Below are 144179 nucleotides of genomic sequence, written 5' to 3'. Positions count from 1 at the left end.
ATGAGCGAGTTTGTTTTGTTAACCCTTTCGCCGAGTATATGGCCCGAGCACGCTATAAACACTTGGTGCTCGGCCGAGCATACTCGGCGAAAGGGTTAACAAAACATACTCGCTCATCACTAGTGTTAAATAGTGATGAGCGAACGTGCTCGCCACTACTCGGTACTCGCCCGAGCATCATGGTGCTCAACAAACTCTGCGCTCGGCGAGTATTTCCGGGGTTGCTCAGGTGGGAACTCGGGTCCCCTCCCTGCATGTTTGGTGCTCTTTAGTGCCATGCACTGTAATGCCGTAGCCATGTTGGTTGTGGGCATTACAGTGATTGGCTGGCCACACAGCGCCATCAGGTGTATATCAGACCTGGCACCGCCATGCTCGTCACAGTCACTCAGGATCAAATAGTGTAAGGAGAGCTGCTGCTGAGCTAGGGAGAGAATTGCTTGTGTATTAGGTAGTGTAGGGAGAAAAACCCATACATTACACATATCTATCTTAACAAACAGTCCTTTTGAGGACTAACTAATCCATCTGCAGAGATATCAGGCAGGCAGTGTATATAGGAAGGCGGGCAGTGTATATAGCAGACTACAGTGCACATAGCACAAGAGGCTCCATTCCACTTCTGTCAGCTGCTGCTGCTGTTAGATATTTCTAGAAATAGGCCCAGGTCTCAAGGGCCAGGAATAATTTTTTTTGCATTTTAATCCTCATTATTTGCTTAACCCCTTCCCGACCCGTGTCACACCGTTTATGACATGGAAAACAGTTCGTTCCCGACCCATGTCACAGCGTCTGTGACATGGAGGGAAAGAGCCCCTGCAGCGCCTGCGAGCGGGGTCGCTCAGGTGTCACAGTTGCTACTGCAACTGGACATCCTGAAGTCGACCCCCCGGGGGGTGGATTAACCCCCCCGTGCCTGGGACCCCTCCGATTGGCTGTTTCATTTTCACTTTTAATGAAACTGCCAATCGGTATGAATTAAATATTTCACCAATGAAAATTGGTGTACTATTTAAATCTGGGCATGGCCTGATGCTTACAGCATCAGCCATTGGCTGGGGGGAGTGTCACCTCTGTCCCCCCCCTCCCCCCAGATCTGATTGGGGGGCTAGCGTCACATGGATACTAGCCCCAATCAGATGTGGAGGGAGTTTTTAATGATGGCCGCAACTGCCCGTCCATGGATCGGGTGCCGGCCGTTGTGGACCCTCTGCTGCTGCCCCCTGTGGACCCTCTGCTGCTGCCCCCCCGTGGACCCTCTGCAGCTGCCCCCTCTGGATCGCTTCTGCCGCCGCTGATCGCCTGCTGCCGCCGCTGATCTGCATCAGGTAGTATTGCCCCCGCTCCCCCCCGACCCCCCCTCCACTCCACCCTGCCCCCCCTCCACCCCCGACCCCCCCTCCACTTTCATACCTGCACCCCGACCTCCGCTCCCTCTGCTCCCTCTCCCACGTCTTCATCCACCGGCTGCTGCTCTCCTTCTGACAGCCGGTGGACTGTGATCACAGCAGCAGCAGGCTCAGTGTAAATGCCCTGCTCCTGTGATCAAACCCACCATCCCCCAGTCCCAGTGATATCACCCCCCACCTCCCAATAATCACCCCTCCCCCCAGTGTTCACCCCCCCTATCCCCAGTGTTCACCCCCCCTGTCCCCAGTGTTCACCCCCCCAGTGTTCACCCCCCCTGTCCCCAGTGTTCACCCCCCCTGTCCCCAGTGTTCACCCCCCCTGTCCCCAATGTTCACCCCCACCTGTCTCCAGTGTTCACTCCCCATCCCCAGTGTGCACCCCCCCATCCCAGTGATCATCCCCCCCCCCGCAAACCCAGTGATCACCCCCCTGCTGCTGGCTCCTGCTCCCCTTTCTGCCCCAGTAATCACCCCCCTGATGCTGCCGGCCTCCTACCCCCCTTGCTGCTGCCGGCTCCTGCCCCAGTGATCACCCTCCTTGCTGCTGCCAGCTCCTGCCCCAGTGATCACCCCCCTTGCTGCAGCTGCTGGCTCCTCCATCTCTTCAGCCCCCCCGTACGCCTGACAGCCCCGTACGCCTGACAGCCCCGTATGCCTGACAGCCCCCTACGGCTGACAGCCCCCACACGTGACTGCAGAAGGTTACACCAAGCACACACACACACACACGTACACTCACACTATAATAAAGTTTCGATTTTTTTTTTTTTTTTTTTTACACACGCACACAGCACACAAAATGTCCCGCCCGTCCCACTCATCCCAGTCTAGGGCGTACTCAGCTTAGGAGGCTATGTCAGGTTGGTGTGTGTGTTGTAGTGTGTGTGTGTGTGTGGTGTATACACTACAATATACCACACCGCACACCAACCTGACATACACTACACAATGATGTCCACTAACAAATTGGAACCATGTTGCGTTTGGAGAGTCCCTGTGTGTCCAAACATTGGAGCTCCCCAACAAGTGACCCCATTTTGGAAACTAGACCCCCCAAGGCACCTATCTAGATGCATAGTGAGCACTTGAAACCCCCAGGTGCTTCACAAATTGATTCATAAAAATGAAAAAGTGGAAAAAAAAAACACTTTTTTATTTTTACGGATTAATTTGTGAAGGACCTGGGGGTTCCAAGTGCTCAGTATGCATCTAGATAGGTGCCTTGGGGGGTCTAGTTTCCAAAATGGGGTCACTTGTGGGGGAGCTCCAATGTTTGGCCACACAGCGGCTCTCCAAACGCAACATGGTGTCTTCTAACAATTTGAGCCGACAATTTGTTAGCGGACACCATGTTGCTTTTGGAGAGCCGCTGTGTGCCCAAACATTGGAGCTCCCCCACAAGTGACCCCATTTTGGAAACTAGACCCCCCAAGGCACCTATCTAGATGCATAGTGAGCACTTGGAACCCCCAGGTGCTTCACAAATTGATTCATAAAAATGAAAAAGTGGAAAAAAAAACACTTTTTTATTTTTACGGATTAATTTGTGAAGGATCTGGGGGTTCCAAGTGCTCACTATGCATCTAGATAGGTGCCTTGGGGGGTCTAGTTTCCAAAATGGGGTCACTTGTGGGGGAGCTCCAATGTTTGGCCACACAGCGGCTCTCCAAACGTGACATGGTGTCCGCTAACAAATTGAATGGAAAATCGGCTCAAATTGTTAGCGGACACCATGTTGCGTTTGGAGAGCCCCTAATCTGCCTAAACAGTGGAGCTCCCCCACAAGTGACCCCATTTTGGAAACTAGACCCCCCAAGGCACCTATCTAGATGCATAGTGAGCACTTGGAACCCCCAGGTGCTTCACAAAATGATCTGTGAAAACAAAAAAGTACTTTTTTTTTCACAAAAATTTTCTTTTAGCCTAAATTTTTTAATTTTCACATGGGTAACAGGATAAAATGCATCCTAAAATGTATTGGTCAATTTCTCCTGAGTACACTGATACCTCATATGTGGTCATAAACCACTGTTTGGGCACATGGCAGGGCTCAGAAGAGAAGTAGCACAATTTGACTTTTGGAGCTAATTTTCCATTCAAAAAGTAAAATGGCGCTCCTTCCCTTCTGAGCCCTGCCGTGTGCCCAAACAGTGGTTTATGACCACATATGAGATATCAGTGTACTAAGGAGAAATTGACCAACAAATTTTATGATGCATTTTATCCTGTTACCCATGTGAAAATTAAAAAATTTAGGCTAAAAAAAATTTTTGTTAGAAAAATAAAAATGTTCATTTTTTTCTTCCATGTGGCTTTAGTTCCTGTGATGCACCTGAAGGGTTAATAATCTTCTTGAATGTAGTTTTGAGTAGCTTGAGGGGTGCAGTTTTTGGAATGGTGTCACTTTTGGGTGTTTTCTGTCATAAAGACCCCTCAAAGGGACTTCAAATGTGATGTGGTCACTAAAAAAATGGTTTTGTAAATTTTGCTGGAAAAAAGATAAATTGATGATGAACTTTGAACCCTTCAAACTTCCTACCAACATTTTTTTTTTTCCAAAATTGTGCTGATGTAAAGTAGACATGTGGGAAATGTTATTTATTAACTATTTTATGTCACATCACTCTCTGGTTTAGTAGAAAAAAAATTCAAAATTTGAAAATTGCAAAATTTTCAAATTTTTTCCCATATTTTTGATTTTTTCACAAATAAACGCAAATATTATCGACCTAAATTTAATACTAACATGAAGCCCAATATGTCACGAAAAACAATCTCAGAATCGCTAGGATCCGTTGAAGTGTTCCAGAGTTTTTACTTCGTAAAGGGACACTGGTCAGAATTTACAAAAATGCCAAGGTCTTTAGGGTCAAAATAGGCTGGGTCCTGAAGGGGTTAAAAAGCAATCCAGAGACCCCGATTTTTCTGCACCATTTGCTTGTTGGCACTGCAGAATACAGCCAGGTCCTTTCCATATTAAAGCGCTAAAAATCCATCTATTTAAAACTGTGTTTTCTCCATCACACGGATCACATATACGTTTTCATAAAATACTGCCATTTCTTGCCTCCATTAAATTTTCTTTTCAGTGTGTCAGCAAAGTTTTTGACACTGGTTTGCTGTTCAAAACAGTTACCTACAGACCAGGTATTTAAAACTGTTTTTTCTCCGTCACACGGATTTCATATACGTTTTCAGAAAATGCTGCCATTTCTGGCCTCCATTAAAAAAAAATTTCAGAGTATCAGTGAAGCAATTGACACCAGATTGTGTTCAAAATAGTTACCTACAGGCCAGGCATTTAAAACTGTGTTTTCTCCATCACACGGCTCACATATACGTTGTCAGAAAATACTACCATTTCTGACCTCCATTAAAAATTTCTTTCAGTGTGTCAGTGAAGCAATTCACAGCAGTTTGCTGGTAAAACTACTTACCTACAGGCCAGTTATTTAAAACTCTGTTTTCTCCGTCACACGGATCACATATAAGTTCACTCCAAACTCAGTCATTTGTAGCGAGCGTGGAAGATACTGTCCTCCATTTAAAATGGGCAAGGCACGTGGCAAGGGACTAGACGTGATGGTAATGGTGCATGCAGAGGCCGAGGACAAGGCCGTGGGCAAGCCGAAATTGTGCCACAACAAACACCCACATCTTCTCGCCTGACCTTCGTGTCCCAATTTCTAGGGGACCGCAGTACACCACTATTGAACCCAGAGCAGAGTCAAAAGGTTGTTGGTTGGATAGTGGATAATGCTTCTAGTTACTTAGCCACCACCACCACCCTGTCAAGTCTCAGTAGCCATGAGTCTGGACCGCATATTCCTCACCCTGATCCTCCTTCCTCCCACCATGCCGAGTACCCAGAGACAACTGATCCCACACTTGGACACTCTGAAGAGCTGTTCACTTTTCCATTCATAGATTCGGGCCTCTCACCCGGTCCACTTGAAGCGGTGTAAGAGGAGATCGCATGTAGCAATGCCCAAATATTTGAGCAGCCACGGTCACACGAAGGCGACGGTGGGAAAGTGTCACAAGAGGTGGACGATGATGAGACACAATTGTCTGAAAGTCAGGAGGAGGACCAGGGTGCGGAAGTGGAAGACGAGGTGGTGGATGATATAGTAACTGACCCAACCAGGAAGGAGGACATTCAGAGCGAGGACAGCAGCACAAAGGGGCAGGGAGGCAGAGCACCCCAACAGGCAGGGAGAAGCAGTTTGGTGGCCGCAGACACAAGGCAGGCAACCGTTCCCCATAACACCAACACGGTGGAAGTTGCCAGTACAACTGTTAGGTCTTCCCGAGTCAGGTTGTTTTTTAAAAACTCTGCCGATAACCCCAAAAAGGCCATTTGCAACACCTGCCAGGCCAGCATCAGCAGGGGTGGCAAAACTACCAGCCTGACCACCACCAGCATGATCAGGCACATGGAAGCAAAGCACTCGACTTTGTGGGCCGAACCGCAGGGTCCAGAAACAGTGTCTGCGGGTGGCACCATTGCTTCTTCTGCTGTTGTGCATGCAATCCAATCCCCTGTCCATGGTGAATGTGAAGAGACCTCCTGCCCTGCACCTGTCGTCACACACTCTCAAATAGCAGCATCAGGAAGCACGTTCATGTCCTTGTCCCAGTGCAGCGTTCAGTTGTCCATACCTCAGTCCTTGGAACGCAAGAGCAAATATGCAAATAACGCCCCACAGGCCACACTATTAAATTCTCACATTTCATGACTGCTTGCGCTCGAAATGTTGCCTTTTAGGCTCGTGGAGACGGAAGCATTCCGCAACCTGATGACGGCGGCCGTTCCTCGGTACTCGATCCCCAGCCGCCATTATTTCTCCCGGTGTGCCATCTCCGCATTACACAAGCACGTGTCCCAAAACATTAGCCATGCTCTCAACAACGCAGTTACCGGTAAAGTCCACCTAACTACGGACACGTGGACAAGTGCTTGTGGGCAGGGACGGTGCTTGTGGGTGGGCCCTAGGTCAATCAGGGTTGCACCCACATTCTACAGCTCCTGCACCTCATCCTCTTCCTCCTCTTCAGCCTCCATCTCAGAAATGACCACATCAGTTACAAGCTGGAAGCACCTCGGCTAAGCGGCAAGAGGCTGTGATGATGCTAATATGCTTAGGTGAAAAACCGCACAATGCTGAAGAGTTGTGGACAGCTCTGAAAGAGCAGGCAGATCTGTGGCTCACACCGCTGAACCTACAGTCAGGCATGGTCGTGTGTGACAATGGCCGGAACCTGGTGGCGATTCTGAGGCGAGGCGAGCTCACACACGTACCATGCCTGGCCCATGTGCTTAACCTCGTGGTTCAGCAGTTTCTCAAATTCTACCCGGAGCTGCCGGATCTGCTTGTTAAAGTACGCCGCCTGTGTGCCCATTTTAGAAAGTCAGCTACAGCTTCCGCCGCCCTTGCAGTGTTTCAGCAGCGTTTGCAGCTTCCGGCTCACAGACTGGTGTGTGATGTCCCCACGCATTGGAACTCTACACTGCAGATGTTGGGAAGGATTTGTGAGCAGAAGAGAGCAGTTGTTGAGTACCAGCATCTACAAGGCCGTCGGTATTCAGTTCAGACTCCACACATAAGACCTCAGGAGTGGACATGGATGTCGGACATATGTACCATCCTCAAAAACTTTGAGGACCAAGATGGTGAGCGGCGATGACACCATAATTAGCATCACCATCCCGCTTCTCTGTCTTCTGAAACGCTCTCTGCTCACAATCAAGGGGGATGCATTGCAGGCAGAGCACGATGAGATGGAGAAAGGAACCATACAGGGTGATTACACACAGCCAAGCCTCATCTCATCCCAACGTGGATTGGGTGACAATGAGGAAGAGGAGGAGGAGGAGGAGGAAGGACAGGAGCTAGTTTCATGCACTATAGATGGTACTACCTGCACAGCTGTCATACCATCTGTTCAGCTTGGATGGCCAGAGGACAGAGAGGAGGAGGAGGAGGAGAGCATAGTCAGTCATCCTCTTGGTGAGGACACGGAAGTCTTGCCTGTTAGTAGTCTGGCACGCATGGCTGAGTTTATGTTACGCCGCCTTTCTCATGACCCTCACGTTCTCAAAATTTTGGGTGACAGTCATTACTGGTTGGTGACACTTCTAGACCCACACTACAAGGAGAACTTTATATCTCCTATTCCTGAGGCGGACAGGTCTACAAAAATGGGGCTGTACCAGAAGGCCCTTGTTGCGGAACTATTAAAAAAATTCCCATCTGAAAACACTGGCGGCAGAGGGCACACTTCGTTGGACAACCAAGGAGTACAAGGCGAGAGAGACACAACTTCAATCCAGCAGAGGCAGGGGAACACTGTCAAAGTTCTGGGAGAGTTTTCTCAGACCCTCCCATCAGACAGGCCCTGAGGTATGGGGTACTCTCACAAGGAGTGCTAAGTTTGGGAAGATGCTGAGGGAGTACCTTGCCGACCGTACCAATGTCCTCCGTGATTCCGCTGTGCCTTATAATTATTGGGTATCCAAGCTGGATACGTGGAATTAGCTTGCTCTCTATGCCTTGGAGGTCCTCGCCTGCCCTGCCGCCAGCGTTTTATCAGAGTGGGTTTTTATTGCCGTTGGTGGAATTATAACTGATAAGCGCATCCGCCTGTCAACTGAAAATGCTGACAGGCTGACTCTTATAAAAATGAACAAGGGCTGGATTGGGCCAGACTTCTCAACACCATCAAATGATAGCAGCGTAACATAAACTCCAATCCAGTGTCTTTTCTTGGGAGGTGTTTTCCCATGCACCTTTTCACCCCCACACATGGGTATACGCTTCCTGATTTTGGCTATTTGCTCTTGTCCACTTCCTTCTTCTCATCCTCCACCACCATATCACCAGGGTGACCGTGGTCCGTGATGCAACACCCGCATAATTTTTTTAGAGGGTGTTTATGATGCCCGTAAAAAATTTTTTTTATACAGTATGTTCATGTATACCCCCCAGGGGTAAATGTTTGTCAGCCCATACACTTAGTGCATGGGTATTACAAGTATAGGAGGCCCGCTCCTTTCTAATGGGGACATTTTTTTATGAGGCCCTCCTCCACGTCTCTTCCAAGGGTCATTGAAGTGCCTCCAAATTTTTGGCAGCCCTTGCATTCACTGCATAGGCCAACACTATGGAAGACTTTCTCCTTTCTAATGGGAATTTGTCGTTACTGTGGCCCTGCTCTGTGTGTTTTTAAATTCTTAGTGGGGTTTTTCCTAAAATTGGTCAGCCGTTGGACTCACTGCATACCCTATAACTGTATTGAAGACCCTCTCATTTCTAATGGGAACTTGTCGTACCATGTTACTGTGGCCCTGCTCCTTGTGTCTTTAAATTCTTAGTGGTGTTTTTACTAAAATTGATCAGCCGTTGGACTCACTGCATACCCTATAACTGTATAGCAGACCCTCTCCTTTCTAATGGGAACATGTCGTACCTTGTAACTGTGGCCCTGCTCTATGTGTCTTCAAATTCTTAGTCTGGTTTTTCCCAAATTTCGGCAGCCCTTGCAGTCACAGCATGGGCATTACCACTATAGGAGACCCACTCCTTTATAATGGGAACATTGTTTTTACAGAGACCCTCCTCTATGTCTCTTCAAAGGGTCATTGGGTTGCGTACAAATTTTTGGCAGCCCTTGCAGCCACTGGATACGCAATAACAGTATAGGAGACCCACTTGTTAATAATGGGAACAACAAAGCATAGCCGGCTGATGGCTCTCTAACAATTGCTAGGGCCGACTGTTGACCTTTTAAGAATAGTAAAGGCCGTCTGATGTCCCTATAAAAATAGGCTTTATGACTTTCAGAGTCGCTCCATCATGATGATGTGTCACACACCACATTGCCAGATAAGGTTGTAAAATGTTAAAATGACATTTCCCGGTGAATGTATTTGTCTTAAAAAAAAACTTAAAAAAAACAAAAACAATAGGATGCTTCTTTAATATAAAAAACAGCGTCACCAATTTAACCTCAATGTAATCACATTGTTCAGCTCATGCACCTCCTCCTCCATCTCCGAAATGACCACATCAGTCACAAGTTGAAAGCACTGCAGCACTGCCTTGGCCAAGCGGCAACAGGCTGTGCTGAAGATAACATGCTTAATGCTTAATTGACATATTGCCCAGAGCTGCAGAGTTGTTGAAAGCTGTAACACAGCAGCCTGATCTGTGGCTCTCACCGCTGAACACACAGCCAGGCATGGTCGTGTGTGACAATGGGCGGCACCTGGTGACGGAGAAATGACAGGCGGGTTAGATACGGTTTCCCTCTATGCCAGCCCTTTCACCGAGCTAAATAATATGGCTGTGGTGAAATACAACTCCTACTGAGAAGCTGTTTCAGATTGAAAAACATTGTGCCCACCAGAAGATTTGATTCTGAGGGCTAACCTTTCTCCCCCGCTCAAGAGCCCCATAGCAGCTGCAAAGTTAGCGCTATCATGAACTCTCCTGATATAGAAGCCAAGGCACACCAGAGGATTCTCTGGTGGGACCGTCCAACCCTGCCAAGAAGCAGTCCTGGCTAAGAAAAGTGTGTGGAAAGGTTCCTGGACACTCTATGGCTGCTTTTTTTTTACTGAGGAAGAAACACACGCAAATACGGGGAGAACATACAAAGTCCTTGCAGATATTGTCCTTGCTGGGATTTGAACCCAGGATCCCAGCACTGCAAGACTTCAGTGCTAACCACTGATCCAATGTGCTGCTGTTCACCCTCTAATATCTAACAGGCTGGAGAAACTTGCACCTACTGCCACTCTATTTTCAGCTCCTTTGTGAGAAAATGTATTTGGACAGCCACTCAGTCTACCAAATAAAATTCCTGAGAAGTAAATTGGGGATGGCTTCGCTACTGGTACTGGGGGCAGTGCTAGTACCATGGCGTCGTACCATAGTTTGCTGGAAATATTCCAGGCTGGTAGGATTCAAGCAAATTCCCACAGAAAAGTACCAGCAGTAATGTTCAAGGACCCGCGCTTGTAGAAGACGGAGACAACACCGGGAGAAATAGTGATGGCTGGGGACCGAGTATGGACACAAGGCAATAGGCATGTGGTTGTGAAAAGCTTCCGCCTCCACGAGCCTAAAAGGCCACATTTCAAGTAAAAGCAGCTTTACAGGACTTCCTGTGAGAAATGACACGCAGGGTAGATAGGATTTCCCTCTATGCCAATTCTTTCACCGAGCTAAATACAACTGTCAGGAAAAAAAGTTGTAGACTGGCTCTGTAGTGTCCCTAGCCACATTCACCTGTCCACGTGTTTGTGGTTAGGCGGTCCTTCTCAGTAAGTGCACTGGGGAGGGCCTGGGTAATGTTGTGGGACCCGTGCTTGTGGAAGGCGGAGGCGATACCGGGAAATATAGTGGCCGCTGGGGACCGAGTATGGACAACCTGGTGCTGCCGGCATGAGGTTAAGAAAAGCATCTGCCTCCAGGAGCTTAAAAGGCCATATTTCAAGTGCAAAAAGCTGCCCAGAAATCTGTCAGTTTAGTGTTGCGGCCTGTGGGTGGGTGCGTGGGTTGGTGGCTGGCTGCATACTTGCACTTGCATTCCAAGTAACAGAAAACTAAGCAGATGGTGGCTCTGTCATCATCATGGCGTCACCTCAGCACTATGAACTCTCCTGAATAAGAAGCCAGAGCCCGCCGGAGGAGTCTCCGGTTCTCTGGTGGGCCCGTCCAACCCTGCCGAAAAGCAGCCCTGGCTAAGAAAAGTGTGGGGGAAGGTTCCCGGACACTCTATGGCTGCTTTTTTAATGTGGATTGGCCATGCTTATGCATGTTATTTCTCAAACTGCGTTACAGATCAGGCCATTGTCCAACTCTGTATTCAAGAAATTAAATGCGCAAAGAAAGATGTGTGTGTGTCAAAGCACCACCGACAAGGGCGAGTTGATGTTGGACGTGCTGCCATTGCTTCTGCAACAAGTTGCATTACAGGACTTCCTGTGAGAAATGACATGCAGGGTATATAGGGTTTCCCTCTATGCCAGTCCTTTCACCGAGCTAAATACAACTGTCAGCAAAAATTTGTGGACTGGCTCCGTACTGTTCCTGGCCACATTCAACTGTCCACGTGTTTGTGGTTAGGCGGTCCTTCCCAGTAAGTGCACTGGGGATGGCACGGGTAATGTTGTGGGACCCGTGCTTATGGAAGGCGGAGGTGATACCGGGAAATATAGTGGCCGCTGGGGACCGAGTATGGACACCTGAGTGCCGCTGGCATGAGGTTGTGAAAAGCTTCCGCCTCCAGAAGCTTAAAAGGCCATATTTAAAGTGCAAAAAGCTGCCCAGAAATCTGGTACTTTAGTGATGCGGCCTGTGTTGGCTGGCTTCCTGCATACTTGCGCTTGCATTCCAAGGAATGAGGTAGGGACAACTGAACGCTGCAGTGGGACAAGGACGTGGACGGTGATTGTTGCAAGTCTGCAAAGACAGGTTCATGGCGGGAGGCATCTTCGCATGTGCCAAGGATCACTTATGATGGGCACACTTTTAGGCAGTGCCCTGGGAGTCAGAGATGCTTCCAGAGGTCTTCCCCATGCTGTTCCCATCACTTTTCAGCACTGTATGCATGTGTCTGATGATGTGTCACACACCACATGGCCAGATAAGGTAGTAAAATGTTAAAATGAAATTTCCTTGTGAATGCATTTGTCTTGGTTGAAAGCAATTCAAAAGTGCAAAAACGCATCAAAAACGCTACGTGTGAACATAGCCCAAGGTGTGGCGGAGTATTTTGGTTTTTGTTTATTTATTTTGCTTTATATACATTGTACATGTCATGGAAAGGATGTTCCTTAACATATTTCACAGGAAAATCCATTTTGGTTTTGTTTTGGTATGTTTTATTGTGAGTCCGTAAAAGTGGCATAATACCTCTGACAACGTTGTTGACCGAAGTGACCTGGGAGTCAGAAATGCTTCCAGGGGTCTTCCCCATGCTGTCCCCATGTCATATGAGCACTGTTCCCATCGATTTGGGCAATTTTTAGGCCCTCTGCAGACCGCCGGGGGGAGCTGCCTGAAAAATGCTTGAGTTTCCCATAGACTTACATTGGGCTCGTTGCTCGGATTGAGCACCCGAGTATTCCAATTTGCTCGACCCGAGCATCGAGCACCCGAGCATTTTAGTGCTCGCTCATCACTAGTGTTAAACCTTAAACCCTTTTACTCTGATGACAGCTTTAGACACCCTTGGCATTTTCTCAAGAAGCTTGATCAAGTAGTCAGCAGGAATGACTTGCAATAAACAGGTATGCCTTGTCAATAATTGATTTGTAGAAATAACTTTCAGAAAATGTTTGTGAACAAGAGGTGTGTTTTGCATGGCTTCATTGGTACACAGTTCCATACAGTGCTGAGCCCTATTCCATATCAGATCTAAGCCAAAATATGGCAAGAACCAACCACACAACTAAGTAAAGAGAAATGAGTGTCCATCAATCATCACAATTAAGGGCTCACTCACATTGGCGATTAACATCTCATGTGAGAGAATTGGATGCTATATGCAATTGACCCTCGGCTCAAAATCTGCTGCAAGCGTGAGCCGAGTCTCACTTTATTGTGATCCGATTCTCTTGGATGAGAGAATTGGATCACAGGAGCGGAGATGATGGAGACCTTAATTTCTCCATTTTCTCCATTCTGTGTGTCGGAGTATATCGGACTGCACTCGGATGACATCCGAGTGCAGTCCGATGTTTTGTATGCACCCATAGACTTGTATGGGTGCGTGCCATCTGATGTACTTTGCCAATTGTGGCTCACAGTGATTTTTTTTTTCTCATGCAGATTTGGAATGAGAAAATAAATGTTAATTGGCACTGCTCCATAGTATAACATTGGAGCAAGTGTTATTCATTGAAACATCGGATAGCACTTGTCCGAGTTCTACGCTGGGTTCTTGCTAGTGTGAGCGAGCTCTTAGACATAAAGTTCAGTCTTTCCAGAAAATAATAGGGTATCCTCAAGAGCAGTTATGAATACCATCAATCACTATGAGGAAACTGGCTCTCATGTGGACCTCCCCAGGAAATAAAGACCAAGAATTACCTTTAGGATAAGTTTATCAGACTTACCAGACTCAGAAACTGCAAATTGACTGTATCTCAGATAACAGCCCTCATAAGTGATGCACATCAATTTGCAGACACATCTCAACATCAATTGTGCAAAAAGCCACTACTTAAGACTAGTGTTGAGCCACCCCCGTAGTGTTCGAGTTCGGTTCGTCGAACACCCTTGTGTTCGCCGAACTGTTCGTCGAACTGTTCGTCGAACACCTTCGACCACCGTTAAAACCAATGGCAGGCAAACAAAAACTCATAGAAACACATAGAAAACACCTTCAAAGGTGTCCAAAAGCTGACAAACTGCTCAGAAGACACAACTAACACATGGAAAAGTGACAAGTACATATAGTCATGCGAAAAGAAAAGAGGTGGAGGAGTAAAAGGAGGGGGAGACACAGATATAGGCATGTCATGCCCTTCTAAAATCCAAAAAGTGAGAAGCCGACACGGCCAGTCCGTTCCTGCCCGTGCCACCTCCGTGTCGTCGGGTTTGTGCCAGAGCCGCGGTGGACCCTGACGGCCAGCCCCCCTCTCCCAATACTGGTGCCTGTCCGCTGGTGGGTAGAGCCCCCCCGCGGTGGGGGAGGGAGTAACATCTGCAGAAGAAAGACCATCTTCCAGCCAAACTAACATGTCGACTTCTTTTCGTGGACAATGTGATACGATCCCTTTGTTACGGACATGCCCATCGCTACAAATTCCAGATGAGGCACAAAAACAGCAGGTGCTTCAGCTGATATCAAGTGCTCCTTCAAGTGCGCTCTCCTCCACCTCAATTTCAACATCACAAATACTCCAGTCCTCAGAGGTGTCACCCCAATCGCACTTGCTTCCTCACAGCTCCCAAGTCTCCAGCTGCCCGTCTGAGTATGGGGTAACACAGATGGTTGAGTCTGCAGAGCTGTTTACTCGTACTATAGCCTGGGAAACGGAGGTCTGCTCCAGAGCTTCTGTTAATCGAGATGAGGAAATAATCTGCACTGATGCCCAGAATCTTTATAAGTTGGATCCAGGACCAGATGAAGAAGGTTCTGAGCATAATGTAGGCTCTCGTTCCCAAACTGTAACTCCTGTTAGTGGAGACAATGAGGAAGACGATGATGAGACTCAAATACCTGATTGGAGCGACAACTTGACTTTTCGGTCAGGGCAGGAAGAGGTTGGCTTTGAGGACGACGGGTGTGATAACATACAGGGTGAAGATGACAAGGTTGGAGATCCCACTTACTGTCAACCCACAGTCAGCCAGTCGATGAGGTCACCCGGGCCTTTGCCTGGCCTTGGGGATGTCGCGGTGGTCGGCTCCCTGGCCCGTACCCTGGGGTCACTCTTTAAAAGGGGGGATAATTGTTAATTTTATAAGAGTTCGTGACGCCACCTGTGGTATCTGGTGAGAAGCACCAGCGCTGCAGCAGTCCACTGAGGCCCGTGATAAGGCAGCTCGATGGTATAGCTCCCCACAGGTGGAGCTAGGTCTCAGGTCAGCGTATGCAGGGGGAATGCAGGACAGGCGACACCCAGCTGGGTCAGAGCAAGAACGGGAACGGACACGGTAGTCACTTCAGTACCTTTTACTGGAGGAAATTCAGGCACATCCAGGAGCACTGTAGGGTGAAGGGTGCATATCAGGATCCTCCCCAATGAGCGGGTGTAGGGCCTCCTGTTTCTTGCCTCTGCGTAGAAAGTTTCTGACCTGCCTGGAGCTAGGCCTAACTTTGTCTCTGTCCTGCGCTGGCTGACCTTGTGGTAGGGCCTTCTCTTGGAGTTCACGCTCCCAGTATGCGGGGCCTAAGCGTCTCCTGGCACTGTTACGTATCAGCACCTTAGCGATCCTGGGACTTGTAGTTCTCCAGGGATTCCGGTTATGTCTTACTGGGTCATAGAGATCCCGGTAAGCTCGGATCCGGTGTCCGGTAAATGCTTCGGGGTGAGCTGGTTAAGCTTCTCTGCCCCTTATGTACTAACTCGCCTTCGGCCTACTCGGGCCCTCACTAGGCTATACACACTAATGGCAGCTTGCCGCGCTTCACCGATCTTATGGCGCCGGCACACCTTAAGCTCTATCTGGGCTCCCTGAATCTAGCTAGCAGGAGCCTTGTGCTCCTCTGCTGAACTATTAACTGAGTTCTCTTGACTAGACTGAGCTCCACTGCAGACTGACCTCTCTTAGGCTTCTCTACTGCAGGAACTCTTCAGAGGAACTGAACTGCCTAGCTCCACCTTCCCTATTTATATCCCTAACGGGCTCCCTCTGCTGGTCTGAGGTGGAAGCTGGAGATGTGTGAATGTTTATGGGGGCCTCTTGTGGAGGATTCCATTAATACACTCTTCTAGGATCTATGATACCAAGCGCAGCGGGGCGTCACAGATGCTATTGACGACGAGGTTAGGTTGCGCCTTCCTGGACAGAGATGGAGTACTGGAAGCACGTCAACAACTGCATCCTCAACCACAATTCTGCCTCTGACCACAAGTCGTAGTGGCTCTTCAGGTCGCATGGGCTCTAAGCCTTGCATAGCCTGGGCATTTATTCAGATCGATAAGGATGACCCAACTCGTGTTATCTGTAATATTTGTCACCAAAAGCTAAGTAGAGGCAAAAGAATCCATAGTTTGAGTACTTCATGCATGTACCGTCACATGGATATGAAGCATAAGTTGCAGTGGGAAGCTCACTGTGCTACAATGCGGCCTAGCAGGCTGGGCCAACCACCGTCTGCCCCATCTTGTGCATCCGCGGCCTCTTCATCCTCTGTGACTGGGGGGACAGCAGTCACGCATATTTTTAGATGCAGACCTGCCACTTCTTTACCTGCAACAGCCAGTGTGATTGGCAGGTCGTCAGTTCATTGGGAAGTGGAAACACCTGCTGGTGTTGAGCGCTCTCTGACATCGAGAGCACCACCTTTGAATCAAGGCAACCTAACATGTCCGCCTGCATCTTCCTCACAGACCGGCAGTTTGCCGGGGACACCCTACTCAACCCCGTCAAAGCACAACAGCCAGCCCTCGGTCCCTCAGATGTGGAAAAGTAAAAGACCATTTCCTCCTAGCCATGAGAAAGCTAAGAGGTTGAATTTCACCATCTGCAAGCTCTTGGCTACAGAAATGCTGCCTTTCCGCCTGGAGGACACAGTGGATTTTCGAGACCTTAGGTCCGTCGCAGTGCCCCAGTACCAGATGCCCAGTCGGCACTACTTCCCAAAGAAAGGTGTGCCTGCGCTCCACCAGCATGACACACACAACATCACCACTTCTTTGAGAAACTCTGTGTGTGACAGGGTGCATTTCACCACAGACACTTGGACGAGTAGGCATGGACAGGGGCGTTACATGTCGCTGACTGGGCACTAGGAAACTATGGTGACAGCAGGACAAGGGGCTGCAGTCCAAGTCTTACCGTCCCCGCGAGTTTTGCGTCAATCCTCCTTATCTCGAAGTTCCTCCACTACTTCTGCCTCCTCAACCTCCTCTCGGTCCTCCACCTGCATCCAAAGCCTGTCTGGTAATGCCACCTGCTTTCTAACTGCGCAGAAGGAATCCTGCACACCTCCTTACTATGCTGGCAGCAGGGCTCAACGGCATCAGTGTTTACTTTGAAATGTCTGGGAAATGTGAGTCACACAGCTGAGGACTTGTGGTCAGCTCTGGAGACCCAGTTTCATGAATGGTTGTCTCCACTGGACCTGCAACCAGGGAAGGCCGTGTGCGACAATACTGTAAACCTGGGTGCGGCCCTTCACCGGGGCAATGTCACACACGTGCCTTGTATGGCTCACGTGTTGAACCTGGTTGTCCATAAATTTTTAGCCCACTATCCCGGACTAGATGGCCTTCTGCAGAGGGCACGGTCGCTGAGTGCTCACTTCCGCTGTTCGCATCCCGCAGCTCAACGACTTACATCTCTACAGAAGTCGTTGGGCCTGCCACTTCACCGGCAGAAATGCGATGTGTGTGGAATTCAACTCTGCACATGTTGCAGAGACTGTGGCAGCACCGACAAGCCCTGGTGCAATACGTTCTGACGTATAGCCTGGGCCAACGAGATAAAGAGGTGGGGCAAATCACGCTGCTGGAGTGGTTTCAGATCAGGGACCTATGAAGTTGACGCGCCCCCTGGGCCGTGGGGTACCCTGAGCCGGGCCGGTAGATGCTGGGGGTTGTAGTCACTGTGGCGGTGACACGGTCCGTGACCCAGGGCGGTCAATCCAACGGTAATTTGTATATATGGATTTTATAATGTCCGACTACGCCACCTGTGGAGGCCGCCGCTGCGGAACAGTCCTCTGAAGCTGGTAGTTTTGCAGCAATGGTATTATTACTCACCACAAGAAGAGTGTAGCTTCAGGACAGTGTGGGTGGATGATGGTGGTTGTAGTGCAGGGAGTCAGTAATGAACACAGAGTCCGTGTGATGCAGTCCCAAGATCTTTACTCACAGTTGTTGCAGTCCAGATTACAGGTACCAGAGCAATCTCACCCGTCATGCTGTGCGTACTCAGTGAGGGGCTCAGTCCACCCCCAGATAGCTCCGGAGTACTTAGCAGGACCCCCTTCTGTTTGTCCTTTCTCTGGCCTTCTCCCTGCACCTCACACCCAGTGACACTTCTATCCGGTATCCTCGGGCCTTGGCGGGCGACTTGTGTTCCGTCCCCTGGGTCCTATGTGGCTACCTTCTTAGTGAGACTGGTGTGGACTTTTGCCTGCAGTACATGAAATGCTGCAGCCTCCGGTTTCTAGTTGAGCCTTGCTGTTTCTCCTCTAGTTGAGGGACCACTTCCCCTTATCTGGCCTGACCCCTCTACCTCCTGGTAGCAGCGGGAGTACGGGTGGCCTTCTGCGCGGCCCGTAGCCCTAGGGTCCCTTCGGTTCCTGGAGCCTTCCTGCTCCCACTCCTCTCTTCTCTCCTTCAGTCCTGGGCCTCCCAGGCTAGGCCCGCCTCCGGAGCAGAGCTCATGCCTAGTCTCTGCTCCTGTCACTTTTCCTCCTTTGACTGGCTTGCTCTTTCTAAGATGGCTTCCTATTTATACTCTCCCTGTCATGTGCTCCCCTAAGCTGCTCCCCTAAGCACCCACTACATAGGACCCTCCCACCAGCTAGGGACCTGGGACTGTGCTCTCCCTTAGGAGCAATCTTGCCCTACCCTCACTGCAGGTATGTGTTGGATGCAGGTGTAAGGGTCCCGAGCCATACGCCTTCCTTACCTGAGGGTGAGATACCACACCTCTGAGTGAGATGCAGTAAATCTGTGGCGACTGAACCCTCAGGGGCGCCACACACCCTTCTGCACAGTTTTGAAATGGCGACGAACATGTATAGTGCTGACGACGATACCATTATCAGCATGACTATTCCGGTGATTTACATGCTGGAGCACACATTAAACAGAATTCAGAGTCAGGTGGTGGGACAAGAGGAGGTGGAGGAAGTAGAGGAGGAGTTGTATGCGGAAGGGATAACATCTCCAAGGTCCAGACGGTTGGCAGCACCAAGGCGGCCGGCATGGGAGGGTGGGGGAGAGGGATTAACCAGGGCTCATGGTAGCAGCAAAACTGTTGAGGAAGGTGCAGGAGCCGAGGAAGAAGTGGAGGATGAACTGGCGATGGGCATGGAAGACTCATCAGATGAGGGAGACCTTGATCACATTTCAGTTGTGCGAGGTTGGGGGGAGAGGGCAGAGGAAGGAAGCATGATTCTTACCTCGCTACCAACACAACAAGGACTTGGTCCTCCTGGATGCGCAAGACACATGAGTGCCTTCTTGCTGCACTACCTGCAACATGACCCTCAGATTGCAGAATTCGAAGTTATCCCGACTACTGGGTTGCCACACTCTTAGATCCCCGGTACAAAAGTAAATTTGCCCAAATAATTCCTGTCATAAAAATGGATTGACGCATGCAGGAGTATCTGCAGACGCTGTTGCAGAATCTTACATGTGCTTTTCCACTAAACACCAGTGGTGCACGAAGTGAATCTCACAGTTCTAACTTGCCAATCGTGGGACTGTCGAGTCTTCATCACTCAAACCGTAACAGTAACACAGTATCTGGTGGTAACAGCAATTTTGTGGAATCGTTTCACCACTTTTTTAGACCATCCTTTGCAAGGCCACAGGAGACAAGAAGTCTGACACATAGTCAATGCCTAGAGAGGATGGTGCAGGAGTATCTCCAAGTGAACATCGAAGCCATGACTGTGTCACTGGACCCTTGCTCATTTTGGTATTCCAATCTGGAAAAATGGCCGGAGCTCGCCACTCTCGCCTTGGAGATCTTGTCATGCCCTGCAGCCAGTGTTCTCTCTGAGCGTGTGTTCAGCGCTGCTGATGGTGTGCTGACAGATAAGTGCACGCGGCTGTCCACTGAGAATGTAGACAGACTCACGTTCATAAAGATGAACAAATCATGGATTCGCAAGGACTTTTCTAACCCTGTGTTATCCTTGGGAGACTAAAAGCTTGAGGATTTGGTAATATCACCTCACCAACCGTTTTAAGCAACTGTGGGGCAATTGATGCCACTTAACCCTAGAACGCATGACCATAAAAATTTACACTTTCATATACCTGGGGCCTTTTAGGCCCGTGTGCAAATAACATGGAATAATTCAAACTCAAATGACAAACAACTATATACATGAAGAATACCTAGAGTTTCAAAATTCTAACTAAAGTAATCTTGCAGAAAATAGAAAACAATTAACAGGGCGGGACTGCGAGGCCCCAGGTATGCGTTCTAGGGTTAAGTGGTGTCTGTGCCACAATTTTGGGAAAAAATAGAGACTCTTTTTGGAGTCCCCTTGCTGTGTCTTACGTGACGTTGGCATAGTCAATTCCAGGTGGGTTGGGTCGCCCCCCCCCCCCCCTTTAACTGTAAGAAACTACATACACTATGGCTTGGGGTAACACAGATGGTTGAGTCTGTAGAGCTGTTTACTCAGAGGTCTGCTCCAAATCTTCAGTGTCTGCTAGTCAGCGTAGAATTTTTAACTGCATCTAGCCTAGGCAATACTTTGGGGGTAGTAGCCCAGCTGCGAAGCAAGCTGCACCGCCTGTGTATCTAATAAGAATTTTTAAATGCATCTAGCCTAGGCAGACTGTGGGGACCCCCAAAAAAACCCAGAGGCTCAGCCCACCTACCGCTCCCCTTTCCTTGACAATACAATAATGTAACTCTTACAACTGGATGGGTGAGGATCGGTCACAGCTTTATTAACTCTTTATACTCATTCCATTATAAAGGCATTTTATTTCTAAAATAATTCAGCTTGTTGCAGCATGCCCTGGGTCTCAACTCCGGCAACTTGGTCAACAAGTGTAAATCTCCAACATGTCCTTTCTATTTCCAGGCCACGGAGGATCCTGCGTACTCGTATGCAGGACTCTGACCCCCACCCATCACTCTTAACGCTTGTTCCACTCCGTCCTGGAGTCCTGACAGGAATATGTCCAGTCCAATATCCATTAAGTGAACACCGTCGGGCCGTATGAGGCCTGCTTTATCTCCTTCCAGTTGTCGGTGTCGTACTGTAGCGCCGGCGTCCCTGCCCTCTGCTAGGCAGGGTCGCTGTTCCCCTCACCTCCCTGCTCCGTGCCCGGCGTCCTCCTCCTGCTCTGCTGGCAGCGCGCGCTCCTTCCCGGCCACTGTGCTTAGGGCGCGCGCCCTCCCTTCCTCTTAAAGGGGCTGTGCGCGCCGTCCTAATGAGTCCCCGGCCAATGGCCGGAGGACTTCACCATATATAAGGCACCTCCTCCAAAATGGAGGTGCCCGAGCAATGTTGTTGCACTGCTCTACTCTGCTTCAGCCCTCAGGTCCCGTTGCCAGTTACCTGCCAGTTACCTGCCTGATTCCTGCCAGAGTCCTGCCAGTTTGCTGTCTGTTTCCTGCCTGTTATTCCTGCTACCTGCTTGCTAGCCTGAGGTCCGATGGTCTGCCTTACAACTCCTGTCAGTCTGTCTAAGGACCAGCTTGCCCGCTCACCTGGGAGCGCACATCAGCTACCTGCCTGCTTGCTAGCCTGAGGTCCGACGGTCTGCCTTTCTACTCCTGTCAGTCTGTCTTTGGACCAGCTTGCCCGCTCACCTGGGAGCGCTCCTCCGCTACCTGCCTGCTTGCCTGCCCGGAGGCTCCGCCGTCACGTGCTGTGACCACCAGCTATTCCAGAGACTCTTGCCCGCTCACCTGGGAGCGCTTCTCCGCTACCTGCCTGCTTGCCTGCCCGGAGGCTCCGCCGTCACGTGCTGTGACCACCAGCTATTCCAGAGACTCTTGCCCGCTCACCTGGGAGCGCTTCTCCGCTACCTGCCTGCTTGCCTACCTGGAGGCTTCGCCGTCACGTGCTGTGACCACCTGCTATTCCAGAGACTCTCGCTTGCTCACCTGGGAGCACACATCCTCCATCTGCCTTGCTAGCCTACCTGGAGGTTCAGCCATCACAGGTCGTACCTACCCTTTACCTAGAGACTGCCCCGGTCACTTGCCGTGACCTCCAGCCCGTTCACCCAGAGACTGCCCCGGTCACTTGCCGTGACCTGAAGCCCGTTCACACAGAGACTGCCCCGGTCACTTGCCGTGACCTCCAGTCCGTTCATCCAGAGACTGTCCCGGTCACTTGCAGTGACCTCCTGCCCGTACACCCAGAGACTGTCCCGGTCACCTGCTGTGACTGCCTGCCTGGTCGCCACCCGCTCCCTTACAAGGACCGCCACCTTGTATAGTAGCTCAGAGGTTCCGCCTCCCAGACCCGTTACAGTTTGCTCGGGCCATGGAACCCGGTGGCACCCAAGCTCCCTCGCTCTCGGACCTGTGTCATGGACTGTCCCGTCAAAGGTCCCAACAGGAGTCCATCCTGGGTCACCTGCGGAATGTCAATACTCGCCTGAACACTCTGACTGCTCCACCAGCAACCTCCGCCAGTGATATATCTTGCAATCCGGCAGCTCCGCTGCCCACCAATACCATGGTATCCTACCCCGGACCCCGGCTTTCTGCACCTCCTCGCTTCGGAGGCGACTCCGCCCAGGCTCGGGGCTTCATAAATCAGTGCACCCTGCACTTTGAACTATTGTCCCACCAGTTTAACTCCGACTGGGCCAAAATTGCCTTCATCATGTCCCATCTCACCGGGGAGGCCCTGGCCTGGCTAAATCCTCTATGGGAGAGAGGAGACCCCCTGGTGTCCGACTTGCCTGCCTTCCTCACGGCTTTCCGGAAAGTCTTCGACGAACCCGGACGGAAGACCTCATCCGCATCATCTCTGCTACGCCTCCGTCAGGGAAGTCTCACCGTGGGCCAATATGCCATACGGTTCCGTATCCTTGCCTCGGAGCTGGCCTGGGATAACGACGCTCTGGTATCCGTCTTCTGGGAGGGTCTGTCCGGCCGTATTAAAGATGAACTTGCCGGTCGGGACATTCCTACCACTCTCGATGACCTAATAACTCTTGCCACCCGGATTGACCTACGGTTCCAGGAGCGTGCCAAAGAGGTCACCCATGAGAGGAGGTTTCCACGTCTAGCTCCTACCTTTCAGAAACCCGTCACTCCCTCCGTCTCTCCCCAGGTACACTCTCCTGAGTCTATGCAGGTCGACCAGACCAAGATGGTCAAAACCCGTCAGGACTTACGCCGTGCCGAGGGGAGCTGCGTCTACTGTGGCAGTAAGGAGCACCGGATCCGTGCCTACCCAGAGAGGTCGGGAAACGCCTGTGTCTAGGTTCGCTCAGAGAGGTCGACCTAGACAAGAATAAATCCTCTCCATCTCTGCTGCTGTCAGTTTCAATCGTCTGCGGGGAGAACCGTTATTTCGAACTAGCCCAACTGGACTCTGGAGCAGCCGGGAATCTTATTTCACAGTCCCTGGTAGAGAAATACCGCATCCCCACCAAACCTCTGGCTGTACCCTTGTCTGTTGCTGCCGTGGATGGGGGTCTCTTACCACGCCCCATCCAACTCATCACCGAATCCATTACTCTACAGGTGGGAATGCTGCATTCTGAGAGTATCTCTTTTCATGTTCTGCCTGGACTCTCTCACGCCCTCTTGCTAGGTCTACCTTGGCTCCAGAGACATGCACCCGTGCTTGACTGGCAGACCGGAGAAGTCCTTCGCTGGGGACAGGACTGCCATAAGACCTGTCTGGTTCCCGTCCATCCCGTCCGTCCTTCTCCTACCCCAGCTAATCTACCTGGACTTCCGATTCCTTATTGGTCTTATGCTGATGTCTTTAATAAAAAGGAAGCAGAGACACTACCCCCTCATAGACCATACGACTGCCCTATCGACCTGTTACCCGGTACTACTCCTCCCCGTGGGCGTATTTATCCATTATCCGCTGCTGAGACCCGGTCGATGTCCGAATATATTGAGGAGAATCTGGCCAGGGGATTCATCCGGAAATCTACCTCCCCGGCGGGAGCAGGCTTCTTCTTCGTAAAAAAGAAGGACGGCTCTCTCCGTCCCTGTATAGACTATAGAGGCCTTAACCAAATCACGGTGAAGAATAAGTACCCCCTTCCGCTCATTCCGGAGTTATTTGATCGTCTGAGAGGGGCTAGAATCTTCACCAAACTGGACCTCCGTGGGGCGTACAACCTGGTTCGTATCCGTCAGGGGGATGAATGGAAGACGGCATTCAACACCCGGGACGGCCACTATGAATATCTGGTAATGCCCTTTGGTCTCTGTAACGCTCCTGCCGTCTTTCAAGAGTTGGTCAATGACATCTTCCGGGACCTTCTCTACTCCTGCGTAGTGGTGTACCTGGACGACATCTTGGTCTTCTCTCCGGATCTCCAGACTCACCGGAGGGACGTTCGTCAGGTCCTGCTCAGGCTCAGGCAGAATCACCTCTTCGCTAAATACGAGAAGTGCCTCTTTGAGCAGACCTCGCTTCCGTTTTTGGGCTACATTATTTCTCAGACCGGCCTACGAATGGATCCAGAGAAACTGTCTGCCATCGAGAAATGGCCTCGACCGGAGGGGTTGAAGGCCATTCAGCGGTTCCTGGGCTTCGCCAACTACTACCGCCTCTTCATACCACACTTCTCTTCCCGGACTGCCCCAATTTCCGCGCTCACCCGTAAGGGTACTAATCCCAAAGAGTGGCCGCCCGAAGCAGAGGAGTCCTTTCTTTCCTTAAAACAGGCCTTCTCTTCCGCCCCGGTGCTGCATCGCCCGGACGGCAACAAGCAGTTCTTCCTGGAAGTTGACGCCTCCTCCTCTGGAGCCGGAGCGGTACTTACTCAAAAATCATCTTCCGGGAGGATGGTAACTTGCGGCTTCTTCTCTAAACTCTTCTCCTCCTCAGAGCGCAATTATTCCATAGGAGACCGAGAGTTATTGGCCATCAAACTGGCATTGGAGGATTGGCGTTACCTGCTCGAGGGGGCTCTTCACCCGGTAATAATTTACACTGACCACAAGAACTTGGCTTATCTCCAGCATGCCCAGAGACTTAACCCGCGCCAAGCCCGGTGGTCCTTGTTTTTTGCTCGCTTTGATTTTGTTCTTCATTTTCGCCCGGCTGACAAAAACGTCAAGGCGGACGCCTTGTCTCGATCCTTTCTGGTGTCTGATCTCGAGGAAGATCCGAAACACATCATCGATCCCGCCAGAGTAATGCAGGTGGCTCCCGTGAGTCTAAATCGTCTCCCTACCGGAAAGACGTTCGTATCAGTACCTGATCGGGAGAAGATCCTTCACTGGGGTCACTCGTCTAAACTGGCTGGCCATGCCAGTCAGAAAAAGACCCTCCAGCTTATTACCCGGCACTACTGGTGGCCTACCCTGCACAAGGACGTAATAGACTTTGTTTCTGCCTGTGTGTCCTGCGCCCGCAACAAGGTTCCGAGACATCTGCCAGCCGGTCGCCTCCTTCCGCTCCCAGTACCTGCTGCCCCCTGGCAGCATATAGCAATGGACTTTATAACAGACCTCCCAGTCTCTGCCGGTTGTACGGTCATTTGGGTGGTCGCTGACCGCTTCTCCAAGATGGCTCATTTCGTTCCCCTGCCAGGCCTCCCGTCTGCACCCGAGCTAGCTAAAGACTTTATTCGTCACATCTTCCGTCTTCATGGCCTGCCCCTCCACATCGTGTCGGATAGTGGGGTACAGTTCACCTCACGCTTCTGGAGAGCCACTTGTAAACTGCTAGACGTCACCCTGGACTTCTCTTCCGCTTACCACCCACAGTCCAATGGTCAAGTGGAGCGGATCAATCAGAACCTGACCAGTTACCTCCGGCACTTCGTTAATGCCCATCATTCAGACTGGGTGGATCTCCTATCATGGGCCGAGTTCTCTTATAACAATCACGAGAGCGAATCCTCCTCCAAATCCCCGTTTTTTGTAGTCTTCGGTCAGCATCCTCGGATTCCTTTTCCTGTCTCCACCTCTGTGGACAACCCGGCTGCGGAATTTCTCGTTGGCAAATTTTCCTCCATTTGGGAGAGTACCCGATCCGCACTCCTTCAGTCGTCCGAACGGATGAAAAGACACGCTGACAAAAAACGCCTGGATCCTCCACAATTTCGTCCCGGAGATAAAGTCTGGCTCTCATCTAAATATGTCCGACTCAAGATACCTTCTTACAAGTTAGGGCCTCGGTTCATCGGCCCCCTGGAGGTCATCAGTCAGATCAACCCGGTGGCCTATAAATTGAAACTCCCGGCCAACTTACGGATCCCTAACTCCTTCCATGTATCTCTCCTCAAACCTGTGGTACTTAACTCTTTTTCCAAGTCTACAGGTACGCCTCCTGCTCCGGTTTCTGCTGAGGACGAGTTTGAGGTAGAGAACATTCTTGCCACCAAAAGGGTAAGAGGAAAGACCTTTTTTCTAGTAGATTGGAAGGGGTTTGGTCCTGAGGAGAGAACGTGGGAGCCCCGGGAGAACATCCATGCCCCTCTTATCCTTGCTAAATTTCTGTCTGGCCTAAAAAAGGGGGGACCTAAAGGGGGGGGTACTGTAGCGCCAGCGTCCCTGCCCTCTGCTAGGCAGGGACGCTGTTCCCCTCACCTCCCTGCTCCGTGCCCGGCGTCCTCCTCCCGCTCTGCTGGCAGAGCATGCTCCTTCCCGGACACTGTGCTTAGGGCGCGCGCGCGCGCCCTTCCTTCCTCTTAAAGGGGCCGCGCGCGCCGTCCTAAGGAGTCCCCGGCCAATGGCCGGAGGACTTCACCATATATAAGGCACCTCCTCCAAAATGGAGGTGCCCGAGCAATGTTGTTGCACTGTTCTACTCTGCTTCAGCCCTCAGGTCCCGTTGCCAGTTACCTGCCAGTTACCTGCCTGATTCCTGCCAGAGTCCTGCCAGTTTGCTGTCTGTTTCCTGCCTGTTATTCCTGCTACCTGCTTGCTAGCCTGAGGTCCGACGGTCTGCCTTACAACTCCTGTCAGTCTGTCTAAGGACCAGCTTGCCCGCTCACCTGGGAGCGCACATCAGCTACCTGCCTGCTTGCTAGCCTGAGGTCCGACGGTCTGCCTTTCTACTCCTGTCAGTCTGTCTTTGGACCAGCTTGCCCGCTCACCTGGGAGCGCTCCTCCGCTACCTGCCTGCTTGCCTGCCCGGAGGCTCCGCCGTCACGTGCTGTGACCACCAGCTATTCCAGAGACTCTTGCCCGCTCACCTGGGAGCGCTTCTCCGCTACCTGCCTGCTTGCCTACCTGGAGGCTTCGCCGTCACGTGCTGTGACCACCTGCTATTCCAGAGACTCTCGCTTGCTCACCTGGGAGCACACATCCTCCATCTGCCTTGCTAGCCTACCTGGAGGTTCAGCCATCACAGGTCGTACCTACCCTTTACCTAGAGACTGCCCCGGTCACTTGCCGTGACCTCCAGCCCGTTCACCCAGAGACTGCCCCGGTCACTTGCCGTGACCTCCAGTCCGTTCATCCAGAGACTGTCCCGGTCACTTGCCGTGACCTCCTCCCCGTACACCCAGAGACTGTCCCGGTCACCTGCTGTGACTGCCTGCCTGGTCGCCACCCGCTCCCTTACAAGGACCGCCCCCTTGTATAGTAGCTCAGAGGTTCCGCCTCCCAGACCCGTTACACGTACCACTACACCGCCTCTGTCTCTTCTAAATTTTGCCATCCGAATATTTATTACCCGCCTTGTCCGTTCGATGGCCGTGATGTCTCGCGCACCTTGCCATACCGCTATCGGCACAATCTCTGACCATACTATAGCTAGTTTTGTGAAAAATTCTCTGAAGCGCTCAGTGTCTAGTTTCATTATTGCCATTAGTTATGCGCTCTTGTGATGACCTAGGTTGTTTCCCCCGGCCAGTATAACTAAGATGACCGGACATCTTGCCTCTCTCCCTACCTTGATTACCTCCATTAGCACCTGTGGCCATAGCAGGCCTCTAATACCTCTCCAGTTGAAATATGTGTTATGAAACTCTAATTTCCTCCAGCCTGGGTGGACTTTCGCCCTTTTTTCTGCCCAATATATATACGAGTGGCCTATCACCCACACTGTTGGCTTAGCGTCACCTGTAAAAGAAACAAACCACGTTAGGATAACAAGTCCGGTCTTATGTATCTTGCCAAACACGTGGATCGCCATCTCCCTATCCTCTGAACTTCCGTTTCTGACAGTCCTGCTCTTGCTGCTTCCATGGCTATGCGGAATGAGTGTGTCCCGTAATGTTTGGGGTGGTTCCCTGCCGATGTTATGCATTTATTAAATATAGCTTGGAACTGGTATCTTGATAATGGCGTTCCATCAATGTGTGATAGGAAGAAATTACTTTGTGATATGATGGTTAGATATGTTTTTACTATTGTTACCCGACTCAGTGTACCGTTTGTGGGTTGTAGAAGTACCAAAGTGCCCCTGCCTGCTGGAACCGTTTTCGATTTGTGTATGCGTAGACATATTGCATTATTGGCTATGACTACGTCCTGGTGTAATAAGCCTCCACTGGTGGTAATTTTGGATTGAGGGACTAATTCGCTTATGCATAGCGCCCCGAAGAAGGCGATCACAAATGCAGTAGACAGTAGTGTTGCTTCAAATTGTGAGTGTCATGTTAATGGTGTTAGGGATATGATGTGAGAAATCAGTTTTAGTGACACGGGACGGGACGTCTACACTCCTGACTTGGCTGACCCCTTTTCCACCCTTTTATGGATTGTCTGATGATGAATCTTTGTCACATCTCCCCAATTCAGTAGTTGGAAGTGAAATGCTACTCCGGTCAGACACCGCTGCGCTGACGCCCCTAATATGCCCCTCATCATTAGCTGGTGGAGAAATTCTATGGTGACTTGTGATCTGGCTTGTTCACATTGGTCAACCCGTCTGCCTGCTACTAGTCGTGTCCACTCTTCCCATGCCTTACCATATGCTTGCCACGTCGACGGGGCAACTGACGCTCTGATTAATGGCATCAACTATTCGCCACTAGATCCCATAGGGAACGTGGGCAACTGTTGCCCGATGGGTGGGCGATGTGGAAGAGCTCTGTGAAAATCTGCCAATTGAATTGTTATAAAGCGTTAGCAGCAGCTTTAGACACCTCAGTATAGTGGCTAGCGCGGACCCATACATTGTATTTTAGGCAGAGGAATGCTAGCCTGTGTAGAAGGCCTAGCACTGGGAGAGACGATGATGCCATCTTATTAATGCAGTGCGCTAGGCTGGTGTTTTTTGTTATGAAGCATATATTTTTGTAAGCCAGGAGCGCACCCCATATTTCTATTGCTACCACTATTGGGAAGAAAAATTATTTTCAGGGCTAGATGCAGCTAAAAATTATTATTAATTTAAAAGCTGGTGGAGCTTGGTATAGATGGCCTAATACAATGAGTCCCACACACTGCTAGAAGGGCAAATATTTTTTCAGAGGTAGATGCAGAAAAAAAAATATATATTCAGTTTGCAACCTGATGGAGGTCAGTATAGATGTACTAATAGAACAAGTCCCACACACAGCTAGAAGCCCAAATATTTTTTCAGAGGTAGATGCAGAAAAAAATAATATTCAATTTGCAACCTGATGGAGATCAGTATAGATGGACTAATAGAACAAGTCCCACACACAGCTAGAAGCCCAAATATTTTTTCAGAGGTAGATGCAGAAAAAAATTATATTCAGTTTGCAACCTGATGGAGGTCAGTATAGATGGACTAATAGAACAAGTCCCACACACAGCTAGAAGGCCAAATATTTTTTCAGAGCTAGATGCAGATAAAAATTATTTTTAATTTGCAACCTGATGGAGGTCAGTATAGATGGATTAATAGAACAAGTCCCACACACAGCTAGAAGCCCAAATATTTTTTCAGAGGTAGATGCAGAAAAAAATTATATTCAGTTTGCAACCTGATGGAGGTCAGTATAGATGGACTAATAGAACAAGTCCCACACACTGCTAGAAGGCCAAATATTTTTTCAGAGCTAGATGCAGATACAAATTATTTTGAATTTGCAACCTAATGGAGGTCAGTATAGATGGACTAATAGAACAAGTCCCACACACTGCTAGAAGGCCAAATATTTTTTCAGAGCTAGATGCAGATAAAAATTATTTTTAATTTGCAACCTGATGGAGGTCAGTATAGATGGACTAATAGAACAAGTCCCACACACAGCTAGAAGGCCAAATATTTTTTCAGAGCTAGATGCAGAAAGAAATTATATTCAATTTGCAACCTTAAGGAGGTCAGTATAGATGGACTAATAGAATGATGCTATGCCCAAAAGGTTTTACTTCATTAGGTGCAGTCAAAAAATTTGTATTCTATACACAGTAGTGTAGCTTGCAACACAGATAGGCTACTCCACTGACTAACACACTCTGCAATAGGCCAAAAAGGATTAGCTTTGCTAGGTTTAGCCAAATGCTGTGAAAAAAACTTGCACAGCACTGGCACAGACCTGCCTGGGAAAAACTGATAAGAACTGATGCAACTTAGTCCTGAAAAGGACTGTAATTACAATTAGTCTTTACTCCCACAACCTATCTATTTAAGAGCACAGACCTGCCTGATAAAACTCGTAGGAAATGCTGTAACCTAGTCCCTACTCCCAAGCTAGCTGTAGATTTGTGCGAAAATTGGCTTGAAATTAACAAGGTATAGAGCACACAGCAACAGTGGTGCCGTCTAACATGCGGCTGCAGCAGTGAGAAAATGGTGGCGACGGTGAAAATGGCTGGGTCTTATAGGGCAAGGACATGTGACATACACTGCCAATGACACATGCCCTTGCTTGTGTGAAAAAAAGCACTTCGCTCCATGTGTGCACTGCTGATAGGCTGACAGATTGCACCTCCCCACTGTAAATGCGGGAAAGAGAAAAAAAAAATGGAGATCTACATTATTCCTGCAGAGATCCATCCCCTGCCCCTTCCCCCGCCCCGCTGTACACTCAAAATGCGTATTAACATTAATTTTCATCATTACTGAGAAAAAATCCAGTTATGATTTTGGTGCACGAACAGTTATTGAACATAACCTCGAACAGCCGAATTTTTTTCAAATCGTTCGTGTTCGCCGAACGGCTCGAACACCGCCCAAAACAGCTCGAATTTGAGATTGGCGAACAGTTCGAGTCGAACAACGCTCATCTCTACTTAAGACCGCAAACAGAAAGAAGAAACTTGTTTTGGTCAAGCAGCACAAGGACTGGACATTAGAGCAATGTAAATCTTTGCTGTGTTCTAATGAGTTACAATTTCAGATTTTTGGTTCCAACCGTCTTGGCTTTGTGAGATGCTGAAAAGGTGAGCAGATGAGTTCCACGTTCATGGTGCCCACCATGAAGCATAGAGATGGAGGTTTGATGATGCGGGGGAGCTCTACTGGTGACAGTGTAGGTGAATTATTCCAAATTTGTTTACTTAGCATGGCTACCATGGCATTCTGCAGTGATCTGCCATCCCATCTGTTTGCACTTAGTGTAACCATTATTTGTGCTGCAAAAGGATAATGAGCCAAAACACATTCAAGCAATGCAAGAGCGATGTGACCAAGAAGAGAAGGGATAGAATGCTGCATTAGATGGCAAGGCTTCCGCAGTGACCCAATTGAGATAGTTTTGGATTAGTTGGACTACAGAGTTATAACATAGCAAGTAACATGTGCTCAGCACCTCGGGGAATACCTTCAAGATTCTTGGAAAGCAATTTTAGATGACCACCTGATTAAGCTACTTGAGAAAATGCCAAGGGTGATTTAAAGCTTCTAATAGAGTAAAAATGGGGTATTTTTAGTAATGTAATGTTTAATATCTATTCTGGTTTGTTTCACACTTGTTTCTTTACTTCCATAACTGTTCCTTTGTAGTTTAAGATGGAAGGTAGCAAAACTGCAATGTGCACATTCCAGTAAGAACAAGGAAAATTATAGTATAAACAAGTGTTTCTAAACATTTGACGGGGACTGTATACATGAATATCTTATTGTTAAACCTCTTCTTTCAAAAACATTGGAGCATAAAAATAAAAAAATACTTTTTTAGAGAAAATGGAGAGCAGATATAGAACCTTAATATAGAAAGCAACTGATTGAAGGAATTTTCTTATTTGAGTGAGAACAGCTATCCTCCTCCTCAGCACTATTTCTGGAAAAGCCAGACACAGCAAACACGATCCATTAGACTAAAAGTTTTAATTTATGAAAAAGTATGGCATTGCATAAAATACTTCATAAAACACCATAAACAAATTACATATACATTGGCCTATAACCCCTTTTATCTTGGTTTACTTCCAATTATTCTGAGAGCTCGAAACATGTTTAAGGTATCTGTATACATATTTTATCGTGTTTATGAAATATTTTATGAATTTCAACATTGTGGACTAGAAAGAAAGATTCATCCAGATTGTGACTTCAAATACTCTGCTCCACATAGAGAGGAGAGCAGCAGCATAGCTCTCCTCACCTTAGTGGGTATTAAAGCGAACATGTCAGCAAGATTTTGCTAAGTAAACTACAGGCATTGTTATGTTGGGGCTGCTGCACTGATTAATATGATATCTGAGGTGAAGAAATCAATTTTGTGGTTCTTGTGTAATCAGTGTTTGTAGTTTTGAGTTAATGATATGCCCGTGCTCCAGGGCAAGACTGTAGGCAGGGTCTTATCCTGGTGCTCTATGCCAGATCAGCAAGATAAGACCTGTCCACAGGCTGCCCCTACCTGTCTCACTGGCTGTCTCTATGATGGGGAACATACTTGTGCTTTAGGGCGGGCCTGTGGGAAGGTCTTTTCTTGCTGATCTGGCCTAGAGCACCATGGAAAGACCCTGCCTACAGTCTCGCCCTGGAGCACGGGCGTATCATTGACTCAAAACTGCAAATACTGATTACACAAGAACCACAAGATGGATTTCTTCACCTCAGGTATCATATTAATCAGTGCAGCAGCCCCAGCATGACACTGCCTTTAGTTTAATTAGCAAAATCCTGCTGACAGGTTTGCTTTAAGGTGTTTTCGCCAAAATTCTGTTGTAAAATACTTGAAAATTTTACAAAATTGTGCACATTTTTATGTAACTTTTGATGTTTTTGTCACTCCAAATGGCTCTGCCAACTCAGGGAAAACAATATTTTATTGCATATGCAAATTTGTTCACATTTACCTGCCTCCCAGGTTTTTCCGAGCCAGGCAAGTGCTCTCACTCTTATTACTGAAACCAATTCAGCTCCTCCTTCTTAGTGTTGATTGATAGTCCAATATTGTGCTGCAATTTTAGTGATGCACACAATGATGTAGCACAATGCTGGACCTCAATTTGAATTTACTTAACTGGGAGACTCAGTTCGGGCGAATGTACAGTACAGACCAAAAGTTTGGACAAACCTTCTCATTTAAAGATTTTTATATATTTTCATGACTATGAAAATTGTACTATCACACTGAAGGCATCAAAACTATGAATTAACACATGTGGAATTATATACTTAACAAAAAAGTGTCAAACAACTGAAAATATGTCTTATATTCTAGGTTCTTCAAAGTAGCCAAATTTTGATTTGATGAGTGTTTTGCACACTCTTGGCATTCTCTTGATGAGCTTCAAGAGGTATTCACCGGAAATGGTTTTCACTTCAAAGGTGTGCCCTGTCAGCTTTAATAAGTGGGATTTCTTGCCTCATAAATGGGGTTGGGACCATCAGTTGTGTTGTGCAGAAGTCTGGTGGATACACAGCTGATAGTCCTACTGAATAGACTGTTAGAATTTGTATTATAGCAAGAAAAAAGCAGCTAAGTAAAGAAAAACGAGTTGCTATCATTACTTTAAGAAATGAAGGTCAGTCAGTGCGAAAAATTGGGAAAACTTTGAATGTGTCCCCAAGTGCAGTTACAAAAACCATCAAGCGCTACAAAGAAACTGGCTCACATGAGGATCGCCCCAGGAAAGCAAGACGAAGAGTCACCTCTGCTTCTGAGGATAAGTTTATCCGAGTCACCAGCCTCAGAAATCGCAGTTTAACAGCAGCTCAGATTAGAGACCAGGTCAATGCCACACAGATTTCTAACAGCAGACACATCTCTTCAACAACTGTTGGGCTAAAGAACACAAGCAATGGACATTAGACCAGTGGAAATAAGTGCTTTGGTCTGATGAGTCCAAATTTCTGATCTTTGGTTCCAACCACCGTGTCTTTGTGCGACGCAGAAAAGGTGAACGGATGGACTCTACATGCCTGGTGCCCACCTTGAAGCATGGAGGAGGAGGTGTCATGGTGTGGGGGTGCTTTTCTGGTGACACTGTTGGGGATTTATTCAAAATTGAAGGCATACTGAACCAGCATGGCTACCACAGCATCTTGCAGCGGCTTGCTATTCCATCCGGTTTGCGCTTAGTTGGACCATCATTTATTTTTTAACAGGACAATGACCCCAAACACACCTCCAGACTGTGTAAGGGCTATTTGACCAAGAAGGAGAGTGATGGGGTGCTACGCCAGATGACCTGGCCTCCACAGTCACCAGACCTGAACCCAATCGAGATGGTTTGGGGTGAGCTGGACCGCAGAGTGAAGGCAAAAGGGCCAACTAGTGCTAAGCATCTTTGGGAACTCCTTCATTTCCGGTGACTACCTCTCGAAGCTCATCAAGAGAATGCCAAGAGTGTGCAAAGCAGTCATCAAAGCAAAAGGTGGCTACTTTGAAGAACCTAGAATATAAGACATATTTTCAGTTGTTTCACACTTTTTTGTTAAGTATATAATTCCACATGTGTTAATTCATAGTTTTGATGCCTTCAGTGTGAATGTACAATTTTCATAGTCATGAAAATACATAAAAATCTTTAAATGAGAAGGTGTGTCCAAACTTTTGGTCTGCACTGTATATTCAGAGAAATATACATTAAAACTGCAATATCAAGAAGAAAAAATTAAGAAAATCTCAGGATAGGCATGCTAATGATATGCAAAAAAGGAAACAAACTCTTCAAAACATTTCGATATATTCAGCATGAATGAGTGCCACATGCAGAAATACATGCACACATTATGTGTCTGAGGAATGTCCTGTCACTCTAAATGCACTTGGATGTACAAAGCAACAAAATTCGCTACTGGCAGATCCCTTTGTAATTGCTGGCTAATGAAGTCACAGATGTTCTTGATGGGAGACATGTCCGGAGACGCTGCAGGCCATGCCTGACTTTGCTGTGTTAAAAATGGTTCATACCCATTACTTAATAAATATTTTCATCATTTGCATATTATTAGCATGTCAATCAATCCTATGATTTTCAGAATTCCATGACTTTTCCTTCTTGATGTTGGAAAATCAATGTTGAGGAGTGGATTTGCATTTTTCTTTTTTGTTATAGTGACAATTTCTTTTAACAGGAAGTGCAGCCATATTGTATGTCATCATTCAATCAGATGTAACATTTTCTTATAGATAATGCATGCTTACAATATTTCTCTTCAAACATAATTACCAAGTTGCTTTCTGCCTTCTGATTTACTAAAATATGACCAATTTTATATTAAGGTCTCCAATGATTTTATTTGAAATCCATTCACTAGACTCCCATTATATCCAATTCAGCTAATCTTTCCTTTATGTCAGAAAATTTATTGAGTCTTTCTCCTCAGCTGTGTCATGTAATCTTATAGCAACCTCTTGTTAATTATACACTTGTTGATATCTGAAGGGGATCACAATCCCAGACCTCATACTTTCATATATGATCTGTATTTGCTGTGCCACACACTTTTCCACAGTAGAGAGGCCGAAACTTTTATCACAGTTCGTGATAATGAGTAGACAGCTCTGGCAGACATAGGTGGTACTGGTTCTAGCTGCCCAAGTAATGCTATGTTGATGCATCAAAGGATTTATGGAAATAGAGTGCAAGATAAAGTTTAAGAATTAAGAAAGAGCCTGAAAAAGAAATATAGGAAGTTGAACTTAAGGGAAGAAATCACACAAACAGAATATATGAAAGAAATGTAGATTATGATAGATAATCATGGTGAGCCTGCACGGAAGGAAAAAGTAGCTGAACTGCTTCTTTACATTTTTGTATTTACATCATAGAATGTACACACTAATACTTTTGTATGCTGTAGCTTCTAAATTCTGTTTTTAATATTAACCCCTTAAGGACCGAGCCACTTTGTACGTTAATGACCGAGCCAATTTTTTCAATTCTGACCACGTCACTTTATGCGGTAAAACCTCTGGAATGCTTCAACGGATTCCCCTTATGCTGAGATTGTTTTTTCGTCACATATTTTACTTCATGATAGTGGTAAAATTTATTTGATATGACTTGCGTTTATTTGTAAAATAAACAGAAATTTGGCGAAAATTTCTTACATTTTGCAATTTTCAAACTTTGAATTGTTGTGCCCTGAAATCAGAGATAAGTCACACAAAATAGTTAATAAATAACATTTCCCACATGTCTACTTTACATCAGCACAATTTTGGAACCAACATTTTTTTATTAGGGAGCTATAAGGGCTAAAAGTTGACGAGCGATTTCTCATTTTTCCAGCAAAATTTACAAAACCATTTTTTTTAGGGACCACATCACATTTGAAGTTACTTTGAGGTGTCTATATGACAGAAAATACACCACTCTAAAAACTGCACTCCTCAAGGAACTCAAAACCACATTCAAGAAGCTTATTAACCCTTCAGGTGCTTCACAGGAACTGAAGCAATGAGGAAGAAAAAAATTAGCATTTAACGATTTTTCACAAAATATTAAATTTAGACCAATTTTTTTTTATTTTCACAAGGGTAACAGATAAAAATGGACCCCAAAATGTATTGTGCAATTTCTCCTGAACATGCTGATACCAAATATGTGGCGGAAAACTACTGCTTGGGCGCATGGTAGGGTTCGGAAGTGAAGGAGCGCCATTTGACTTTTTGAATTCAAAATTGGCTGGAATAATCAGCAAACACCATGTTGCATTTGGAGAGCCCCTGATGTGCCAAAACAGTGGAAACCCCCACAAGTGACCCCATTTTGGAAACTAGACCCCTCACTGAACTTATCTAGATGTGTGATGAGCACTTTGAACCCTCATGTGCTTCAGAGACGATTATAACATAAAGACGTGAAAAAAAAAATCACAAAAATTTTCTTTTAGCCACCAACTTTTTATTTTCACAAGGGTAACAGAAGAAAATGGACCCCAAAAGTTGTTGTGCAATTTCTCCTGAGCACGCCAATACCCTACATGTAATTGGCAACTACTTTTGAGGCAGCGGTACCACATTTATGTAATTTTTTTATGTTTTTGCGCTTTTACATAATAAAACTTTTATAGAAAATATAATTATCTTTGCATCGCTTTATTCTGTGCGCTGTAACTTTTTAATGTTTTGGATGATGGAGCTGTATGGCGGCTTGACTTTTGCGGGACAAGATGACGTTTTCAACGGTACCATTTTTATTTACATTTGTCTTTTTGATCGTGTTTTATTCCACTTTTTTCCAGCGGTATGATGAAAAGTCATAGTTTCTGATGTTTTTTTTTTATATGCTGTTCACTGAAAGGGTTAACTAGTGTGACATGTTTATAGATCGGGTCGTTCCGGACGTGGCGATACCAAATATGTATACTCTTTTGTTTAGTTTTTTTTACCTATAAATCTGTATTTATTAGAGTAATATTTTTATTTTTTTTTTACACTTTTTTTTCAGATTTTTACAATTGTTTTTTTTTTTAAACTTTTTTACTTAGTCCCACTATGGGACTTTTACTTTTTTCACAGCTATAATGTATTACAATGCACTAGCATTACAGTGCATTATACCTATATTGAAAGCTCCTGAGACTATGCTGAGCATTGGCGACCCCTGGTCACCATGGCAATGGTCAGCCCCCCGCGATGACGTCACGGGGGCGATGGCCTGAAGGCAGAGGTAGCTCCCAGCCCTCTGCCTGCCTCCTGAACACTGCGATCGTGCTCGATCGCAGCATTCAGGGGGTTAACAGCCAGGGACGGCGCTGACACTGCTCCTGGCTGTTTAGTGCCACAGCTCAGCCACTGGCAGCGCTGAGCTCCGGCACTGAGAGAGCAGCAGATGCTGAAATTTCAGTGTCTCCTGCTCTATCATGCTGTGATCGGTCAGTCAGATTGACTGACCGATCGCAGCGATCTGGGTGCAGGGACCGACGGCATGGGTCCCTGCACCCCTTCTCGTGCCGCTCAGCTGTCACAGACAGCTATCGGCACTGATCTGGCACAGCGTGTTTACATGCAGTGACAGTGCAAAGATATGACGGACACTGCATGGCAAGGAGGGGTAACTTACACCCGCTCATGCCGTGCAGTGTCCGTCATTGAGCGCTATGGGGTTAAGCAATGAAAGGAAAACAACAACAAGATGACCACTGCAGAGGGTGTAAGTTATCTGTAAATTTCTGGACAGCCTGAAAAAATAAAGAAACATATTTTCTATTTTTCAAAAATTTAAATTTCACGAGTCAGAGATTTTTTGAATTTGGAGGACCTTGTGCAGATAATTGTGACTGTAATTATTTTAATTTTACAGATCACATTCACTGCTACTGATGCTTTAATATTTGGGAATTTTATGAATTATTACTGTTTTTCAATGTGTCTGTAGAAAGTATTTTCCAGGTAGCAGACAAAATCAACTTGGTGATACTTCCATTTTCTATAAGAGCACAGAAGGAGACAAAATTTCTTTATGTATGCATAAGTTAAGAGCACATTCAAAGCATTGCATAACGTCACACTAAAGCTAACTTGAAATACAAACAAAAGATAATGGAATATTTGGCGTATAATGGCAAACAAATGGATTGTAGTAGTTAATATAAAGTATGCAAATTGTGCATTGCTGCCTTTTGTGCATTTCTTAACAAACAGTAAATAATAATTCACTCATAAACCATAAAAACACTCCACAGTGAAATATATAATGCCTCATTGTTTATGTAAGAGAGAAACATTAACGGAATGAGAAAATTATACAACAGTTTTTTTCATCTTTACTTATTTGCTTGTAGCCTTTCCATATCATGTCTGTACATTCATTCAGGCTTTCTTTGCTTGCACATAATGGATTGTGTATAGCTGAAAATATAGCTGCAGCTAAGAACCATAGTCTTTATTCAATATTAGGAAACATATAATGTAGCAATAAGCAAATCTGCTAAAATTTGAATTAAAGCTATTGGCTCAGAAATTCAATTTGCATCGAATATATTTGATTCAAATCAAATGAACTGCGTTTGCCATATCAAAAAAACGATTTTATATATTCTGAGCTCTCCTGATCTCAAAGCAAAATAAGAGGATGGGCTGAGAAAAGGTTAAAAAAGCAATAAAAATCCCATCTCACTCAATTAGCCCCTCAGCTCTACCTGCCGCAGCTCCATGTTGGTCTTCAGCTAATGTATAGGGGCACTACTTGACATCAGTGCCAGATACATCATCATTAGTGATGATCGACCACTAAAATGCTCAACTGCTCTGTGCTGGTTGGATGCTGGGATGGGCTCGACTCGAGTATCAAGTATAATTGAAGTCAATGGGAAACGCAAACATTTTTTGAGAAGACCCTAAAAGGAGGGCTGGGAAGGCAGGAAAATTGCTGAAATTGATGGAAATAGCGCTCAAATGAAATGAGAAAGGCATGAGGAAGATGCTTGGCTGCATCTCTGACTCCCAGGTTGCATCTGGGAACAATGTCGTCAGAGTATTACGCAACTTTTACGGACTAACAATAAAACACACAAAACCGAAGATAAAATGGATTTTACAGGAAAAAAATGTTAGTAAACAATCTTTCCTGTATAGTGACTTATATATAAGGCAAAATGAAAAAGAGAAAAAAAACACCTCCTCCACCCCTTAATGTAAAGGAGGAAATAAAAGTATACACACTGATAGTCACCAGTAGTGTTGAGCGAATTTGTTCGGCAGTTCAAATTCAGGTTTGTGTTCGGGGTTCCGGCTTGTTCACGCCAAAAAATCGGCTCCGCCCATGAACATCCCTGAATTGCTACGCTATCACCGTCATCTTCTTCTGACCATGGCTTATCAAATATTTTGGCATCACTACACACAATATCCTCATGCCCCTCTTAAAATGCACAGGTTGAGAGGCCAGAATCAATAAAGGAAAATGTAAAGAGCTCCTCAGAGTGTCTGAGTATGGTATCACTTGTCCCCTGGGATTCGCTATGGTGGGAGGAAGGATGATCAGGGTGAGGATTATGTGGTCCAGACTCTTGGCTAGTGATACTGGACCATGTGGAAGACAGGGTGGTGCTGGGAAACATGCTGGAAGCATTATCTGTCATCCAACCGACCAACTGTTCACATTGTTCTGGCTTCAAGAGTATCCAGCGCTCCACTGCAAAGTAGGACAGAAAGCTAGGTCTCATGAACGAAAGTGATTGTTGTGCTCCCACAGCAGGCACAGTTTCACCTGGTCCACGGCCTTGGCCTCTGCATGAACCATCAGCAGCACTTTCACTTCCCTGTCCCTTACTGCACGCATTTTAAATTAGGTTTATAATATATGCCTGCAAACTTTCCACTATTAAAAAGGAAAAGAAAATATGTAGTCCTGAAAAGGACTTTTATTTTTAGGTTGCAGCAGCAATATACCTATTGAAGCACTGTAAGGCAATGAACCCTGCTTATATGCCTGTAATCCAAAGCTATCCCTCCTCCTACAGCTATCCCTACACTGAATGCAGATAACATATACAGTACAGACCAAAAGTTTGGACCCACCTTCTCATTTAAAGATTTTTCTGTATTTTCATGACTATGAAAATTGTACATTCACACTGAAGGCATCAAAACTATGAATTAAAACATGTGGAATTATATACTTAACAAAAAAGTGTGAAACAACGGAAAATATGTCTTCTATTCTAGGTTCTTCAAAGTAGCCACCTTTTGCTTTGATGACTGCTGTGCACACTCTTGGCATTCTCTTGATGAGCTTCAAGAGGTAGTCACCTGAAATGGTCTTCCAATAATCTTCAAGGAGTTCCCAGAGATGCTTAGCACTTGTTGGCCCTTTTGACTTCACTCTGCGGTCCAGCTCACCCCAAACCATCTCGATTGGGTTCAGGTCTAGTGACTGTGGAGGCCAGGTCATCTGGCGTAGCACCCCATCACTCTCCTTCTTGGTCAAATAGCCCTTACACAGCCTGGAGGTGTGTTTGGGGTCATTGTCCTGTTGAAAAATAAAATGATGGTCCAACTAAACGCAAACCGGATGGAATAGCAGGCCGCTGCAAGATGCTGTGGTAGCCATGCTGGTTCAGTATGCCTTCAATTTTGAATAAATCCCCAACAGTGTCACCAGCAAAGCACCCCCACACCATCACACCTCCTCCTCCATGCTTCACGGTGGGAACCAGACATGTAGAGTCCATCCGTTCACCTTTTCTGCTTTGCACAAAGACACGGTGGTGGAACCAAAGATCTCAAATTTGGACTCATCAGACCAAAGCACAGATTTCCACTGGTCTAATGTCCATTCCTTGTGTTCTTTTGCCCAAAGAAGTCTCTTCTGCTTGTTGCCTGTACTAAGCAGTGGTTTCCTAGCAGCTATTTTACCATAAAGGCCTGCTGCACAAAGTCTCCTCTTAACAGTTGTTATAGAGATGTGTCTGCTGCTAGAACTCTGTGTGAGATTGACCTGGTCTCTAATCTGAGCTGCTGTTAACCTGCGATTTCTGAGGCTGGTGACTCGGATAAACTTATCCTCAGAAGCAGAGGTGACTCTTGGTCTTCCTTTACTGGGGCGGTCCTCATGTGAGCCAGTTTCTTTGTATCGCTTGATGGTTTTTGCAACTGCACTTGGGGACACTTTCAAAGTTTTCCCAATTTTTCACACTGACTGACCTTCATTTCTTAAAGTAATGATGGCCACTCATTTTTCTTTACTTAGCTGCTTTTTTCTCGCTATAATACAAATTCTAACAGACGATCACTGAATAGCAACAATATTTACAATACATATATACCTCTGTGATGGCGTAGAACTTTGGGCTAGGAATGGGCTATGCACTCCCCTGAAGATAAAAGGAGAAACTCATCGGGAGCCCGCCTTTGAAGCTGGAGGACTGCTAACAATATAGGGAAGAGAAGTAGATATTTCTTTCCACTAAGCTATGGGTGTCTCCTGCCTATTTTTTGCAATTCTAGTAGTTATATGGATGTACAGCATATTATAAGGCATGGCTGAACCCACTACCATAGATATATTGTTGCTATTCAGTGACCAGGTGGCCTTTAATGTGCACTGGTTTGTTCTTGGTACAATAGGATATGATAATTCTGTATGGTTCTAGTGGTATATGATATTGCCTAACCACTACCCATCATCGTACTCTGATTATCGTTTGGTTTTTGACTGGTGGAAATATATAGTACGTCGGTCTGTGTGTACTGTGTCTTTAAATCTATGGCGGTTACATGTCACATGACTTCCACATTATTTATGTCTTTCAAGACCACCGTTGAGACACATTTTTGTTTGGAGGGCCTCATTTTGCTGGGGGTTCAATTATATGCAATAAATACCACTAGGTCAGTCCCATCTAGGCTGACCTAGAATTTGTATTTTTCCATTTAGTACACCGTGTCTGTCTTTTACGTGCTTTGTGTACAGTATTGTCCAGCACTAAACTGTTTTAATTAAGGTTATAATAAAAATGAATGCAGATAACAGCAGTTTTACTAGAGAAAGTACAGTATGTAGCCCTGAAAATGACTTTTGTTGTAATGGTGCTCTGCCTCCTAGATCAACTCTCCAAGAATTGATTCCAGAGGAGAGTGTGCCAAGCATCGCATTACCGGGTCTTGTATACGACCCGATGACTCGTTGCAACCAGCCAATCACAGTAATGCCAGTAGCCAACTTGAACTACGGCATTACCGTGTATGGCAGGCAATCACCACATGTTTATTGGCTTTTTAACAGTCGCAAAACATGTGGGGCGGGGACTCCAGAGTGTCACTCAAGCATCCGCAATACTCGATTGAGTGATAAGGGCATCCGAGCACCCCGATACTCAATCGAGAATCGAGCAGTGGCGAGCACGCTCGCTCATCACTAGTTCTCACTATAGTTGAGAAGATTTATCTGAGGAGAATCAAGTTCATTTGAAATTTCCTGAAATTTATGATTTAACATCCTGAGATTCTATATATGCTTCGCAAAAGAGAAAAAACCTTGCCCGGCAACATTTCCCACATTGCTGAAGCATCAGAGAACTGGCTAATGTCATTTTGTGCTGCTGTGTGTGCCTCCACATAATGTTCTGCTGCTATGACATCTAGTAGACTATCATACCATGTTCGGTGGTGTTCAGTACCTGGACCATCATAGACCAGTGGTTTCCAGTTTGTACAGCAGAGTTATTTTTCATCTTTAGTGTCACTGGATAAGTCTCTCTCTCCAATAGAGTATAAACTTTTATGGTCAGAGGGGTCTTCTTTCTCTTGTCTGTAAAGTGTAAGCTTTTATAGCCAGTAATGTCCTTTCTCTCCTGTACAGTTTAAAGCTCTTATGGTCAGCTGGATCCTCTCTCTTCTGTAAAGTGTAAGCTCTTATGGTCAGCAGGGTGCTCTTTTTCTTGTACAGTTTGAGCTCTTATGGTCAGCAGATTCCTCTATCTCCAACAGACTGTAATCTGTTGTGATCAGCAAAGTTCTCTCTCCTATAGACTGTAAGCTCTTATGGTCAGCAGGGTTCTCTCTCACTCTCCTGTAGAGTATAATCTCTTATGATCAGTGGGGTTCTCTCTCCTCTCCCCAATGTGTATTTTCTGAGCAATTAGAAGCTTTCCAGTCATGAGATTCACCTGAATGTATGAAACACAAATTAAATTTTTGGGGAAAAGTTGGCAAAGTCAGCGAATTTTAATTTCAAAATATCCACTCATCTTTAGTTTTCATTCCTCTCCATGATGACTAGGCCTAGCTGGGATGCTGACAAACTGTGAAAAAGGCACAGGCACAGAATGGGGCCTCAGTTAGGTAGTAGAGGATTGGCGGGAAGCTGCAGTGGTAAGACTGACGAGGAAATGGGGAAGTAGGAATTTTTTCAGCTTTTTTAACCTATTTCCATCATATATGATTTATGTAAATCAAATTCCTAAAAATTTGGATTCCAAATTGTTTCTATTTGTTTAGAATCAAATCATTTATACTTAATATGTACCAATCTCATTATTTATTTATACAGTATCACAGAGGTTTTCTAAGACTAATATAATCATGGCCTAACCTTAGAATAGTCTATGAATATTGCATCATTGGGATGGTGTGGGTGTATCTTGGCACTCTTCCTAATAAATTGACTGTACTGGTATTGCAGCATTCACTTAGAAGGTGCAACAGTGAGGTGCAATAAAAGGCATGACCCGAACCATATGTTTGGCACTGCTCCTAAAGAATGAAGAGACAATGTATTTACTGGAACTTAACAGTTTATTTAGTCAGCCTATCTATACTGGTATATTTGAGTCATAATTTTCCAACTTTCCAATGTCCATCCTACTTTTTGTTCCCTGTTAGCTCTTCAAATACCTAGGGAAGGAACATGTTTTCTTTGCATTGAGTGCATGTGGCACAGTGTCAATGCTTCTTGTATAGCAGAGTTAAAATTCAACTCCCTTCCCAAAAATAGCATAATATGATAGGTAGGTACACAACCAAAAAGCAAGTACCAGCGACAGAGCACTGTATTAGTGCAGCATTTATGATGTACAATTTGACTACTAAAATAGATGGGCAAAAAGAAAAAAAAATGCAAAACATCCATCTTGTGAGGCAGACAGTCACAAATAAATGTCAAGTTTTGGGAAACTTTTTTTGTATTTTAAACGAAAAAAACAAACAAACATTTTTTCCCCCGTCAGAAAAACAATTGCACAAGAGATGCAGAAACTCAGTACGGTCAATTATGACAAGCAAGCACACAATATGATACTGATTTTAGTTTTCTTTTCTGTAAAAAATATTGTGTTCTCTTGCTACTCCTTTTAAGTGCATTAAAAGTGAAAAAAGGACAGATGTCAGCTACACCATATCACTGATCAGAAAAACCTACAAGAAGCAAAATGAACATAAACCCTGCTGTAAATAAATAAAAAGCAAGTGCATTTAAATAAAATAGGGTTCTTAGTAACACTGTTTTTGATCAAAAATAGTATGAAAGCTTTCACACTGCGACAAGGTGAACCCGTTCGGGAATGTCCTACACTGCCTAACATTAAAACCTTACCATGTGTCAAAATTTACCTCTGTGTGAATAAGGGCAGACAAAGGACTGAGTCCTGAACTGTGGACAATAGCCAGGAGGAGCTTTTCAAATGTACTGTCCAGCTCTGGGAAGGGAGGCCACACCCTAGTTTTCACAGAATGCAAAAAATACAAAGAAAAAACACAAAATTTGAGCTTCGTTTAAGTTGTTATACATGCAGCACATAAATGCATGTTTCACAATGGCCATGAATCAGAAAAACCTACAAGAAGCAAAATGAACATAAACCCTGCTGTAAAATAAATAAAAAGCAAGTGCATTTAAATAAAATAGGTTTCACTGATCAATCTGGTCTGGCACTGCTGCTGCCATCTCTCCTATATCTCTCTCTCCACCTATCAATTAAGTTTGTGTATTATTCACAGACTACTGCTCTCAACTTTTTCACTGCTGCAGTTATTCAATACATTACTCTCTGGAGTATTTGTACAATGCGTTCGGGATTTCTCTTCCTGCCCCTATTGCTGAGCTTTGAGTTCTAACAAACTCTCACTGTCCTCAAATTATCCTAAAATGGCTTATTCATTCCCTGTTTGGGCTTTTATACAAGCCATAATAGGTCATTCTAATTGGCTGCCCTATATTATGTGATAGTTGCAAGGCAATAAAGGGAAGCTCACGCGTTTGCGCCTTTAGGTCATGTCAACCATCTGTGACTAATGTAATCTGCAATGGAAAAAATGGCAGCAAGCATTTTTTTCAGCGATTCGTGCAAATACAATTGCAAATTGTTAGAATTCACCAGGACCTGTGAATTTTATAAAATTCTGTTTGAATTTGATTTGCATTTCAATCATCTGTATTCAACACAACTGAAATGAAAAATACATGCTTTGGTCATCACATTATAGCAAAAGTACACAAAGAAGGAAGAAGCACATTACACTTTCCCAAATCGACAAATTTTGACTGGCGAAGCAAAAATATAAAGTGCTTAAGGCCAAGTAAGTGAGCCTGTCATTCACAGAAATGTAGCATAGCATTCTTATAAATCATTTGCCATGAGATGATGGGCTCTCAGCAATGTAATTGCAACTTTGCAGGATGTATTAAGCCATGGACTAATTTATATTCATCTGTTAGATTCATGAACACATATTAAACTAAAACCTATTGGACATTTTCATAGTCTCTAAACAGCAAGGGTTGTTGCTAGCTTTTGCGGTTTAACTCTCAAGCTTGGGAAATTCAGTATTTATTCTGAAGAACCTTTTTGATAAAGGAACAGAGTAAAACAGGCATTTACAAATAGGACTTTTTTTGAAAGTTGAGTCCACTGTCACTCAAAGTAGAGGAGCATCTCTATAAAAGGAAACTTTTTGTTTGGAGGAGCCATAATCTTTTAGTGGACTTCATGTACACTAAATTTTTGTCTTCACAGGTACAAATTCTGTGCATTTTTTTGCCATTCACAGTATACCCCACAACATACTATATTCTAAGAGAAACCAAAGACAAGAAAAATACCCAAATGATTAAAAGTAAATGTACAAATCGCACAGTGCAAAAATAATAAATAATAAAGGGTATTTAGTTAACATAATTTTGATCAAAATAATGTAAAAGCTGTCCCGCCACGTCACGGCATCCCTTGTGGGACAGTCCTAACTCTAATATTAAAAACCTTACCATTTGTCAAGTGACATACATATGGACAAGGACAGAGAGACTGGATCCCTGGTGCAAGCATAAAACCGAGGCAGGATCAGCGTCCCAGCCCAGACAAAGGGCGGCCACACCCTTTTATATGCACTCAAGCATACTAACTGCAAAGAAAAAACCTGAAGGTGTGAACTGGAACATAAATTGATGTGCATGCAAAATGTAAATGCATGTTCACCCAGGGCCATTAGACAAAGAGAAACCAAAGACAAGAAAAATACCCAAATGATTAAAAGTAAATGTACAAATCGCACAGCGCAAAAATAATAATAAATAATAAAGGGTATTTAGTTAACATAATTTTGATCAAAATAATGTAAAAGCTGTCCCGCCACATCACGGCATCCCTTGTGGGACAGTCCTAATTCTAGTATTAAAAACCTTACCATTTGTCAAGTGACATACATATGGACAAGGACAGAGAGACTGGATCCCTGGTGCAAGCATAAAACCGAGGCAGGATCAGCGTCCCAGCCCAGACAAAGGGTGGCCACACCCTTTTATATGCACTCAAGCATACTAACTGCAAAGAAAAAACCTGAAGGTGTGAACTGGAACATAAATTGATGTGCATGCAAAATGTAAATGCATGTTCACACAGGGCCATTAGACAAAGAGAAACCAAAGACAAGAAAAATACCCAAATGATTAAAAGTAAATGTACAAATCGCACAGTGCAAAAATAATAATAAATAATAAAGGGTATTTAGTTAACATAATTTTGATCAAAATAATGTAAAAGCTGTCCCGCCACGTCACGGCATCCCTTGTGGGACAGTCCTAACTCTAATATTAAAAACCTTACCATTTGTCAAGTGACATACATATGGACAAGGACAGAGAGACTGGATCCCTGGTGCAAGCATAAAACCGAGACAGGATCAGAGTCCTAGCCCAGACAAAGGGCGGCCACACCCTTTTATATGCACTCAAGCATACTAACTGCAAAGAAAAAACCTGAAGGTGTGAACTGGAACATAAATTGATGTGCATGCAAAATGTAAATGCATGTTCACACAGGGCCATTAGACAAAGAGAAATCAAAGACAAGAAAAATACCCAAATGATTAAAAGTAAATGTACAAATCGCACAGTGCAAAAATAATAATAAATAATAAAGGGTATTTAGTTAACATAATTTTGATCAAAATAATGTAAAAGCTGTCCCGCCACGTCACGGCATCCCTTGTGGGACAGTCCTAACTCTAATATTAAAAACCTTACCATTTGTCAAGTGACATACATATGGACAAGGACAGAGAGACTGGATCCCTGATGCAAGCATAAAACCGAGGCAGGATAAGCGTCCCAGACCAGACAAAGGGCGGCCACACCCTTTTATATGCACTCAAGCATACTAACTGCAAAGAAAAAAACTGAAGGTGTGAACTGGAACATAAATTGATGTGCATGCAAAATGTAAATGCATGTTCACACAGGGCCATTAGACAAAGAGAAACCAAAGACAAGAAAAATACCCAAATGATTAAAAGTAAATGTACAAATCGCACAGTGCAAAAATAATAATAAAAAATAAAGGGTATTTAGTTAACATAATTTTGATCAAAATAATGTAAAAGCTGTCCCGCCACGTCACGGCATCCCTTGTGGGACAGTCCTAACTCTAATATTAAAAACCTTACCATTTGTCAAGTGACATACATATGGACAAGGACTGAGAGACTGGATCCCTGGTGCAAGCATAAAACCGAGGCAGGATCAGCGTCCCAGCCCAGACAAAGGGCGGCCACACCCTTTTATATGCACTCAAGCATACTAACTGCAAAGAAAAAACCTGAAGGTGTGAACTGGAACATAAATTGATGTGCATGCAAAATGTAAATGCATGTTCACACAGGGCCATTAGACAAAGAGAAACCAAAGACAAGAAAAATACCCAAATGATTAAAAGTAAATGTACAATATTCTGTATATTCAATATGAGCTTCCCTTGTAGAAATTTTCCTAGTAATACTCTTTGCAGTAACTTTATCAAAGCACATTCTTTAGCATTGTAACTTTCTATAAATTGTATTAATTTTTTTAATGTTTCCACTCTTATCTTTCCTGAAAATGTATTAAGGGCTCGCTAACACGTGTGATGATTTTCCCTTACGAGAGAATCGGATCGATTAAGGTAATGACTAGAGATGAGCGTTGTTCTCCTCGAACTGTTCGCCAATCTCAAATTCGAGCTGTTTTGGGCGGTGTTCGAGCCGTTCGGCGAACACGAACAATTTGAGAAAAATTCGGCTGTTCGAGGTTATGTTCGATAACTGTTCGTGCACCAAAATCATAACTGGATTTTTTCTCAGTAATGATGAAAATTAATGTTAATACGCAGTTTGAGTGTACAGCGGGGTGGGAGGAGGGGCAGGGGATGGATCTCTGCAGGAACAATGAAGATCTCCATTTTTTTTTCTCTTTCCCGCATTTACAGTGGGGAGGTGCAATCTGTCAGCCTATCAGCAGCGCACACACGGAGCGAAGTGCTTTTTTTCACACAAGCAAGGGCATGTGTCATTGGCAGTGTATGTCACATGTCCTTGCCCTATAAGACCAAGCCATTTTCCCCGTCGCCACCATTTTCTCACTGCTGCAGCTGCGTGTTAGACGGCACCGCTGTTGCTTTGTGCGCTATACCTTGTTAATTTCAAGCCAATTTTCGCACAAATCTACAGATAGCTTGGGAGTAGGGAATAGTTGTGATTGCAGTCCTTTTAAGGACTAGGTTACAGCATTTCCTACGACTTTTATGAGGCAGGTCTGTGCTCTTAAATAGATAGATTGTGGGAGTAAAGACTAATTGTAATTGGAGTCCTTTTCATGACTAGGTTACATCAGTTCCTATCAGTTTTTGCCAGGCAGGTCTGTGCCAGTGCTGTGCAAGTTTTTTTCACAGCATTTGGCTGAATCTAGCAAAGCTAATCCTTTTTGGCCTATTGCAGAGTGTGTTAGTCAGTGGAGTAGCCTATCTGTGTTGCAAGATATACCACCTGTGTATAGAATACCAATTTTTTTACTGCACCTAGTGAAGTAAAATCTTTTTGGCATAGCATCATTCTATTAGTCCATCTATACTGACCTCCATCAGGTTGCAAATTGAATATAATTTTTTTCTGCATCTAGCTCTGAAAAAATATTGGGCTTCTAGCTGTGTGTGGGACTTGTTGTATTAGTCCATCTATACTGACCTCCATCAGATGGCAAACTGAATATATTTTTTTCTGCATCTACCTCTGAAAAAATATTGGGCTTCTAGCTGTGTGTGGGACTTGTTCTATTAATGCATCTATACAGACCTCCATCAGGTTGCAAACTGAGTATATTTTTTTCTGCATCTACCTCTGAAAAAATATTGGGCTTCTAGCTGTGTGTGGGACTTGTTGTATTAGTCCATCTATACTGACCTCCATCAGGTTGCAAATTAAAAATAATTTTTATCTGCATCTACAGTACCTCTGAAAAAATATTTGGGCTTCTAGCTGTGTGTGGGACTTGTTCTATTAGTCCATCTATACTGACCTCCATCAGGTTGCAAATTGAATATAATTTTTATCTGCATCTAGATCTGAAAAAATATTTGGCCTTCTAGCAGTGTGTGGGACTTTCTCTATTAGTCCATCTATACTGACCTCCATCAGGTTGCAAATTAAAAATAATTTTTATCTGCATCTACCTCTGAAAAAATATTTGGGCTTCTAGCTGTGTGTGGGACTTGTTCTATTAATCCATCTATACAGACCTCCATCAGGTTGCAAATTGAATATATTTTTTTCTGCATCTACCTCTGAAAAAATATGTGGCCTTCTAGCAGTGTGTGGGACTTTCTCTATTAGTCCATCTATACTGACCTCCATCAGGTTGCAAACTGAATATAATTTTTTTCTGCATCCAGCTCTGAAAAAATATTTGGCCTTCTAGCAGTGTGTGGGACTTTCTCTATTAGTCCATCTATACTGACCTCCATCAGGTTGCAAATTCAAAATTATTTTTTGTCTGCATCTAGCTCTGAAAAAATTTTGGGCTTCTAGCTGTGTGTGGGACTTGTTGTATTAGTCCATCTATACTGACCTCCATCAGGTTGCAAATTAAAAATAATTTTTATCTGCATCTACAGTACCTCTGAAAAAATATTTGGGCTTCTAGCTGTGTGTGGGACTTGTTCTATTAGTCCATCTATACTGACCTCCATCAGGTTGCAAATTGAATATAATTTTTAACTGCATCTAGCTCTGAAAAAATATTTGGCCTTCTAGCAGTGTGTGGGACTTTCTCTATTAGTCCATCTATACTGACCTCCATCAGGTTGCAAATTAAAAATAATTTTTATCTGCATCTACCTCTGAAAAAATATTTGGGCTTCTAGCTGTGTGTGGGACTTGTTCTATTAATCCATCTATACAGACCTCCATCAGGTTGCAAACTGAATATATGTTTTTCTGCATCTACCTCTGAAAAAATATTGGGCTTCTAGCTGTGTGTGGGACTTGTTGTATTAGTCCATCTATACTGACCCCCATCAGGTTGCAAACTGAATATATTTTTTTCTGCATCTACCTCTGAAAAAATATTGGGCCTTCTAGCAGTGTGTGGGACTTTCTCTATTAGTCCATCTATACTGACCTCCATCAGGTTGCAAATTCAAAATAATTTTTTGTCTGCATCTAGCTCTGAAAAAATATTGGGCTTCTAGCTGTGTGTGGGACTTGTTGTATTAGTCCATCTATACTGACCTCCATCAGGTTGCAAATTAAAAATAATTTTTATCTGCATCTACAGTACCTCTGAAAAAATATTTGGGCTTCTAGCTGTGTGTGGGACTTGTTCTATTAGTCCATCTATACTGACCTCCATCAGGTTGCAAATTGAATATAATTTTTATCTGCATCTAGCTCTGAAAAAATATTTGGCCTTCTAGCAGTGTGTGGGACTTTCTCTATTAGTCCATCTATACTGACCTCCATCAGGTTGCAAATTGAATATAATTTTTATCTGCATCTAGCTCTGAAAAAATATTTGGCCTTCTAGCAGTGTGTGGGACTTTCTCTATTAGTCCATCTATACTGACCTCCATCAGGTTGCAAATTAAAAATAATTTTTATCTGCATCTACCTCTGAAAAAATATTTGGGCTTCTAGCAGTGCGTGGGACTCATTGTATTAGGCCATCTATACCAAGCTCCACCAGCTTTGAAATTAATAATAATTTTTAGCTGCATCTAGCCCTGAAAATAATTTTTCCCAATAGTGGTAGCAATAGAAATATGGGGTGCGCACCTGGCTAACAAAAATATACGCTTCATAACACAAAACACCAGCCTAGCGCACTGCATTAATAAGATGGCATCATCGTCTCTCCCAGTGCTAGGCCTACTACGCAGGCTAGTATTCCTGTGCCTAAAACACAATGTATGGGTCAGCGCTAGCCACTATGCTGAGGGGTATAAAGCTGCTGCTAAGGCTTTATAACAATTCAATTGGCAGATTTTCACAGAGCTCTTCCACAACGCCCACCCATCGGGCAACAGTTGCCCATCCTCCCTATGGGATCTAGTGGAGAATAGTTGATGCCATTAATCAGAGCGTCAGTTGCCCCGTCAATGTGGCAAGCATACGGTAAGGCATGGGAAGAGTGGACACGACTAGTAGCAGGCAGACGGGTTGACCAATGTGAACAAGCCAGATCACAAGTCACCATAGAATTTCTCCAGCAGCTAATGATGAGGGGCATAGCAGGGGCGTCAGCGCAACGGTGTCTGACCGGAGTAGCATTTCACTTCCAACTACTGAATTGGGGAGATGTGACAAAGATTCATCATCAGACAATCCATAAAAGGGTGGAAAAGGGGTCAGCCAAGTCAGGAATGTAGACGTCCCGTCCCGTGTCACTAAAACTGATTTCTCACATCTTATCCCTAACACCATTAACATGACACTCACAATTTGAAGCAACACTAATGTCTACTGCATTTGTGATCGCCTTCTTCGGGGCGCTATGTATAAGCGAATTAGTCCCTCAATCCAAAATTACCACCAGTGGACGCTTATTACACCAGGAAGTAGTCATAGCCAATAATGCAATACGTGTACGCATACACCAATCGAAAACGGTTCCAGCGGGCAGGGGTACTTGGGTACTTCTACAACCCACAAACGGTACACTGAGTCGGGTAACAATAGTAAAAACATATCTAACCATCAGATCACAAAGTAATTTCTTCGTATCACACATTGATGGAACGCCATTATCAAGATACCTGTTCCCAGCTATATTTAATAAATGCATAACATCGGCAGAGAACCACCCCAAAGATTACGGGACACACTCATTCCGCATAGGTGCGGCCACGGAAGCAGCAAGAGCAGGACTGTCAGAAACGGAAGTTCAGAGGATAGGGAGATGGCGATCCACGTGTTTGGCGAGATACATAAGACCGGACTTGTTATCCTAACGTGGTTTGTTTCTTTTACAGGTGACGCTAAGCCAACAGTGTGAGTGATAGGCCACTCGTATATATATTGGGCACAAAAAAGGGAGAAAGTCCGCCCAGGTGGGAGGAAATTAGAGTTTCATAACACATATTTCAACTGGAGAAGTATTAGAGGCCTGCTATGGCCGCTGGTACTAATGGAGGTAATCAAGGTAGGGAGAGAGGCAAGAGGTCCGGTCTTCTTAGTTATACAGGCCGGGGGAAACAACCTAGGTCATCACAAGAGCGCATAACTAATGGCAATAATGAAACTAGACACTGAGCGCTTCAGAGAATTTTTCACAAAATTAGCTATAGTATGGTCAGAGATTGTGCCGATAGCGGTATGGCAAGGTGCGCGAGACATCACGGCCATCGAATGGACAAGGCGGGTAATAAATATTCGGATGGCAAAATTTAGAAGAGACAGAGGCGGTGTAGTGATACGACCCCGACAACTGGAAGGAGATAAAGCAGGCCTCATACGGCCCGACGGTGTTCACTTAATAGATATTGGACTGGACATATTCCTGTCAGGACTCCAGGACGGAGTGGAACAAGCGTTAAGAGTGATGGGTGGGGGTCAGAGTCCTGCATACGAGTACGCTGGATCCTCCGTGGCCTGGAAATAGAAAGGACATGTTGGAGAGTTACACTTGTTGGCCAACTTGCCGGAGTGGGGACCCAGGGCATGCTGCAACAAGCTGAAATATTTTAGAAATAAAATGCCTTTCTAATGGAATGAGTATAAAGAGTTAATAAAGCTGTGACCGATCCTCACCCATCCAGTTGTAAGAGTTACATTATTGGGTTGTCCATGAAAGGGGGGCGGTAGGGGGGCTGAGCATCTGGGTTTGGTTGGGGGTCCCCACAGTCTGCCTAGGCTAGATTAATTTAAAAATTCTTATTAGATACACAGGCGGTGCAGCTTGCTTCGCAGCTGGGCTACTACGCCCAGAGTATTGCCTAGGCTAGATGCAGTTAAAAATTCTACGCTGACTAGCAGACACTGAAGATTTTGAGCAGACCTCTGAGTAAACAGCTCTTCAGACTCAACCATCTGTGTTACCCCAAGCCATAGTGTATGTAGTTTCTTACAGTTAAAAGGGGGGGGGTGCGACCCAACCCACCTGGAATTGACGATGCCAACGTCATGTAAGACACAGCAAGGGGACTCCCAAAATTGTGGCACAGACACCACTTAACCCTAGAACGCATACCTGTGGCCTTGCAGGCCCGCCCAGTTAATTGTTTTCTATTTTCTGCAAGATTGCTTTAGTTAGAATTTTGAAACTCTAGGTATTCTTCATGTATATAGTTGTTTGTCATTTGAGTTTGAGTTATTCCATGTTATTTGCACACGGGCCTAAAGGGCCCCAGGTATGTGAAAGTGTAGATTTTTATGGTCATGCGTTCTAGGGTTAAGTGGCATCAATTGCCCCACTGTTGCTTAAAACGGTTGGTGAGGTGATTTTACCAAATCACCAAGCTTTTAGTCTCCCAAGGATGACACAGGGGTAGAAATGTCCTTGCGAATCCATGATTTGATCATCTTTATGAACGTGAGTCTGTCTACATTCTCAGTGGACAGCCGCGTGCGCTTATCTGTCAGCACACCACCAGCAGCGCTGGTGAGAGAACGCTGGCTGCATGGCATGACAAGATCTCCAAGGCGTGAGTGGCGAGCTCCGGCGATTTTTCAAGATTGGAATACCAAAATGAGCAAGGGTCCAGTGACACAGTCATGGCTTCGATGTTCACTTGCAGATTCTCCTGTACCATCCTCTCTAGGCATTGACTATGTGTCAGACTTCTTGTCTCCTGTGGCCTTGCAAAGGATGGTCTAAAAAAGTGGTGAAACGATTCCACAAAATTGCTGTTACCAGCAGATACTGTGTTACTGTTACTGTTTGAGTGATGAAGACTCGACAGTCCCACCGTTGGCAAGTTGGAACTGTGAGATTCACTACGTGCACCACTGGTGTTTTGTGGAAAAGCACATGTAAGATTCTGCAACAGATACTCCTGCATTCGTCAATACCTTTTTATGGCAGGAATTATTTCAGCAAATATACTTTTGTACCGGGGATCTAAGAGTGTGGCAACCCAGTAGTCGGGATTACTTTGAATTCTGACAATCCGGGGGTCATGTTGCAGGTAGTGCAGCAAGAAGGCACTCATGTGTCTTGCGCATCCAGAAGGACCAAGTCCTTGTTGTGTTGGTAGCGAGGTAAGAATCATGCTTCCTTCCTCTGCCCTCTCCCTCCAACCTCGCACAACAGAAATGTGATCAAGGTCTCCCTCATCTGATGAGTCTTCCATGCCCATTGCCAGTTCGTCCTCCACTTCTTCCTCGGCTCCTGCACCTTCCTCAACAGTTTGGTTGCTACCATGCGCCCTGGTTAATCCCTCTCCCCCACCCTCCCATGCCTGCCGCCTTGGTGCTGCCAACCGTCTGGACCTTGGAGATGTTATCCCTTCCGCATACGACTCCTCCTCTACTTCCTCCACCTCCTCTTGTCCCACCACCTGACTCCGAATTCTGTTTAACATGTGCTCCAGCATGTAAATCACTGTAATAGTCATGCTGATAATGGCATCGTCAGCACTAAACATCTTCGTCGCCATTTCAAGACTGTGCAGAAGGGTGCATAGGTCCCTGATCTGAGACCACTCCTCCAGCGTGATTTGCCCCACCTCTGGATCTCGTTGGCCCAGGCTATACGTCAGAAAGTATTGCAACAGGGCTTGTCGGTGCTGCCACAGTCGCTGCAACATGTGCAGAGTTGAATTCCACCGTGTCGGCACATCGCATTTCAGCCGGTGAACTGGCAGGCCCAACGACTTCTGTAGAGATGTAAGTCGTTGAACTGCGGGATGCGAACGGCGGAAGTGAGCACACAGCGACCGTGCACTCTGCAGAAGGCCATCTAGTCCGGGATAGTGGGCTAAAAATTGCTGGACAACCAGGTTCAACACGTGAGCCATACAAGGCACGTGTGTGACATTGCCCCGGCGAAGTGCCGCCCCCAGGTTTGCAGCATTGTCGCACATGGCCTTCCCTGGTTGCAGGTCCAGTGGAGACAACCTTTCATGAAACTGGGTCTCCAGAGCTGACCAAAACTCCTCAGCTGTGTGACTCACATTTCCCAGACATTTCAAAGTAAACACTGATGCGTTGAGCCCTGCTGCCAACATAGTAAGGAGGTGTGCAGGATTCCTTCTGCGCAGTTAGAAAGCAGGTGGCATTACCAGACAGGCTTTGGGTGCAGGTGGAGGACCGAGAGGAGGTTGAGGAGGCAGAAGCAGTGGAGGAAGTTTGAGATAAAGAGGATTAACACACAACTCGTGGGGACGGTAAGACTTGGACAGCAGACCCTTGTCCTGCTGTCACCATAGTTACCCAGTGCCCAGTCAGCGACATGTAACGCGCCTGTCCATGTCTTCTCGTCCAAGTGTCTGTGGTGAAGTGCACCCTGTCACACACAGAGTTTCTCAAAGAAGCGGTGATGTTGTGTGCGACATGCTAGTGGAGCGCAGGCACACCTTTCTTTGAGAAGTAGTGCCGACTGGGCATCTGGTACTGGGGCACTGTGACGGACATAAGGTCTTGAAAATCCTCTGTGTCCTCCAGGTGGAAAGGCAGCATTTCTGTAGCCAACAGCTTGCAGATGGTGAAATTCAACCTCTTAGCTTTCTCATGGCTAGGAGGAAATGGTCTTTTACTTTTCCACATCTGAGGGACCGAGGGCTGGCTGTTGTGCTTAGACGGTGTTGAGTAGGGTGTCCCCGGCAACTGCCGGTCTGTGAGGAAGATGCAGGCGGACATGTTAGGTTACCTTGATCCAAAGGTGGTGCTCTCGATGTCGGAGAGCGCTCAACACTAGCAGGTGTTTCCACTTCCCAATGAACTGACGACCTGCCAATCACACTGGCTGTTGCGGGTAAAGAGGTGGCAGGTCTGCGTCCAAAAACATGTGTGACTGCTGTCCCCCCAGTCACAGAGGATGAAGAGGCTGCGGATGCACAAGATGGGGCAGACAGTGGTTGGCCCAGCGGGCTAGGCCGCATTGTAGCACAGTGAGCTTCCCACTGCAACTTATGCTTCATATCCATGTGACGGTACATGCATGAAGTACTCAAACTATGTATTTTTTGGCCTCTACTTAGCTTTTGCTGACAAATATTACAGATAACACGAGTTGGGTCATCCTTATCGATCTGAATAAATGCCCAGGCTATGCAAGGCTTAGAGCCCATGTGACCTGAAGAGCCACTACGACTTGTGGTCAGAGGCAGAGTTGTGGTTGAGGATGCAGTTGTTGACGTGCTTCCTGTACTCCGTCTCTGTTCAGGAAGGCGCAACCTAACCTCGTCGTCAATAGCATCTGTGATGCCCCGCTGCGCTTGGAATCACAGATCCTACAAGAGTGCATTGATGGAATCCTCCACAAGAGGCCCCCATAAACATTCACACATCTCCACCTTCCACCTCAGACCAGCAGAGGGAGCCCGTTAGGGATATAAATAGGGAAGGTGGAGCTAGGCAGTTCAGTTCCTCTGAAGAGTTCCTGCAGTAGAGAAGCCTAAGAGAGGTCAGTCTGCAGTGGAGCTCAGTCTAGTCTAGAGAACGCAGTTAATAGTTCAGCAATGGAGCACGAGGCTCCTGCTTGCTAGATTCAGGGAGCCCAGATAGAGCTTAAGGTGTGCCGGTGCCGTAAGATCAGTGAAGCGCGGCAAGCTGCCGTTAGTGTGTATAGCCTAGTGAGGGCCCGAGTAGGCCGAAGGTGAGTGGCGAGTTAGTACATAAGGGGCAGAGGAGCTTAACCAGCTCACCCCGAAGCATTTACCGGACACAGGATCAGAGCTTACCGGTATCTCTATGACCCAATAAGGCATAACCAGAATCCCTGGAGAACTACAAGTCCCAGGATCGCTAAGGTGCTGATATGTAACAGAGCCAGGAGACGCTTAGGCCCCGCATACTGGGAGCGTGAACTCCAAGAGAAGGCCCTACCACAAGGTCAGCCAGCGCAGGACAGAGACAAAGTTAGGCCTAGCTCCAGGCAGGTCAGAAACTTACTACGCAGAGGCAAGAAACAGGAGGCCCTACACCCGCTCATTGGGGAGGATCCTGATATGCACCCTTCACCCTACAGTGCTCCGGGATGTGCCTGAATTTCCACCAGTAAAAGGTACTGAAGTGACTACCGTGTCCGTTCCCGTTCTTGCTCTGACCCAGCTGCGTCTCGCCTGTCCTGCATTCCCCCTGCATACGCTGCCCTGAGACCTAGCTCCACCTGTGGGGAGCTATACCATCGAGCTGCCTTATCACCGGCCTCAGTGGACTGCTGCAGCCCTGGTGCTTGTCACCAGATACCACAGGTGGCGTCATGAACTCTTATAAAATTAATAATTATCCACCCTTTTAAAGAGAGACCCCAGGGTACGGGCCAGGGAGCCGACCACCGCGACATCCCCAAGGCCAGGCAAATGCCCGGGTACCGAGTCATCCCCATCCCCAGGGCTAGTCACATCCTCCTCCACCTCCTCTGCTGACCTCATCGACTGTCTGACTGTGGGTTGACAGTAAGTGGGATCTCCAACCTCGTCATCATCACCCTGTGTGTTATCACACCCGTCACCCTCAGAGCCAACCTCTTCCTGCCCTGACCGAAAAGTCAAGTTGTCGCTCCAATCAGGTATTTGAGTCTCATCATCGTCTTCATCATTGTCTCCACCAACAGGAGTTACAGTTTGGGAACAAGGGTCTACATTATGCTCAGAATCTTCTTCATCTGGTCCTGGATCCAACTTATAAAGATTCTGGGCATCGGATCAGATCATTTCCTCATCTGGATTAACAGAAGCTCTGGAGCAGACCTCCGTTTCCCAGGCTATAGTATGAGTAAACAGCTGGGCAGACTCAGCCATCTGTGTTACCCCATACTCAGACGGGCAGCTGGAGACTTGGGAGCTGTGAGGAAGCAAGTGCGATTGGGGTGACACCTCTGAGGACTGGAGTATTTGTGATGTTGAAATTGAGGTGATGGAGAGCCCACTTGAAGGAGCACTTGATATCTGTTGAAGCACCTGCTGTTTTTGTGCCTCATCTAGAATTTGTAGCGATGGGCGTGTCCGTAAGAATGGGATCGTATCACATTGTCCACGAAAAGAAGTCGACATCTTAGTTTGGCTGGAGGATGGTGTTTCTTCTGCAGATGTTACTCCCCCCCCACCGTGGGGGGCCTCGACCCACCGGCGGACAGGCACCAGTATTGGGATAGGGGGGCTGGCCGTCAGGGTCCACCGCGGCTCTGGCACAAACCCGGCGACACAGAGGTGGCACAGGCAGGAACTGACTGGCCGTGTCGGCTTCTCACTTTTTGGATTTTAGAAGGGCATGACATGCCTATATCTGTGTCTCCCCCTCCTTTTACTCCTCCACCTCTTTTCTTTTCGCATGACTATATGTACTTGTCACTTTTCCATGTGTTAGTTGTGTCTTCTGAGCAGTTTGTCAGCTTTTGGACACCTTTGAAGTTGTTTTCTATGTGTTTCTATGTGTTTTTGTTTGCCTGCCATTGGTTTTAACAGTGTTCGAAGGTGTTCGACGAACAGTTCGACGAACAGTTCGGCGAACACACGGGTGTTCGACAAACCGAACCGAACTCGAACACTACGGGGGTGGCTCAACACTAGTAATGACACTCTACTCAAACTCTATCATAATTTTGGGCCGAGTTTCAGTTTACTGTGATCCCATTCTCAAACATGAGAGAATTGCATCACAGGTCAGGAGAAGATGGAAAACTTAATTTTTCCTTCTTTTCCATTGTCTGTGTCCATGTAAATTTAACTGCTCTTAGATGACATCCATGTGCAGTCAGATGTTTTACATGCACCTATAGACTTGAATGGGCGTGCATGCTCGGTTTTGACATGAGAAAAATACACATATCTGCACTGCCTCAAAGTATAATATTGGTCCCAGTGCTATTCAATAAAACATCAGAAACCACTCGTCCAATGTATACGCTCATGTGAGCGAGCCCTAAGAACTCCAATTTATCACAATACAAATTCGATACATTATCACAGATTAGCAAACTTTCAAGAGTTGAAAATCAAATCACAACCACTGGGCGTCCACATAAAGACATATATAGCATAAACAACTAAAGTGTCAGATTGTAGTACCTTGAATCGACCACAAAAAATCATTCTTGAAAATCTAGGCTAGACACATAATAACAGAGCTGGAAGTGACTTCCAAAGGTTTTTTCATTCTTGTTACTGTCATGTTTACTTGTATTTTGTTCAGATTTTTTTTTTTAGCTTTTCATACTTGAACTATATCAAAATTAGTGTTCTCTATCTGACTGAGATGCATTTCCTTAATAAAACATTCAAAGAGCTTCTGACCTGCGGTGAGTGCTTCCAATCTGCAACATGTCAATTTCTCTTGCAAATACACAGAGTTTTTTGTGCCGGTTTTCCCCATAGAATCGCAATAGATGCAGAATATCTGGGGCTAAAAACGTATATGCGCTTTTAGTGCATTTTAGCTGCGGAGACAAACTAAAAATGCATGTAATCCGCACCTTAAGTTTTGTCAAAGCCAAATACCATGAAGCATCGAAAATAAAGCAGCTTTATTTCAAACATGACATACAATGAAGAGACAAAATAGCATTAAAAATGCATGTAAAAGATATGCACACAAATATTCAAGTAACCTAATGAGTTCAATATGTACAGAAATACTCATCAAAAGCTCATCGTGGGAACACAGCCTTAAGCTGGGTTCAGGTGAGTGTATGAATATTGTCTATTTCAATTGATGATTTTTCATCGATTTTGTGTACTCTATGTCAATTTTTGACAATAATATGACATCCGTTTTATACACAAAAATGTAAAAAAAAAATACAGGGCCAAATACTTTTTATTAGTTTATTAAAGGGGATTTCCTACTAACAAAGTATATTTTAATTAATAAATCTTGGAATAAAAATAACTGGATGTGTTAAAAAAAAATGTCCCTGTGCTGAGATAATCTTATAAATGTGCCTCTGCTTTGTCCTGTGTAATGGCTGTGTCTGGCCGTGCAGGAACATATCTCCTGAGCAGGGGAGGAGGCAAAAGAGAGTTTACTGGCAATGTAGCACAGGGTCGCAAATGATTCTTTTTGTGAGGCAAAACATTTCACTACCTGTTTTTAATCAATGTTTTACCTGAAACAAGGAATCATTTACGATCCCATGCTGTCCTGACTGTATACTCTCTTTTTATACGGAGATATCTCTGCTGCAAGCACCTCTCCTATCTCACTCTTACCCTATTAATTGAATCTCTGTATTATTCACACACCATTCCACTCATCTTCTTCATTGCTGCATTAGTACAACACATTACTGTCTGGAGTATTTGCCCAATGATTTACAGCTTTCTCTTTCGGTCTCTATATTGCAGAGCTCTGAGTACTGATGTCTTCTCACTATTCTAAATCACCCTAAAATGGCTGCTGCATTCCTTGCCTAGGCTTTTATACAGGCTCTGATAGTCCCTCCTGATTACCTGTACTGTATAATGTGATATGATAGCTGCAAGGCATAATGGGGAGCTTATGTGATCATGACTGTTTTCAGGTCAGCCTTCTGTGGCTAAAGCAATTTTCTGCACTGTGTAAAAAGATGGTGACATTTTTTTTTGTCAATTCGCTAGTGAATAACAAATTTCTCGAATTTGCAGGGACCTGCAAATTTCACAAAATTCTACTTGAATTCGATTTGCATCTGATCTGTTCGCTAATCTCTATAGTTATGTCTACAGGTGAATTAATTTCAGTACATGATGATATATTATTCTGCTTATCTATGCCTGTTGAGATCATTTTTGCATCTTCTGGCTTCTCATAATCCTCTTTTGAATGACTGCAGCAAGGATGTGATGGGCGTCCAAACCAGTGAGTGTTTTTTTTTACCAGTGTCCACAGATCCTGTGTTTTGTCACTTCTGCTCCAAACCATGTTCCTTGCTGAAACGGGAAGGTCCTGAAATTGACAAGCAAAACAGTCAGGTGTTTTTGTGAATGATCCTGTGTTTATATTGGTCTCTACTATCCCATCACAATTCTTTGTTGAATTAAATATGGCATGTTGAACTCAGATTGATCTTACACAACAGTATTGCACTCCACAGAGCACCACTTGATGGAAAGGGAAGGATAGGATGGGCCTCATTCATTTTTTACATTTCTCTAGTAAAATTAAAGCCGAACTCTGAGATGGTATGGGTAAAGCCTCATTCACACATCAGTATTTTTGATCAGTATTTCATTAGTGTTTGTATGCCTGTAATAGTGGGGAAGGGCGTAGCCTTCCCTTGGCACTGAGATAGTTAAAGGAAGTGTTCCTGAAGTCAGACCTCTCTGAACTCTTGGTAGACCAAGCTAAGGGGTTAGCTTTAGTGGTCCAGTCAGTAGAGTAGAGGGGGAACTTAGTGCCCTGATCAAGCCTTGAGTGATATAGAGCTTGTTCCTGGCATAATTCCTTGTGGGCTGCAGTACCTGTAAACAGCCACAAGATGCCACTGTCCTGGCCGGAGAAATTCATCAAAGGTAGTGAGGACCCGGGGCACTTCTAGTCGGCAGTAAGCAGAGGAAGATAAATAGGACTCCAGGCTAAGACGTGGGGGAGAGATATCGGATACAGATCACTGTTGGTATTGCAGAAGAGTCTCTTGGGCCAGAGATTAGAGTCACAGTGATGCTTTACAGAAAGAGGGAACCAGGGCTGAAGAAGTTGCCAGCGCCTGTGAGAGAGTTAATAACCTGTCGGGCCTTATCCATTATATCTGCCTGTAAATATTGTACATATTTCTCTTCCCCAAGTAAAGTTCAAGTTCTGGTTAAGAACCTCGTGTCCTCTGAATTTATTGCTGCCCTGGCCCCAGAAGAGAAATGCATGGAGACAGCCGCGATAGGATGGTCTTAAGTAAGTGGAGAGCCCCACATACACAGCCACACATCAGAGGGAGGACACGTATTGTCTGTAGGGTGCCAGAGCTAGAGGGGGCTACAGCTCGCCGACGACTACCTCGCTGGGGCACCTTACATTTGGCGTAGTCGGCAGGATGCGAGCTCCTCGCATGAAGAAAGCGGGGAAGAGCCGACGCAGAACACTGAGGAGAAAGTGTTGGAAGGCATGCAGCCCAAGATGGCAGCCCGAAGCATGGATTCCAAGATGGAGACAATGGTGGTAAAGTCTGGGAGAAGAACCGCCTATCGTGGGAGTGGACGGCGCCGGAGAGCGCAAAAAGATGTCCAGCCCCTACGAGTTCCGGCCCAAAGAAGGATGGGCCCAGCAGTGAAGATGCGTCCTAGGATGGGATGTCCAGTGAGGAAGAGGGCGCCGCGTAAAGTGAAGTCCGGCCCCGTGAGTTTCAGCGCGCACAGAGAAGGGGCGCGGCAGAAGACAGAGCTGCCGAGAGTGACGAGTGACGCGGCGGTCGTGTCAGAAAGCCGGCCCAGGAAGAGGAGGAGTCGGCGCCACAATACCCAGGAGGGGCTGAGAGAGTTGTCGGGGACATCCAAGCTAGCGCCAGTAACGTCTTCCACAGCTTTACAGTGACCAGCTACGCCCTACCCAGGTTGGCTGTGGCACTGCTACATCCTCAGACGAGGACCCTGGGCCTACTAAGTACCCCGATCAGCCTTGGAGGTGGAAGAAGCCACCTTCCTCTGCAGCATGGGCCGCCTTCACGAAGGAACGGAAGGAGGCCCGGAAGAAATGAGCTGGTTAAAAGGTCCGTTGACCTTTCACCTTTTCTTCTACTAGGACCCACCAGCTGTGGTCCTGATTCTGTGACTGTTTCCCAATGGGGGCAGAGTGCCCCATGTTGAATTAAGTTGGAGAGAAAAATGGAGGACTGTTCCCCTACCTCCCAGGCCAGGAAGACCTTAAGCAGCACTAAAGTTGTGTGCCCAGGAGAGCTGCTCTTTTTGTTTTAACTTTTTCTTTTCTTTTTTTTGCGCTTGTTGCGCCTTTTTCTGCTGGAATTTAAAATGCTGAGGCACACCTTGAGGATGGATATCCTCGAAATCTAAGAGACTTGCGGCCTAGCGGGAAGAACCGGTGACCCCCGCTAGGGCCAAGAAGAAAGAGACTCACGGGGTGTTACCTGTGACTGTGTGCCTCAGAATGCAGCCCCTGAAGGAGATTGGGGGCTATTGAGGTGTTGGCCTGTCATAAAAATATGGACATGGACACTGTGTTTCCAGGGTCCTTATGAAGAAGGACCGGTACTCCTGAGAAAGTTTTGAAAAGTTGATAATGGACTGTCCTGAGCTGCTGTTCTGGGGCCCTTAACCGAGAAGGGCCGGTCTCCCATTCAAGAAGAGATTTTCAGGACCAGTCGTATTCTAAAATGTTTTAGTAAATTTAGTAATGTGATATAATGTCGTAGCTGCTGATCTGTGTTGATTGTTTAGTGTGGTCGGGGACGACCAACATTAAAGTGTCGGGGAATGTAATAGTGGGGAAGGGTGTAGCCTTCCCTTGGCACTGAGATAGTTAAAGGAAGTGTTCCTGAAGTCAGACCTCTCTGAACTGTTGGTAGACCAAGCTAAGGGGTTAGCTTTAGTGGTCCAGTCAGTAGAGTAGAGGGGGAACTTAGTGCCCTGGTCAAGCCTTGAGTGATATAGAGCTTGTTCCTGGCATAATTCCTTGTGGGCTGCAGTATCTGTAAACAGCCACAAGATGCCACTGTCCTGGGTGCAGATGTCAGGTTGAGTCTGCTAGCAGTGTTACAGACAGTGATGAGTTAATTCTGTGTGATGACAGCTCACTGAGGGTGGGCACATTAGGAAAATCTCTGTTTAGTTTCCAGAATCAGGAAGTGATTCTTCAGTAAGCGATGGGACAGTGAACCATACGGGCAGCCTGAATATATATTGGCTGCTAGGGTAGACGGGAGCTCCATACCCTCAGACAGTGGGATCACCAGTGTGAAAGTCTCCCTACACAAGAGCAAGAGTCCTGTTAGCCGGCCCGAGAAACTCATCAAAGGTAGTGAGGACCCGGGGCACTTCTAGTCTGCAGGAAGCAGAGGAAGATAAATAGGACACCAGGCTAAGACGTGGAGGAGAGATATCGGATCCAGATCACTGTTGGTATTGCAGAAGAGTCTCTTGGGCTAGAGATTAGAGTCACAGAGATGCTTCACAGAAAGAGGGAACCAGGGCTGAAGAAGTTGCCAGCGCCTGTGAGAGAGATAATAACCTGTCGGGCGTTATCCATTATATCTGCCTGTAAATATTGTACATATTCCTCTTCCCCAAGTAAAGTTCAAGTTCTGGTTAAGAACCTCTTGTCCTCTGAATTTATTGCTGCCCTGGTCCCAGAAGAGAAATGCCTGGAGACAGCCGCGATCAGACTACTTCGCTGGGGCACCTTATATGCCAAAACCAGGAGTGTCTCCAAAACACAGAACAGGTGTCAATTTTTCATATATGCCAGTAGTTAGTCTCTGTATGTTCCACTCCTTGCTTTTGCATGCAAAAACTGATGCAAAATACTGACATGTACATGACACCTAAGGGACTTTTTATGTAGGACAGTTCTATGAATAATGCCCAATATGCATAATCTTGTACAAACCACACGGTAGAAACAGGGGTTCTGCCATTCTAGGCCCACCCTGTATTACCACTAAATCATATGGATTATTGTAAGTTAACATATGGGAGGAATGTATGTTCAGTGTTTTTAAGTATTTGACACTACAAACTATTTATAAATCAACATTACCGTGACATTCATGACTGACACAGCTGTATTTTGCTGTCTATCATAGTATTATAAGCTCTTAAAGAACCAAATGCACTGAATCTAATTGCCATGCATGTCACTTCAGCGATTCCACTGCCATTATTAACCTCAATCAGGATGAAATATAAGCTTAAAATAGATTCAACAAAACCAATTTTCCCAAATCCTATGAGCATATAAAGCTGAATCTAAAACTTGTTTGACATTGATGAAAAAAAATATTAGAAAAATTAGCAAAACTATTCTCCAGCTATCTGATCGTGATGGAGAGATGGCAGAAAATGTCAGCTATTGTATGGAAGGGATAATGGAGAGCTTTTATATTCCATTTTGTCTTACGGCTTGTACAGGATGGAAGGAGGAATTTGCCAAGCCATTATTATAAGTTTTGTATCAACCATTTGGATCCTGCGTTCATTGCATTGATTGACTTTAATTTTACACTGTAGTTTGGATCCATCATAGCGATGACACATGTAACCTGACTCATAGGTGCTATTATTATAGATTACTTTGTTGACTTGACGTATGCGCTAGTTTGTTCACTGAACACGTGGATATAAATGAGACTAATGTAGCACACAATTAACAAAATACAAGGAAGCCACATCAGATTCGCATTTATTTCACATGCATTATTAAAAACAGAAATGTAGCATTCAATTGTTAATGTATATTCACTTTGTATAGTACAAAACAACATCAATTATAAATAAAATGTAAAATATATATAAAAATAAATAAAAAATGGATGCAGACTCTCAGAAAAGAGTGAAAAAGACAACTAAAAAAATAACAGAATTCACAAATTCACTGCTATTGCAGTTTATCAACTGATGTAGCTGATCTACAATAACTACATAAAAATATTAACTTGACACTTTCCATGTGTGTTTCCTTGATGGAGCAAACCTTAATATGACATTTTCAATGTCTTGCACTGTGCTAAATGGAAAGTCAAGGTTTGCTGATGATATTTTGAAGCAACAGGGTATTTTTAAATCCTGCACGACACCTTTAACCCCTTTAAAGCGGTTGTCTCATCATTAATCATCAGAAGCACACAGCTCCCCAAACTTTTAGCTTCTTGATTGCTCAAGGAGGAGCACTTCTGCATGACTGATAGTTCGAACTAGCATGGTTATGCCACTGGCCCGAATACAGAACACTCTGATGATACAAGCAGAGACAGCTTTGCTTTGTAGCATTTTAATAGATGACCGAAAAAGAGAAATGTGTGCCAGGAAGAAAATGCAACAAATATATTGAAAACAATCATTTTTATTAAAAAGATTCAATATTGTATAAACAATATAAGTTGAGCAAACACTGAAAAAACAAACATACACAACTAAAAATTGGTAGGTGAGCTAATCAAAAAGTTTCACAAGTACATGTGTGCATGAATGCACCATTCACAAATAACCATAAAATGTCACCATGCGTACCTTGAAAATAAGGGAAATGTTACAAAAATAGACACAAAAAGAAAAAGTTCAGTCATGCATAGAAATGATCAGCTCACCCACCAATGGACCCAACACGTGTTTCGCCACTGCTTCATTAGACCCCTGATGAGGTTTTTTTGTGTGTGTGTTTTTGTAACATTTCCCTTATTTTCAACTACTGTTTCTTATTATCTATATTACATACTAGAAGGGGAATTATTACAAGTCTTTGTACTGGTAAACTAACTAAACGCAATGTTTCATTTATATGCATAAATGGACTATTGGATTTACCAAGATACACATGATGACATTTTATGGTCATTTGTGAATGGTGCATTCATGCACACATGTACTTGTGAAACTTTTTGATTAGCTCACCTACCAATTTTTAGTTGTCTATGTTTGTTTTTTCGGTGTTTGCTTAAATGATATTGTTTATACAATTTTTAATCTATTTAACAAAAATTTATTTTTTTCAATATATTTGTTGTTCCTGGCACATTTCTCTATTTAGGTCATCTATTTACCCCTGTGCCTTTTGGGGTCCTGTAACTAATCTGGGTTATCCGAGATGTATTGGTAATTTGTAGCATTTGAGCAACAGAGGAACACTGAATCTAGCCAGATCGTCAGCTAAGAGTGTGCACTAGTTATCTGGCCAGCTTAAAAGCAGTGCTTACAAGCTTTATTGCAAAGGGATTGTAAGCACTGCACATTGATGCTAAAATGCAATGGAGGAGGGTAATCTATACTAAGACCAGTAAACAATAAAATTAAAGATCCTCCAATTTTAGAGAGTTCTAGAAAAATTTCAGTTTTTACAAGTATTTTGCAATTTTACACTTGGAAGATGATAACAACAACCTTTTAAAGAAGTAGCTATTTAGTATCTTTTGTTTTTTTCACTTTTGATTTTTTCCTTCCTTTCCATAACTTACTAATTTTTCTATCTGCATAGTCATATAAATATCAAACAAATACCATAGAGAAGTCCATCATGTCTTCTTGAATCTTTGTAAATAAATTTCATTCTTGAGCTCTTGTTTTTATTTCCTCTTTAGCCAAAATTTATAACTTTTTTCAAATGATATAGACACATCAGGGCTTTCATTTTGTTCATTTGTGTTGAATAACTCGATTAATTTTACCATATATTTTACTGAAAGGTGGGGGAAAAAAATCAGATTTGGCGAAATGGTAAAAACAATTCCAACATTATTGTTTGGGTTTGTTCCCATGGTGTGCATTGTGCAATAACGACTACCTGGAAACATCATTCTGTAGGTCTGCAAACAATTTTTTATAATTCAATTGCTTTAAAAAAATATAGATTTTTTATTTTTCCATCACTATTTTTACATTGTAGAGTGTGGCTTTATTGGTACCATTTTAAGATACATAAGATATTTTAATTGTCAACTTTAATGTTTCATTTTTTTTTCTTTATGGTGTTTACTGTATAGGATAATGTTATATTCTGAAAGTTTGGAATTTTACAGATTTGGTAATATTAAGTATCCCAGAAGTTTAGACACAACTGTGTGCCTTACAAAGTGTGCATGTTGTGATTTTTTTTGCATGCTTCCTTGTTATAAAACTCCAATATTATATTCATGCATGCTGCCCAAATGCAGCAACCTCTTATAGGTGCTTGCTTTTGGGACGTGATGTCACCTACTGAAGCCCTTTGAAAAGAATACAAAATTTGTTAGTAGGGATAATTGTGTAATCAACAATGTTATTTCCAGGATAAATTTGAGGGGGTGACATTTACCAAAATGCAAGAAGGGATGGAAGAAGAATAGAAAATTTCATATGATAATCACTGCCCTGGATCTGTTGGTCACCAAAAAGTCCATGTTACATGCTGCAAGATTTCAAAGAGTAGTAAAAAGAGGATGAGCAGCAGCAGTCGATGTGGTGGAGGACATAGAGTTGGAATAGGCAGATAATGCAACAGAATTAAAATTATGACAATGAAAGTAAATCAAAAAGGCATAGTTTGCTGGACTGGCCAGCATAGTAAGCTGTATGATGGAATGTTTGTGAGATGACAGATGTACTGTTTTTTTTCAAGTAAAGCAGTATTACCTGCTCTGCAAAGATTTTGTCAAGAGGATGCTTATTGACTGTATGACTGATGAGAAAACACCCCTGCCATCCTAACAGACCCAATACTCCCCGCCTATGCCAATGTTAGGGCTACAACAAGGAACTGTCACGGGTGTGTCAGATGTGACAGACAATCGCCCTGCAGTTGGTTGCAGAAGATCTCTTAACCCCTTCGCAACCTTGGGTTTTTTTGTTTTTGCTTTTTCGTTTTGTGCTCCCCTTGTTCCCAGAGCCATAGCGTCTTTATTTTTTGGACAATATGGCCGTGTGAGGGCTTATTTTTTGCGGGACAAGTTGTACTTTTCAACGCCATTACTAGTTTTACCATAACGTGTACGGGAAAACGGTAAAAAAATTCCAAGTGCGGTAAAATTGCAAAAAAAGTGCAATACCACAGTTGTTTTTTATTTTATTTTTTTACCACTTTCACTGAATGCTAAAACTGACTTGCCATTCTTATTCTCCAGGTCATTACGAGTTCGTAAACACCAAATATGTATAGGTTATTTTATATTGAAGTGGTGAAAAAAAAATCCAAAATTTGGTAAAAAAAATAAAAAAAAAATAGCGCCATTTTCCGAGACCTGTAGCGTCTCCATTTTTCGGGATCTGGGGCTGGGTGAGGGCTTATTTTTTGTGCGCCGGGCTTACGTTTTTATTGATAACATTATGGGGTAGATCCGATGTTTTGATCGCCCGTTATTGCATTTTATTGCAATTTTGCGGCAACCAAAAAACATAATTCTGGCGTTTAGAATTTTTTTCTCGTTACACCGTTTACCGATCGGATTAATTCTTTTTGTATCTTCATAGATGGGGCGATTCTGAACGCGGCGATACCAAATATGTGTATGTGTTTTGTTTTTTTTTTATATTTTATTTTGAATGGGGTGAAAGGGGGGTGATTTAAACTTTTATATATTTTTTTTTTTTTTTATATTTTTAAAAACATTTTTTTTTCACTTACAGCATGCTTCAATAGTCTCCATAGGAGACTAGAAGCAGCAGTTGTCTGATCGTCTCTGCTACATACAGGGGATCAGCAGATCCCCTGCATATAGCAGAAATGGTCCTGTTCTATGAGCGCCGACCACTAGGAGGCGCTCATAGCGACGAGATCATGACAACCACAGGCGTTTGCTGCAGACCCTGGGTTGTCATGCACGCCCATCGGTGACCCGCGATCACGTGACGGGGTCGCCGGTGGGCTGGGCTTATGACGTGCAACCCGGAAGCGCACGTTAAATGTCGCTGTCGGAGATTGACAGCGGCATTTAACATGTTAACAGCCGCGGTTGGATCGCGATTCCACCCGCGGCTGTTGCGGGCACATGTCAGCTGTAAGAATCAGCTGACATGTGTTCGGTTCAGTGCGGGCTCAGCGCCGGAGCCCTCACTGAACCGGGGGTATGCAAATGTGCGTACTAATATGGCAAGGGTTGGAAAGGGGTTAATTTGGCATTACAGACACCTTCTTTGCTGTTTCACTCTAGGACCCAGCAGCTACCTGCTTCCAGCTAATTGACACCCTGGCCTGGGTGTTTAAATAGTTTCATTTTGCAGCAGGAAGGTGCCGATGATACTTACATGTTTACTTGTGCATGCTTGGAGCTCTCAGACTGCTATCTTCCTCGGTGGAGCTAGAAGGACATTTGGAGTTATCTCTCTGAAATCGGCAAAAGCTAAGCTACTTTCCCGCTGTTTGTCTCCCTAGTTGTCTTTAGTTGTCAGTGGGGATCGACTGGTGCTCATCGCCCCTTCCCCATCCAGGGCCAAGTGCTAGGGAAATACAGGGTTTAGGTTCATGTGCGGCGATTGGTGAGGAACCAATACAGGGACGTTAGTGGAGACAGGGTGATATCAGATCAGCCTAGGAGGTCTCCACTTCCCCCTTTCCCTAGAGTCTGGGCTTCCTTTCCCCCTTCCCTTTGTGTTGCACTTAGTCTTTCACACACCTTTCATGACAGGAAAAGAGGCAGCAGCAACAAGTAAAAGCTACAGTATATTTGTCATAATGGACCAGTTGTTTTATTTACACATGCGCCTACCTGATTTCAGCAAATAGAGATGCACTGGCTGAACAGCCACATTCAGTCATATTAGACTGTGTCCTTTCTCAGGCTGACACCCAGAGCCCCGATTCCATGTAATTCTGGGTCAGTAGATTTGACCAGTGGCAAGAATTGGCCAAGTTGGCTAAAGGTATACTGTGAAGTCTATCCTCCAGCCTAATATCAGATTATATTCATATGTTTAGCTCAGCCAGTGGCTTTGTCACACCCAAGCGGACCAGGTTATGTACCACAAGTGTGGAAAACCTTACATTTGTCAAAAATAATCATGCATGTTTTTGTGTCAACTTTCATACACCTATGACCAGGGCTGCTTCTGCCATGAGGTGAGATGAGCATCGAACCTCAGGCAGCAGGTCTGAGGTGTCTCTCAGAAGGCAGCAAATGATGCCTCTTTACTTAACCCTTCACAATAAAATTGAAGCTGAGCTCAGACTTCAGGGAAAAGACCTTGCAGCTTACGCTCAGCACAGCTCCAGTAGCTAAGTGCAAGGAGAGCGGTTTATTAGGAGCAATCCCTCTACAACTTCTGTCAGCTCATGTTGGTCAAGTTTGCAATGTATTCCTGTGGAATAACTCAGCCCAGGAGTGAAATAGTTCATAAAGAGTGTTCTCTTGCCCAACTCCTGTCTTTTCAATATGTAAAATCTTTAGCAGGTTCCTGCACCTTCACACTACTGTGTGTGCGTTAACCCTTATTACCTCCTCTTCTGCATCTGCATCCAGCTTGTGAGTTTTTGCCTTTTTTGTCCATGCTGTGCAGAAGGTGAGAAAAGGGTTTACCCTCTCCCCACCCTCTCCCTTTTGCTCCTCCACTCCACGTCCTCGATGAACCGCAATATTTTATTCCTGACTCCTTTTCTTTAACATCCCCTCTCCCAATCTCACCAGTTCATACTTCAATAGGAGTGGGTGGTAAAGGAGCACTATTTATGTAATTTATTTATTATAAAATTAACACTTTTATATGTGATTACAAAAAAACACCTGAAAAACGATGCCAGAATAGCTTTTTTTTATCAACTCATAATACAAAAATTGGGATAAAATTAATTGAAAAGTCAGAAATAAAATGTGCCTGCAAAATAAGTTCTCATACTGTGGTACAGAGAAAGATTTAAAAATAGTTTGATTCTTGGAGCCACAACACCAAAACTATTTTTCATTTCCATTATTTCTATTGTGCAGTGGAAAAGTAGCAAACTGTCCCCTATGTTACCAGACTGTACATTGAAAAGTCTGAGAACATGTATACATGTTAAAGCATGTGTACAAAGGCATGTATTCACTGCTGCGCTTCTATAATATAATTATATAAACAGTAAACAGAAGAAAGAATGATAGTATTTAGCTGACCCAAATTTTAGCAAAAGGAAAACTGAGATTGAAATTGAGAATTGTCTATAAGTGTGAAAAAATCAAAGCTTTATTTTAATTTATGCAAATGTTATTTTAAGACCATACAACCCAGTCCTAGTTTGGCCATAGCTTTGAAAAAAACTCAGTTTTTGTAGCAATTTTACAGTAATTGCAGCAATTAGCCACAATTTGACCACACCTTGTGAATATATCTTTATTCTTTATGACAATACTCATGGTTATAAAACATTGGACAGGTACATGCATTTTATTATCATTTTATTATCATATAAACCTTTTGTTTTAGATAAATTATTAGTTTCCATTTAACTCATCATCGAGGATGAGTATCATGTGACAGTTTTTTCTAGTATCTGTCTGAGGTATTTGTAAGTAGAGATGAGCAAATCTTTTGAAATTCAAAATCGTTGGCTTTGGCAAATTTTTCCCATTGATTTGATTAATGAAAAATTGACACTATAGAAGAAATACAGAGTTACCCCGCTGACCATAAGAGCTTACACTCTATAGGAGAGAGAGAGGACCCTGTTGGTCATACGAGTTTATACTCTGCAGGAGAGAGAGGCTGCTCATGATAGGCATTTAATCTCTGCAGGTTAGAGAGGACCCCACTTACCATAAGAGCATATAGTCTACAGGAGAAAGAGAGATGACCCCACTGACAATAAGAGCTTACACTCAAGAGGAGAGAAAGAGAGGCAACCACACTGACCATAAGTGCATACACACTGCAGGAGAGAGAACACCAATAATTATAAAAATCTACACTCTATAAGACAGAGAGTGGACCCCACTGACCATGAGACCTTACACTTTACAAGAGAGAGAGATAACTCCACTGATCATAAGTAGTGTTGAGCCACCCCCGTAGTGTTCGAGTTCGGTTCGGTTCGTCGAACACCCGTGCGTTCGCCGAACTGTTCGTCGAACTGTTCGTCGAACACCTTCGAACACCGTTAAAACCAATGGCAGGCAAACAAAAACACATAGAAACACATAGAAAACACCTTCAAAGGTGTCCAAAAGCTGACAAACTGCTCAGAAGACACAACTAACACATGGAAAAGTGACAAGTACATATAGTCATGCGAAAAGAAAAGAGGTGGAGGAGTAAAAGGAGAGGGAGACACAAATATAGGCATGTCATGCCCTTCTAAAATCCAAAAAGTGAGAAGCCGACACGTTCAGTCCGCTCCTGCCCGTGCCACCTCCGTGTCGCCGGGTTTGTGCCAGAGCCGCGGTGAACCCTGACGGCCAGCCCCCCTCTCCCAATACTAGTGCCTGTCCGCTGGTGGGTCGAGCGAGCCCCCCTGTGGTGGAGGCAGCTCTAAGCTTTTTAATTTAAATTGTCTCTCTAATTTGAATGAATACACTTTAAATCCATTTTCAAGGATCTATTGGAGGGCAAGTCTCATGCCAGCAGCCGCGGTAATTCCAGCTCCAGTAGCGTCCACTAAAGCTGCTGCAGTTAAAAAGCTTTTATAAGGATCGAGCTCGGCTGTCCACCGCAAGGCATCCTACTGCCAGTCCCAGCCCCTATGCCTTGGGGTGCCTCCTGATGCTCTTCACTAAGTATCCCATGGTCCCGAAGCATTTCCTTTGAAAAAATTAAGTGTCTAAACTACAGGTGGTGTAGCTTGCTTAACAGCCGGGATAATCCGCTGACTAGCAGACACTGCTACTAGGCACAAAGTATTTCCTGGGCTAGATGCAGTTAAAAATTTGTAATTAGATACTCTCGTTGGATGCTGAGAAAGCATTCCATAGAGTCTCCTGGCACGCCATATATGATTCTCTTAAAAAGCTTGGGGTAGGGGTCTAGGGGACCCTTTTATAGCCAAAATCACGGCCCTGTATCGCAATACGTCACCTAGGCTGAAGATAAATGGAACTGTAGCACCCTGAGGGCTCGGTTGCTACAGACGTATTGCACCTCACCCAGAGGTGTGATATCTCACTCTCAGGTAAGGATGGAGTGTGGATCAGGACCCGACACCTGCATGCATTACACCACATTGCCGTGGGGCAGGGCGACCAATATGCCCCTGAGATGGGCACGACAGTCCCTGTCCCTGGCTGGAGTGGGGGGAGGGAACACTGAGGAAGGGGAACCCTGTAGTGCAGGAGCAGGGAGGAAGCAGTTCCTGGGTGCATTGAGAAGGGAGTATAAAAGGTGGGCACCATCTTAGTTCAGTGCAGAGAAGTCTGAGCAGAAGTGGCAGGGAGCAGGGGCTCTGCATGAGCTCTGCTCCGGAGGCGGGCCTAGTAACAGAGGCCCAGGCCTAGAAGAGGGAGAAGGAAGGAAGAGGAGTGGAGAAGGCTCCAGGAACGAGGAATGAAGGGATCCCAGGGGTGCGGACATGCGAGTCGCCACCGCACGCCCGAATCCACCTGCGTGGAGGGGTCAGGCCAAAGGGGGAGACCGGTCCCCGAACTAGTGGAGGCAGGAAACGACCCTCAGCTAGAAACCGGAGGCTCTGACATTTTATGTGGCGCAGCCCTTCGCTACACCCGCTAGGAAGGCACCACATAGGGTCAGGGAAACTGGCGCCAAGTTTACCAAGAGGAGGCCCGAGGCAGCCGGACAGAAGTGTTGGTAAGAAAGGCCAGACAAAGGACACACAAAGGGGGTCCTGTGAAGTGCTCCAAAGTTATCTGGGAGTTGTCTGAGCCCCTCACCTGGTGAGCACAGTACGACGTGGGCAGCCGTTACCTGCAGACGTGGTCTGGATAATAAGAACTGTGAGTAAAGGCCCTGGACTGCATCACTGACTCCGTGTCGTTACTGCTGCTGCCCTGCACCATCACCCCCATCCTCCGCATACACTGCCCTGAGGCTATACTCCTCCCGTGGGGAGTTATGCTACGCTCTGCTGCACCCACAACACCAGCCTCAGCGGTCTGCCCTGTAGCGGCGGTTCACTCTGACCGCAATCCACGGGTGGCGTAGTCGGACATTTAAACATCAAAACCACATAACTAGTTCCGCCACTGGTTTGACCGCCCTGAGCCACGGAACCGGGTCGCCGCCACGAAGACTACAACCACCAGCATCCACCAAAAAGGGTCCGGCTCCGGGTGTCCCAAGGCCCAGGGGGTGCGTCAGAACATTTTCATCACCTTTCACAATCACCAATGGGACAAGGCAGGGATGTCCTCTGTCCCCTCTCTTATACATCCTAGTGACGGAGCACCTGCTCTCATCAATTCGCCATAACCCCAATATTAGGTGGATTGAGGTGGGAGGCACCGAGTACAAGTGCTCTCTATTTGCTGATGATGTCCTAGTATATATCACTCAATCACATATATCCATCCCTGCTGTTATGGCTGAAATAGATCACTTTGTTACATGGTAAAATTTTAAAATCAATGCAGCGAAGTCTGAGGCCCTCGATGTCTCCCTCCCCAAATCCATATAGGATTCCATCCAGTCCAACTTTCCCTTTGCCTGGCCCTCACAGGGTATCAAATACTTAGGAATTCCTATTCATAGAGACCTCTCCCATCTATGTTATCTTAATTTTGGGCCCTTTATTGAACAATTCCATACAGACCACGGTTGGCAAGTTAGAACTGTAAGATTCACTACGTGAACCACTGGTGTTTTGTGGAAAAGCACATGTACACTGCGTTCCAAATTATTATGCAAAAAGTGTTTAGGAGTGATAAGGGAAGAATTTGTTTGTTTGTCAGCTAAACTCATTGATGGTGATGTGTGTCAGGGCTCTTTATATCACTGTAAGCAATTGCAGACACCTGTGCTAATTAGTTTGGCAGGTGTGTCCAATGAAAGGCAAGACTACTTAAGAAGGCTCTCTCACATTATTAAGCAGCCTACATTTTCTGCCAAAATGGGAAAGAAAAAGGATGTGTCGGCTGCTGAGAAGCAACAAATTGTGGAGTGTTTAGGTCAAGGCATGACTACAATCAACATTGTGCGATGATCAGGATGAAGTGTCTTGGCAATCAAGAAGTATGTAGCTGATTCACAGTACACACGTGTGCGTGCTGATAAGGGCAAATTGAGGACTCTTTCCTACAGGCAATTACGTCAGGTTGAAAGAGCAGCGGCAAAAAAGCCTTGTCATAGCAGCAGACAAGTTTTTGAAGCTGCTTGTGCCTCCAACGTCCCCCGAACAACAAGATGCAGAGTCCTTCAGAGGTTTGCAGCTGTGCATACGCCATCCTGTCGACCTCCTCTATCCACTTCACACAAGCAGAAACGGCTCCAGTGGGCTAAACATTACATGAAGACTGATTTCAAAACTGTTTTGTTCATGGATGAGTGCCGTGCAGCGCTCGATGGTCCAGATGGATGGAGTGGAGGATGGCTGGTTGATGGACAACCCACGCAAACACGGCTACAGCGCCAACAAGGAGGAGGTGGAGTAATGTTTTGGGCTGGAATCATGGGGAGAGAGATTGTCGGCCCCTTTAGGATCCCTGAAGGCGCTAAAGATGAACTCCATAATGTATGTGGATTTTCTCAAACAGCACTTCCTGCCATGGTTCAAGAAGAAGAACCGTGTATTTCACAGCAAGATCATTTTTCTGCATGATAATGCACCATCTCATGCTGCACATAAAACATCTGCATCTCTGGCTGATATGGGCATAAAAGGGGACAAACTTATGGTGTGACCCCCATGCTCCCCTGACCTCTACCCCATTCAGAACCTTTGGAGCATCATTAAAAGGAGTGATGGCGGGAGGCAGTTCACATCTAAGCAACAGCTCTGGGAGGGTATTCTGTCCTCATGCAAAACAATTGAAGCAGAAACCATCCAAAACCTGACAAATTCAATGGACGAGAGAGTTCAGAAGCTCCTTTCGAACAAGGGGTCCTATGTGAAAATGTAACATCACCTAGAATAAAGTTTTGAGTTGAAAACTGTTTGATTTCAGTTTCTAACAACCTGCTAATGCTTATAATTTCAAAAATGACCATTTTTTTGGTCTTTATTAAAATGAAAAGGTTGATCGAAAAGTTTGGGGGATCTAAGAGTGTGGCAACCCAGTAGTCATGATTACTTCGAATTCTGACAATATGAGGGTCATGCTGCAGGTAGTGCAGCAAGAAGGCACTTATGTGTCTTGCGCATCTCGGAGCCCCAAAATTATTTTCCGGGCTAGATGCAGCTAAAAATTATTTTTAATTTTAAATCTGGTGGAGCTTATTATAGATGGCCTAATAGGATCAGTGCTGCACACTGCTACAAAGCCCAAATTATTTTCCAGTCAAGATACAGATAAACATGATTAGTAATTTGAAAGCTTAAAACGGTTGGTAGGGTGATTTTAACCAATCATCAAGCTTTTACTCTCCCCAGGATGACACAGGGGTAGAAAAGTCGTTTCGGATCCATGATTTGTTCATCTTTATGAACGTGAGTCTGTCTACATTATCAGTGGGCTTATCTGTCAGCACACCACCAGCAGCGCTGAACACACGTTCAGACAGAACGCTGGCTGCGGGGCATGACAAGATCTCCAAGGCGTAAGTGGCTAGCTCATTTATCCAGATTGGAAGCCCAAAAAGAGCAAGGGTCCAGTGACACAGTCGTGGCTTCAATGTTTACTTGGAGATAATCCTGTACCATCGTCTCTAGGCGTTGACTATGTGTCAGACTTCTTGTCTCCTGTGGCCTTGCAAAGGATGGGCTAAAAAAGTGGTGAAATGATTCCGAAAAATTGATGTTACCAGCAGATACTGTGGTTCTGTTACGGTTTGAGTGCTGAACACTTGACGGTCCCACGGTTGGCAAGTTGGAACTGTGAGATTCACTACGTGCACCACTGGTGTTTTGTGGAAAAGCACATGTAAGATTCTGCAACAGTCTCTGCTGATACTCCTGCATGCGTGCATCCCTTTCTATGGCAGGAATAATTTTCAAAAATTTACTTTTGTACCGGGGATCTAACAGTGTGGCAACCCAGTAGTCAGGATTATTTCTAATTCTCACAATTCGAGGGTCATGTTGCAGGTAGTGCAGCAAGAAGGCACTCATGTGTGTTGCGCATCCAGGAGCACCAAGTCCCTGTTGTGTTGGTGGCGAGGTAACAATCATGCTTCCTTCCTCTGTCCTCTCCCCCCAACCTCGCACAACAGAAATGTGATCAAGGTCTCCCTCATCTGATGAGTCTTCCATCAGTTCGTCCTCCACTTCTTCCTGGGCTCCTGCACCTTCCTCACTAGTTTGGCTGCTACCATGCGCCCTGGTAAAACCATCTCCCCCACCCTCACATGCCTGCCGCCTTGGTGCTGCCGACCGTCTGGACCTTGCAGATGTTAGCCCTTCCGCATACAACTCCTCCTCCTCTACTTCCTCCACCTCCTCTTGTGCCACCACCTGACTCCGAATTCTGTTTAACATGTGCTCCAGCATGTAAATCACTGGAATAGTCATGCTGATAATGGCATCGTCAGCACTAAACATCTTCGTCGCCATTTCAAAACTGTGCAGAAGGGTGCATAGGTCCCTGATCTGAGACCACTCCTCCAGCGTGATTTGCCCCACGTCTGGATCTCGTTGGCCCAGGCTATACGTCAGAACGTATTGCACCAGGGCTTGTCGGTGCTGCCACAGTCGCTGCAACATGTGCAGAGTTGAATTCCACCGGGTAGGCACATCGCATTTTAGCCGGTGAAGTGGCAGGCCCAACGACTTCTGTAGAGATGTAAGTCGCTGAGCTGCGGGATGCGAACGGCGGAAGTGAGCACACAGCGACCGTGCCCTCTGCAGAAGGCCATCTAGTCTGGGATAGTGGGCTAAAAATTGCTGGACAACCAGGTTCAACACGTGAGCCATACAAGGCACGTGTGTGACATTGCCCCGGCGAAGGGCCGCACCCAGGTTTGCAGTATTGTCGCACACGGCCTTCCCTGGTTTCAGGTCCAGTGGAGACAGCCATTCATGAAATTGGTTCTCCAGAGCTGACCACAACTCCTCAGCTGTGTGACTCACATTTCCTAGACATTTCAAAGTAAAAACCGCCTGATGACGTTGAGCCCTACTGCCAGCATAGTAAGGAGGTGTGCAGGATCCCTTCTGCGCAGTTTGAAAGCTTGTGGCATGACCAGACAGGCTTTGGGTGCAGGTGGAAGACCAAGAGGAGGTTGAGGAGGCAGAAGCAGTGGAGGAACTTTGACATAAAGAGGATTGACGCACAACTCGTGGGGACGGCAAGACTTGGACAGCAGCCCCTTGTCCTGCTGTCACCATAGTTACCCAGTGCCCAGTCAGCGACATGTAACGCCCCTGTCCATGCCTACTCGTCCAAGTGTCTGTGGTGAAATGCACCCTGTCACACACAGAGTTTCTCAAAGAAGCGGTGATGTTGTGTGCGACATGCTGGTGGAGCGCAGGCACACCTTTCTTTGAGAAGTAGTGCCGACTGGGCATCTGGTACTGGGGCACTGCGACGGACATAAGGTCTCGAAAATCCTCTGTGTCCACCAGGCGGAAAGGCAGCATTTCTGTAGCCAAGAGCTTGCAGATGGTGAAATTCAACCTCTTAGCTTTCTCATGGCTAGGAGGAAATGGTCTTTTACTTGTCCACATCTGAGGGACCGAGGGCTGGCTATTGTGCTTAGACGGGGTTGATAAGGGTGTCCCCGGCAAACTGCCGGTCTGTGAGGAAGATGCAGGCGGACATGTTAGGTTGCCTTGATCCAAAGGTGGTGCTATCGATGTCGGACAGCGCTCAACACCAGCTGGTGTTACCACCTCCAAAGAAAATGATGACCTGCCAATCACGCTGGCTGTTGCGGGTAAAGAGGTGGCAGGTCTGCGCCCCAAAACAGGTGTGACTGCTGTCCCCCCAGTCACAGAGGATGAAGAGGCCGCGGATGCACAAGATATGGCAGACGGTGGTTGGCCCGGCCGGCTAGGCCGCAATGTAGCACACTGAGCTTCCCACTGCAACTTATGCTTCATGTCCATGTGCCGGTTCATGCATGAAGTACTCAAACTATGTATTTTTTAGCCTCTACTTAGCTTTTGCTGACAAATGTTACCGATAACACGAGTTGGGTCATCTTTATCGATCTGAAAAAATGCCCAGGCTATGCAAGGCTTAGCACCCATGCGACCTGAAGAGCCACCACGACTTGTGGTGAGAGGCAGAGTTGTGTTTGAGGATGCAGTTGTTGACGTGCTTCCAGTACTACGTCTCTGTCCAGGAAGGCGCAACCTGACCTCGTCGTCACTAGCATCTTCCTCCACCTCCTCTGCTGACCTCATCTCTTGGCTGACTGTGGGTTGACAGTAAGTGGGATCTCCAACCTCATCATCATCACCCTGTGTGTTATCACACCGGTCGTCCTCAGAGCCAACCTGTTCCTGCCCTGACAAAAAACTAAAGTTGTCGCTCCAATCAGGTATTTGAGTTTTATCATCGTCTTCCTCATTGTCTCCACCAACAGGAGTTACAGTTTGGGAATGAGGGTCTACATTATGGTCAGAACCTTCTGCGTCTGGTCCTGGATCCGACTCATAAAGATTCTGGGCATCAGTGCAGATCATTTCCTCGTCTGGATTCACAGAAGCGCTGGAGTCGACCTCTGATTCCCAGGCTATAGTATGAGTAAACAGCTCTGCAGACTCAACCATCTGTTCTACCTCATACTCAGACGGGCAGCTGGAGATTTGGGAGCTGTGAGGAAGCAAGTGCGATTGGGGTGACACCTTTGAGGACTGGAGTATTTGTGATGTTGAAGTTGATGTGGAGGAGAGCCCACTTAAAGGAGCACTTGATATCCGTTGAAGCACCTGCTGTTTTTGTGCCTCATCTGGAATTTGTAGCGATTGGCGTGGCCGTAAGAAAGGGATCTTATCACATTGTCAGCTAAAAGAAGTAGACTTTTAGTTTGGCTGGAAGATGGTCTTTCTTCTGCAGATGTTACTGTTGCTTTAACACCTACCCCACGGACACAAGCTTTTTTCCCCTTCCCAACACGCCTATTCCCCTTTCCACCAGCAGCAGGCCTTTTTCCACTCATTTTGGTGGTTAACTAATTCACAACTCTGGAGTTGTTTGCACAAAAAAACAATGGATGGTAACCGAGCAGAGCTGAGTGGCCAAACTGTGGTATTAGGCCAAAATTATTGGCTGGGTTAGATGCAGAAAAAAATTATATTCAATTTGCAACCTGATGGAGGTCAGTATAGATGGACTAATACAACAAGTCAGACACACAGCTAGAAGCCCAATATTTTTTCAGAGGTAGATGCAGAAAAAAATATATTCAGTTTGCAACCTGATGGAGGTCAGTATAGATGGACTAATACAACAAGTCCCACACACAGCTAGAAGCCCAAATATTTTTTCAGAGGTACTGTAGATGCAGATAAAAATTATTTTTAATTTGCAACCTGATGGAGGTCAGTATAGATGGACTAAAAGAGAAAGTCTGACACACTGCTAGAAGGCCAAATATTTTTTCAGAGCTAGATGCAGAAAAAAATTAGATTCAGTTTGCAACCTGATGGAGGTCAGTATAGATGGACTAACAGAGAAAGTCCCACACACTGCTAGAAGGCCAAATATTTTTTCAGAGCTAGATGCATACAAAAAATTATTTTGAATTTGCAACCTGATGGAGGTCAGTATAGGTGGACTAATAGAACAAGTCCCACACACTGCTAGAAGGCCAAATATTTTTTCAGAGCTAGATGCAGAAAAAAATTATATTCAGTTTGCAACCTGATGGAGGTCTGTATAGATGGATTAATAGAACAAGACCCACACACAGCTAGAAGCCCAATATTTTTTCAGAGCTAGATGCAGAAAAAAATTATATTCAGTTTGCAACCTGATGGAGGTCTGTATAGATGGATTAATAGAACAAGACCCACACACAGCTAGAAGCCCAATATTTTTTCAGAGGTAGATGCAGAAAAAAATATATTCAGTTTGCAACCTGATGGAGGTCAGTATAGATGGATTAATAGAACAAGACCCACACACAGCTAGAAGCCCAATATTTTTTCAGAGGTAGATGCAGAAAAAAATATATTCAGTTTGCAACCTGATGGAGGTCAGTATAGATGGACTAACAGAGAAAGTCCCACACACTACTAGAAGGCCAAATATTTTTTCAGAGCTAGATGCAGAAAAAAATTATATTCAGTTTGCAACCTGATGGAGGTCTGTATAGATGGATTAATAGAACAAGACCCACACACAGCTAGAAGCCCAATATTTTTTCAGAGGTAGATGCAGAAAAAAATATATTCAGTTTGAAACCTGATGGAGGTCAGTATAGATGGACTAATACAACAAGTCCCACACACAGCTAGAAGCCCAATATTTTTTCAGAGGTAGATGCAGAAAAAAATATATTCAGTTTGCAACCTGATGGAGGTCAGTATAGATGGACTAATACAACAAGTCCCACACACAGCTAGAAGCCCAAATATTTTTTCAGAGGTACTGTAGATGCAGATAAATATTATTTTTAATTTGCAACCTGATGGAGGTCAGTATAGATGGACTAATAGAGAAAGTCCGACACACTACTAGAAGGCCAAATATTTTTTCAGAGCTAGATGCAGAAAAAAATTATATTCAGTTTGCAACCTGATGGAGGTCAGTATAGATGGATTAATAGAACAAGACCCACACACAGCTAGAAGCCCAATATTTTTTCAGAGGTAGATGCAGAAAAAAATATATTCAGTTTGCAACCTGATGGAGGTCAGTATAGATGGAGTAACAGAGAAAGTCCCACACACTACTAGAAGGCCAAATATTTTTTCAGAGCCAGATGCAGAAAAAAATTATATTCAGTTTGCAACCTGATGGAGGTCTGTATAGATGGATTAATAGAACAAGACCCACACACAGCTAGAATCCCAATATTTTTTCAGAGGTAGATGCAGAAAAAAATATATTCAGTTTGCAACCTGATGGAGGTCAGTATAGATGGACTAATACAACAAGTCCCACACACAGCTAGAAGCCCAATATTTTTTCAGAGCTAGATGCAGAAAAAAATTATATTCAGTTTGCAACCTGATGGAGGTCTGTATAGATGGATTAATAGAACAAGACCCACACACAGCTAGAAGCCCAATATTTTTTCAGAGGTAGATGCAGAAAAAAATATATTCAGTTTGCAACCTGATGGAGGTCAGTATAGATGGACTAATACAACAAGTCCCACACACAGCTAGAAGCCCAATATTTTTTCAGAGGTAGATGCAGAAAAAAATATATTCAGTTTGCAACCTGATGGAGGTCAGTATAGATGGACTAATTCAACAAGTCCCACACACAGCTAGAAGCCCAAATATTTTTTCAGAGGTACTGTAGATGCAGATAAATATTATTTTTAATTTGCAACCTGATGGAGGTCAGTATAGATGGACTAATAGAGAAAGTCCGACACACTACTAGAAGGTAAAATATTTTTTCAGAGCTAGATGCAGAAAAAAATTATATTCAGTTTGCAACCTGATGGAGGTCAGTATAGATGGATTAATAGAACAAGACCCACACACAGCTAGAAGCCCAATATTTTTTCAGAGGTAGATGCAGAAAAAAATATATTCAGTTTGCAACCTGATGGAGGTCAGTATAGATGGACTAACAGAGAAAGTCCCACACACTACTAGAAGGCCAAATATTTTTTCAGAGCCAGATGCAGAAAAAAATTATATTCAGTTTGCAACCTGATGGAGGTCTGTATAGATGGATTAATAGAACAAGACCCACACACAGCTAGAAGCCCAATATTTTTTCAGAGGTAGATGCAGAAAAAAATATATTCAGTTTGCAACCTGATGGAGGTCAGTATAGATGGACTAATACAACAAGTCCCACACACAGCTAGAAGCCCAATATTTTTTCAGAGCTAGATGCAGAAAAAAATTATATTCAGTTTGCAACCTGATGGAGGTCTGTATAGATGGATTAACAGAACAAGACCCACACACAGCTAGAAGCCCAATATTTTTTCAGAGGTAGATGCAGAAAAAAATATATTCAGTTTGCAACCTGATGGAGGTCAGTATAGATAGACTAATACAACAAGTCCCACACACAGCTAGAAGCCCAATATTTTTTCAGAGGTAGATGCAGAAAAAAATATATTCAGTTTGCAACCTGATGGAGGTCAGTATAGATGTACTAATACAACAAGTCCCACACACAGCTAGAAGCCCAAATATTTTTTTCAGAGGTACTGTAGATGCAGATAAAAATTATTTTTAATTTGCAACCTGATGGAGGTTAGTATGGATGGACTAATAGAGAAAGTCCGACACACTACTAGAAGGCCAAATATTTTTTCAGAGCTAGATGCATACAAAAAATTATTTTGAATTTGCAACCTGATGGAGGTCAGTATAGGTGGACTAATAGAACAAGTCCCACACACTGCTAGAAGGCCAAATATTTTTTCAGAGCTAGATGCAGAAAAAAATTATATTCAGTTTGCAACCTGATGGAGGTCTGTATAGATGGATTAATAGAACAAGACCCACACACAGCTAGAAGCCCAATATTTTTTCAGAGGTAGATGCAGAAAAAAATATATTCAGTTTGCAACCTGATGGAGGTCAATATAGATGGACTAATACAACAAGTCCCACACACAGCTAGAAGCCCAATATTTTTTCAGAGGTAGATGCAGAAAAAAATATATTCAGTTTGCAACCTGATGGAGGTCAGTATAGATGGACTAATACAACAAGTCCCACACACAGCTAGAAGCCCAAATATTTTTTCAGAGGTACTGTAGATGCAGATAAAAATTATTTTTAATTTGCAACCTGATGGAGGTCAGTATAGATGGACTAATAGAGAAAGTCCGACACACTACTAGAAGGCCAAATATTTTTTCAGAGCTAGATGCAGAAAAAAATTATATTCAGTTTGCAACCTGATGGAGGTCAGTATAGATGGATTAATAGAACAAGACCTACACACAGCTAGAAGCAAAATATTTTTTCAGAGCTAGATGCAGAAAAAAATTAGATTCAGTTTGCAACCTGATGGAGGTCAGTATAGATGGACTAATAGAATGATGCTATGCCCAAAAGATTTTACTTCACTAGGTGCAGTAAAAAAATTGGTATTCTATACACAGGTGGTATATCTTGCAACACAGATAGGCTACTCCACTGACTAACACACTCTGCAATAGGCCAAAAAGGATTAGCTTTGCTAGATTCAGCCAAATGTGTGAAAAAAACTTGCACAGCACTGGCACAGACCTGCCTGGCAAAAACTGATAGGAACTGATGTAACCTAGTCCTGAAAAGGACTCCAATTACAATTAGTCTTTACTCCCACAACCTATCTATTTAAGAGCACAGACCTGCCTGATAAAAGTCGTAGGAAATGCTGTAACCTAGTCCTTAAAAGGACTGCAATCACAACTATTCCCTACTCCCCAGCTATCTGTAGATTTGTGCGAAAATTGGCTTGAAATTAACAAGGTATAGCGCACACAGCAACAGCGGTGCCGTCTAACACGCAGCTGCAGCAGTGAGAAAATGGTGGCGACGGGGAAAATGGCTTGGTCTTATAGGGCAAGGACATGTGACATACACTGCCAATGACACATGCCCTTGCTTGTGTGAAAAAAAGCACTTCGCTCCGTGTGTGCGCTGCTGATAGGCTGACAGATTTCACCTCCCCACTGTAAATGCGGGAAAGAGAAAAAAAAATGGAGATCTTCATTGTTCCTGCAGAGATCCATCCCCTGCCCCTCCCCCCACCCCGCTGTACACTCAAACTGCGTATTAACATTAATTTTCATCATTACTGAGAAAAAATCCAGTTATGATTTTGGTGCACGAACAGTTATCGAACATAACCTCGAACAGCCGAATTTTTCTCAAATTGTTCGTGTTCGCCGAACGGCTCGAACACCGCCCAAAACAGCTCGAATTTGAGATTGGCGAACAGTTCGAGTAGAACAACGCTCATCTCTAATCATAAGAGCTTACACTCTACAAAAGAGAGAGAGCGAGAGAGAGAGGAGAGAGGATCATAATCACCAAAACAGCTTACACACTCTACACGTGAGGGAGAGATAAAGAATAGTGGTGAGCCACCCCCGTAGTGTTCGGGTTCGGTTCGGTTCATCGAACACCAGCATGTTCACCGAACGGCTCGTCGAACGGTTCGTCGAACACCGTCGAACACCGTTAAAACCAATGGCAGGCAAGCAAAAACACATAGAAACACATAAAAAACACATAGAAAACACCTTCAAAGGTGTCCAAAAGCTGACAAACTGCTCAGAAGACACAACTAACACATGGAAAAGTGACAAGTACATATAGTCATGCGAAAAGAAAAGAGGTGGAGGAGTAAAAGAAAGAGGAGACACAGATATAGGCATGTCATGCCCTTCTAAAATCAAGAAAGGCTGGAGTAAAAATCTAAAATCAGCCTACCAACACCCAGACGTTGTGACAAGAAAATTAAAAAAAGAAATATCTTTAGGTAGAATGGCGGTTCCATTCAGAACACTTTCCTTACAAGACGTAGTGGTATCCCCGTTGGGAGTCGAGCCATAAACGGAACCCAATACATTCGGACTAATGCACCATTTGTCATATCCAAGGGGCAGGTCAGTAAACGACAACATTGACGTGGAGCCAAGTACAGTAGTATATACTGTACCTCCTTTGACAAGGCAATCAGGTGGGTCAAGAAGTTGGGAAGGGGCACCCTAATGGCCAAAACAGACATTGAGGGTGCGTTCCAGTTATTTACTACCTGTGCCTCCGAATAGTGACCGCCTATTGGGCTGCTTCTGGGAAGGAGCATACTATATAGATCGCTGTTTGTCCATGGGGTGCTCCAAATCCTGCTCACTATTTGAGGTGTTTAGTTGCTTCCTCGAATGGGTCGTCATGGATGTTTCTAAGGGGGCACATATTATCCATTACCTCAATGACTTCTTATGCCTGGGCCCAAAAGATTCACCACAGTGTGAATACACGTGGTAGTCCACCTGTGAGAAGGAGAGAGCTGGAGGGAGAGTGGACACCACAGAGCCGAGGGGTTAGATGGAGAACGGAAGAAGGAAAGAGGGCGAGGGAGGTAAGGGAGTATGGTGGAAGGCCAACCTGAGCTCCCCCACGTTCCTGCAGGGTGGGGAACAGCCCTGGGAAGAAAAGCCGCTTGTGTATCCCTTTGAGGTTACGGGCGCGAGCGGGCAGAGGGACTACGCTGGAGTGCGAAGCCGACATGGCCAGGCCGTTCCTGCATGTGCTTCCACCGTGTCGCCGGGTTTGTGTCAGAGCCGCGGAGGACCCTGATGGCCAGCCCCCCTCTCCCAATACTGGTGCCTGTCCGCTGGTGGGTCGAGAACCCCCGTGGTGGAGGCAGGTCTCAGCTCTGTAATTTAAATTGGCTCTGTAATTTGAATGAGTACACTTTAAATCCTTTTACAAGGATCTATTGGAGGGCCGCGGTAATTCCAGCTACCGCCAGTCCCAGCCCCTTTGCACCGCCCCACTGTAAATGCGGGAAAGAAAAAAAAAATGGAGATTGGCATTATTTCTGCAGAGAACCATCCCCTGCCCCTCCCCCTGCCCACTCTACACTGAAACTGTCTATTAACATTGATTAATATTAGTGATGAGCGAGCACTAAAATGCTCGGGTGCTCAAAGCACGGGTCAAGCACACTGGAATACTCGGGTGGTTGACCCGAGCAACGAGCCCAATGTAAGTCTATGGGAAACTCGAGCATTTTTCTGGCGGACCCCCCAGCGGTCAGCAGAACGTCAAAAATTGCCCAAATCGATGGGAACAGTGCACAATTAAATGTCAGGCAGGCAGAATATATAGGCAGACAGTCAGGCAGGGTATATAGGAGGGTGCATGAAAAATATAGCAGGGCACTTGAAACACACTAGTGCCCTCCGATTTTCATGCACCCTTCTCTTTAAAAAAGCCAGGCGGCAATTCAGCAGCGGCATACACCGATACCCGACAATTTAGAACAGAAAGAAAAGAGCATCACACATAGATTAGATAGATAGAAACATGTTAATCACATATACTGTATAATAAGTACAGTGACAGTGTTGGTTACTGTAATTGTCATTTAGTGTTAAAATAAAGGATTTATTAAAAAAAAAATAGGCGTGAGGTTCCCCATAATTTTAGTCTCTAGCGAAGGTTAAGCAGATGGCTGGAGCAGATGTTTGAAGCCTGTGAAGGGGGTAATACCAACGGAGCTTCCCAGGCTACTAATATCAGCCCCCAGCTGAATACCTAGCCTTTACTAGCTATTAAAATGGGCTTGAAGTCAGCTGGCATTATAAGCTGACATCAACCCCAACCCTATTATCCCACTGCCACCGCAACAGGGCAGTGGGAAGAGCGAGGCTAAGTGCCAGAATTGGCACATCCTATGGATGCGTCATTTCTGGGGCAGCTGACGGCTGGTGTTTCTAGCCTGGGAGGGGGTCAATATTCATGGCACCCTTTCTGGGCTATTAATATCAGCCACCCAGCTGTCTGCCTAGCCATTGCTACCTATTAAAATAGGGGGGACCCAACGTCATTTTTTTTGGGTCCCCCATTTTAATAGCTTGTAAAGGCTAGGTATTCAGCTGGGGACTGATATTAGTAGCCTGGGAAGCTCAGTGGGTATTACCCCCTTACCAGGCTTCAAACATCTGCCCCAGCCATCTGCTTAACCTCCGCTAGAGACTAAAATTATAGGGAACCCCACGCCAATTTTTTTTTTAATAAATCCTTTATTTTAACACTAAATGACAAGTACAGTAATGAACACTGTCACTGCACTTATTATATATGTGACTGACATGTTTCTATCTATCTAATCTATGTGTGATGCTCTATTCTTTCTGCTCTAAATTGTCGGGTACCGATGATGAATTGCCGGCCGGCTTTTTTAAAGAGACAGGTGCATGAAAACACAATTATTTTTTTTTTAATAAATCCTTTATTTTAACACTAAATGACAAGTACAGTAACCAACAGTGTCACTGTACTTATTATGTATGTGACTGACATGTTTCTATCTATCTAATCTATGTGTGATGCTCTATTCTTTCTGTTCTAAATTGTCGGTACCGGTGTATGCCGCTGCTGAATTGCCGGCTTTTCATGTTTCACTGTGAGCACTGTTCCCATCGATTTGGGCAACCACTGTAATGCCACAACCACCATGGCTGTGGCATTACAGTGAGTGGCAGACAATCCCTCCATGATTGGTGCTCTAAATAGTGCCAGACATGCGGGACGGGGACCCGAGCTCCCGCCCGAGCATCTCAAAAGAACTCGGCGAGCTCCGAGCATGTCGAGTACTGAGATGCTCGGGCGAGTACCGAGCAGTGGCGAGCATGCTCGCTCATCACTAATTAACAGTATTACTGTGAAAAAATCCAGTTACGCTTTTGGTGCACGAACAGTTATCGAACATAACCTCGAACAGCCGAATTTTTTGCAAATTGTTCGCGTTCATCGAACGACTCAAACACCGCCCAAAACAACTCGAATTTGAGATTGGTGAACAGTTTGAGTCGAACACCGCTCATCTCTAATAAAGAAGACCCTGTTAACCATAAGTGCTTACACTCTACAGGAGATAGCAAGGAACCCACTGTCCTTAAGAGCTTACACACTCTACTGAAGAGAGCACACTCAACTGACCATAAGATCTACAAGAGAGAGAGCGGACCTCGTTGGTCATACGAGCTTACACTCTACAGGAGAGAGACACTGCTCACCAGGAAGCCTTTACACTCAGCAGGATAAAGAGGACCACACACCACACTTACCATAAGAACATACAGACTACAGGAGAAATCGAGATGGCCTTATTGACAATAAGAGCTTACACTTTAGAGGAGAGAAATAAAGAGACAACCACACTGACCATAAGTGGATGCACACTGCAGGAGAGAGAATGAACAACAATAATTATAAGAGTCTACACTCTAGAAGACAGAGACAGGACCCCACTGACCATAAGAGCTTACACTCTATGAAAGAGAGAGAAAGAGCAGAGAGGATCATGCTTACCATAATAGCTTATACACTCTACACATGAACGAGAGATAAAGAGGACCCTGCTAACCATAAGTGCTTACACTCTACACGAGATAGCAGGGAACCCACTGACAATAAGAGCTTACACACTCTACAGAATAGAGCAGACTCAATTGACCATAAGAACTTATACTCTACAGGAGAGAAAGAGAGAGGACCTCGCTGACCATAAAAGTTCCTGTCTCCTGTCTCTCTACAGGAGATATGACCACACTGAACATAAAAACATGCACTCTACAGGAGAGAGACAAAAACCCCGCTGACCTTAAGAACTTGCACTCTACAGGAGAGAGAAAGAGAGAGATAGGGAACACCACACTGACCATAAGAGCTTACACACTACAGTAAGAGAGAGAAGACCCCGCTGACCATAAGATCTTACACTCTACAGAAAAGGGAGACTTGCCCAGTAACTCAGGATGGAAAATGGAAATCTGGCATAAAAAACTGTGATCCAATGGGAACCACTGACCTGTGATGGCCCAAGTACTGACCACCGCTGTACAAGGTATGATAACCTGTAAAATGGCATAACTGCAGGGCATTATGGGAAAGCCTGCACAGTAATGCAAGAAGACATTAGCCCTCTCTCTAATGCTTCGGCAGTATGGGTAATGGTGTCAGGCAATTTTTTTTTCAAACCACAAATCAAATCTCAAAGTGTTTGACTTCAAGTGAAACCTCAAAATTTAGAAAACTAAATTCAAACTTTATTCTCTGTGGTTTGATTTGCTCATTTCTAGTCATAAGGATTTACTTCCTCTGTTTCTTTTGACAAGTAGTATTTTTTCAGCATACCTTCATACATAATAGCAATGTAGAACAAAAATATATCTACATACACCAGCCTGATAGATGCCAAAAAGACTGTTTTTGTATGAGATGCTTTTGACATGAGATGGGTGTGAGACACAATTTGCCTTATCTACATAGGTAAGCAAAATATCTTGCAGCAGCCTTAAGCCTAGCTAATGGCACATGATGGATACATCCATCATAGAGCGTTTCTGGTGCATGGAATGTGCTCAGGATCTGTGCTAAACTGCTGGTATCTGCCTCTAGCAGGTCTGTGAGTACTTCACAGGAGACACGATTCACACCATATATTGTAATACTATAATATTCCAGTATACAGAATAAGTGATCTAACTATTGTAGGTCCAAATCCCCAAAAGGGACTAAACAAATAAAGTTAAAGAAAATTCTAAAAATATATATAAAACTCCCCAAAATATAAAAGTACTAAACGCTACTCTTTTCCCCCATTAAAACGAATTCTAGAAACATTAAAAAACATATATATTTGGTAATGTTGCATCACTAAAAGTCAGTTCTATCAAAATATAGAATTAATTAAAGGGGTTGTCTGGGTATAATTAAAAATTTTACTAGTGACCTGGTTTATTAAAAAAATAACAAATGAGGGAGACTAGTGGCACTTACCTGGATCCAGCATAGCCCATTCCATGGTTTGTATTTACACAGGAAAGAATACGTCTCCATTCAATTGGCAGCAGGACTGATGCGGCCTGTGATTGGCTGCTGTGATTAGGCTACTTCAGCATCATGTCAATGGTGACATCAGTGACGACGTGCTGCTGAAATCACCTAATTTTCCCTGAACAGCCCCTTTAACTAGTATGGTAAACGCAGTAAAGAGAAATAAATTGCCAGAATAGCAGATTTTTTTCTCACTTCACCTCCCCAAGAAAATGGTCTAAAAAGTGATCAAAACCTCAAATGTACCTCAAATTGATGCTAATAAAACTTTCAGAACACCTTGTAAAAACAAGCCCATAAAAACATTTGGATCTCGCAAAATTTCAACACAAACCATTTTTTTTTTACAAACTTCTGATTTTTTGAAGTTAATATATAAAAAATATCTCTGCAAGTTTGTCATTACCATAATCTTAATGACTAGAAGAATCATGTTGGCAGGTAATTTTTATAATACGAAGAATGCTGTAAAAAAAACACCCTTCCTTTCTATCCTAAAAAAAGGGAGTAGTTGCTTATATTTACTACAGGCGTATACAGAACTGCGAGTTGGGGTGCCACTTCAATTTTCACGTCAGACCGCAGAATAGAATCGGCCCTGCCTACGACTAAAGCCAATACTGTCCGCAGTGTGTATTGTAAGCTTGTGAGCAGGGCCCTCACTCCTCTTGTAATTGTTTAATTATGTGTCAATCTTTAATGTCTTTTTTGTCACCTCTGAATTATAAAGTGCTCCGGAATATGTTAGTATTCATAATATGATAATATCATTTTTCTGCCACCAGTGCAAGACATCTACTCGCTGCCATTATGCCATCTATGGTGTAGTAGTACTGCTGCCAGGGCTGCTGTAACTGGCCCTACACTGCCAGATATCTTGCCTGACATATTTTTCTAAGGTGCCCCTTCTGCCACTGAACTGCACAACTATGCCAGCCACACATATCCTAACTTCTCACTGTGTTTTAAAGTGCTATACTGTAATACTGCTGCTGCGGGTCTGGTTGCTGTCCCTACATGGCTATTGAAACCAACTAGAGGCGTTTGGTGCATCATGGCGGGTCCAATCATTTAAATACACCTTCCCACCGATCTGTTTGTGTTCCCTTTATCTCCACCACCCTCATCTTTGACTGACAGCTCTGGCTTGATAAAGTCATTAAGGTTGAAGAAAGAGGGGAAACAAAGCAAGGGGGAAGGTGTATTTAAATGTTTGGCCCCGCCATGATGTACAGAGAACCTGTTTGAACAGTTATTTTGTGCTGACAGGCTCCCTTGAAATAGTATCCATAAAAGAGATCCTGCAGTGTCTCCATGTGAACTTAAAAAAATGAAAATGTAAAATAAAGACACAATTTTTTTTTGCTATGTATTCTATTGCTTGAATTTGTATCTTCTTGTGATATGAATTATGATTAGTAATATATTATATTGAGATGATTAAAAAAAATGTGTAAAGCAATTCTATTGTGGGGACATTTTTTCTATTTCAGGTTGTTAAAGGATTAATGAGAGGACCCAGTGGATGTACATTAAACCTAAAAGTGGTTATAAGAGTTTGGACTTGTGCACCTAAAACAATTTTTCAAACAAATCAGCCAATTGCCCTGTTGAACTATACAAATACCACAGTGCAGCACAAATTTCTTTCACAGTGGCGGCAAAGAAATCCACAAAGCAATACAAAAAAGTTCCCTAGTGGGACAAAAAAAAACAAATAAAATACCCCAATGAGTACAAAAAAAAATTCCACAGTGCACTGTAATATTACCCACCACACTCCCAGCAGCAGAAATACCAGAGTATACCACAAAACACGTTACAAGCGCCATTAAACCAGCACCACAATGAAGTACAATATTAGCCAAAGCTTAAAAATATAATTCCCCCAGTGGTACAGAATACCATATCCATTGTAAAATACATGATCACCACGGAAGAGGAAAATTCCACTGGGATACATCAATTGTAATATACTGTTGGATTTCTTTTTTTAAAGGAGTCTTCCAGGCAAACTAAAACCTATCCCAATAAACTGGATATATACAAAATAAAAAATTCACTAATACTTGCCATCGTAATGCTGCAGCTTGTTGTTATGCTGCAGTGGGCAGGTGACTAAACAGCGTGTTATCATAATTTTTATGAAGTGCTGCTCAGAGTCAGTATGTAATTATTACTGAGTTTGTTACAGTGCATTGTGAAAGTATTTGGCGCCCTTGAACTTTTCTACCTTTTTCACAAACGCCCTCCATCCAACCTCAATGAGCTCGAGCTGTTTTGCAAGGAAGAATGGGCAAGAATTTCAGCCTCTCGATGTGCAAAACTGATAGAGACATACCCCAAGCGACTTGCAGCTGTAATCACAGCAAAAGGTGGCGCTAAAAATTATTAACTCAAGGGTGCCGAATAATATTGCACTCCCCACTTTTCAGTTTTTAATCTGTTAAAAAAGTTTAAAATATCCAATAAATTTCATTCCACTTCACGATTGTGTCCCACTTGTTGTTGATTCTTCCCCAAAAAATTAGAATTTAATATCTTTATGTATGAAGCCAGAAATGTGGCAAAAGGTAGAAAAGTTCAAGGGGGCCAAATACCGTATTTTTCGGACTATAAAATGCACCGGACCATAAGACGCACCTAGGTTTTAGAGGAGGAAAATAAAAAATAAAAAAATTTAAGCAAAAAATGTGTGCATGATGCACTTTTAAGGGGGAGGGGGTCTTCTGCTGACACTGGTATAGGTGTAATGTCCCCCAATTCTGACAATATCCCCCATCCTGGTATATATGCCCCCCCCTTCCTTTTATATTTGGTCCCCATCCCCATCCTGGTATGCCTGGCATTCCTCCATCCTGGTATGCATGGAACCCCTCCATCCTGGTATGCATGGCACCCCTCATCCCTATCCTGGTATGCATGGCACCCCTCATCCCTGTCCTGGTATGCATGGCACCCCTCATCCCTATCCTGGTATGCATGGCACCCCTCATCCCTATCCTGGTATGCATGGCACCCCTAATCCCTATCCTGGTATGCATGGCACCCCTCATCCCTACCCTGGTATGCATGGCACAGCAATCCCCATCCTGGTATGCATGGCACAGCAATCCCCATCCTGGTATGCCTGGCATTCCTCCATCCTGGTATGCATGGAACCCCTCCATCCTGGTATGCATGGCACCCCTCATCCCTATCCTGGTATGCATGGCACCCCTCATCCCTATCCTGGTATGCATGGCACCCCTAATCCCTTTCCTGGTATGCATGGCACAGCAATCCCCATCCTGGTATGCATGGCACCCCTCATCCCTATCCTGATATGCATGGCACACATAATTCCTGTCCTGGTATGCATGGCACCCCTCATCCCTGTCCTGGTATGCATGGCACCCCTAATCCCTATCCTGGTATGCATGGCACCCCTAATCCCTATCCTGGTATGCATGACACCCCTAATCCTTATCCTGGTATGTATGGCCCCTCATCCTAATCCTGGTATGTATGGCCCTCTCATCTTTATCCTGTTATGTATGCCCCCCTCAGCGTTATCCTGGTATGCATGGCCCCCTCCTAATTATCCTGGTATGTATGCCCCCTCAGTGTTATCCTGGTATGTATGGCCCCCTCATCTTTATCCTGGTATGTATGCCCCCCTCAGTGTATGTATGGCCCCCTCATCTTTATCTTGTTATGTATGACCACCTCATCTTTATCCTGTTATGTATGCCCCCCTCAGCGTTACCCTGGTATGTCTAGCCCCTCATCCTAATCCTGGTATGTATGGCCCCCTCATCTTTATCCTGTTATGTATGCCCCCCTCAGCGTTACCCTGGTATGTATGGCCCCTTCAGTGATACCCTGGTATGTATGGCCCCCTCATCCTTACTCTGGTATGTATGGCCCCCTCATCCTTATCCTAGTATGCATGGTCCCCCTAATTCCCATCATGCTGCACATAAAAAAATAAACACTCCTACTCACCTTTCTTCTCTCCTCCAGTGCTGCATCCTGTCTGCCCGCACGGATCTCTCCATGTGAGCCGCGCATGACGTCACTGCCATGCGGGGCTCACAAGGAGAGATAAGCTGCCGGAAGTCACTGCTCCCCACGCTGGGACTGTGTGCGCGGGGAGCAGTGACTTCATGCTCCTTGATAGCCGGCACACAGCGTAGCCGCAGAACGGCTCCTGCTGCTGCCGGGCGATCACGTGTGCCCGCTCATTAAAGGGCATGAATATTCACCCCCTCCCCATGCCCATGGGCATGGAGAGAGGTTGAATATTCATGCCCTTTAACAGCGAGCACAGGCGATTCCGGCAGCAGCAGGAGCCGCAGCGCGGCTACACTGTGTGCTGCTATTAAGGAGCATGAATATTCAGTGCTCCCCACGCCCAATGAGCATGGGGAGCAGTGAATATTCATTTTCTTTAGCAGTGGGGACAGTGTAGGCTGCAGCGGGTGGCTGCTGCTTCCTGTGCCCCGCTCCTCCACTGCTAGCGCTCCCCCCACACCCCACATATATATACACCCCCCCCAACATTCGGACTATAAGACGCACCCCCCATTTTCCTCAAAAATTTTGGAGGAAAAAAGTGCGTCTTATAGTCCAAAAAATATGGTACTTTCACAATGCACTGTAAATTTTACACATCCTGGCCCCTCAAGGATTTTTTTTTTACTTTGCACAGAAGGTCTGTAATTTTTATTGTAGGTATACTTCAACTGCGAGAGATAGAATCTAAAAAGAAATACTAGAAAATCACATTGTGTGATTTTAAATAATTAAATTGCATTTTATTGTATGAAATAAGTATTTGATCACCTACCAACTAGCAAAAATTCTGCCTCTCACAGACCTGTTAGTTTTTCTTTAAGAAACCCCCCTACTGTGCATTCATTGCTTGTATTAATTACACCTGTTTGAACTCGTTACCTGTATAAAAAACACCTGTCCACACACTCAATCACACTCCAACCTCTCCATCATGGCCAAGACCAAAGAGCTGTCTAAGGACACCAAGGACAAAATTGTAGACCTGCACAAGGCTGAAATGGGCTGCAGGACAATAGGACAAGCATCTTGGTGAGAAGGAACAACTGTTGGCATAATTATTAGAAAATGGAAGAAACACAAGATGACTGTCAGTCTTCCTCGGTCTTGAAAAGAGCTGGGACCACAGTCTCAAACATAACCGTTGGTAGCACACTGCTCGGTCATGGATTAAAATCTTGCAGGGCACGCAAGGTCCCCTGCTCATGCCAGCTCATGTCCAAGCACATTTGAAGTTCTCCAATGACCATCTTCATGATCCAGAGGAGGCATGGGAAAAGGTAATGTTGTCAGATGAGACCATAATATAACTTTTTGGTATCATCTCCTCTCGCCATTTTTGGAGGAAAAAGGATGGGTACAACCCAAAGAACATCATTCTAACCGTGAAGCATGGTGGGGGAAACATCAAACTTTGGGGGTGCTTTTCTGAAAAAGGGACAGGATGACTGCACCATATTGAAGGGAGAATGGATGGGGTATGTATTGCAAGGTTTTTGCCAACAACCTCCTTCCTTCAGTAAGAGCATTGAAGATGCATCGTGGCTGGGTCTTCCAGCATGAAAATGACATGAAACACACAGCCAGGGAAACTAAAGAGTGGCTCCATATGAAGCATTTCAAGGTCCTGGAGTAGCCTAGCCAGTCTCCAGACCTGAACCCAATAGAAAATATTTGGAGGGAGCAGAAACTTAATGTTGCCCAATGACAGTCCCGAAACCTGATAGATCTGGAGAAAATCCATAGGGAGGAGTAGGCCAAAATCCCTGCTGCAGTGTGTGCGAACTTGGTCAAGAACATACAGGAAATGTCTGACTTCTGTAATTACAAACAAAGGTTTCTATACCAGATATTAAGTTCGGTTTTTCTATTGTATCAAATACTTATTTCATGCAATAAAATGCAAATTAATTATGTAAAAATCATACAATGCGATTTTCTGGATTTTTTTTAAGATTCTGTCTCTCACAGGTGAAGTGTACATACGATAAAAATTACAGACCTCTCCATTCTTTGTAGGTGGAAAGACTTTCAAAATCGGGAGTGTATCAAATACTTATTTTCCCCACTATGTGTATATATATATACAGTACAGACCAAAAGTTTGGACACACCTTCTCATTTAAAGATTTTTCTGTATTTTCATGACTTTGAAAATTGCATATTCACACTGAAGGCATCAAAACTATGAATTAACACATGTGGAATTATATACTTAACAAAAAAGTGTGAAACAACTGAAAATATGTGTTATATTCTAGGTTCTTCAAAGTTACCCCCTTTTGCCTTGATGACTGCTGTGCACACTCTTGGCATTCTCTTGATGAGCTTCAAGAGGTAGTCACCGGAAATGGTCTTCCAACAATCTTGATGGAGTTCCCAGAGATGCTTAGCACTTGTTGGCACTTTTGCCTTCACTCTGCGGTCCTGCTCACCCCAAACCATCTCGATTGGGTTCAGGTCTGGTGACTGTGGAGGCCAGGTCATCTGGCATAGCACCCCATCACGCTCCTTCTTGGTCAAATAGCCCTTACACAGCCTGGAGGTGAGTTTGGGGTCATTGTCCTGTTGAAAAATAAATGATGGTCCAACTAAACGCAAACCGGATGGAATAGCATGCCACTGCAAGATGCTGTGGTAGCCATGCTGGTTCAGTATGCCTTCAATTTTGAATAAATCCCCAACAGTGTCACCAGCAAAGCACCCCCACACCATCACACCTCCTCCTCCATGCTTCACGGTGGGAACCAGGCATGTTGAGTCCATCCGTTCACCTTTTCTGCGTTGCACAAAGACACGGTGGTTGGAACCAAAGATCTCAAATTTGGACTCATCAGACCAAAGCACAGATTTCCACTGGTCTAATGTCCATTCTTTTTGTTCTTTAGCCCAAACAAGTCTCTTCTGCTTCTTGCCTGTCCTTAGCAGTGGTTTCCTAGCAGCTATTTTACCATGAAGGCCTGCTGCACAAAGTCTCCTCTTAACAGTTGTTGAAGAGATGTGTCTGCTGCTAGAACTCTGTGTGGCATTGACCTGGTCTCTAATCTGAGCTGCTGTTAACCTGCAATTTCTGAGGCTGGTGACTCGGATAAACTTATCCTCAGAAGCAGAGGTGACTCTTGGTCTTCCTTTCCTGGGGCAGTCCTCATGTGAGCCGGTTTCTTTGTAGCGCTTGATGATTTTTGCAACTGCACTTGGGGACACTTTCAACGTTTTCCCTATTTTTCAGACTGACTGACCTTCATTTCTTAAAGTAATGATGGCCACTCGTTTTTCTTTACTTACCTGCTTTTTTCTTGCTTTAATACAAATTCTAACAGTCTATTCAGTAGGACTATCAGCTGTGTATCCACCAGACTTCTCCACAACACAACTGATGGTCCCAACGCCATTTATAAGGCAAGAAATCCCACTTATTAAACCTGACAGGGCACACCTGTGAAGTGAAAACCATTTCCAGTGACTACCTCTTGAAGCTCATCAACAGAATATCAAGAGTGTGCAAAGCAGTCATCATAGCAAAAGGTGGCTACTTTGAAGAACCTAGAATATAAGACACATTTTCATTTGTTTCACACTTTTTTGTTAAGTATATAATTCCACATGTGTTAATTCATAGTTTTGATGCCTTCAGTGTGAATGTACAATTTTCAAAGTCATGAAAATACAGAAAAATCTTTAAATGAGAAGGTGTGTCAAAACTTTTGGTCTGTTTATATATATATATATATATATATATATATATATACTGTATACACACATGCATATCACATACATTTACCTTTGTACATGAAGGGTGGAGCTTCTATTGGTCTAGAGCCCATCTTGCAAGTGATCAGGAACACCCACCCACACCTTAGCTGTCTTGTACTGTGCTGGACCGCAGGGCAGGATGCAGCATTACACATCACTGACATATTTAATGCTGCTACTCTGAGGGTCTGAAAACTCCTGGCAGCGTACACAGCAGCCCAACACTCCTCCTCCCTGGCTGCATCAAACCTGGGTAGATTCAGTGAGGAGGTAATTTTATTCTATTAGGAAACTGACCAGGCCCCATATTTTATCAGAAAGCATCGGGTCCCATACAGCAGTATCAGCTGTAATGCCCTGAAGTTGACTGTGCTGTCGCTAGAAGCCCACACACATCCTATACGCTTATCCAGTATATTGCTTTGTAACTACAGAGTCAGTTCAAAGGCGGGAAACTAGATTATTACAAGGCATCGAAGGCCTCTCAAATGACGAGAGATTGGAAAAGTTGGCCTTAGAAAAAAGACATCTCAGGGAAGATCTCATTTATGTCTATTAACGCATGTGTGGTTAATACAAATGACTGGTACATGACTTATTCCTTCCAAAGACCATACAAAGGACTATGGGGAACTCACGACAGGTACTACTCACAGTCACTGTAGAATGCCCCATCATAGAAAGTAGTATTGGCAGCCACTATAGCAGCTTTTAATAAACGGGTGGATACTTTCCTCAGCACAAATGGTATTGTGTATTATAAATAATTTAGTGATAAAGAATTTATCATTGGTGGACAAAAGTTGAAATTGATGGACCTTGGTATTTTTTCAACCTATGTAACTATGTATAGCTATACTATACTACTGCTGGGAAAAGAACTCTCTTGAGGGTACAAAAACATGGAACACCTCTTAAAACAGAGCTAATTTTTATGTAAGGCTTGGTGACTAGAGTTGAGCCACCCCATTAGTGTTCGAGCTTGGTTCGGTTCGTCGAACACCCGTATGTTCGCCGAACTGTTCGTCGAACTGTTCGTCGAACACCGTCGAACACCGTTAAAACCAATGGCTGGCAAACAAAAACACATAGAAACACATAGAAAACACCTTCAAAGGTGTCCAAAAGCTGACAAACTGCTCAGAAGACACAACTAACACATGGAAAAGTGACAAGTACATATAGTCATGCGAAAAGAAAAGAGGTGGAGGAGTAAAAGGAGGGGGAGACACTGATATAGGCATGTCATGCCCTTCTAAAACCAAAAAAGTGCGAAGCTGACACGGCCAGTCCGTTCCTGCCCGTGCGACCTCCGTGTCGCCGGGTTTGTGCCAGAGCTACGGTGGACCCTGACGGCCAGCCCCCCTCTCCCAAAACTGGTGCCTGTCCGCTGGTGGGTCGAGCGAGCCCCCCTGCGGTGGAGGCAGGTCTAAGCTTTTTAATTTAAATTGTCTCTGTAATTTGAATGAGTACACTTTAAATCCTTTTACAAGGATCTATTGGAGGGCAAGTCTGATGCCAGCAGCCGCGGGAATTCCAGCTCCTGTAGCATCCACTAAAGCTGCTGCAGTTAAAAAGCTTTTATAACGATCGAGCTTGGCTGTCCACCGCAAGGCGTCCTACCGCCAGTCCCAGGCCCCTGTGCCTTGGGGTGCCTCCCCGATGCTCTTCACTGAGTGTCCTGGGGGCCCGAAGCATTTCCTTTGAAAAAATTGAGTGTACAAACTACAGGTGGTGTAGCTTGCTTAACAGGTGGGAAAATCCACTGACTAGCAGACACTGCTACTAGGTCCAAAGTATCTCCTGGGCTAGATGCAGTTAAAAATTTGTAACTAGATCTTCAGGCTGTGGCTACTCCGCTGACTAGCAGACACTACTACTGGGTCCAAAGTATTGCCTGGGCTAGATGCAGTTAAAAATTTGTAATTAGATAATCTCGTTGGATGCTGAGAAAGCATTCCATAGAGTCTCCTGGCACGCCATATATTATTCTCTTAAAAAGCTTGGGGTAGGGGTCTAGGGGACCCTTTTATAGCCAAAATCATGGCCCTGTATCGCAATCCGTCAGCTAGTCTGAAGATAAATGGAACATTTTCATCACCTTTCATAATCACCAATGGGACAAGGCAGGGATGTCATCTGTCCCCTCTCTTATACATCCTAGTGATGGAGCACCTGCTCTCATCAATTCGCCATAACCCCAATATTAGGTGGATTGAGGTGGGAGGCACCGAGTACAAGTGCTCTGCATTTGCTGATGATGTCCTAGTATATATCACTCAATCACATATATCCATCCCTGCTGGTATGGCTGAAATAGATCACTTTGTTACATGGTCAAATTTTAAAATCAATGCAGCAAAGTCTGAGGCCCTCGATGTCTCCCTCCCCAAATCCATACAGGATTCCATCCAGTCCAACTTTCCCTTTGCCTGGCCCTCATAGGGTATCAAATACTTAGGAATTTGTATTCATAGAGACCTCTCCCATCTATTTTATCTTAATTTTGGGCCCTTTATTGAACAACTCCATAAAGATCTTACTTCTTGGACGGTGAAGTGTTTTTCCTGGTTCGGCAGAATAAGTATACTAAAAATGAACATCCTACCTAAACTCCAAACCATTCCCATGGTAATTCCATCAAATTTTTGGAAAAGACTACGCAGTAGCTTTTAGTCTCCCCAGGATGACACTGGTGGGGCAGATGGTGGTTGTCCCGTCCCGCTAGGCCGCATTGTAGCACAGTGAGCTTCGCACTGCAACTTATGCTTCATATCCATGTGACGGTTCATGCATGAAGTACTCAAACTATGTATTTTTTGGCCTCTACTTAGCTTTTGGTGACAAATGTTACAGATAACACGAGTTGGGTCATCCTTAGCGATCTGAAAAAATGCACAGGCTATGCAAGGTTTAGAGCCCATGCGACTCTGCTACTAGCAATACTATCAAATGATTGGCTGGGTTAGATGCAGAGCGTCTGGGTTTGGTTGGGGGTCCCCACAGTCTGCCTAGGCTAGATGCAATTAAAAATTCTCATTAGATACACAGGCGGTGCAGCTTGCTTCGCAGCTGGGCTAATACGCCCAAAGTATTGGTAGACTCTATACTAAATAAGGAAGGATTCACTGACTGTGGTGGCCCCTCCGTGGGCCGTGGCGATTGGTGGAGATTTGGTGGATGATTATAGGAGAAAGCTCCTTAATAGAGAAAGTTGGTGAATTTATACTTTAAATACACGTGTACCAGCGGGTTTAAACATCAGACATGATTTGATGTATCATTATGAGTGATCATTTATAGATTATTATTATATATATGTTCCTTTTTTCTTCTTTTCTTTTTCTTTTTGATTATTTACATTAATATGCATTGTTTCTATGCTATACGATTTTAACATGGTATGTGTGTTTAAATTTCTGATTAACTCAGCCTTGAACAGGTGCATAGCAGGACATGACATATAAATACCACTTCTTTGCTGTTTCTTTGCTATGCAATGATTAAGAACTGGTATATATATTGTGCAGAAAGAAGGGTGAAAGTCCGCCCAGGCAGGAGGAAATTGGAGCTTCATAACACATATTTGAACTGGAGAGGTATTAGAGGCCTGCAATGGCCTCAGGTGCTAATGGAGGTAATCAAGGTAGGGAGAGAGGCAAGAGGTCCGGTCATCTTAGTTATACAGGCCGGGGGAAATGACATAGCTTATCACAAGAGCGCATAACTAATGGCAATAATGAAACTAGACACTGAGTGCTTCAGAGAATTTTTCACAAAACTAACTATAGTATGGTCAGAGATTGTGCCGAGAATGGTATGGCAAGGTGCATGAGACATAACGGCCATCGAGCGGACAAGGCAGGTAATAAATATTCGGATGGCAAAATTTATAACAGACAGAGGCTGTGTAGTGATATGACACCGACAACTGGAAGGAGATAAAGCAGGCCTCATACGGCCCGACGGTGTTCACTTAATGGATATTGGACAGGACATATTACTGTCAGGACTCCAATACGGAGTGGAACAAGCGCTAAGAGTGATGGATGGGGGTCGGAGTCCTGCATACGAGTAAGCAGGATCTTCCGTGGCCTGGAAATAGAAAGGACATGTTGGAGAGTTACACTTGTTGGCCAACTTGCCGTTGTGGAGACTGGAGACACAGTGCATGCTGCAACAAGCTGAATTATTTTAGAAATAAAATGCATTTCTAATGGAATGAGTATAAACAGTTAATAAAGCTGTGACCGATCCTCACCCATCCAGTTGTAAGAGTTACATGATTGTATTGTCAATGAAAGGGGGGCGTTAGGGGGCTGAGCTTCTGGGTTTGGTTAGGGGTCCCCACAGTCTGCCTAGGCTAGATGCATTTAAAAATCATTATTAGATACACAGGCGGTGCAGCTTGCTTCACAGCTGGGTTACTACGCTGACTAGCAGACACTGAAGCTTTGGAGCAGACCTCTGAGTAAACAGCTCTTCAGGCTCAACCATCTGTGTTACCCCAAGCCATAGTGTATGTATTTTCTTACGGTTAAAAGGGGGGGGGAGACCCAACCCACCTCTAATTGACGATGGCAACGTCACATAAAACAAAGCAAGGGGACTCCAAAATGAGTCTCCATTTTTTCCAAAAATTTGTGGCACAGACACCACTTAAGTGGCATCAATTGCCCCAGAGTTGCTTAAAATGGTTGGTTAGAATGAGTACCACAGACTGCTACTATGCCCAAAATTATTTTCCAGACAAGATGCAGCTAAAAATTATTAGTAATTTTCAAGCTGGTGGAGCTTAGCTTACTATAGATGGCATAATAGAATGAGTACCGCACACTGCTACAGGCCCAAAATTATTTTCCAGACAAGATGCAGCTAAAAATTATTAGTAATTTGCAAGCTGGTGGAGCTTAGTAAAGATAGCATAATAGAATTAGTACCGCACACTGCTACAGGCCCAAAATTATTTTTCAGACAAGATGCAGCTAAAAATTATAAGTAATTTGCAAACTGGTGGAGCTTAGTATAGATGGCATAATAGAATGAGTACCGCACACTGCTACAGGCCCAAAATTATTTTCCAGACAAGATGCAGCTAAAAATTATTAGTAATTTGCAAGCTGGTGGAGATTAGTATAGATGGCAAAATAGAATGAGTACCGCACACTGCTACAGGTCCAAAATTATTTTCCAGGCAAGATGCAGCTAAAAATTATTAGTAATTTGAAAGCTTAAAACGGTTGGTGAGGTGATTTTACGAAATCCTCAAGCTTTTACTCTCCCCAGGATGACACAGGGGTAGAAAAGTCCTTGCGGATCCATGATTTGTTCATCTTTATGAACGTGAGTCTGTCTACATTCCCAGTGGACAGCCGCGTGCGCTTATCTGTCAGCACACCACCAGCAGCGCTGAACACACGTTCAGAGAGAACGCTGGCTGCGGGGCATGACAAAATCTCCAAGGCGTAAGTGGCGAGCTCCGGCCATTTATCCAGATTGGAAGCCCAAAAAGAGCAAGGGTCCAGGGACACAGTTATGGCTACGATGTTTACTTGGAGATACTCCTGTACCATCGTCTCTAGGCGTTGACTATGTGTCAGACTTCTTGTCACCTGTGGCCTTGCAAAGGATTTGCTAAAAAAGCTGTGAAATGATTCCGCAAAATTGCTGTTACCAGCAGATACTGTGTTTCCGTTATGGTTTGAGTGCTGAACACTCGACAGTCCCACGGTGGCAAGTTAGAACTGTGAGATTCACTACGTGCACCACTGGTGTTTTGTGGAAAAGCACATGTAAGATTCTGCAACAGTCTCTGATGATACTCCTGCATGCATGAATCCCTTTCTATGGCAGGAATTATTTCGGCAAATTTACTTTTGTACCGGGGATGTAAGAGTGTGGCAACCAAGAAGTCAGGATTATTTAGAATTCTGACAATTCGAGGGTCATGTTGCAGGTAGTGCAGTAAGAAGGCACTCATGTGTTTTGCGCATCCAGGAGCACCAAGTCCCTGTTGTGTTGGTAGCGAGGTAACAATCATGCTTCCTTCCTACCTCTGCCCTCTCTCCACAACCTCGCACAACAGAAATGTGATCAAGGTCTCCCTCATCTGAGTAGACTTCCATCAGTTTGTCCTCCACTTCTTCCTGGGCTCCTGCACCTTCCTCACTAGTTTGGCTGCTACCATGCGCCCTGGTAAATCCATCTCCCCCACCCTTACATGCCTGCTGCCTTGGTGCTGCCGACCGTCTGGACCTTGCAGATGTTAGCCCTTCCGCATACAACTCCTCCTCCTCTACTTCCTCCACCTCCTCTTGTCGCACCACCTGACTCCGAATTCTGTTTAACATGTTCTCCAGCATGTAAATCACCGGAATAGTCATGCTGATAATGGCATCGTCAGCACTAAACATCTTCGTCGCCATTTCAAAACTGTGCAGAAGAATGCATAGGTCCTTGATCTGAGACCACTCCTCCAGCGTGATTTTCCCCACCTCTGGATCCCGTTGGCCCAGGCTATACGTCAGAACGTATTGCACCAGGGCTTTTCGATGCTGCCACAGTCGCTGCAACATGTGCAGAGTTGAATTCCACCGGGAAGGCACATCGCATTTTAGCTGGTGAAGTGGCAAGCTCAACGACTTCTGTAGAGATGTAAGGCGCTGAGCTGCGGGCTTCGAACGGCGGAAGTGAGCACACAGCGACCGTGCCCTCTGCAGAAGGCCATCTAGTCCGGGATAGTGGCCTAAAAATTGCTGGACAACCAGGTTCAACACGTGAGCCATACAAGGCACGTGTGTGACATTGCTCCGGCGAAGGGCCGCACCGAGGTTTGCAGCATTGTCGCACACGGCCTTCCCTGGTTTCAGGTCCAGTGGAGACAACCATTCATGAAACTGGTTCTCCAGAGCTGACCACAATTCCTCAGCTGTGTGACTCACATTTCCCAGACATTTCAAAGTAAAAACCACCTGATGACGTTGAGCCCTGCTGCCAGCATAGTAAGGAGGTGTGCAGGATTCCTTCTGCGCAGTTAGAAAGCGTGTGGCATGACCAGACAGGCTTTGGGTGCCGGTGGAGGACCGAGAGGAGGTTGAGGATGCAGAAGCAGTGGAACTTCGAGATAAAGAGGATTGACGCACAACTCGTGGGGACGGCAAGACTTGGACAGCAGCCCCTTGTCCTGCTGTCACCATAGTTACCCAGTGCCCAGTCAGCGACATGTAACGCCCCTGTCCATGCCTACTTGTCCAAGTGTCTGTGGTGAAATGCACCCTGTCACACACAGAGTTTCTCAAAGAAGCGATGATGTTGTGTGCGACATGCTGGTGGAGCGCAGGCACACCTTTCGTTGAGAAGTAGTGCCGACTGGGCATCTGGTACTGGGGCACTGCGACGGACATAAGGTCTCGAAAATCCTCTGTGTCCACCAGGCGGAAAGGCAGCATTTCTGTAGCCAAGAGCTTGCAGATGGTGAAATTCAACCTCTTAGCTTTCTCATGGCTAGGAGGAAATGGTCTTTTACTTGTCCACATCTGAGGGACTGAGGGCTGGCTGTTGTGCTTAGACGCGGTTGAGAAGGGTGTCCCCGGCAAACTACCGGTCTGTGAGGAAGATGCAGACGGACATGTTAGGTTGCCTTGATCCAAAGGTGGTGCTCTCGATCTCGGAGAGCGCTCAGCACCAGCTGGTATTTCCACCTCCAAAGAAAATGATGACCTGCCAATCACGCTGGCTGTTGCGGGTAAAGAGGTGGCAGGTCTGCGTTCCAAAACAGGTGTGACTGATGTCCCCCCAGTCACAGAGGATGAAGAGGCCGCGGATACACGAGATGGGGCAGACAGTGGTTGGCCCGGCCCGCTAGGCCGCATTGTAGCACAGTGAGCTTCCCACTGCAACTTGTGCTTCATATCCATGTGACGGTTCATGCATGAAGTACTCAAACTATGGATTTTTTGGCCTCTACTTAGCTTTTGGTGACACATGTTACAGATATCACGAGTTGGGTCATCCTTATCAATCTGAAAAAATGCCCAGGCTATGCAAGGCTTAGCACCCATGCGACCTGAAGAGCCACCACGACTTGTGGTCAGAGGCAGAGTTGTGTTTGAGGATGCTGTTGTTGACATGCTTCCAGTACTTGATCTCTGTCCAGGAAGGCGCAACCTGACCTCATCGTCACTAGCATCCTCCTCCACCTCCTCTGCTGACCTCATCGACTATCTGACTGTGGGTTGACAGTAAGTGGGATCTGCAACCTCGTCATCATCACCCTGTGTGTTCTCACACCCGTCATCCTCAGAGCCAACCTCTTCCTGCCCTGACAAAAAACTCAAGTTGTCGCTCCAATCAGGTATTTTAGTCTCATCATCATCTTTCTCATTGTCTCCACCAACAGGAGTTACAGTTTGGGAACGAGGGTCTACATTATGGTCAGAACCTTCTGCATCTAGTCTTGCATCCAACTCATAAAGATTCTGGGCATCAGTGCAGATCATTTCCTAGTCTGGATTCACAGAAGCTCTGGAGCCGACCTCTGATTCTCAGACTATAGTATGAGTAAACAGCTCTGCAGACTCAACCATCTGTTCTACCCCATACTCAGACGGGCGGCTGGAGACTTGGGAGCTGTGAGAAAGCAAGAGCGATTGGGGTGACACCTCTGAGGACTGGAGTATTTGTGATGTTGAAGTTGAGGTGGAGGAGAGCCCACTTAAAGCAGCACTTGATATCTGTTTAAGCACCTGCTGTTTTTATGCCTCATCTGGAATTTGTAGCGATTGGCGTGGCCATAAGAAAGGGATCGTATCAGATTGTCCGCTAAAAGAAGTAGACATCTTAGTTTGGCTGGAAGATGGTCTTTCTTCTGGAGGTGTTAATGTTGCTTTAACACCTAACCCACGGACACAACCTTTTTTTTCCCTTCCCAACACGCCTATTCCCCTTTCAACCAGCAGCAGGCCTTTTTCCACTCATTTTGGTGGTTAACTAATTGACAACTCTGGAGTTGTTTGCACAAAAAACAATGGATGGGAACCGAGCAGAGCTGAGTGGCCAAACTGTGGTATTAGCCCAAAAGGATGGGCTGGGTTAGATGCAGTAAACCAATTTTATTACATATACAGGTGGTGGAGCTTAGTATAGATGGACTAATAGAATGAGTCCCACACACTGCTACAAGCCCAAAATTATTTTCCAAGCTAGATGCAGATAAAAATTATTTGTAATTTGCAAGCTGGTGGATCTTAGTATAGATGGACTAATAGAATAAGTCCCACACACTGCTACAAGCCCAAAATTATTTTCCGAGCTAAATGCAGATAAAAATTATTTGTAATTTGCAAGCTGGTTCAGCTTTGTATAGATGGACTAATAGAATGAGTCCCACACACTGCTAGAAGCCCAAAATTATTTTCCAGGCAAGATGCAGCTAAAAATTATTTGTAATTTGCAATCTGGTGGAGCTTAGTATAGATGGTCTAATAGAATGAGTACCACACACTGCTACTATACCCAAAATTATATTCAAGACAAGATGCAGCTAAAAATTATTTGTAATTTGCAAGCTGATGGAGCTTAGTATAGATGGCCTAATAGAATGAGTACCACACACTGCTACTATGCCCAAAATTATTTTCCAGACAAGATGCAGCTAAAAATTATTTGTAATTTGCAAGCTGATGGAGCTTAGCATAGATGGCCTAATAGAATGAGTACCACACACTGCTGCTATGCCCAAAAGTATTTTCCAAACATGATGCAGCTAAAATTTATTTGTAATTTGCAAGCTGGTGGAGCTTAGTATAGATGGCCTAATAGAATGAGTACAACACACTGCTACTAGGCCCAAAATTATTTTCCGAGCTAGATGCAGCTAAAAATTATTTGTAATTTGCAAGCTGGTGGAGCTTAGTATAGATGGACTAATAGAATGAGTCCCACAAACTGCTACAAGCCCAAAATTATTTTCCGAGCTAGATACAGCTAAATATTATTTGTAATTTGCAAGCTGGTGGAGCTTAGTATAGATGGACTAATAGAATGAGTCCCACACACTGCTACAAGCCCAAAATTATTTTTCGAGCTAGATGCAGCTAAAAATTATTTGTAATTTGCAAGCTGGTGGAGCTTAGTGTAGATGGCCTAATAGAATGAGTACCACACACTGCTACCATGCCCAAAATTATTTTCCAGACAAGATGCAGCTAAAAATTATTTGTAATTTGCAAGCTGGTGGAGCTTAGTATAGATGGCCTAATAGAATGAGTACCACACACTTCTACAAGCCTAAAATTATTTTCCGAGCTAGATGCAGCTAAAAATTATTTGTAATTTGCAAGCTGGTGGAGCTTTGTATAGATGGCGTAATAGAATGAGTACCACACACTGCTACTATGCCCAAAATTATTTTCCAGACAAGATGCAGCTAAAAATTATTTGTAATTTGCAATCTGGTGGAGCTTAGTATAGATGGAGTAATAGATTAAGTCCCACACACTGCTACAAGCCCAAAATTATTTTCCGAGCTAGATGCTGATAAAAATTATTAGTAATTTGCAAGCTGGTGGAGCTTAGTATAGATCTCCTGCAATAAAAATAAAATAATAATCCAACATCATCGCTACCTTTCCATGGTTCCCAGGACAGCTCCAGCTCTGCTACATTCACATGACAGGCTGGATCGCAGCAGAAAGCTGCCATCCAGCTTGCCGTGCCGCAAACAGTGAGAAGCGCAGGCATGCTTGCGCTCCTCAGTGTCTGGTTGTGACGGCATCCAGATGAACCGAGTTCATGTCCAATGAGCTCAGCTCACCTCATGCACGTCACTGACAGCATGGGAAAATTCTCCTGCGCATGCGGTGAGCGTGAGAGAATTCTCCTGTGCTCACGGCAAGCGCAAGCGCAGGAGAATTTTCCCACGCTGTCAGTGACGTGCATGAGGTGAGCTGAGTTCATTGGACATGAACTCAGCTCATCTGGATGCCATCACAGCCAGACACTGAGGAGCGCAAGCATGCCTGCACTTCTCAGTGTCTGCGGCATGGCAAGCTGGATGGCTGCTTTCGGCTGCGATCCAGCCTGTCATGTGAATGTAGCAGAGCTGGAGCCATCCTGGGAACCATGGAAAGGTAAGGATGATGCTGGTTTATTATTTTACTTTTATTGCAGAAAACATTGGCTTCAGCTGGAATGGGCGTGATGGTAAGTATGGTTTAATTTAGAACATTAAAAAATTGTGTGTTTATTTCAATTAAAGGAATTTATTTTGGGTGTTGTGTTTTTTTTAAATACTTTGCTAGAAATTCATGGCGGTCATGTCTAATAATGGCGTGACCCCATGAATTTCGGACTTAGGGCCATCTGATAATACCAAGCTGGCCCTAACCCCTTTATTACCCAGTGAGCCACCATACCAGGGCCCTGGATGAGTTGGGTACAGCGCCAGAAGATGGCGCTTCTATGAACGCGCCATTTTCTGGGGTGGCTGCGAACTGCAATTTGCAGTGGGGGGGGGGCCCAGAAAGCTTGGGCCTCCCTGTGCTGCGGATTCCAGCCCCCAGCTGCCTAGTTGTACCTGGCTGGACACAAGAATAGGGCAAAGCCCCACGTATTTTTTTTTTAATTATTTCATGAAATTCATGAAATTATTTTAAAAAAAGGGCTTCCCTATATAGTTTTGTCCGGCCAGCTACAAATAGGCAGCTGGTGGTTGGGGGCAGCCCATTACTGCCTGCTGTACCTGGCTGGACACAAAAATAGGGCGAAGCTCCACGTCAATTTTTTTTTTAATTTATTTCATGAAATTCATGAAATAAATTAAAAAAAAATTTCTGGGGCGGCTGACGTTTGGTGTTTCTAGCCTGGGAGGGGGCCAATATTCATGTCATCCTTCCTCGGCTATTAATATCAGCCCCCAGCTGTCTGCCTAGCCTTTGCTAACTATTAAAATAGGGGGGACCCCACGTCATTTTTTTGGGGGGTCCCCCATTTTAATAGCTAGTAAAGGCTAGGTATTCAGCTGGGGGCTGATATTAGTTGCCTTGGAAGCTCCGTGGGTATTACCCCCTTCCCAGGCTTCAAACATCTGCCGCAGCCGTCTGCTTAACCTCCGCTAGAGACTAAAATTACTGGGAACCCCACGCCAATTTTTTTTAAAATAAATCCTTTATTTTAACACTAAATGACAAGTACAGTAATCAACACTATCACTGTACTTATTATATATGTGACTGACATGTTTCTATCTATCTAATCTATGTGTGATGCTCTATTCTTTCTATTCTAAATTGTCGGGTACCGATGCTGAATTGCCGGCCGGCTTTTTTAAAGAGACGGTGCATGAAAACACTATTATTTTTTTTAATAAATCCTTTAACACTATATGACAAGTACAGTAACCAACACTGTCACTGTACTTCTTATATATGTGACTGACATGTTTCTATCTATCTAAGCGATGTGTAATGCTCTATGCTATCTATTCTAAATTGTCGGGTACCACTGCTGAATTGCCGCCAGCTTTTTTAAAGAGAGTGTCTTCTGAGCAGTTTGTCAGCTTTTTGACACCTTTGAAGGTGTTTTCTATGTGTTTTTATTTCCCTGCCATTGGTTTTAAAGGTGTTCGACGGTGTTCGACAGTGTTCTAAGGTGTTCGACGAACAGTTCCATGAACATCCCGGTGTTCGACGAACCGAACCGAACCCGAACACTACGGGGGTGGCTCAACACTATTTATCAGGAAAATCTTACCGTTTACTATTTAATTGATTTAATAGTGGGAGAAACCCCATTCAGGACATTCTCTATTGGACAAAGTGTACAGCTACTGATAAGAGTGACTGTGCATTAGATAATTATCTATCCACAGTAGATTTTTCTTGTTAATAGGCTGTCCCATTTTATTAATATGATCACATTTCAACATATGATCACTGAAATTTTTATGTAATCACATTAGTTTGTAACATAACCTGTCAATGTTATTAAACATCTATTTCTTTACAAAAGTTATATTTTTCCATTGAAATCCCGGTATTTCACAAAGGAATTAAATCTAAAAGAGGTATCTGCCAACAGCTACATGAATAAATAATTTTTCAGTGCGTTTTTGCCTTACAGCTGCCAACAGAATTTAATAAGTGTTTGTTTTATAAAGAATAATAAAATAGTCAATAGTCAAAAAACGTTTTTGTAGCCAGTTGACAATAAACAAATCAGCATAATAATAATAATAATAATAAAAAATGTCTTTACATTTGTATTTAATCAGATTTTTTTTTATCTTATGTCTATGCCTTTCTTTTATGTTCAGAAACACTACAGCCTGCATGCTAATAGGTTTCTAGAAAAACAAACGCAAAACAAAACCATGCAGAATAATGAAATATTGTGCCTTAGATATAGTGAGATATAAACCAGGTGAATTGTTCATTGCTACAATGCTGCTGTTTTTTGAATGATTTTCAGAAATTCCCTTTATTATGCATTTGTCAGCAGGTTTACAATGTAATATTAGTAGTTTTATACCTTTGGGTCACGTATTTATTTGAGCTACAATACCAAAATAAGGTTTATACATGGTACAGAGAGGCAAAAATCTATTAATTCTTTTCAGGCTGTAGCAATGTAATGGCAATATACATTTTGAAAAGTAGGCAAGTACAGACATATAAGCTTTTTTTCTCTAAAATATATCTGTACTCTGAAAACTTTTCCACATTGCCATAGATGATATGTAAGTTCCTTATTTGCATGTAAATAAGGCTTTATAATTGATCTGAGGTGCACAATTCAAATAGTATTATTTGGTGAAGTAAAAAATGTGATCTATAAAGATGAGCGAACCCGAACGATAAATTTCGGGGTTAGTACCGGATGCATAGTGTCTGGTGCTGAACTCCGAACATGGACTTCCCCCGGACGTCCGTTTTAGTGTTCGGAGTTCAGATGCTGAGGGGAGAGAGATGGAGATAGAGAGGTTTTTGCAGCCCCATAGCCCTTACTACAACCATTTTACAGCACCAATGTTCAGGTCCTCATTGACTTCTATGGGGTTCGGGTTCAAATTCGCGTAGAGTTCTGGTACCTGAAGCGAACTTTGGACAAACCTGAACATCCACAGGTTCACTCATCCCTAGTGATCTACCATGTTTTCCAAAAGGAACTTTTTAATATATATCTAATGTCTCCAGTGTCAAAACACAATACAGGCTGCTATTATTTGGTCTTAACAGTTTACTCTGAAAAGTCACCTTATGTGTGTGCTCATGAGGAATTAGACTATTTTTGGTCATTAAATGTGTTGTATCTCCCATTTTTCACCAATTTTCTCCTCTGCAGGCACTATTTCTAATTAATTGTTGTGTATGATTTAGTGGTTAGAGTCTGTGTGCAATGTATGGAAGACATAGACGCTACAGGGATTCCTGCTCTCTTAACCCCTTCAGGACCCAGCCTATTTTGACCCTAAAGACCTTGGCATTTTTGTCAATTCTGACCAGTGTCCCTTTACGAAGTAAAAACTCTGGAACACTTCAACGGATCCTAGCGATTCTGAGATTGTTTTTTCGTGACATATTGGGCTTCATGTTAGTATTAAATTTAGGTCGATAATATTTGCGTTTATTTGTGAAAAAATCAAAAATATGGGAAAAAATTTGAAAATTTTGCAATTTTCAAATTTTGAATTTTTATTCTACTAAACCAGAGAGTGATGTGACACAAAATAGTTAATAAATAACATTTCCCACATGTCTACTTTACATCAGCACAATTTTGGAAAAAAAAAAAAAATTTGGTAGGAAGTTTGAAGGGTTCAAAGTTCATCAGCAATTTATCTTTTTTCCAGCAAAATTTACAAACCATTTTTTTAGTGACCACATCACATTTGAAGTCCCTTTGAGGGGTCTTTATGACAGAAAACACCCAAAAGTGACACCATTCCAAAAACTGCACCCCTCAAGCTACTCAAAACTACATTCAAGAAGATTATTAACCCTTCAGGTGCATCACAGGAACTAAAGCCACATGGAAGAAAAAAATGAACATTTTTATTTTTCTAACAAAAATTTTCTTTTAGCCTAAATTTTTTAATTTTCACATCGGTAACAGGTTAAAATGCATCCTAAAATTTGTTGGTCAATTTCTCCTTAGTACACTGATACCTCATATGTGGTCATAAACCACTGTTTGGGCACACGGCAGGGCTCAGAAGGGAAGGAGCGCCATTTTACTTTTTGAATGGAAAATTAGCTCCAAAAGTCAAATTGCACTCCTTCTCTTCTGAGCCCTGCCATGCGCCCAAACAGTGGTTTATGACCACATATGAGGTATCAGTGTACTCAGGAGAAATTGACCAATACATTTTAGGATGCATTTTATCCTGTTACCCATGTGAAAATTAAAAAATTTAGGCTAAAAGAAAATTTTTGTGAAAAAAAAAGTACTTTTTTGTTTTCACAGATCATTTTGTGAAGCACCTGGGGGTTCCAAGTGCTCACTATGAATCTAGATAGGTGCCTTGGGGGGTCTAGTTTCCAAAATGGGGTCACTTGTGGGGGAGCTCCACTGTTTAGGCACATTAGGGGCTCTCCAAACGCAACATGGTGTCCGCTAACAATTTGAGCCGATTTTCCATTCAATTTGTTAGCGGACACCATGTCGCGTTTGGAGAGCCGCTGTGTGGCCAAACATTGGAGCTCCCCCACAAGTGACCCCATTTTGGAAACTAGACCCCCCAAGGCACCTATCTAGATGCATAGTGAGCACTTGGAACCCCCAGGTCCTTCACAAATTAATCCGTAAAAATAAAACAAATTGTCGGCTCAAACTGTTAGAAGACACCATGTTGCGTTTGGAGAGCCGCTGTGTGCCCAAACATTGGAGCTCCCCCACAAGTGACCCCATTTTGGAAACTAGACCCCCCAAGGCACCTATCTATATGCATAGTGAGCACTTGGAACCCCCAGGTCCTTCACAAATTAATCCGTAAAAATAAAAAAGTGTTTTTTTTTCCATTTTTCATTTTTATGAATCAATTTGTGAAGCACCTGCGGGTTCCAAGTGCTCACTATGCATCTAAATAGGTGCCTTGGGGGGTCTAGTTTCCAAAATGGGGTCACTTGTTGGGGAGCTCCAATGTTTGGGCACACAGGGACTCTCCAAACGCAACATGGTTCCAATTTGTTAGCGGACACCATTGTGTAGTGTATGTCAGGTTGGTGTGCGGTGTGGTATATTGTAGTGTATACACCACACACACACACACACACTACAACACACACATAGCCTGACATAGCCTCCTAAGCTTAGTACGCCCTAGACTGGGATGAGTGGGACGGGCGGGACATTTTGTGTGCTGTGTGCGTGTGTAAAAAAAAAAAAAAAAAAAAAATCGAAACTTTATTATAGTGTGAGTGTACGTGTGTGTGTGTGTGTGCTTGGTGTAACCTTCTGCAGTCACGTGTGGGGGCTGTCAGGCGTAGGGGGCTGTCAGGCGTAGGGGGGAGCTGAAGAGATGGAGGAGCCAGCAGCTGCAGCAAGGGGGGTGATCACTGGGGCAGGAGCCGGCAGCAGCAAGGGGGGTGATCACTGGGGCAGGAGCCGGCAGCAGCAAGGGGGGTGATCACTGGGGCAGGAGCCGGCAGCAGCAAGGGGGGTAGGGGGCCGGCAGCATCAGGGGGGTGATTACTGGGGCAGAAAGGGGAGCAGGAGCCAGCAGCAGGGGGGTGATCACTGGGTTTGCGGGGGGGGGGATGATCACTGGGATGGGGGGGTGCACACTGGGGACAGGTGGGGGTGAACACTGGGGACAGGTGGGGGTGAACACTGGGGACAGGTGGGGGTGAACACTGGGGACAGGGGGGGTGAACACTGGGGGGGGGAACACTGGGAGGTGGGGGGTGATATCACTGGGACTGGGGGATGGTGGGTTTGATCACAGGAGCAGGGCATTTACACTGAGCCTGCTGCTGCTGTGATCACAGTCCACCGGCTGTCAGAAGGAGAGCAGCAGCCGGTGGATGAAGACGTGGGAGAGGGAGCAGAGGGAGCGGAGGTCGGGGTGCAGGTATGAAAGTGCAGGGGGGGTCGGGGGTGGAGGGGGGGTCAGGGTGGAGTGGAGGGGGGGGTCGGGGGGGAGTGGGGGCAATACTACCTGATGCAGATCAGCAGCGGCAGCAGGCGATCAGCGGCGGCAGCAGGCGATCAGCGGCGGCGGCAGCAGAGGGTCCACGGGGGGGCAGCAGCAGAGGGTCCACGGGGGGCAGCAGCAGAGGGTCCACAATGGCCGGCACACGATCCATGGACGGGTAGGAGCTGGGCAGTTGCGGCCATCATGAAAAACTCCCTCCACATCTGATTGGGGCTAGTATCCATGTGACGCTAGCCCCCAAATCAGATCTGGGGGGAGGGGGGGACAGAGGTGACACTCCCCCCAGCCAATGGCTGATGCTGTAAGCATCAGGCCATGCCCAGATTTAAATATTACACCAATTTTCATTGGTGAAATATTTAATTCATACCGATTGGCAGTTTCACTAAAAGTGAAAATGAAACAGCCAATCGGAGGGGTCCCAGGCACGGGGGGTTAATCCACCCCCCGGGGGGTCGACTTCAGGATGTCCAGTTGCAGTAGCAACTGTGAAACCTGAGCGACCCCGCTCGCAGGCGCTGCAGGGACTCTTTCCCTCCATGTCACAGACGCTGTGACATGGGTCGGGAACGAACTGTTTTCCATGTCACAAACGGTGTGACACGGGTCGGGAAGGGTAGTGCGTTATGCTCACCTGCCTAGAACCAATGACTATATTCTTTTAGTATTATTCAACACTTTCCAGGCACTCAAAAGAATCCAGCAAAATGTCATCTAAGTGGCACTGGACATTATTTTGATGGATTCCTGCAAATAAAAAAGATAATAGCCACCAGACTTCAAAAGATTTACAAAATTCTTTAAAAATTATATTCAATGTGAATTGATTTATCTCAGCTCTAACAATGTCTACTACAGCCTTGTGCTAATGAATGGCCTGTGATCCACTTTATAAAAAAAGATTACACAGTATACAAATCAGAATGCAAATTAAATTTCCTAATCTAGAATTAAGAAATTATTGGTTTTTTTGCTGCTTATTAGCTTCATTCACCTTCATAATGAACACTTCAAGCATTCCAATGAGACTGAGAAGAGGAGTTGAATTTCTAAAGCCCTTTACTTTCTCCCTGATGGAGAGTTAAAAGTAGAAAGATGGAAAGATTGATTAGTTGTGGGTAAAGGGAACTTGCTAGCTTATAAGGACTCTGATTACATCACTGCTTATTTCAAGCAAGTAGCCTTTGAAAAATAAGAGGTAATAATGGACTAGGAAGCTTGCAGGCTTTTAAAGACTATTATTGGACTGTAGCTTAACTACATGTGTAACCTATCAGTCAATGACAGCAAATTTTGATACGTAAATTAGGAAAAAGAAAAGGTCTGCATAAAAAAGCTACACTTTGAAGTTAAATGTTCCACAAAAGTACTGCATAGATATTTTTATTTTTATTGAGATGCTGTAAGATAATCTTTACATACAAATGGCATGATTATAATTAATAACCAAATATTCACGTAAATTCCATATAAGGGATATCAAACAATGAATGAAGTATTATTTGTGAAGGCTGACAAACAGCTCTGTGAAATATAGAAAATGAGGCACAATATATAGATAGGTAAATTCATTGTAAAAAACATTAATTTCAATGCTCCTCATTTATTTATATTATACAAGATACAATAACATAGGAAATAGATAATAGTACATAATGAATGGTCTGTATATTGGCCCACTACAAAACTATATTCTGCATATGATAAAAAAAAGAATGTAAAGAAAAAAGAGGATTGATGTGTATCATTTACTTACTGTTATGGACATTTCTGAAAGTTAGAAAATAATGTGAACCGACAAGCAAATATACAATCATCTAGCTATCCTTCCAACGTTTCCTAAGGCTATGTGCCCACGATGCAGAAATGAAGTAGAAAATTTCTGCAGCATTTCTGCATCTCCCTGACAGAAAAAACGCATGCAGATTGTGCATGCGTTTTTTCTGCAGAATACATGCGGATTCACATGCGTATCCACATGCGTTAACGCATGTGTTTCCGCATGTGGACTGACAAGCACTTTCCAGGCGATAGCATCACTTAGAAAGTGCTTGACAACTAGGTCACACTGTATAAATCCATGCAAACGGCATGGATTTATACAGTGTGACCGTAAAAATAAAAAAATAAAGCTATACTTACCTCCGATGCCCCGCCGCGTGTGCTGTCGCGCTCCTTCCTGGTTCCTTCCTGGCTTGCCGGCATCTCGCGAGACAGCCTGCGGTCACATGACCGCGACGTCATCTCAGGTCCTGGAAGGAGAAGCGTTGCAGGGGCCGCCGGACAGGTGAATATAAACTTTATTTTTTTATTTTATTCTTTTTTTTACAGGTACAATGGTACCCAGGTCTGGATGAGAGTCTTCTCTCCTCCAGAACTGGGTACCATCCGCACATTGAACCGCATATAATCCGCTTGTACAAATGTACAGACACGGATTCTATGCGTCTCAATGCAAGTCAATAGCGGCGCTTCCACTGCGCTTCCGCAAAATTAATGAACATGCTGCGAATTTATGAGCGCTGCAGAAATGCTGCGGAAAAATCCGCAGCATGTGCATTGACATTGCAGAATGCCATTGGGGACTATTGGGTGCGGATTACCATGCGTTTTTGATGCGTTTCCGCTGAGGAAATTCCGCAGCGGAAACGCATGAAAAACGCATCGTGTGCACGCAGCCTAAGGCAAAAGTCTATGTGGATTCCTTCAAGAGTGGATTATTATTCGAACATGGGAATACCTATCATGAATACAATTTAAGAGTGTGTACATCTTCAAAAAAATAAAATGTCTTGTCTAGAAGCCATATTATTTACTTGACAAATTCAGATATTCTGCTACTAAAGGATTTATAGTCAATTCTGTACTAAAAGAAAAATATTACAAAAACGTTCACTCCTTCTTGACTCCTATTATTTTTTTTCACTTTTTTTGCTTGACCACCTCTTTCAAGAGTCATAACTTTTTTATTTTTCCATCATCATAAAACCTTTATTGCTCAGGTTCAGTTCATGCGTATGGAGATCATGTGCATAAAAATATGCTGTAAATATTGACATCATTTTGCATAAATGTCTGAATGTGTCACGGGGGTGTCAGATGTGACAGACAGTCTCCCTGCAGTTGATTGCAGAAAATCTTTTTGTTTGGCATTACAGAAGCCTACTTATATCTGTATCACTCTAGGGCCCAGCGGCTACCTCCCTCCTGCTAATTGACACCCAGGCCTGGGTGTTTAAATACTTCCTGTTTGCTACAGGAAGGTGTCGGTGATATTCACATTTTCCCTTGTGAAGGCTTGGAGCTACTGCAGTCTGTTTACTTCCTCTCTGGTGCTAGGAGGACGTGTGGTGTAATCTCTCTGAAGTCGGCTCAAGTTAATTTACTTTCCCCCGTGTTTGTCTCCATTGTTGTCTTTAGTTGTTAGTGGGGACTGACTAGTGCTCATTGTCCCCTTCCCTATCCAGGGCCGAGCTCTAGGGAAATATAGGATTTAGGTTCCTGTGCGGCGATTGGTGAGGAACTAATATAGGGAAGTTAGAGGAGACAGGGTGATATCAGATCAGCCTAGGAGGTCTCCACTCCCCCTTTCCCTAGTGTCTGGGCTCCCTTCTCCTCTTCCCTTCGTGTTGCACTTAGTATTTCCCACACCTTGCATGATAGAATATACCAAACATCGTCCTTGTCACTACACATGATTGAATCGTTTGAAATTCAAATTTGCTTGCTTTAACAAATTTTTACCCAAAATTTGATTTACATCAAATTGATTTGAGGTGAATCACAATACTACTGTTCTCGAAGAACCATACTGAATTCCTTTCAAGCTCTTAATCACAGCCTTAGCAATGTCCAAATAATCTTATCATATATGTTTATGGTTAATTGGATTGTAACTAGTGATAACCAACAGTCTATTTAATAACACACTGCACTGACAGAATTTTTATTCTCTTTGAAATGTAAAGATGGTTAAAAAATATCATTTTTTGGGGGCAGATAATTTTTATGAGTTAATACACAGGCGGTGTACACAGAAGGTGCCATGGCCTTTTGGCAAATAGTGGTCAAAAAAGTACCCCTGTTTGGGAAGCAGCAACAGATTTCTTTTATGTTAAATGTGCACAGCCACATAATGCCAGGAAGCCATAAAATCACATGGTATAGTGCAGCCAATGAGGCTGTGACTATAATAATATAAAAGCTGCAGCAAAGATGAGAGTAGTAGTCCGTGAATAATACCAAAATTCAATTATTAGGGGTGAGGGAGAGTAAATAGAGGTGCCAACAGCAGTGACAGACCCAGTGTAATTGATCAGTGATATAGTTCAGCTGGGCTGGCAGTTTGTCCTACTGTATATTAATGAAACAATTTTTTTACGTCATGCGTCTTCACTTTCAAAACTGTCAACCCTTTGCCGATCCCATAAAAATAAACAATTTGTGGAGAGTTTGTTAATAGCCATTGCTTCTTTTCTTTCCAAACAGAAAGCCTAATGATGCTCACAAAACTTATAATTTTTGGAAGGCTTGTTAAAAAGCTCTTGTTTAACTAAACTCCATCCCTTTTTTGACTAAGTTGGTGGGACTGTGCTAGCAAAATTTGGACTGTTTGCAAGTATGCCATTAGCCAGTAGTAAATCATATTAATTATATTTTAGGCAATCTGTAATGAGGCCATCTTGGAGACAGCAAAATAAAATCTAATGTCTCAAAAGGTATAAATGTAGATATTCTGCTTCTATCTGTTCTTTATAAGGGCTCATTGAGATAATCATTATTTTACATGCATGTTCTATCCATGGTCTTCACAGTCAGAACATATACTCATTCTACTCTATGGGGCTGTTCACAAGTGCAAGCAAAAAATATGGAGATATGTTTGTTCTTTTATGGCATCATGGATGAAAAGTATCAATACAAGTGTATGGTTCTGTGAAAATCATGGACAGTACATGGCGTCAGGATGCACTTTGTGTGTTATCAGTGATTATCATTGCAAAGGATAAGACAAGCTTTGTAATTAATTTATCCATAAAAAACACTGATCCAGTGAAAAACACTGATTAAACACTAATGGTAAAAACTGACACAGTGACCAAACACTGATGGAAATCGAATAAAAAACACTGATGACTCTCACATCATTTTTTGCATACATTAAAGAACACAGATGTCTGAAAGAGACCTAACAGAGTAAATCATGTTTTTCCTACATTTTATGACCATTAAAGAAGCACTCTCTTCAAAACAGTTAATATATTGCAATCATCATATTATATGGAACTACTGTATGTACTTACAATTGCTCATTTTGCCTTTCTACCTAATTCTTTTTTTTCTGCTCTATGTAGAAACAGCAAGTCTCTTGTCCCTGCACTTATCATCGCCCTCTTCAACTCCTGACCCAGGTGCTCTGCTCCTCCACCTACCAGGGACTCTTGCAGTAACTGATGACTCCTACAGGAAAAAAATGACCTTCTGTTTTTACATAGAGTGTACGATTCAGCTAGCCATTTTTGATCATGTCTTGTCAAACACCTGATGGATACAAACCAATAAGTCATTAGGGCAAAGAACCTTATAGACACCAATGAGAGATAAAAACACACATAGCCCAAATGTGCCAAAGCTTTATTGAAACATATACAAGTAAATACACACAATAAAAAACAATAAAAGACACACCACAGAAAGAAACAGGTGGAGAGTCTGGACCAATAAAAGTATCAGGTATAATATCCTGCTTGTAACTCCCCTAGGAAAATATATACCAATATAGAAATGAAGGGCATATAAAAAGAAAGGCAGCAGATATATATATGTAATCCTATACACAGATAACCAAGTGGAATTTAATAAATAGCATGATAAATATCAATAATAACATCCCCCACTAGTGTATACATGTATCAAAAATCAATATGGCTGCATATATCAGTGACCAGTGTCAGTAAAGGACATGCCCACAATATCCTACTTGTAACTCCCCTTGGAAAATATATACCAAATGCAGAGATAAAGGGCATATCAAAGAAAAGCAGCAGATATATATATGTAATCCAATATACAGATAACCAAGCGGAATTTAATAAATAGCATGGTAACAGGTATCGAGAAATCAATACAGCTGCATATATCAATGACCAGTGTCAGTAAAGGGAAGGCCCATAGTGTAGTTATCAACAAATAGCCATAGTTACCTAGGAGCACGAGTCAATGGTCCAGGCACCCACCACACACCCGACGTGCATTTCGCATAGGAAATGCTTCGTCCAGGGGTGATGGAATGCTGGAAGGGGTAAGTATATAAATGAGCCCTGACCAATAGCTTTCCAAACCATGATTGTGTGCAGCTGCGTCCCAAAGTAATTTCAAATTGCTGTTACCATCGTTACCTATGTGTATCACTCAGATGTGCCAGAGACGAATCGCTGCCGTAACGCCGCTCGCAATGACGGAGCCACCGGAAAAATACGCGGAGCACACTTCCCGTCACGTGACCGCAGATGGTCACGTGATCGGGACCAGATCACGTGATCAATAAGTAAAGCGCATGCGCGGTGGCATTCAAGATCTGAGCGGAGATACCGCTAGGAAGAGAGTAAACAGGAAAGGAAAGAGGCCACCCAAAGAGGGAAAAAATGAGTGGTGAACACAGAGAAGAGAAAAATAGAAGAAAAATAATAAATGAAATAATGAAAAAATAAATAGACAAGAACTAACTCCAACCAAAGTAAGTGGCAAAAATAAAAAAATAATATTCAATGAAGAAGGAAAGAATAAATAAAAATAATGAAGAAAAAGAGTAGAAAATGGCCAAAAGAAAAAATATATATAATATAAATATAGATATATACATAAATATACACAAATTAGTATAAACAAACTCACACAGACAAATGTAAAGATGAAATAGTAAATGATAAATAATATACATATCCAAAAAGATATGTATATATAAATGAATAAGTACATAAAGTGATATGTGCAAAATTAGAAAAATATATAGTTAATTGATAAAAATAGACAAACAAACATATATAAATATGTGATAATAAATATATAAATACTATTAAATATATATATAAAAAAGAGTATGTGAGTGAACACCAAGAGTATCTGGGGTGTGGGTGACATAAAAGTAGACAAGGTGTGAAGTGAAAAATCTGAAATATAATCTCATAAAAAATATAAATATATATATTTTTCAATATGTATAAAAACATATATAAAATATGACGGTGTGAAGGAGGGGAGAAAGGGCGGCTAAAATAACAAAGAAAACTACCGGATCAGGACCATCAAAAGAAAAAACATAAAAGACAAACAAGCAAAAATGAAATACATACAAGAAAAAATGTTAAATGAATATAAAATAAAAATGATAAAACCAGCATCAGAAGAACTCAGTTCAGAAGGCAGAAAAGGATCATATTTCAGAGAAAAGGAACAAAACTATTATGGTCATTCAATCCAAAAGGTGATATGGTGTTTAATTTATAAATCCATTTTGTTTCTTTTTGAGCCAGTTATTTCTTCCAGTCACCACCTAGGGGGCTCAAAAAAACCCGATCAATACCCCTAAAGACTAGTCCAGTCGGATCACAGTTATGGGTCACTTTAAAGTGACGTGGAATAGATTTCAGTAAAGACAGATCACAAATTTGTCTAGCCCCCTCAATATCCAATACGTGTTCGCGGATTCGCCTCTTAAATTCCCGTGTCGTCAAGCGAATATATATTAACCCGCATGGACATGTGGCAAGATAGATCACAGCCCTAGTAGTACAATTAATGTTGTAGGTGATTTTATATCTTGTGCCCTTGGAATCCAAAAAGAATTCCGCGGTATCAACATTCTTACATGCAACGCATTTGTTGCATGGTGAACAGCCCCATTTTGGGCCTTTGGAGCCAAAAATGCACCCCATGCCAGGTCCTTTATGGTAACTGTGCACCAAATGGTCACTCAAATTTCGAACTCTTCTATATGCAATAGATGGCTTCACATCAATGAATTGAGAAATGGTTTTATCCAAAGACAGGATGGCCCAATGTTTCTGCATAATTGAGTATATCTCCTCACTGTGGGAGCTATAGTCAAAGACGCAGCGTACCTTAGAGTCCAAAGAAACATTATGAGGTTTGTGTTTTAACAGATCTGTTCTTTCACTATGACTAGCTCTTGTATTGGCTTTGCAAATTGATTTCCTCCCATATCCACGGTCTATAAATCGTCTATGTAGATCGTCTGCCTGTTTTTCAAACAGAGGGATGCTGTAACAGATTCTTCTGGCCCTCAGAAATTGTCCAACCGGAATGTTGTTGACCAAATGCCTCGGATGTTGTGGTGAAGCATGGAGGAGGGTATTGGCAGAATTACTTTTTCGAAATAGATCTGTCTCGATATTGCCATGACAGTCCACTTGTATAAGAATATCCAGAAATTCAATGCATTCCCTATTACTTTGATAAGTAAGCTTAATATTAAAGTCGTTTTTATTAAGAACTGTGAAAAAGGAAGATAATTCTTCCTGTCCACCCTGCCATATAAGGAGTATATTGTCGATGTAGCGCCACCACGATATCACATGAGTCACTAAGGGTGGAGGACATGTCTGAAAAATATTTCTCTCCCACAGCCCCAGAAATAAATTAGCATATGAGGGCGCACAAGACGCCCCCATTGCTGTACCTTGGAGCTGCAGGTAGAGAACGTCCCGAAACATGAAATAATTGTGCGTAAGCACAAAGTTCAAAGAGGCAAGAAGGAACGAACATAAGTCACTATCCAAACAACTCGAGCTTAGAAAAAATTGTACAGCTTCCAAACCGTTGTCATGTCGGATGAATGTGTACAATGACTCGACATCACAGGTAACTAACCACATGTTCGGTTTCAATTGAATATTCTCCAATTTGCGCAATACATCATTAGTGCCCTTTAGGTAAGACGGAAGTGTCTCAACCATAGGACGTAAAAAGTAATCAATTAATTTGCAAAGAGGATCACATAGGTTATTAATCCCCGATACTATTGGCTTACCTGGTGGTGACAAGGGATCCTTATGGATCTTTGGGAGTAGATATATTCCAGCAATAGTTGGTTCATCAATCCAAAGACCTTCCTTTTGCTTTGCTGTAATAATCCCTCTTGCCACAGCATCCATCAGTATGAGATGTAATTCGCTCCTAAACTTAGACAATGGATTAAATGTCAGTCTGCGATAGCAATCAGTATTTTTAAGCAATCTGTACATTTCTTTCTCATACATAGCTGTCGGCCAGATGACCACATTGCCCCCCTTATCGGATGGTTTAATAACCACACCTTTAAGGGATTCAAGATCCTTCAAGGCCTGCCTTTCCTGTCCGTTAAGGTTGTCATTTTTGATTGTTTCGGGGACCTTTTCAAGGTCCTGTATGACCATTCATACAAAGAAATCAATTTAAGGAAAACCTGATATTTGAGGAAACTTTTTAGACTTGGGAAGAAGATGTTGTGGATAAAGAACTTTACTGGTACCTGATGATTCCTCCTCCAACTCCTCCAATATCCTCAACGTTTCAATTTCCATTCGTGTAGATAAAGTAGATTTGATAAAATATAGTTTTCTGTATACCAATTTTCGGGCAAACAGCTGTAAGTCCTTGACCGCCGAAAACCGGTCAAAACTAGATGATGTGGAGAAAGAAAGACCCCGACTCAATATCGAAATTTGATCATTGGATAATATGACATCTGACAGATTAATTACCTTTAAAGAGGTCTTTAGTTGGTTACCCTCAAAGTTATCCTGGCGTCTCTTCCTATTAAATCGACGGTGTTGATCCACACGACGTCTGTTATATCGAAGATAATAGCCACCATTTTCCGTGGATGAAGCACTTGACGCACCAGTGGTAGATATATCCCTCGAGCTTATAGTGGGGGAATCTGTCTTGTGAGTCTTTTTGGAGAAGTTCCATCTAAAAACTCTATTTGATTTCTTATCTTGTAAATCTCTTTGGAAATTTTTAGCTTTGACATTGGAAATCTGATTTTCCCATTCAACACAGTTTTTATCAATCTCTTTCTTATACTCCTCCATCTCCTCCTTGGAACACTCCAACTGTAATTTTTTCTGAACTTCCTCTATCTCAACCCCCAATTCATCCAAAGTTCTACCATTAATGTCAATCAATATTTCCATAAATGTAGCAGAACAGGCATTGCAGGCTGTTTCCCAACGTAATTTCATATTATCGTCTTCAACGGAAAAAGATGGGAACACCTGAACTCGTAACCCCCGAGGAGTTAACCCTTTGGCAAGGTAATTTTCAAGTGATACCTTATTCCACCATGTCCGCGTCTGACGACTAAGTAAATGTGAAAGGGTATTTTTGAGAACCACCTTCTGAACTGAGTCCTGCATCTGTGGTGTGTCATTAGCAAAAACCGTTTCAGCACGAATACGCCAGGTTGCTTCTCTGCTCCTGTAATCCATAATGGATATAATCAATGCTGAAAAATAAATCAATACACACCAATAAGTCATTAGGGCAAAGAACCTTATAGACACCAATGAGAGATAATAACACACATAGCCCAAATGTGCCAAAGCTTTGTTGAAAACATATACAAGTAAATACACACAATAAAAAACAATAAAAGACTCACCACAGAAAGAAACAGGTGGAGAGTCTGGACCAATAAAAGTATCAGGTATAATATCCTGCTTGTAACACCCCTAGGAAAATATATACCAATATAGAAATGAAGGGCATATGAAAAGAAAGGCAGCAGATATATATATGTAATCCTATACACAGATAACCAAGTGGAATTTAATAAATAGCATGATAAATATCAATAATAACATCCCCCACTAGTGTATACATGTATCATAAATCAATATGGCTGCATATATCAGTAACCAGTGTCAGAAAAGGACATGCCCACAATATCCTACTTGTAACTCACCTTGGAAAATATATACCAAATGCAGAGATAAAGGGCAAATCAAAGAAAAGCATCATATATATATATGTAATCCAATATACAGATAACCAAGCGGAATTTAATAAATATCATGATAAATATCAATAACATCTCCCACTAGTGTATACAGGTATCGAGAAATCAATACAGATGCATATATCAATGACCAGTGTCAGTAAAGGGAAGGCCCATAGTGTAGTTATCAAAAAATAACCATTGTTACCTAGGAGCACGAGTCAATAGTCCAGGCACCCACCACGCACCCGACGCGCGTTTCGCATCGGAAATGCTTCGTCCAGGGGTGATGGGATGCTGGAAAGGGTAAGTATATAAATGAGCCCTGACCAATAGCTTTCCAAACCATGATTGTGTGCAGCTGCGTCCCAAGTAATTTCAAATTGCTGTTACCATCGTTACCTATGTGTATCACTCAGATGTGCCAGAGACAAATCGCTGCCATAACGCTGCTCGCAATGACGGAGCCAACGGAAAAACACGCAGAGCACACTTCCCGTCACGTGAACGCAAATGGTCACGTGATCGGGACCAGATCACGTGATCAATAACTAAAGCGCATGCGCAGTGGCATTCAAGATCTGAGCGGAGATACCCAAAGAGGGAAAAAATGAGTGGTGAACACAGAGAAGAGAAAAATAGAAGAAAAATAATAAATGAAATAATGAAAAAATAAATAGACAAGAACTAACACCAACCAAAGTGCGTGGCAAAAATAAAAAAATAATAATCAATGAAGAAGGAAAGAATAAATAAAAATAATGAAGAAAAAGAGTAGAAAATGGCAAAAAGAAAAAATATACATAATATATATATAGATATATACATAAATATACACAAATTAGTATAAACAAACTCACACAGACAAATGTAAAGATGAAATAGTAAATGATAAATAATATACATATTCAAAAAGATATGTATATATAAATTAATAAGTACATAAAGTGATATGTGCAAAATTAGAAAAATATATAGTTAATTGATATAAATAGACAAACAAACATATATAAATATGTGAAAATATATATATAAATACTATTAAATATATATATAGAAAAGAATATGTGAGGGAACACCAAGAGTATTTGGGGTATGGGTGACATAAAAGTAGACAAGGTGTTAAATGAAAAATATGAAATATAATCTAATAAAATATATATATATATTTTTCAATATGTATAAAAACATATATACTTATTGATCACGTGATCTGGTCCCGGTCACGAGACCATTTGAGGTCACGTGACGGGAAGTGTGCTCCGCTTGTTTTTCCGGTGGCTCCGTCATTGCGAGCGGCGTTACGGCAGCGATTCGTCTCTGGCACATCTGAGTGATACACATAGGTAACGATGGTAACAGCAATTTGAAATTAATTTGGGACGCAGCTGCACACAATCATGGTTTGGAAAGCTATTGATCAGGGCTCATTTATATACTTACCTGTATACACTAGTGGGGGATGTTATTGATATTTATCATGCTATTTATTAAATTCCGCTTGGTCATCTGTATATTGGATTACATATATATATCTGCTGCTTCTCTTTGATATGCCCTTTATCCCTGCATTTGGTATATATTTTCCTAGGGGAGTTACAAGTAGGATATTGTGGGCCTGTCCTTTACTGACACTGGTCACTGATATATGCAGCCATATTGATTTTTGATACATGTATACACTAGTTGGGGAGTACCCTCCTCCATGCTTCATCACAACATCTGAGGCATTTGGTCAACAACATTCCAGTTGGACAATTTCTGAGGGCCAGAATAATCTGTTTCAGCATCCCTCTGTTTGAAAAACAGGCAGACGATCTACATAGATGATTTATAGACCGTGGATATGGGAGGAAATCTATTTGCAAAGCCTATACAAGAGCTCATCATAGTGAAAGAACAGATCTGTTAAAACACAAACCTCATAATGTTTCTTTGGACTCTAAGGTACGCTGCGTCTTTGACTATAGCTCCCACAGTGAGGAGATATACTCAATTATGCAGAAACATTGGGCCATCCTGTGTTTGGATAAAACCATTTCTCAATTCATTGATGTGAAGCCATCTATTGCATATAGAAGAGCTCGAAACTTGCATGACCATTTGGTACACAGTTACCATAAAGGACCTGGCATGGGGTACATTTTTGGCTCCAAAGGCCCAAAATGGGGCTGTTCACCACTCAACAAATGCGTTGCATGTAAGAATGTTGATACCGCGGAATTCTTTTTGGATTCCAAGGGCACAAGATATAAAATCACCTACAACATTAATTGTACTACTAGGGCTGTGATCTATCAGGCCACATGTCCATGCGGGTTAATATATATTGGCATGACAACACGGGAATTCAGGAGGAGAATCCGCGAACACGTATTGGATATTGAGGGGGCTAGACAAATTAGTGATCTGTCTTTACTGAAATCTATTCCACGTCACTTTAAAGTGACCCATAACTGTGATCCGACTGGACTAGTCTTTAGGGGTATTGATCAAGTTTTTTTGAGCCCCCGAGGTGGTGACTAGAAGAAATTACTGGCTCAAAGAGAAACAAAATGGATTTATAAATAAAACACCATATCACCTTTTGGATTGAATGACCAAAATAGTTTTGTTCCTTTTCTCTGAAATATGGTCCTTTTCCGCCTTCTGAACTGAGTTCTTCTGATGCTGGTTTTATCTTTTTTATTTTATATTCATTTAACATTTTTTCTTGTATGTATTTCATTTTTGTTTGTTTGTCTTTTATGTTTTTTCTTTTGATTGTCCTGATCCAGTAGTTTTCTTTGTTATTTTAGCCGCCCTTTCTCCCCTCCTTCACACCGTCATATTTTATATATGTTTTTATACATATTGAAAAATATATATATATTTTTTTTTTATGAGATTATATTTCATATTTTTCACTTCACACCTTGTCTACTTTTATGTCACCCACACCCCAGATACTCTTGGTGTTCACTCACATATTCTTTTTTATATATATATTTAATAGTATTTATATATTTATTATCACATATTTATATATGTTTATTTGTCTATTTATATCAATTAACTATATATTTTTCTAATTTTGCACATATCACTTTATATACTTATTAATTTATATATACATATCTTTTTGGATATGTATATTATTTATCATTTACTATTTCATCTTTACATTAGTCTGTGTGAGTTTGTTTATACTAATTTGTGTATATTTATGTATATATCTATATATATATTATATATATTTTTTCTTTTTGCCATTTTCTACTCTTTTTCTTCAATATTTTTATTTATTCTTTCCTTCTTCATTGATTATTATTATTATTATTTTTTTTTTTTTGCCACGTACTTTGGTTGGTGCTAGTTCTTGTCTATTTATTTTTTCATTATTTCATTTATTATTTTTCTTTTATTTTTCTCTTCTCTGTGTTCACCGCTCACTTTTTCCCTCTTTGGGTGGCCTCTTTCCTTTCCTGTTTACCCTCTTCCTAGCGGTATCTCCGCTCAGATCTCGAATGCCACCGCGCATGCGCTTTAGTTATTGATCACGTGATCTGGTCCTGATCACGTGATCTGGTCCCGATCACGTGACCATTTGCGGTCACGTGACGGGAAGTGTGCTCCGTGTGTTTTTCCGGTGGCTCCGTCATTGCGAGAGGCGTTGCGGTAGCGATTCGTCTCTGGCACATCTGAGTGATACACATAGGTAACGATGGTAACAGCAATTTGAAATTACTTTGGGATGCAGCTGCACACAATCATGGTTTGGAAAGCTATTGGTCAGGGCTCATTTATATACTTACCCCTTCCAGCATCCCATCACCCCTGGATGAAGCACTTCCTATGCGAAACGCGCGTCGGGTGCGTGGTGGGTGCCTGGACCATTGACTCGTGCTCCTAGGTAACTATGATTATTTGCTGATAACTACACTATGGGCCTTCCCTTTACTGACACTGGTCATTGATATATGCAGCTGTATTGATTTCTCGATACCTGTATACACTAGTGGGGGATGTTATTGATATTTATGATGCTATTTATTAAATTCCGCTTGGTTATCTGTATATTGGATTACATATATATATCTGCTGCTTTTCTTTGATATGCCCTTTATCTCTGCATTTGGTATATATTTTCCTAGGGGAGTTACAAGTAGGATATTGTGGGCCTGTCCTTTACTGACAATGGTCACTGATATATGCAGCCATATTGATTTTTGATATATGTATAGACTAGTGGGGGATGTTATTATTGATATTTATCATGCTATTTATTAAATTCCACTTAGTTATCTGTGTATAGGATTACATATATATATCTGCTGCCTTTCTTTTTATATGCCCTTCATTTCTATATTGGTATATATTTTCCTAGGGGAGTTACAAGCAGGATATTATACCTGATACTTTTATTGGTCCAGACTCTGCACCTGTTTCTTTCTGTGGTGTGTCTTTTATTGTTTTTTATTGTGTGTATTTACTTGTATATGTTTTCAATAAAGCTTTGGCACATTTGGGCTATGTGTGTTTTTATCTCTCATTGCTGTCCATACACCTAATGGATAAGAGAGGAATGAGCTGGGTAGAAAGGCAAAATGAGCAATTGTAAGTGTACAGTGCCATATAGTATGATGACTGCAATATATTTACAGTGTAAAAATGTTGATGGCGCTGCTTCTTTAAGTGGCAGAAAAATTTACCTAATAAGTGGTGCAATGTAGATGTGATACTGATCTCATTACAATACTTTGAAATGTAACTGCCTTGACTACATATCCTGGACAGGAATTAGTTCAACCTTAATAAATGTTAAATAAATCAGGATTGATTAATTTCTTTATTTTCTAATGCAGAATCATCGAAATTTGTGTGAACTTTAGATTCAGCCAGATTGCTTTACCTATTTTCGCTAATCAGTTCCTGACAATATCTATGAGGAGATTCTATCACAGTCTCTAGCAATAATTTCCCTCATTAATAGTCCCTCTTGTATATCTTCTGCATGCTGTGTAACAGATAATGAAATCTTTATTTTTCTTCTCATATTAGTGGTCAATCCTGGTTTGACATATAAATTCCGTTTTTTCTTTCCGTCTGAGAAGTTTCCACACTTTTTAAAACTGTCACTGTTGTTTCAGCAAACTTAGAATAAATCACTAGTATAGTATATAAAAAACCTTTATCTTATGAGAGATATATGCTTTTTTTTCTCCCCTTAGGTGTCATTTCTTTCTCTCCCCCTGCTTTCTGAACTTACCATCCACTCTGAAAAATAAACTCAGCTCAAATCTGTCTTAGGGCCCGTTCTCATCTGCGTATAAATCGGACGAGTGCAATCTGATAAAAAATCGGATTGCACTCTGACTAATATTATTCATTGATTCAGTGCTGATCTGCATGTTTTTCTTAGCGCAAATCAGACTGAAAAAAAATTGCAACATACTGTGAGTGGCTGCATATATATCGGATGAGACTCGCCAGTGTAAGTCAATGGGTCCAAGAAAAAAAAATCGCACGGTACTCAAACCATGCGTGTGCCATCCGATTTTTTCTTACACATTTCAAAAGAAACCTGATATACATTTAATCAGTGCTTTTCGTGAGTAGTTTTCAGTACTTGTGTTTAGCTAATAATTGTATAAATAAATGAAAAAAATAGTGTGGGGTCCCCCTTATTTTTAATAACCAGCTAAGGGAAAGCTTAAAACCGATGTGATACATACCTCCCATCAGCTATGTGTCCAGCAGCCACAGTTGTGCTCAAAAGTTTACATACCCCGGCAGAATTTTTCCTTTCTTGGCCTTGTTTAGGGGAATATGAATGATAACAAAAAAACTTTTTCTCCATTCATGGTTATTGGTTGGGTGAAGCCATTTATTGTCAAACTACTGTTTTCTCTTTTTAAATCTTAATGACAACCAAAAACATCCAAACGACCCTGATCAAAAGTTTACATACCCTGGTGATTTTGGCCTGATAACATGCACAGAATTTGACACAAATGGGTTTGAATGGCTACTAAAGTTAACATTCTCACCTGTGACCGGTTTGCTTGTAATCAGTGTGTGTGCGTAAAAGTTGAGTGAGTTTCTGGGATCCAGACAGACTCTTGCATCTTTCATCCAGCCACTGATGTTTCTGGATTGTGAGTCATGGGGAAAGCAAAAGAATTGTCAACGTGTCTACGGGAAAACGTAGTTGAACTGTATAACACAGGAAAGGGATACAAAAAAATATCCAAGGGATTGATAATGCAAGACAGCAGCATTCAAACTGTAATTAACAAATGGAAAATCAGGGACTCTGTAATAACCAAACCACTGTCAGGTAGACCAACAAGAATTTCGGCCACAACTGCCAGTAAAATTGTTTAGGATGCAAAGAAAAACCCACAAATAACATCAGCTGATATTCAGGACTCTCTGAAATCTATCAGTGTGGCTGATTCAAGATGCACAATAAGAAGGCACTTGAATAAAAATGGGCTGCATGGTCGAGTCGCTGGAAGAAAGCCATTACTGCGCAAATGCCACAAAGTATCTCTCCTACAAACAGCATAGAGACAAGCCTCAAAACTTCTGGAACAATGTAATTTGGAGTGATGAGACCAAAATTGAACTTTTTGGCCACAACCATAAACGTTACATTTGGAGAGAGGTCAACAAGGCCTATGATGAAAGGAACACCATTCCTACAGTAATCACGGAGGTGGATCGCTGATGTTTTGGGGATGTGTGAGCTACAAAGGCACAGGAAAATTGGAAAAAGCTCAAGGAAAGATGAATGCAGCAAATACTGGAGGCAAATTGGCACTCATCAGCCCAGAAGCTGCGCATGGGACATAATTGGACGTTCCAACATGACAACGATCCAAAACACAAGGCCAAGTCAACTTGTCATTGGCTACAGCAGAACAAAGTGAAGGTTCTGGAGTGGCCATCTCAGTCTCCTGACCTAAATATCATTGAGCCACACTGGGGAGATCTCAAGCGTGCAGTTCATGCTAGACATCCCAGGAATATACTGGAACTGGAGGATTTTGCCAAGAAAAATGGGCACTTTACCATTTGAGAAAATAAAGAACTTCATCCACAACTACCAAAAAAGACTTCAAACTGTCAATGATGTTAGAGGGGGTAATACATGGTATTAAGAACTGGGGTATGTGAACTTTTGATCAGGGTCATTTGGATGTTTTTGGTTGTCATTTAGATTTAAAAAGAGAAAACACAGTAGTTTGACAATAAATGACTTCAGCCAGCCAATAACCATGAGTGGAGAAAAAGATTTTTTTTTATCATTCATATTCTCTGAAACAAGGCCAAGAGAGCAAGAAAGGAAAAATTCTGCCGGGGTATGTAAACTTTTGAGCACAACTGTATATGTATGTATGTATATATATATATATATATATATATAGATATATATATATATATGTATATATATATATACATTGTGACAGAGTCACTGGTTTTATATGTGAGGGGAGGTATGTGTCACTCATTTCACACAGGAGAGCATCCTAAGACCTACTTTATTTCTGCCAACATGTTATATGCTGGTGGGTTTACTCTGTTAAAGGGTGTGCGGTTTTATGGGAATAGCAAAGAGGGCGGGCTGCCATTCCGCCTACCTCCACCTCAGGGTGTGGCTGAGCAATGTGTAAAAGCTCAATCCTTTTTTTTTTCTCTGGAGTGTGGCCGGAAGAGTGAAGTTTCCAGACAGTGTTGTGGAAGCTGCAGAGCTTTTCACAAGGACTTTGCCTGTGCAGTTTGTGCTACCGAGAGCGGGCGGAACCCACTCACCTATGGACTGAGCTATATTTTGTTTTGTTTTCCCGTTTAACCCAAAGGGGTCTTGTTTATTTTTCCTGTGGAACCCTGCGTGAGTTTATTCCAAATAATAAACCAGCAGAAAGGTAACCTGAGAACTTGTGTCTTGAGTCTGCATATGGTAGAGCCGAGCAAGTCGTCTTGCCACTATATATATATATATATATATATACTAGCTATTGAACGCGTTCTGCGCCCGGGTGGTGAGCATTTTTATTGGTATATGGTCTCCCATGCTGGTATGTGCTGCCCCTCTCCTGGTATTTGTGCTGCCCCCTTCCTGTCCCCGCCATCCTATCCTGGTACGCATGGCACCCCTCATCCCCATTCCTGGTATGCATGGCACCCCTCATCCCCAATCCTGGTATGCATGGCACCCCTCATCCCTATCCTGGTATGCATGGCACCCCTCATCCCTATCCTGGTATGCATGGCACCCCTCACCCCCAATCCTAGTATGCATGGCACCCCTCACCCCCAATACTGGTATGCATGGCACCTCTCACCCCCAATCCTGGTATGCATGGCACCCCTCACCCCCAATCCTGGTATGCATGGCACCTCTCACCCCCAATGCTGGTATATGTGGCACCCCTCATCCCAAATCCTGGTATGCATGGCACCCCTCATCCCTATCCTAGTATTCATGGTACCCCATCCCTCATCCCTATCCTGGTATGTATGGTATCCCTCATCCTGGTCTGCATGGTACCCCATCCCTCATCCCCATCCTGGTATGCATGGCCCCTCATCCGAATTCTGGTATGCATGGCTCCTCATCCCCAATCCCGGTATGCATGGCACTCCTCATCCCCAATCCCGGTATACATGTCACCCCTCATCCCCAATCCCAGTATGCATGGCACCCCTCGTCCCCAATCCCGTTATGCATGGCACCCCTCCTCCCCAATCCCGGTATGCATGGCACCCCTCATCCCCAATCCTGGTATGCATGGCACCCCTCATCCCCCATCCTGGTATGCATGGTACCCTCATCCCCAATCATGGTATGCACGGCATCTCTCATCCCCAATCCTGGTATGCATGGCTCCCTCATCCTCAATCCTGGTATGCATGATACCCCTCATCCCCAATCCTGGTATGCATGGCACACCTCATCCCCAATCCTGGTATGCATGGCTCCCTCATCCCCAATCCTGGTATGCATGGCTTCCTCATCCCCAATACTGTTATGCATGGTTCCCTCACCCACCAATCCTGGTATGTGTGGTACCCCTCACCTCCCAATCCTGGTATGCATGGTCCCCTCACCCCTCAATCCTGGTATGTGTGGCACCCCTCACCCCCCAATCCTGGTATGTTTGGTACCCCTCATCCCCCAATCCTGGTATGTGTGGTACCCCTCACCCACCAATCCTGGTATGCATGGTCCCCTCAACCCACAATCCTGGTATATGCATGGTCCCCTCATCCAACAATCCTGGTATGTGTGGTACCCCTCACCCCCCAAACCTGGTGTGCATGGTACCCCTCACCCCCCAATTCTGGTATGCATGGTCCCCTCACCCCACAATCTTGGTATATGCATGGTCCCCTCACCCCCCAATCCTGATATGTGTGGTACCCCTCACCTCCCAATCCTGGTATGCATGGTCCCCTCACCCCACAATCCTGGTATATGCATGGTCCCCTCACCCCACAATCCTGGTATGTGTGGCCCCCTCATCCCTTTCACACTGTACACACATACATAAAAAATATACAGTTATACTCACCTTTCTTCTCTGTACTCCAGCGCTGCTGCATCCTGTTTTGCCAGAGTCCGAGGAAGGAGTGCACTGTAAATGTGTCTTCAGTAAAATGGCGCCGGATAGCGCTATGCGCACGTGCCGATCCGACGCCTCACTCCTGCCCCGGTCTCCTGTGAAGAGAGGCGCTGCGACAACGCTCCTCCCGGTAAGGTAAGTATGCAAGTATGGCACCGGAGATCGCGGTATAGGTTCAGTGCCTACGCATACCGAGATCTCCGGCGCCATACACCACACCTCCTTTTACCTGTAACGGCTGAATGCCTGCTTCTGTCTGGAGCCAGACTGTGCGTCACGCATGCGCAATCTATCGAGGCTTCAGACAGAGAGACGCATCCCCAGTTATATTATAGATAGATATACAGTACAGACCAAAAGTTTGGACACACCTTCTCATTTAAAGATTTTTCTATATTTTCATGACTAGGAAAATTGTACATTCACACTGAAGGCATCAAAATTATGAATTAACACATGTGGAATTATATAGTTAACAAAAAAGTGTGAAACAACTGAAAATATGTCTTATATTCTAGGTTCTTCAAAGTAGCCACCTTTTGCTTTGATGACTGCTTTGCACACTCTTGGCATTCTCTTGATGAGCTTCAAGAGGTAGTCACCGGAAATGGTTTTCACTTCACAGGTGTGCCCTGTCAGATTTAATAAGTGGGATTTCTTGCCTCATAAATGGCATTGGGTCCATCAGTTGTGTTGTGCAGAAGTCTGGTGGATACACAGCTGATAGTTCTACTGAATAGACTGTTAGAATTTTTATTATGGCAAGAAAAAAGCAGCTAAGTAAAGAAAAACGAGTGGCCATCATTACTTTAAGAAATGAAGATCAGTCAGTGCGAAAAATTGGGCAAACTTTGAAAGTGTCCCCAAGTGCAGTTGCAAAAACCATCAAGCGCTAAAAAGAAACTGTCTCACATGAGGACCACCCCAGGAAAGGAAGACCAAGAGTCACCTCTGCTTCTGAGGATAAGTTTATCCGAGTCACCAGCCTCAGAAATCGCAGGTTAACAGCAGCTCAGATTAGAGACCAGGTCAATGCCACACAGAGTTCTAGCAGCAGACACATCTCTTCAATAACTGTAAAGAGGAGACTTTGTGCAGCAGGCCTTCATGGTAAAATAGCTTCTAGGAAACCACTGCTAAGGACAGGCATCAAGCAGAAGAGACTTGTTTGGGGGAAAGAACACAAGGAATGGACATTAGACCAGTGAAAATCTGTGCTTTGGTCTGATGAGTCCAAATTTGAGATCTTTGGTTCCAACCACCGTGTCTTTGTGCAACGCAGAAAAGGTGAACGGATGCCTGGTTCCCACCGTGAAGCATGGAGGAGGAGGTGTTATGGTGTGGGGGTGCTTTGCTGGTGACACTGTTGGGGATTTATTCAAAATTGAAGGCATACTGAACCAGCATGGCTATCACAGCATCTTGCAGCGGCATGCTATTCCATCCGGTTTGCGTTTAGTTGGACCATTATTTATTTTTCAACAGGACAATGACCCCAAACACACCTCCAGGCTGTGTAGGGGCTATTTGACCAAGAAGTAGAGTGATGGGGTGCTACACCAGATGACCCGGCCTCCACAGTCACCAGACCTGAACCTAATCGAGATGGTTTGGGGCGAGCTGGATCGCAAAGTGAAGGCAAAAGGGCCAACAAGTGCTAAGCATCTCTGGGAACTCCTTCAAGATTGTAGGAAGACCATTTCCGGTGACTACTTCTTGAAGCTCATCAAGAGAATGCCAAGAGTGTGCAAAGCAGTCATCAAAGCAAAAGGTGGCTACTTTGAAGAACCTAGAATATAAGACATATTTTCAGTTGTTTCACACTTTTGTGTTAACTATATAATTCCACATGTGTTAATTCATAGTTTTGATGCCTTCAGTGTGAATGTACAATTTTCATAGTCATGAAAATACAGAAAAATCTTTAAATGAGAAGGTGTGTCCAAACTTTTGGTCTGTACTGTATATATATACAGTACAGACCAAAAGTTTGGACACACCTTCTCATTTAAAGATTTTTCTGTATTTTCATGACTTTGAAAATTGTACATTCACACTGAAGGCATCAAAACTATGAATTAACACGTGGAATTATATACTTTACAAAAAAGTGTGAAACAACTGAAAATATGTCTTATATTCTAGTTTCTTCAAAGTAGCCACCTTTTGCTTTGATGACTGCTTTGCACACTCACACTTTTGGACCACCAAAATTAAAGTGGATAAACACACTACAGGCTGATCCAACTTTGATGTAATGTTCTTAAAACAAGTCAAAGTGAGGCTCAGTATTGTGTGTGGCCTCCACGTGCCTATATGACCTCCCTACAATGCCTGGGCATGCTCCTGATGAGGTTGCGGAAGGTCTCCTGTGGGATCTCCTTCCAGACCTGTACTAAAGCATCAGCCAACTCTTGGACAGTCTGTGGTGCAACGTTGGACGTTGGTGGATGGAGCGAGACATGATGTCCCAGATGTGCTCAATCGGATTCAGGTCTGGGGAACGGGTGGGCCAGTCCTTAGCTTCAATGCCTTCATCTTGCAGGAACTGCTGACACACTCCAGCCACATGAGGTCTGGCATTGTCCTGCATAGGGAGGAACCCAGGGCCAACCGCACCAGCATATGGTCTCAAAAGGTGTCTGAGGATCTCATCTCGGTACCTAATGGCAGTCTGGTGAGCACATGGAGGGCTGTGCGGCCCTCTAAAAAAATGCCACCCCACACCGTTACTGACCCTCTGCCAAACCGGTCATGCTGAAGGATGTTACAGGCAGCAGATCGCTCTCCACTGCATCTCCAGACTCTGTCACATGTGCTGAGTGTGAACTTGCTTTCATCTGTGAAGAGCACAGGGCGCCAGTGGCGACTTTGCCAATCTTGGTGTTCTGTGACAATTGCCAAGCGCCTGCACGGAGTTGGGCTGTGAGCACAACCCCCATCTGTGGACGTTGGGCCCTCTTACCACCCTCATGGAGTCGGTTTCTAACTGTTTGTGCAGACACATGCACATTTATGGCCTGCTGGAGGTCATTTTGCAGGGCTCTGGCAGTCCTCCTCCTTTTCCTCCTTGCACAAAGGTGGAGGTAGTGGTCCTGCTGCTGGGTTGTTGCCCTCCTATGGCCCCCTCCACATCTCCTGGTGTACTGGCCTGTCTCCTGGTAGCGCTTCCAGCCTCTAGACACTACGCTGACAGACACAGCAAACCTTCTCTCCACAGCTTGCATTGATGTGCCATCCTGGATGAGCTGCCCTACCTGAGCAACTTCTGTGGGTTGTAGAGTCCATCTCATGCTACCACGAGTGTGAAAGCACAACCAACATTCAAAAGTGACCAAAGCATCAGCCAGAAAGCATTGGTACTGAGATGTGGTCTGTGGACCCCACCTGCAGAATCACTCCTTTGCTGAATGTGTCTTGATAATTGCCAATAATTTCCATCTAATGTCTATTCCATTTGCACAACAGCATCTGAAATTGATTGTCAATCAGTGTTGCTTCCTAAGTGGACAGTTTGATTTCACAGAAGTTCGATTTACTTGGAGTTATATTCTGTTGTTTAAGTGTTCCCTTTATTTTTTGAGCAGTATAAATATGTATATATATATGTATGTATAAACACATACAAATATCTTTCTATGTCAATGACAAAAATATTTGTAGAATTTTAATCTTCTTAATTAAGAATGTGGGCTGTAAATTAGAACATGTTAAACGCTTATTGATAAAGGAGTTCCCCAATTAGTTTTTCCTTTATAAACTATAAGCAAACGTTTGTAGCAGACTGATTCCTACTCAATTTTAAGCCTCCGACACAGCTGTTTCTGTTTCAGAAAATGACTTTTGTAGGAGTTTCAGCTCTCTGGTAGACGCTTGGAAACGCACAGTTACAGAGTTTTTATATCAAAACTGAATACAGTTTATTTTCCTTCATAAACTTCACAGCTCCAAAAATTAAAGGCAGCCTTTCTTCATCACAAATGAATAACATAACAGTTCTTTCTCTGGGTAAGGCAAAGTAAATCAAACAGTCTTACGAACTTGGTATAACAGTCACTTCTCAGTGTCTAGCATAGGCTATCCATCATTAATGGTCTTTCTCCAGCTCCAACACAACACATTCTGCTGAGCTATTCCCAGCTGACTGTTTTTAGGCCTGTTAAACTCGGACTGAAGTATGGGAGCAACCTTTCCCACCCAGGCTCTTTTCGTCATTCCTAAATCCTGACCCAAAATCGAGTCAAAATTAAAACCATCTCAGTAATACATACCTGCCATCCAGGACCTTACCTCCTACTTACTTACACTGTACTTCAACCTACATATGAACATGATGATTTTTATCACCTGTTGGATATAATTGTTTTTTTATACACCTGACTATAATCAAATAAAATACCTGACCTTCTGCAAGTGTACCTAGAAGAATTGATGCTGTTTTGAAGGCAACGTGTAGTCACATCAGATATTGAGTTGATTTAAATTTCTCCTTTGTTCATTCACTTTGCATTTTGATAATTAACAAAAATAAACTATTAGCACTTTTATATTTGAAAGCATTCTAATTTTGCTGCAATTTGTGTACACCTTCCTAAAGATGTTGCACATTATACACTGTGTAATACTGTGTATTTCTTGTACATGGGGTTGAAATTATATGTTTTTCCAAAGGTTTAGCTGTCAACACTGCTTGCCAGGTCAGGATATGCCAAAACAGTACTTTGGCTTAAATTCTAATTATGAAATTCATGGCTATCACATGCGGTGGAAGAGCTGTCATTTCCATACTAGTCCCATGAATCTCTTTGATTGATGTTCCCTATCATTAAATTGTCACCAGGGCTTCTCTCATTTGAATGTCATGCAACAAGATATGCAGAGTTCATAGTTTGAAAATTTGTTTGGCTGGTTCACTTGTAAGACATCTCACTGACAAAGCTGCAATTAGCGTCCTTAGCACTTTGTGTGGTTTTCCCAGCACTGCCAATATTCTAAGCAAAAAAGATAGTGGCGTTTTAAACCAGCGGCATCGACATATGAATTAATAAAACACATGTCTGGCATTTTCTGTAGGCAGCAGGAAGTAGTGTGGGAAGTTGAAATGCTTGAATAGAAGCTTTAGAAATCTGTGTGTATTTTATTTATTCTGCAGCTGTAGAATGACCTTAGAAACTACAGTCTTGTGTATCTGATTACTTAATATTGAAATCACTTCACCCGGGCCTTAGGGTACTCTGCTAATTACATTGACTAAGTATGCTCATTTGTGAAGATGTCATTTCCTATAGTATTTTTTCTGTTTTTGGAACAGAAACAAAATAAAAACAAAATATAGTGTCCAAAGATGCCAATGGTATAGTGAAAAAGAAATAACAAAAGTAATATGTTAAAATATTTAGCTGGACACATGATGGATATGTAAATAAGCGGACATAATGATTTCCTAAAAAATAAAAATTAATTAAATAGAAGAGAAAAGTAATCCAAGAAGGTTAGGGATGAGAAAAGAAGGAAGACAAGAAAAGAATTAGAGAGGTATTTTTATTTTTACCAGCAACAATTAGGAAAGTTACTGCAAACGTTGAACATTATTTCATTTTAGAAAAATTCTAATATATCTCTTATGTAATACTCCACACCATCTCCTTTTCTTTACACTGTGGTTACATTAGTATTTCAGCTCACAAAGTGATTATATATTGCAAAGATATGCCAATACTTAGTATCAATGGCGTATCCAGAGGTCAGATCACCACTGATTTTGAGTTTGGCTGTG

The sequence above is a fragment of the Phyllobates terribilis genome, unplaced genomic scaffold (assembly GCF_046119375.1).
Source record: "Phyllobates terribilis strain yellow unplaced genomic scaffold, ASM4611937v1 Scaffold_11__3_contigs__length_659146591, whole genome shotgun sequence".
NCBI classification, from domain to species: Eukaryota; Metazoa; Chordata; class Amphibia; order Anura; family Dendrobatidae; genus Phyllobates; species Phyllobates terribilis.
This window is presented reverse-complemented; position numbering follows the sequence as displayed.